This window comes from Lynx rufus, unplaced genomic scaffold (assembly GCF_022079265.1).
Source record: "Lynx rufus isolate CCGP_SWC_20201006 ecotype Redwood Valley unplaced genomic scaffold, mLynRuf1.p SCAF_3, whole genome shotgun sequence".
In the NCBI taxonomy this organism is placed as follows: Eukaryota; Metazoa; Chordata; class Mammalia; order Carnivora; family Felidae; genus Lynx; species Lynx rufus.
The window spans coordinates 73,003,892-73,148,070 of record NW_025814845.1 but is presented as its reverse complement, the minus strand read 5'-3'; positions in this window follow the sequence as shown (position 1 = coordinate 73,148,070).

The following is a 144,179-nucleotide window of genomic DNA, read 5'->3' as shown; positions in this document are numbered from 1 at the left end:
AGGAGGAAGTGTGTGTGTGGGGAGAGAGAGAGAGAGAGAGAGAGAGAAGAAACGAGAAGGAGAAGAAGGAGGGAGAGGAGAGCAGGGGAGAGGGGAAAAAGAGAAAAGAAAGAAACAAAGAAAGAAAGAAAGAAAGAAAGAAAGAAAGAAAGAGGAAGGAAGGAAAAGGAAAAGGAAAATGAAGGGAAAAGCAAAGAAAGGGAAAGGGAAAGAGAAAGGGAAAAGAAAGGAGAGGAGAGGAGAGGAGAGGAGAGGAGAGGAGAGGAGAGGAGAGGAGAGGAGAGGAGAGGAGAGGAGAGGGGTTCTGTTTGCAGATGGGTTCTGTTATGTGTTCTCTTTCAATGCTTGGCTAGAATTGCTCTGAGCCTGGAGATGAGCCAGAGGTGAAAGTTTAGGGTCTTCTCAGTTATTTGCATCAACAACAGAGTTAAAATGTTTGTAAGATTTATTCATATTATCATAGTGATGTGAGGTTTTTCCTACACAATGGGGGCATAGGGTGAATGGAATTAATATTATTTCTATGCCTAATATTAAAACCTATGAAGACAACAGCAGAATAATATGGGTACATCATCAAGGATTCAGAAACATCAAAAATGAAGGTTAGGTTATCCTATAAAATAACCCATCAGTTCAGCTAGAATTCTGAGAAAACAAATGCATGGAATATGTATAGAACAAAATTATGAATACAAACTATGGTCTTGTGCTTGTTGTAGCAACAAAGGCTATATGAGCTACTCATATATTTATTAGTTATATATTTATATAATTTAAATAATTTTCTTCTGTGTTTTCCTCTCTTCTTTTACAGTATTATTTTATATAGGATGGAGTAGTGGTTTTATTTCATAGGTTACTAGAAATCAAGGATGGATTGTTACTGGACTGAAAGGGATAATGCACATCACTCAGATACAGAAATGTGACAGATGAGAGTTTAAGTCTCTTCTTTGGGAAAAGGGTGATACCATACAATGAATTATTTGTGTTAGGTTAATTGGTAGCAGCTTGTTGCTCTAACTGTTATTCAAGAATTTAAGCTTAAGAAGAAAATGTGTGTTTAGATGTGGCCATTGAGTATTTTGATGGTGGCAAATACTGGAATTGGCTCACTCAACATCCATTTATGTAATCTCTCAGGAGCCGATAGCAGACAGGTATAAAGTACTTGTCCCGATTTCTTTGTATCTAGACTTTGGAATATATTTCAGTTTATGGCAATTGGATGCATTTATGCAAGACTGATCAGATAGAGACAGAGTATAGGGTATTCATTTTTCTATCATTGGCCATGGCAGTGGTGGAATGGTTCAGACGCCAGCAAATTTCTTGATTAATCAATTTCTGCAATGATGAGGTAACTTTCTTGATCTGGGCAGAGGCACAACAGATCTGGGTACTGAAAATATTTCCTGGAACCTCAACGTAGTCACCTCTCCATTTCATCAATTATACATGCACCAAATTTTCTGTATTAAGTTCTTTCCTAGCTTAGACAGATTATAATGCATTCTGTTTGCATATCACTGTTTGCATATCACTCTCCAATACAGTCTCTAAATGAAAAATTGCGTAATTTTTATCAGAACAAAAGGGTTCAAACTGTAACAAGAATAGTCAGTCAGTCACCTGACCAAAAAAAAAAAAAAAAGAACATTGGATGTGGAAAATCTTCCATGAACTAACTAACAATGTATTTCCAATCTATTAAGGATAGGCTTAGGTAGGTGAAGATAAAATATATTACAATGTTAAAAGAAAAAGAAAAAGAAAATATATTACATGTTTCTCTAACTCAGCAATGGTAAGTAGAAAATGGAGATAGCATTATTGTAGTTTTTCAATAAAAAAAAATATGGTATTTAAAAAACCTGAAACCATGCTCTGCAAGTGTAGGCAGTGGACACTTGCTAAGCAATTTGCAATCATATCTTTGGGTCTATTTTAGTTATCTATTAATCTTATAAGATTTATAACTGCCACTATGCTATATCTCACCATCAATTAGTAAAATGAACCAGAAAAACTTATGTGATTTATCTACATACATCCTAATTGTCTCAAAAGCACTATGACAAAAGAGATTATATAACATGAAGTGTACAGACAGCAGCAATTGCTAAAATGAAAAAAGCAACATTCAAATATCTGAGCTTTATAGTCAGAAAGACAAAGTGAGGGGCACTTGGGTGGCTCAGTCGGTTGAGCATCCGACTTTGGCTCAGGTCATGATCTCACGGTTCGTAGGTTCCAGCCCCGCATCGGGCTCTGTGCTGATAGCTCAGAGCCCGGATCCTGCTTCCGATTCTGTGTCTCCCTCTCTCTCTGCCCCTCCCCCACTCACACTCTGTGTCTCTCTCCAAAAATAAACAAACATTAAAAAAATTAAAAAAAAAATACAAAGTGAAAATGCAGATATGTTAGTGTAAAGAAGTGTTGAGTTAGCGCCAGCCCCTTCAGACCTCTAGCAATCATAAATATGAGTTTCCTACAGAAAGTATTTTAAAATTCACTTTATAGCTTAATTTACACTTAAGATAGTTAGAAATGTACACATTAAATAGATACAGGTCTCTTGTGATAAGCCATACTTAGAATTGAGAGTCTGTTCTATATCCAGAAAATTGAAGTAGAAGCTTAACATACACAATACATATAGGATTTGTAAAAAAAAATCACAAGAATATGAAAATCACCTTGCAAAGAATAGTCTCATTTATTCTATCAGTCAGTCCAACTAATTGATACTTTGCAAAATATATTCAAATTAGTTTAAACAGTAATGTTAATATGTTTGTTAATATTTTTTATAATACATTAAAATCTTTGACTTTACAAAAACATAATTTGCAATTATACAGAGATTAAAGCACTAGAGATCACTAGAAATTACAAACATGTTATATATCTATGATATACTTATCATACATCTATATATGCAAAATTTGATTCCAGTTTTTCATAGTAGTTATGTTCTATAAAGTTGTTGTGAACACCAAGGTAGGCAATATGAAAGCATTTGAAACACTGTTCCTGGGAAAATAGGGTTAGGTTCATGCTAACAGCTCTGGTTACATTTTCATCAATTAATGAGTGTGTTTCTGTTTAAATAAATCTTATTTAATATATATTGTTGATCCCTACCATTGAACTCACAGCCAGCTGCACTATAACTCATGTGTGAACAAAGTGTATATAACACATGCTTTTTTTTTTTTTTTTTTTCCTGCAAGACATATCACAGCCTTCATGCATTTAGCAACATTTCAGGCACTATACTCAGGGACTACTTAGACAGTGATGAAATCACTAACAAAAAAACAAAAAATAATGTGAGAAATGTGGAACTATATAGATTATGAAAAGGACATTCGTTCAAAGTATGAGAATTGAAACAAGAAGGGACAGCATCACTTTGTTCAACCTCAAGTGGTAATGTGTATTGGGCTACTCAAATTTTTCACTGCTCTGTATATATTCTTGAATGACTGAATAAGTGCCACAAGTATTGATTTAAAGGTTACAAATAAATTTTAGCAAGACACTCACACAAACCACTCTGTATATATGTGTGTGTGTATATATATATATATATGTGTGTGTGTGTGTGTACGTATATATATATATACACACATACGTATATACACGTATATACACATACACACACACGTGTATATATATACACGTACACACACGTGTGTGTATATATATAACTATGTATCCATATATGTATAAATATATGTATACATATTTGCAGCATAAAGTATACAAAATATAACATACAATATACAAAATAATTCTATTAATAATGTTAAATTAATGATACCTAAAAATAGATAAATTGCCAGAAGAAACAAGCTACCATCCATCATTTCAATGAGATTTCAGATCACTTTACTTTGTTGGACTGAAGCAGACAAAAAGGAAAATTAAAAATATGAAATTCTCAAAGAGCGCAATGAGAGTGTAGGTCCATTATTTTCACATTTAAGAAAATACTCAATTTCTTCAAAAATACATGGAACTTTATGAACACTAACCATATAATAAAGTTAGTTTTGATGGATTTTAATTTAAAGAGTCAGGTATAGGCTACATTATCTGTCATGCAATTAAATTAGAAATTGGTAGAAATAATAACAGACCAATAGATTTAGAACTCAAAAAGAAAAGTTCATTTTGGAAATTTAAAATTATTTAGAAATGACAAAAAATATGCCAAAACTTATATAAAACAGTGCAAGTGGTTCTTAGAATATTATTTAAATGCTATTAGAAAACAAAAAAAAACAAAAAATAATTTTTAAAAACCTAAAATGCTCCTTTAATGATTACATGAAAACAATAAAACAATCTCAAAAAAGAAGAAATAAAATAATAAATATAATATGTGTATAGATAAAATGTAAAATAAAGATAATAAAAAAGCAAAATCTTTGAAAAAACTAGTAATATTGGCAATTACTCATGACAAACTGAGGAAAAAAAGGAAATCAAAAATTAAAACTATTAGTGGGGCGCCTGGGTGGCGCAGTCGGTTGAGCGTCCGACTTCAGCCAGGTCACGATCTCGCGGTCCGGGAGTTCGAGCCCCGCGTCGGGCTCTGGGCTGATGGCTCGGAGCCTGGAGCCTGTTTCCGATTCTGTGTCTCCCTCTCTCTCTGCCCCTCCCCCGTTCATGCTCTGTCTCTCTCTGTCTTAAAAATAAATAAACGTTGGAAAAAAAAATTAAAAAAAAAAAATTAAAACTATTAGCAATATAGAAGAGGTAATACCAATACTGAAATATAAAAATTACAAAAATAAAAATGAAAAACTATACCTGAATAGTTGAATACCAAAAATGGACAATTTTCTAGAAAGATACTAATTAAAAAACATTACTCAAGAAGAAATAGGAAATAAGAAGCATCTTTAATCACTAGAGAAGTTTAGACAATAATTAAAAATCTATTCACCAAAGAAAACAGTCCTAGGTTTTTAGGAGATTGATACCAAATATTTAAGTGGAAAAAATTTCAATATTGTAAACATTCTTCCTGAGAAAAACCAAAAAGGGAAAACAGATCTTATGCATTTCATGATACCAACCTAATCAGGGTCACACAATCGGAAAGGCCCCTATTAAAAGAAAAAAAAAATACAATCTATCTCATGAACATGGGTGCAAAAATCCTAAATAAAATGTTACTAAACCAAATTAAGCATATGATCATTTTACTATTTACAGAATTAGTATCCAAAAAAATTCAAAAACATTTTTGATAAAAACTGTTAACAAGTTAGGATGGGAGGAAATTATCCTAACCTGATTAAGGATATCTTTATCTTTTATAGCCCTACAGAAGACATACTTAATAATGAAAAAAGAAGGGTATCTATTAATATTATGCTTGTCCAGCATGCTACTGAAAGTCCTAACTAGTGCTATGGAAAAAAAAAATATATATATATACATGAAAAAGAAAAAAAAACATAGCTTTTATTATTTGAATTGTATAATTATCTAAATAAATAGCTAGGGGCGCCTGAGTGGCTCAGTCGTTAAGCGTCCGCCTTCAGCTCAGGTCACGATCTCGTGGTCCGTGAGTTGAAGCCCCGCGTCGGGCTCTGTGCTGACTGCTCAGAGCCTGGAGCCTGTTTCAGATTCTGTGTCTCCCTCTCTCTCTGACCCTCCCCCGTTCATGCTCTGTCTCTCTCTGTCTCAAAAATAAATAAATGTTAAAAAAAAATTAAAAAATAAATAAATAAATAAATAAATAAATAAATAAATAAATAGCTAAACAGAATCTATAGCAGAATTATTGGAAATTTTAAAAAGTGTAATAATTTCCCTGATTGTAAATTTTAAAATTTCAATTGTGATGCTTTATACGAATAATAATCATTTAAAATGTAAAAAAACAATGTAATACAAAATACTGTTCAGCAGTAAAAATATATAATTAGAATAATTCCAATTAAAAGCATGCATTACTTTTTAGGCATAAATTTTAATGTTTTATTCAAATATATGACATACGATTTCAATAAATGGAAAGGGAAGTTTCCTGGATGGAAATATTTAACCCTACAGAAATGTCATTCTTACAAAATTAATTTATATTTTCAATGCACTTTTCTATTTAAAGTTTCAACAAGGTCCTTCAAAAAACTTGCTAATATAATCCCAAAATCTATAGGGAAGAGCAAAAGACTAAGTATAACTGAAATAATTCTAAACAAAAAAGGGGGGACTAATTATGAGAAAATTCTCCTATCAGATATCAATATCTGTAGAGACCTACTGCATTTAAGGTAGTAAGGTGTTGGCACAGGAAGAGATAAACCAACAATGGAAGACATTATTAGAACCCCTCCCTCAATATTAGTACATATCTAATAGCTTAGTTTATGATAAGGGATTGGGGTAACAGAGGAATTGCATATGAGTGGGGAAAATAATACAGTCTAAAATAAATAATACTAGGAAAGCTTATTATACTTACATTAAGAGATTGATTCTTACTTTAGACTACAAACACACATACAAAATCTCAGCTGCAAATGGAAAATATATCTAAACTTTAAGAATAATATTAAAGTTTCATATAACTTCAATGTAGAGATGTATGGTGACTCAGTATTTGCATCAAATGGTACAATTACTTTGATACCTTTAATTAAATGATGATATATAAGTTAGCTATTAATGTATAACAAACCACCATGAAATTAATGACTTAAAATAACAACCATTTATTTTTGTGCATGAAATACAGAAGGCCAGGAAATTAATCTGGGCAGGTTTGGTGGATTTTGTTTGGGCTTGTTCAGCATCTGTTATAAACTAGTGGCCCTACTGGTGTTTCACTGGTTTGGAATGGCCTTGGTGGAAATGATTGGGCTCTGCCGCATGTGGTTTCTCATCCTTCTATAGACTCACATAAACTTATATTCATGGAGGTAGGTTCCAAAGTCTTTTGAGGTCTATTATTATAACCAACACAGTGTTATTTCCTCCACACTGTATCAGTCAAAACAAGTCACAAAGACAGATATGATTCGAGGAGTAGGAAACTAGACTCTACCTCATGATGTGTGGAGCAGAAACGTAGAAATGTCCAAGAAGGTAGATTCAGAGAAGGGTACAGAATTTTCTTCCACTTTTGTAATGAATATAACTCCAGAGAGTACAATTTTCTCTTCTTTATTTAATTCTTTTTAATTAGAAGTAAGTATAATAGTAGAGATGTTTCTTAGAAGACATCTTTTATCTTTCCAATATTAGGTAGTAATGTAATTTTTTTCTATCATTGATATGGACTAATAATATATTAAAAGGAAGCAAAATAAACTTCTCACCTAAAAAACTTCACTGGATCATCACACTTTCTCACTTCAATTTCCATCTTGCTTTTGTGGAATTTAATGAGAACCATATTATGTGTCTGGTTGTAAACTATCAAATTTATTCTGGTTATACCACGTGAAATACAGATCAATCACAAACCTATGTTTTAAGGGGTGTTTGGTAATATATGCTTTTAAAAACATATACAAATGTATAATTTAGGCAAATACATTTAAGCTTCTGTTTAGATGTATTTCAGTAAACATTTACCTGTTGCCAACAAAAGACACTGAAAGAAGATTAATGTAACTCTTCGGGCAAATATTTCATGGTATTGCTGACCCAAAAAATTAAAAATACAAAAAGTAAATAAAACTTTTTAAAATCTAGTGAAAAATATCATGTTTGCAACAAACATTATGAGAGTATTAGGTGTTTCCTTGAATTGCATTATATTTTACTATAAATGAATTATGAGAAGTTTGAAACATGGTTTATCCTCTGATAAACTTCTCTTTTTTGTATTTTACTATGTCCTTAAGTAACTTAAGTAGAATTAGGAAACAATTTTCAATGAAACAGAAAAGAAATAAAGCAATTTTTGAAATATTATTCATAGCAAGAATTGTTCAAAGGATAAATGTTTCTAATTATTTACTTCAAAATAGGCCAGACATCCAATTCTTTTTTGGTTCTCATAAATTTTGCTACAAATTGATACTAAAAGTATGTAAAATTCCATTTCTCCTGATAATTCATGGTTATTATTACTAAAAATCCACATTAGAAAATTCCTAAAAGTATTTTTAGACAGCAGCATAATAATGAAGTTTCAAAATAGTTACCACTTTATAAAAAAATATTAATTTTGTCTACGAAGGAATTAAAGATTTATGGAATGTTTATAAATGTATGTGCTAAAGTTAGGACATAAATCTCTTGAAATTATACTCTAAAAGTAGCTATATGCTGGCGTGCCTGGGTTGTTCAGTTGGCTAAGTGTCCAACTTCAGCTCAGGTCATGATCTCGCAAGTTCATGAGGTTGAGCCCCACGTCAGACTCTGTGCTGACAGCTCAGAGCCTGGAGCCTGCTTTGGATTCTGTGTGTGTGTGTGTCTCTCTCTCACTCTCTTTCTGCCCCTCCCCCCACTCACGCTCTGTCTCTCGCTCAAAAATAAACATTACAAATTTTTTAAATAAATGAAAGTAGTTATATGCTGAAGAACTGAAATAAACATTTCATGATATAAACAATTATAGATGGAGAGAAGTCTGAAATTATGTGCCAAATGAGTAATGCAAATATTTTAACAGGCTGAAATCCTTAACCAATTTGATTGCCTTGATAAAACATGGCAAAAGGTAAAATGCTAAACAACTTTTAATTAATTATAACTTACAATGAACTTTTATTAACATAATTGCATTTTTTAAAAATCCATGAAATCAGCTTTGAAAAAGAGTAAACCAAAATGTAGAGTTTTTTGTAATTTTTTATTCATTTATTATATCTTTTTAGTAGAGATGAGGTTTATAGCTGGAAAAATGTACAACCTAAGTGTATAATTTGATTAATTTAAATGAATGAATACACTTATGAAACTACTACATCAGTCAAAATATGGCATATTTCCATCACACCAAAAAGGCTCATTTTGTGCCCTCCAGTCAATTCCCATTTCTCTGATTTTTAATATCATTATTTTGACTTCTTGATCTTCATATGAATGGATTATACATTTTAAAGCATGAATTAAATTTATCTGCATATATTGACATTTAAAGATTTTCTCTTTCAAATTGTTTTTTTTTAATTTATTGAGATACAATTGACATATAATATTATGTTAGTTTCAGGTATACAACATAGTGATTTGTCATTTCTATACATTGCAAAATGGTCACCACAGTAAGTCTAGTTACCATCTATCACATTAGAAAGTTAATAAAATATTATTGAATATTCATATGGTATATATTATATCTCCATGACTTATTTATTTGATAGCTGGCAGTTTGAACTTCCTAATCCCCTTCACCCATTCCCTCTGACTCCCCAACTCTGGCAACCACCAATCTGTTCTCTGTATTTATGAGTTTAGGTTTTATTTTATTTATTTATTTACTCATTCATTCATTCATTCATTACACATATAGGTGAAACAATGCAGTATTTGTCTTTCTCTGACTTATTTCACTTAGGACCCTCAAGGTTCATCCATGTTGTCACAAATGGCAAGATTTCATTCTTAATGGCTGAATAATGTTCCAGTGTGTGTGTGTGTGGGGGGGTATCTCACATCTTCTTTATCCATTTATCCATCAGTGAAATGCCAGGTTGTTTTCATATCTGGGCTATTGTAAATAATGTTGCAATGAACACAGGGGTGTATATATCTTTTTGAATTAGTGTTTTTGTTTTCTTTGGATAGATATACGGTAGTGGAATTGCTGGATAATATGGTAGCTCTTAATTTTAATTTTAAGTTTTTTGAGGAACATCCATAGTGTTTTCCATAGTGATTGCACGAATTTACATTACCAAAATTGCACAAGTGTTCCCTTTTCTCCACATCCCTGTCAATACTTGTTTCTTATGTTTTTGATTTTGGCCATTCTGACAAGTGTAAAGTGGTAATCACATCGCGGTTTTAATTAGTGTATCCCCAATGATTAGTGATTTTGAGCATTTTTTCATGTGACTTTTGCCCAACTGCGTATCTTCTTGGGAAAAAAAAATGTCTATTCAGATACTCTGTCCTTTTTCTTAATTAGATTGTTTTTTGTTATTACATTTTATGAGTTCTTTATATATTTTCTGTATTGATCCCTTATCAGATTTACCACTTGTAAATATCTTATTCTATTCAGTAGATTGTCTTTTCATTTTGCTGATGATTTCCTTTACTGTACTGAAGCTTTCTACTTTGACATAGTCCTATTTATTCATTTTTGCTTTTGTTTCCCTTGCCTTTGGAGTCAGATTCAGGAAAACAAAACAAAACAAAACAAAACAAAACACAACATTGCTAAGACTCATGTCAAGTATTTGACCAACCTTGTTCTCTTTGAGGAGGTTTATGGTTTCAGGTCTTACATTCCAGTTTTTAATCCATTTTGAGTTAATTTTTGTACATTCTGTAAGATAGAGGTCTGGTTACTTTCTTTTGCATGCAGCTGTCCAGTTTTCCCAGAATCATTTATTGAAGAGAATATCCTTTCCCCATTATATATTCTTGCCTCTTTTTCCATGGATTATTTGACCTTGTATGTGTGGGTATATGTCTGAGATGTCTATTCTGTTCTATTGCTTCCTGTCCGTTTGCATGTTAATACCATACTGTTTGGATTACTATAACTGTGGAAGATCTTTTCTACCAGTCTTTGGGTCATTTTGAGAGTGAGTTACATCACAGGTAGTTGTTGCCTCAGTGTGTCAGTGGGAGCAGAAGAGCTAAGGATCCTCCTACTCTTCCATCTCCTGAAATATCTTCAAAGATTGTGTTTCATTGTCCAGTAGTTCATAAATATTTTTTGAGTTACATGTTTGAGTAGTGGATAAAACAGATGGGTCACTTTTCTCATGGAACTCAATTTAACAGGGAAAACAAACTTTAAACAGCAAAATCACAGAGTAGTGAGTTCCAAGGACAGATACAGGGAATCATTATCATAATCTATAGTCTGTCTTCTCCTATCTCAGAACTACCCCATATCTGTTCACTCCATGTGGAGTTATTCCTCCTTTGTACCTCCTTAATATAGCTAGTCAATTTTCTGATGTCAGTTTAATTACCATATTTTAAAGGAAATTTTCTCTGGTTTATCTTTTTTTAAAAACAAAAATCTCTCGGGGCGCCTGGGTGGCTCAGTCGGTTGAGCGTCGGACTTTGGCTCAGGTCATGATCTCACGGTCCGTGGGTTCGAGCCCCGCGTCAGGCTCTGTGCTGATGGCTCAGAGCCTGGAGCCTGTTTCGGATTCTGTGTCTCCCTCTTTCTCTGACCCTCCCCTGTTCATGCTCGCTCTCTGTCTCAAAAATAAATAAATGTTAAAAAAATACATAAATAAAAAGAAAAATAAAAACAAAAATCTCTCAAGTCTAGATTAGAAAATTTTGCTGGGCTTTATAGTACTTAAACCCCATATCAGAGCAATTCGCATAGTCTATTATTATTGTCTGTTTGCATATTTGTAATTCCTACTAGGCCATATTCTATTATTTTCACCTTAACTGTAATCAGTTTCTCACAAAAGCTATATGTGATTGGTATATTCACTCCCATTATATACATGAGCAAATTGAGATTCAGAGGGATTATATATTTGTCAAGATAATGAAATTTAGTGAGTAGTAGAGTCAGGATTAAACCCAAGTAAATGAAGGTTGGCTATTGTGAGTAATCACAAATAAGTCACCCTCAACAAAATCATGACTGACTAATTTTTTTTTAATGTTTATTTGTTTTTGAGAGAGACAGAGTGTGAGTGGGGAGGGGCAGAGAGAGAGGGCGACACAGATTCCTAGGCAGTGGCCAGACTCTGAACTGTCAGCACAGTGCCCAACGTGGGGCTCGAATTCACAAACCGTGAGATTGTGACTTGAGCCAAAGTCGGATACTTAACTGACTGAGCCACCCAGGCACCCTGATGACTGACTACTTTGAAGGGAAAGGCTTTCAGAAATAAATAATCAAGGAATAATAACTTAGAAACCATTATTTGTAATTGTGCTTTTCTTTAAAGATATCCAGATTCTTAAAAAAAAAAAAAAGAAATTATTTATTTCTGAGAGAGAGAGAGAGAGAGAGCATGTGTGGACAGGGGAGGGGCAGAGAGAGGGAAACAGAGACTCTGAAGCTGGCTCTGTGCTGACAGCAGAGAGCCCCATGTGGGGCTTGACTCACAAACTGTGAGATCATGAGCTGAGCTGAAGTCAGACACTCAACCAAATGAGCTCCCAAGTGCCCTATCCAAAATTCTCCCCTAATAAACTCCACAATTTCTTCTTGTGTATTCCTACATGCTAAATTTAAGATATTTTCTTTTATATTAGTTTAGAGCCAGAGTATACAAGAAAATGCTTTGTTAAAGCATTTTCAAGAGTCTTGTAATATCCCCATGAAATATTATCCCCATGTAATATCCCCTATGAAATCTATACATTTCATAGAACTTATATATTTCCCTTATGGTTTATTTTAATCAAAAGTTATAGTTTCAGTACTCCATGAAGAATCACACACAGATAATATTGCAATTTCAAGAGAGAGAGAAGTTACCCTTATGTCCATTATTTAATCATTAATTATACTCTGATCTTGATGGTTGAAAAGGATTTGGCAATGGAGGGTGAATGATGCAAAATACAATATATTGGTTTTATATTTGTAACAAGAGGTATTTTCTAAGAATATCTCTGCACAAAAAATCCAGTTATGCTATGAAGTGACTTATTCTTCATTACTCTTCTCTCTATTTGATATCTGTCAAGAGCATGATGTCTTTTCTCCAACTGCTAGCAAAACCAGATCTTAAAGGTAAAACAACTGATTGTATCCATCCTTCCATGTATAGGAGATGTAGGCTATAATATTAAATGTAACCTGTGTCCCATGGGCAGCCTCTGTTTTCTTCCAAGCCAACTTTGAAGTAGTACTCAGCACTTCATAGCATCTTTTTAAAATAACTCACCATACAAAGGCGGTAATGACTAACAGAGATTTCAAAGGGGAAGAGTGTGTGGGCTTGCAATACTTCTTCCATGGAATAAAATTTTCTTAATCCTCTCTTAACAGGACTCCACTTCAAGTGTCTCTCTAACTGCCCACAAACATGGCATTCTTCACCTGCCTTTGTACATTCAAGAGTCAGTGTTACTTCTACCCTTCTCTGCTCTTTATTTTCTCTGAGCATTTTCCTGTGCCTCTCTTTCTTCTTCTTAAAATACATTAATTTTACTGTTATATTTCTCCCAAATTCACATATTCAGACATTTTGCTCTTCTATCAAGTAAAGAACCCTCTAGATTTCTGGGGTCCACCCACCTTAGAAAGGAGTAGAGAATTATAAATATCACTTTCTTCTCAATCAGCATCATGCCATTCAAAGAGACTGTCCTTTTGTCAATCAAGTCACATGGCCTTCTGGTACTCGGAATAACATTATATTGACTTCAACTTTACCGGTTTTCAAAGATAGTACTGGCTCTGATATTTTGGGGAAAAATAAACATACTGCCATTCTTAATTTTTTTAATGTTTATTCATTTTTTTAATATGAAATTTATTGTCAAATTGGTTTCCATACAACACCTAGTGCTCATCCCAACAGATGCCCTCCTCAATGCCCATCACCCACTTTCCCCTCCCTCCCACCCCCCATCAACCCTCAGTTTATTCTCAGTGTTTAAGAGTCTCTTATGGTTTGGCTCCCTCCCTCTCTAATTTATTCATTTTTCGATAGAGAAAGACAGAGCGTGAGTGGGGGAGGGTCAGAGAGAGAGGGAGACACAATCCAAAGCAAGCTCCAGGCTCTGAACTGACAGCACAGAGCCTGACACAGAGCTCGAACTCATGGACCCTGAGATCATGACCTGAGCTGAAGTCAGACACTTAACCGACTGAGCCACCCAGGTGCCCCACGTACTGCCATTCTTAAATAATAAATATGCCTACAGAAAACTCAGCTCAGTTGCGCCGAGTCATCAAAATGGACAATTCTGTAAAGGCAAGAGTATAAAAATAAACTCTAAACATTCTAGTGGATCGAGTGGTGTCCACCCAAAGTATGTGTCCACTGAGAATTTGTGAATGTGACCTTACTTGAGAAAAATGTCTTTTATTTTTTGAAAGAGAGAGCGGCAGACAGAAGATCCAAAGTAGGCTCTGATCTGACAGCAGAGTCTGGTGTAGGGCTCAAAATAACAAACTGTGAAATCATAACCTGAGCAGAAGGTGGACGCTTAACCAACTGAGCCACCTGAGTGCTCCAATAGCAAGCTGTTCTTAAACCAGAATTTAACCAATCAAGCAACCCAGGCACCCCTAGAGAAAAATGTCTTTTAGATGTAATTGCATTAATGATCTCAGGATGAGATCATCCTGGCTTAATCAGGGGAATCCTAAATCCTTCTATGAGTTAGAAGAGAAGACAACAGAATGACATATAAAGAGGGAAGTGATGTGAAGACTGAGGCAGAGATTGGACTGATGTGTTTACAAACTAAGTATGTCAATGCTGGCAGCCACTAGAAGCCAGGATAAAGGCATGGAATGTATTCTTCCTCAGAGTTTCTGGAAAAAATCAACCCTGGCTTTCTGACCTGTGGAAATATGAGAAAATTAATTTCTGTTATTTTAAAACATCCAATATCCATTCCTTTTTTGTGGCAGTCCTAGGAAGCTCTCATATATACTGTTTTAAACTAACAATACTGCGTAATAATATATATTATTGTTCATAATCCCTTACTTTGGTTGGAGTGTGGGGTAGGAAATCAGGGACTGACTTTGAAACCATATCAACAAATTTAAACTTGAGCCCCAACTTTGCCTTTTATAAGCTTTGTCAATAATTTATATCCTTAATATTTCATCAAAAGCATGGGATAATAATATTTATTATAATATATATGGTGAAGGGTACATGTTCTTATTTTCCTAAAACTTAGTTTTTAATTATTTTATTTATAAAATTATATAATTACACATTTAAATAAAATGAACCAACACTATAAGATTTATTACAGAGTGAAGCAATTTTCTGCTCTATCCCCTCTCTTTCCCTGTATCCTTAGTCTTATTTCCTATTATTCCTTCTTCCCTTGCTTTTTAAAGCTGTTCGTGTGTTAACTCTATAATGGTAGATAATATGACTACATTGTTAACTTTTTATGTATCAATTTCAGATACATACTTACTTTCTGTTATACTAGTTCATGATTTGGCATATTTATTCTCTTCACCTTCCACTTTCTATTCCCCATTAATTGTAATTTTATCACACTTTGGTTGAATCAGTAGCCTGAGTATTTGTATTAGCCAGGTTCTTCAGAGAAACAGAAAAAGAAAAAAAAAGATTTATAGATAGATAGATGATAGATAGAAGATAGATACATAGATAGATGATAGATTATAAGAATTGGTTCAAGAGATTATGGAAGCTGAGAAATTGCAAGATCTGTCTGCCAACTGGCAAGCTAGGAAAGCCGGTGGTGTAATTCAGTCTGAATCTCAAGGCTCAAGAACCAGGGAAGTTTATGGTGTAAGTCCCAGTCAAGTCTGAAGGCCTAAGAATCAGTAGTGCTGGTATCTGAGGACAGGAGAAGACAGATGTGCTAGCTCAGAGAGCAAATTCACCCTTTCCTACACCTTTTTGTTCTATTCAGGTTCTCAACAGATTGGATGATTCCCACTTAAATGAGTGAGAGCTATCTTTACTCAGGCTACTGATTCAAATGATAATCCCTTCTGGAACATACTTAAAGACACACTCAGAAATAATGTTTTACCAGCTATTTGGGAATTGCTGACAAATAGACATATAAAATTAGATATCGTAGTATTTGCACTTTTTTGACTATGTAAATTGTTGAATCAAATAATTTACTTCAATTATATCTTATTTATTTTACAATTTTCCCATATTTTTGTGTCCTTAACTTTCAATATGTATATCACAGACTTTCCCCGAATCTTCACTGTAATATTCTGACAGTAAAATTTTATTTTCTTCTTTATTTTTGAACTTTATTCTCTAGGAAGTTTATTAAAGGGTGCACTGGAAGTGTAGTTTGAAACTTGAGTATCAGAAAATGTTCTTATTCTTCCCTTACACTTAATTTAAGTTTAATATGGTTATAGAATTCTAGTTTAAAATTCTTTTCTTTTTCACAATTTTGAAGGCATTACAGTCTTCTAATCTAGTTCACTATGAGTTCCTTTTTTTATTTTTCCTATTTATTTTGGGGTCCTGTTTCCCTTGAAATTTCTTCAATGTCTGGTTATTATTGACTTCACATCTATTGATAGATGGCTACATTGACAGAGAAATAAGAAAGTTGCCTTTTTGGGGGAAGACACCCAAATGCCAGTCCATCAAGTTTCTTTCTTTGGAACTGAGCAGTTTCTATAAAAAAAAAAAAAATAGTCCTACAATCTCTGGCTTTGTGTGTACCTCTGAGAGAAGTGTTTCTGCCATCCCAATTCTAAGTCTTGAAATTCATCCCACCTTCTACAGTTCTCAATATTCTTTTTAATGTTTATTTATTTTTGAGACAGAGAAAAAGCATGAATGGGGGAGGGTCAGAGAGAGGGAGCCACAGAATCTGAAGCAGGCTCCAGTCTCTGAGCTGTCAGCACAGAGCCCGTCGTGGGGCTCGAGCTCACGGACTGTCAGATCATGACCTGAGCCGAAGTCGGATGCTTAACCAACTGAGCCACCCAGGCCCCCCCATATGGTGGTCAGTAGTCTATGTATAGGGATGCTCTGGTTAAATTTCTCCAAAAATTAAATCTCAGTTCTTCAGTAGTGATGGTGAAGGGAGAAAGTGGGACCTTTAAATCCATCCTCTTTGGTACTGATTACCTCCACCTCCTTTGCCTTTCAATTACAAGTTCCAGTACTCTGTGGGGTTGAATAAGCTCTTTATTTTTAATCATTACCTACTTCTATTGGCATGCAGAATTCATTTTATTTGGTCCTTAGTTATAATTATTTGGATTATTTTAGTCTTTCAAAAAATTGTTAACATTTCTCATGCACCGCTATTCCCTCTCCCAACAACATTGTCCCTCTAATGGATATATTTCTTCCTAAAAAAATACTATAGGGGCACGTGAGTGGCTCAGTCAGTTAAGTGGATGACTTCTGCTCAGGTCAGGATCTCACAGCTTGTGGGTTTGAGCCCCACATTCAGCTTCAGCTCAGGTCACGATCTCTCAGTTTACAAGGTTGAGCCCCATATCAGGCTCTGTGCTGACAGCTCAGAGCCTGGAGCCTGCTTCAGATTCTGTGGCTCCCTCTCTCTCTGCCCCTTCCTCTCTCATTCTTTTTCTTTGTCTCTTTCTCTCAAAAATAAACATGAAAAAATGTTTAAATACTATAAACTTAATATCTTAAAAGAATATCAATTTATTATCTCACAGTTTATGTGGGGCAGGAATCTAGACATGGCTTATTTGAGTCATCTACTCAGGGTCTCATAAGGCTAAAATCAAAATGTTGGGTGGGGTTACAATCTAATCTGAGGTTTGGGATCCTCTTTCAAAATTACCAGTTGTTGACAAATTTAGTGTCTTCCGTATGTAGGACTGATGACCCAGGGTTCTTCCTATCAACAACATAACGCTCTCAGCTCCTAGAAGCCATAAGAAAATCCTTGCCTCATGAACCCACTACAGGCAGCTCACAACACGGTTATTTTCTTCTTCAATGTCAGCAGGAGAACTTCTCTTACTTCAAATCTTTCTGATCTTTTTGAGGGTTCTCTGCTTAGGTCGGACCCACCCAGGACAATCTCCCTTTGAATGAACTCAAAGTTAACCAATCACGCATTTTTTTTAATGTTTATTTATTTTTGAGAGAGAGAGAGACAGAGTATGAGTGGGAGAGGGGCAGAGAGAGGGAGAGGGAGACACAGAACTCGAAACAGGCTCCAGACTCCGAGCTGTCAGCACAGAGCCCGACACAGGGCTCGAACTCACGAACCGCGAGATCATGACCTGAGCCGAAGTCAGACGCTTAACTGACTGAGCCACCCAGGCTCCCCTAGCAATCATGCATCTTAATTTCATCTGCAAAATATCTCTTCCATGTAATTTAACAGTTACAAGAGTGATATACCATCATATCTACATATCTATTATCTACATATCTACATATCTATACCATACATATCTACATATCTACATATCTATTTAAAGTGTGGGGATTTTATGGAGTGTGTACAGTGGCAGGTAGGAATCTGTAGCACCACCTTAGACTCTTGCCTTCCATTATCTATATTATTTATTGGGAAAAAAGGATTAAAATATTATTTATTGAAAAAGGAATGTATATATGGTGTGTTATATTACACACACTCACATACACATCATTTGCTGACAAGTTCCTAAAATTTTAGTGGTCATTTTAGATGGGCCAGAGATAAAAGTGTGGAGGATATGCTCAGTACTGAAAATCTATCAGGACTTCAAATTTTTTATAAGAGACTTTACATAAAATTAACTAGAATCTAGAATCCTGTGTTTGGATAATCTTTCTCTTCTATAGAGAAGTGACTCTGCTTTATCCATACTATCACATCATCAAGGTGAAACTGTAAGAAATCTTAATGATTGTCTTGCAAGACTATTTTGTATGTAATTATTGTGCCCCTGAAACAACATACAAAAGACTTCATGATAAATTATAGATCATTTTGTAGAATTACCACAGACCTACAGATTAACAATTTATTTACAATAGAGCACGGTCATTTTTGAACTTACCATGGCAAGCAATTCTTAAATACATTGTTAGCTCAAAGGTAAAAGCTGTCACAAAATTATGCTATGCTGTGATTCCAAATGGTGTATCAATAAACAGGAATTAGAAATTCATATGAAGAGAGCCAATGTGTCCTCTTGGCAGACCAGTATTTTGATATTAATCTGCCTTTGATTTTCAGAATAGGTTCACAAGGTATAATGGGGCCAGTACTGATGCCAAGAACATCACCTGGGAAGTTGTTAAAAATGCAAAATCTAGGGCCTCATTTCAGACTTATTTAATGAAAATGTGAATTTTAACAAGATTCCCTAGGTGATTCAAAGGAACATTAAATTGCAAGAAGCACTACTCTAGTTTACAACATTCACCGTACAGTGAGGGAACTACGTGTCTCAAATGGTGCAATTTGTCTGAGACCCACAGCTGGTTAGAGGCAGAGCTGAAAGTAGTACCCAGTTCTCCGGACTCCTAGCCCATCATTCTTCCAACACCTTTATTTCTTATGTCAAAATAAGCCCTTAAATTTGGGAGAACGATGACATCAAACATGAACTGAGAATGTAGGTGTTCGACTCTTTATGCAATATGAATTTATTTCAGAATCCTACTTCTACATGGTAAACTAAAGGAAATGACTACAATACAAGAGAAGCAAAAGTTCTCTCACACTGCTGATTTCTGAAAACAAAGAGTGATGAATTTCAGAAAGGCAGGCAAAAGAATAGGCTAATTTACTATGAAAATAGCATAGCCAAACCCAATGCATATAAAAATGAGGCTGAATCTCTTAACCATTGTATATCTACTCAATGGCAAAGATTCACTTTTCTAAAAAACTATTTCTCTCAGTTCCTAATATCTACAGAGGTCACATAGTGTGGAATTAAAAAACCTTGTGATGATGATAACACAATCTCTTCAGTGAGTTTCTAAATCCAGGGAAAAATAAATCTGTAATTAAGGTGAAACGGTTTAGTTTACATTTGAATTTCTTGTTATTATGCACAATAATAACTTTCCACTTGTGTATGTGTGTACCATTTTCACTTCTTAAAATGGGTGTAGAAGGTCAACGCTGCACCTTTTGCAAGGCTTAAAGGAGAGTGACCATAAGATAGTTTATCACTTAATGCTAGAAAACTAAATAAAAGGGGGTTAATTTTGTTTAATCTTTAGCTAAGCAATTAACAGGAGAAAAGAAGGCTCTCTGTTCTTCCATCAGTTAAAGAATATTTTACTCCAGTAACATTATAATAACTCCATTATTATATATGTAAATGGTTTAATTTTATCCTCTTTTCAAAGAAGATATGAGAAAAAATTTACATTAAATTTTCTATATGTTATTTTAAATTGTTTTGTATTTGCTTACAGGAGAGAACTTATATTTTTATGTTAATTCTACTGGATCAAAAGTTAGACACAATCTATTTAATAAAGGTTATGAGGAAGATGAAATATATACTATCAAAGTGTTATATGACTAAAGTACTATCATGCACAAGGCATATGAATGGATTAGCACAGGGTTTCTTAAATTTGGCACTATTGAGATTTGCCCACATAATTCTTTCTTGCAGAATGCTGTCTTGTGCATTGTAGCATATTGAGGAGCACCTGTGCCCCTACTCACGCGATGCCAGAAGCACATTCTTTTCCTGACCCACTCATGACAATCAACAATGTCTACAGTTATTGATACTGTCTCCAAAGGGGCAAAATTACCCTTGGATGAGAAGTACTGATTCAGGAAAAGGGAACTGTTTAAAACTAAGAATATCTGGAAATCACAGTGAAAGGATTTAATAGGATAATTACAACAAAACGTTCATCTCAAGATGATTAAATTTCCACTTGTAATTGGTCAAAATAGAATCTTAATTGATATCATTTTGAGGCAATTTAAATCCTTGGTAGGGTAAGTGATTCAAGAATAATAGGTATTTTTTCCTGACTAGTAGACTAAGATATAATTTCAAGGTATACTGAGGGTCATAATGCTGAAATTAGGGAAGCAAAGTAGGCAAGACTGATTGTGGACAGATTCACCTCTGGAACGATGTGTGAAAAGTATCATGGACTTGCCTATGAGGGAAGCAACTATATATAACTGGTGAAAGTTACTGTAAGAACCAAACATGTATTTATGCTCCCAGAAATTGTCCTAGAATTATACAGATGAAGTAGCATTTATTCAAAAATTCTACTAAATATCAGTAAGATCATCAATAGTCTTTGGTAATTAACCACAACCCACTTCCTCCCTCTATACATCTAACTTCATCCTGACGGATGCTCGACTCTGGGCAGGTGTGGCCAAAAAAATGGGGCTTCTCATCCCCTAGCTCTCAGTCAAAGGCATTTATCGGAAAGGGGCAAGATTCATATTGTGGATGAAATAGATTTTACTAAAAGTGTCCAACTAAGTCACTAAACAGATAAATGGGAAAGCAACAGCCCAATGTGGGGTATGGGGATTTAGCATCCAGAATGGCTTCAATATATTATCTGAAATTTCCAGTTTTGATATGAAATTACTAGACATGAAAAGAAATAGAAAAGTGTGACCCATAGTAGGGAAAGAAGCATATAACAGAAACTGGCTGTGAGAGGGCTCAGATATCAGCTTTAACAAAAAGTCTTCAAAGCAGCCATATATATGTCCAAAGAATTAAAAGACCTTATGCTTAAAGAAGTAAATAAATATATGATGGTAATCAACCATCAAATATAAACTATTAATACAGAGATATACATGTTTAATTGTATTTAAATGTAAGTTATTTAACATACCATGTAAAATTGGTTTCAGGAGTAGAACCCAGTGATTCATCACTTACATATAACACCCAGTGCTCATCCCAAGTGCTCTCCCTAATGCCCATCACCCGTTTAGCCCATCCTCCCTCCTACAACTCCTCCAGTGACCCTCAGTTTATTCTGTATTTAAGAGTCTCTTATGGTGTACCTCCCTCTGCTTTTATCTTATTTTTCCTTCCCTACCCGTATGTTCATTTGTTTTATTTCTTAAATTCCACGTATGGATGCAATCATACGATATTTGTCTTTCTATGACTGACTTATTTTGTTTAGCATAATACACTCTAGTTCCATCCATGTCATTGCAAATGGCAAGATTTTATTTTTTTGATTTCTGAGTAATATTCCATTGTATATACATCCCACATCTTCTTTTTCCATTTGTCAGCCAATGGATATTTAGGCTCTTTCCATAATTTGGCTATTGTTGATAGCACTACTATAAACATTGGGGTCGATGTGCCTTTTCAAATCAGCATTTCTGTATCCTTTGGATAAATACCTACTAGTGCAATTACTGGGTAATAGGGTAGTTCTATGTTTAATTTTTTTGGAACCTCCATACTGTTTTCCAGAGTGGCTGCACCAATTAGCATTTCCACCAACAGAGCTAAAGTGTTCCCCTTTCTCCACATCCTCACCAACATTGGTTGTTTCCTGCGTTGTTAATTTTAGCCATTCTGAGAAGTGTGAGGTGGTATCTCGGTGTTGATTTGTATTTCCCCGATGATGAGTGATGTTGAGCATCTTTTTATGTGTCTCTTAGCCATCTGGACATCTTCATTGGAAAATTGTCTATTTGTGTCTTTTACCCATATCTTCATGTGATTGTTTTTTTTTGGGGGGGGTGTTGAGTTTGATACATTCTTTATAGATTTTGGATACTAACCTTTTATCTGATATGTCATGTGCAAATATCTTCTCCCATTCCATTGGTTGCCTTTTAGTTCTGTTTATTGTTCCCTTCCCTATGCAGAAGGTTTTCATCTTAATGAGGTCCCAATAGTTCATTTTTTGCTTTTATTTCCCTTGTCTTCAGAGTCGTGTCAAGTAAGAAGTTGTGGCTGAGATCAAAGAGATTGTTGCCTGTTTTCTCCTCTAGGATTTTGATGGCTTCCTGTCTTACATTTAGGTCTTTCATCCATTTTGAGTTTATTTTTGTGTATGGTGTAAGGAAGTTGTCCAGGTTCATTTTTCTGCATGTGGCTGTCCAGTTTTCTCAACACCATTTGCTGAAGAGACTGTCTTTTTTCCATTGGATATTCTGCTTAGTCAAAGATTACTTGGCCATACATTTGTGGGTCCATTTCTGGGTTCTCTGTTCCATTGATCTGAGGGTCTATTTTTGTGCCAGTACCATACTGTCTTGATGATTACAACTTTGTAATAAAGCTTGAAGTCTGAAATTGTGATGCCTCCAGCTTTGGTTTTCTTTTTTAACATTACCTTGGCTATTCGGGATCCTTTCTCATTCCATACAAATTTTAGAATTGTTTGTTCTAGCTCTTTGAAGAATGCTAGTGTTATTTTGATAGGGATTGCATTGAATGTGTAGATTGTTTGGGGTGGTATTGACATTTTAACAATTTTTGTTCTTCCAGTCCATGAGCATGGAATGTTTTTCCATTTCTTTTTTTCTTCTTCAATTTCTTTCCTAAGCTTTCTATAGTTTTCAGCATATAGATCTTTTACCTCTTTGGTTAAGTTTATTCCTAGTTATTGTGTGGTTTGTGGTGCAATTGTAAATGGGGTTGATTCCTTGATTTCTCTTTCTGCTGCTTCATTATTGGTGTATACAAAGGTCATTCTTTTTTGGTGTAGTTTTTTGGGTTTTCCACATAGAGTATTATGTCATCTGTGTAGATTGAATGTTTCACTTCTTCCTGGCCAGTTTGCATGCCTTTTATTTCTTTTTGTTGTCTTATTGCTGGGGCTAAAACATCCAGTACTATGCTGAACGACAGTGGTGGGAGTGGACACCCCTGTTGCAATTCTGACTCTAAGGGGAAAGCTCTCAGTTTTTCCCCATTGAGGGTGATATTGGCTGTGGGCCTTTTTTATATGGCCTTTATAATATTGAGGTATGCTCCTTCTATCCTTACTTTCTTAAAAGGTTTTGTCACGAAAGGCTGTTGTATTTTGTCAAGTGTTTTTTTTTTTTTTCTGTATCTATTGAGAGGATCATATGGTTCTTATCCTTTTATTAATGTAATGTATCACGTCGGTTGATTTTTAAATACTGAACTATCCCTGCAGTCCAGGAATGAATCCCACTTGATTGTGGTGAATATTTCTTATACTGTATTGTTAGATTTGGTTGGCTAATATCTTTTTTAAAAAAAATTTTTTAACCTTTTTTATTTATTTTTGAGACAGAGAGAGACAGAGAACGAATGGGGGAGGGTCAGGGAGAGAGAGAAGGAGACACGGAATCTGAAACAGGCTCCAGGCTCTGAGCTGTTAGCACAGAGCCCAAAGCGGGGCTTGAACTCACGAACCACGAGATCATGACCTGAGCCGAAATCGGACGCTTAGCCGACTGAGCCACCCAGGCGCCCCCCTTTTTTTTTTTTTTTTTTTTCAAAAAAGGACTTAGTTTTAATTTTGCCTTTGTATCACTAGCATATTTTTAAGGCAATTTTTTCTTTTGGACTTTAAAATTAGTTTCCGGAGCCTAGACATTTGTGGTGACATGTTGATGGCCAGTCAGAATGCCTGGGAGACATTTTAGGTCAACAATCAACATGCTCTTCCAATCTGGTTGTTTTCCAGGGCTCTTGAGTTTGGAATGCAGGTTAAAAAAGTCTGCATCCTGGTCTCATTTTTTTCATGAAAGTTTCAGAGGGATAAACAAAGACTTTGACATAAGAAAGCCTCAGGCTGGAACTTCGCTCACGTTCTATCTGTATGAAAAGTTACTTGCAGGGTGCCTGAGTGGCTCAGTGGGTTGAGTGTCTGACTCTTCAGTTGTAGTCATGAACCCAAGTTCATGGGATCGAGCCTGGTGTTGGGTTGCACTGAGCATGCAGCCTCCTTGGGATTCTCTCTCTCTTTCCCTCTTCCCTCTCCCCTCCTCTCACTCTCTTTTTCCCTCAAAAACAAAAGTTACTTGCTTTCTCTGAATCTCAATTTCCTCATGTGCAAAATGCAGATAAAACCTACTTGATATCCTTTTGAATATTGTAATCTTGTCTATAAAATCCCCAGCTCAATGTCTGATAATATTGCATAGGAGATGTTTGCTTGACCCTGTTCCCTCAATCCCTCCGTGTCTGTCTATTGGCCCTTCTCCTTTTTTTTTTTCCTGGTTTGTTTTTTTTTTTTTCCAATATATGAAGTTTATTGTCAAATTGGTTTTCATACAACACCCAGTGCTCATCCCAAAAGGTGCCCTCCTCAATACCCATCACCCACCCTCCCCTCCCTCCCACCCCCCCACCAACCCTCAGTTTGTTCTCAGTTTTTTTTTTTAATTTTTTTTAACGTTTATTTATTTTGAGACAGAGAGAGACAGAGCATGAACGGGGGAGGGGCAGAGAGAGAGGGAGACACAGAACTGAAGCAGGCTCCAGGCTCTGAGCCATCAGCCCAGAGCCCGACGCAGGGCTCGAACTCACGGAACGTGATATCGTGACCTGAGCTGAAATCAGACGCTTAACCGACTGAGCCAACAGGCGCCCCTGTTCTCAGTTTTTAAGAGTCTCTTATGCTTAGCTCTCTTCCACTCTAACCTCTTTTTTTTTTTTTTTCCTTCCGCTCCCTCATGGGTTTCTGTTAAGTTTCTCAGGATCCACATAAGAGTGAAAACATATGGTATCTGTCTTTCTCTGTATGGCTTATTTCACTTAGCATAACACTCTCCAGTTCCATCCACGTTGCTACAAAGGGCCATATTTCGTTCTTTCTCATTGCCCTGTAGTACTCCATTGTGTATATAAACCACAATTTCTTTATCCATTCATCAGTTGATGGACATTTAGGCTCTTTCCATAATTTGGCTATTGTTGAGAGTGCTGCTATAAACATTGGGGTACAAGTGCCCCTGTGCATCAGTACTCCTGTATCCCTTGGGTAAATTCCTATCAGTGCTATTGCTGGGTCATAGGTAGGTCGTAGGTCTATTTTTAATTTTCTGAGGAACCTCCACAATGTTTTCCAGAGTGGCTGCACCAATTTGCATTCCCACCAACAGTGCAAGAGGGTTCCCATTTCTCCACATCCTCTCCAGCATCTATAGTCTCCTGATTTGTTCATTTTGGCCACTCTGACTGGCGTGAGGTGATACCTGAGTGTGGTTTTAATTTGTATTTCCCTGATAAGGAGCGACGTTGAGCATCTTTTCATGTGCATGTTGGCCATCCAGATGTCTTCTTTAGAGTAGTGTCTATTCATGTTTTCTGCCCACTTCTTCACTGGGTTATTTGTTTTTTTGGGTGTGGAGTTTGGTGAGCTCTTTATAGATTTTGGATACTAGCCCTTTGTCTGATATGTCATTTGCAAATATCTTTTCCCATTCCGTCGGTTGCCTTTTAGTTTTGTTGGTTGTTTCCTTTGCTGTGCAGAAGATTTTATCTTCATAAGGTCCCAGTAATTCATTTTTGCTTTTAATTTCCTTGCCTTTGGGGATGTGTCGAGTAAGAGATTGCTACGGCTGAGGTCAGAGAGGTCTTTTCCTGCTTTCTCCTCTAGGGTTTTGATGGTTTCCTGTCTCACATTCAGGTCCTTTATCCATTTTGAGTTTATTTTTGTGAATTGTGTGAGAAAGTGGTCTAGTTTCAACCTTCTGCATGCTGCTGTCCAGTTCTCCCAGCACCATTTGTTAAAGAGACTGCCTTTTTTCCATTGGATATTCTTTCCTGCTTTGTCAAAGATGAGTTGGCCATACGTTTGTGGGTCTAGTTCCGGGGTTTCTATTCTATTTCATTGGTCTATGTGTCTGTTTTTGTGCCAATACCATGCTGTCTTGATGATGACAGCTTTGTAGTAGAGGCTAAAGTCTGGGATTGTGATGCCTCCTGCTTTGGTCTTCTTCTTCAAAATTCCTTTGGCTATTCGGGGCCTTTTGTGGTTCCATATGAATTTTAGGATTGCTTGTTCTAGCTTCGAGAAGAGTGCTGGTGCAATTTTGATTGGGATTGCATTGAATGTGTAGATAGCTTTGGGTAGTATTGACATTTTGACAATATTTATTCTTCTAATCCATGAGCACAGAATGTTTTTCCATTTCTTTATATCTTCTTCAATTTCCTTCATAAGCTTTCTATAGTTTTCAGCATAACAGATCTTTTACATCTTTGGTTAGATTTATTCCTAGGTATTTTATGCTTCTTGGTGCAATTGTGAATGGGATCAGTTTCTTTATTTGTCTTTCTGTTGCTTCATTTTTAGTGTATAAGAATGCAACTGATTTCTGTACATTGATTTTGTATCCTGCAACTTTGCTGAATTCTTGTATCAGTTCTAGCAGACTTTTGGTGGAGTCTATCGGATTTTCCATGTATAATATCATGTCATCTGCAAAAAGTGAAAGCTTAACTTCATCTTTGCCAATTGTGATGCCTTTGATTTCCTTTTGTTGTCTGATTGCTGATGCCAGAACTTCCAGCACTATGTTAAATAACAGCGGTGAGAGTGGGCACCCCTGTCGTGTTCCTGATCTCAGGGAAAAAGCTCTCAGTTTTTCTCCATTGAGGATGATGTTAGCTGTGGGCTTTTCATAAATGGCTTTTATGATCTTTAAGTATGTTCCTTCTATCCCGACTTTCTCAAGGGTTTTTATTAAGAAAGGGTGCTGGATTTTGTCAAAGGCCTTTTCTGCATCGATTGACAGGATCATATGGTTCTTCTCTTTTTTTTTGTTAATGTGATGTATCACGTTGATTGATTTGCGAATGTTGAACCAGCCCTGCATCCCAGGAATGAATCCCACTTGGTCATGGTGAATAATTCTTTTTATGTGCTGTTGAATTCGATTTGCTAGTATCTTATTGAGAATTTTTGCATCCATATTCATCAGGGATATTGGCCTGTAGTTCTCTTTTTTTACTGGGTCTCTGTCTGGTTTAGGAATCAAAGTAATACTGGCTTCATAGAATGAGTCTGGAAGTTTTCCTTCCCTTTCTATTTCTTGGAATAGCTTGAGAAGGATAGGTATTATCTCTGCTTTAAACGTCTGGTAGAACTCCCCTGGGAAGCCATCTGGTCCTGGACTCTTATTTGTTGGGAGATTTTTGATAACCGATTCAATTTTTTCGCTGGTTATGGGTCTGTTCAAGCTTTCTATTTCCTTCTGATTGAGTTTTGGAAGCGTGTGGGTGTTTAGGAATTTGTCCATTTCTTCCAGGTTGTCCAGTTTGTTGGCATATAATTTTTCATAGTATTCCCTGATAATTGCTTGTATCTCTGAGGGATTGGATGTAATAATCCCATTTTCATTCATGATTTTATCTATTTGGGTCATCTCCCTTTTCTTTTTGAGAAGCCTTGCTAGAGGTTTATCAATTTTGTTTATTTTTTCAAAAAACCAACTCTTGGTTTCGTTGATCTGCTCTACAGTTTTTTTAGATTCTATATTGTTTATTTCTGCTCTGATCTTTATTATTTCTCTTCTTCTGCTGGATTTAGGTTGTCTTTGCTGTTCTGCTTCTATTTCCTTTAGGTGTGCTGTTAGATTTTGTATTTGGGATTTTTCTTGTTTCTTGAGATAGGCCTGGATTGCAATGTATTTTCCTCTCAGGACTGCCTTCGCTGCATCCCAAAGCATTTGGATTGTTGTATTTTCATATCCGTTTGTTTCCATATATTTTTAAATTTCTTCTCTAATCGCCTGGTTGACCCATTCATTGTTTAGTAGGGTGTTCTTTAACCTCCATGCTTTTGGAGGTTTTCCAGACTTTTTCCTGTGGTTGATTTCAAGCTTCATAGCATTGTGGTCTGAAAGTATGCATGGTATGATTTTAATTCTTGTATACTTATGAAGGGCTGTTTTGTGACCCAGTATGTGACCTATCTTAGAGAATGTTCCATGTGCACTCGAGAAGAAAGTATATTCTGTTGCTTTGGGATGCAGAGTTCTAAATATATCTGTCAAGTCCATCTGATCCAATGTATCATTCAGGGCCCTTGATTCTTTATTGACCGTGTGTCTAGATGATCTATCCATTTCTGTAAGTGGGGTGTTAAAGTCCCCTGCAATTACCACATTCTTCTCAATAAGGTTGCTTATGTTTGTGAGTAATTGTGTTATATATTTGGGGGCTCCTTATTCGGCACATAGACATTTATAATTGTTAGCTCTTCCTGATGGATAGAACCTATGATTATTATATAATGCCCTTCTTCATCTCTTGTTACAGCCTTTAATTTAAACTCTAGTTTGTCTGATAGAAGTATGGCTACTCTAGCTTTCTCTTGACTTCCAGTGGCATGATAAATAGTTCTCCATCCCCTCACTCTCAATCTGAAGGTGTCCTCAGGTCTAAAATGAGTCTCTTGTAGACAGCAAATAGATGGGTCTTTTTTTTTATCCATTTTGATACCCTATGTCTTTTGGTGGGTGCATTTAGTCCATTTACATTCAGTGTTATTATAGAAAGATATGGGTTTAGAGTCATTGTGATGTCCGTAGGTTTCATGCTTGTAGCGATGTCTCTGGTACTTTGTCTCACAGGATCCCCCTTAGGATCTCTTGTAGGGCTGGTTTAGTGGTGACAAATTCCTTCAGTTTTTGTTTGGGAAGACCTTTATCTCTCCTTCTATTCTAAATGACAGACTTGCTGGATAAAGGATTCTCGGCTGCATATTTTTTCTGTTCATCCCATTAAAGATCTCCTGCCATTCCTTTATGGCCTGCCAAGTTTCAGTAGAGAAATTGGTCACGAGTCTTAAAGGTCTCCCTTTATATGTTAGAGCACGTTTATCTCTAGCTGCTTTCAGAATTTTCTCTTTATCCTTGTATTTTGCCAGTTTCACTATGATATGTTGTGCAGAAGATCGATTCAAGTTACGTCTGAAGGGAGTTCTCTGTGCCTCTTGGATTTCAATGTCTTTTTCCTTTCCTAGATCCAGGAAGTTCTCAGCTATTATTTCTTCAAGTACTCGTTGGCTCGTATCTAGTTGAGAATTTTTGCATCCATGTTCATCAGGGAAATTGGTCTGTTGAATAATTCTTTTAATGTAATTTTGGATTCGATTTGCAACTATGTTTTTGAGAATTTTTGCATCTAGTTTCATCAAGGATATTGTCCTGTAGTTCTTCTTTTTAGCGGGTCTTTGTCTCGTTTTGGAATCAAGGTAATCCTGGCTTTATAGAATAAGTTTGGAACCTTTCCTTGCATTTTTATTTTTTTGGAACAGCTTGAGAAGAATAAGTATTTACACCTTTAAATATCTGGTAGAATTTCCCTGGGAAGCCATATGGGCCAGGACTCTTATTTGTTGGTAGATTTTTAATAGCTGATGCAATTTCTTTGCTGGTTATGGTCCAGTTCAAATTTTCTATTTTTACCTGTTTCAGTTTTCTTAGTGTGTGAGTTTCTAGGAATTTGTCTATTTCTTCCAGATTGCCCAGTTTGTTGGCATATAATTTTTCATAATATTCTCTTGTAATTGTTTATATTTCAGTGGTGTTGGTTTGATCTCTCCTCTTTCACTTGCAATTTGATCTACTTGAGTTCTTTCTCTTTTCTTTTTGATAAGCCTGGCTAGAGACTTTATCAATTTTGTTTATTCTTTCAAAGAACCAGCTCTTAGTTTCATTGATCTGTTCTACTCTTTTTTGTTTGCTTATTTGTTTCTCTATCATTTATTTCTGCTCTAATCTTCATTGTTTCCCTTCTTCTGCTGGCTTTAGGCTTTATTTTTAGGTGTAAGGTTAGATTGTTTATTAGTAACTTTCTTGCTTCTTAAGGTAGGTCTGCAATATGCTTTCCTCTTAGCACTGTCTTTGCTGACCCCAAAGGGTTTACACTGTAATGTTTTCATTTTATTGGCTTCCATGTATTTTTTTTATTTCTTCTTTAATTTCCTTGTTAGCCCATTCAAAATTTAGTAGGATGTCTTTAACCTCCATGTAGCTGAGGGCTTTCCAAATTTTTAATGTGGTTGATTTCAAGTTTCATAGTGTTGTGATCTGAAACTATGCATGGTATGATCTCAGTGTTTTTGTACCTGTTGAGGGCTGATTTTTGATCTCAATGTTTTTGTGTGTGTTGAGGGCTGAGTATGTGATCTATTCTGGAGAATATTCCATGTACACTCAAGAAGAATGTGTATTCTGCTGTTTTAGGATGAAATGTTCTGAATACATCTGTTAAGTCCAACCAGTCCAGTGGTGCCTGGGTTTCTCAGTCTGTTAAGCATCCAACTTCAGCTTAGGTCATCATCTCACAGTTCATGAGATCAAACCCCACATTGGGCTCTTGGCTGTCAGCACAGAGCACACTTCAGATCCTCTGTCTCCCTTTCTGTCTGCCCATCCCCTGTCGTGTGCTCTCTTTCTTTCTCTCTCTGTCTCTCAAAAATGAATAAATATTTTTTTAAAAAGCCCAACCAGTCCAGTGCGTCATCCAAAGCCTTGTTGATCTTCTGCTTAGATGACCTGCCCATTACTGTTAGTGGATTATTAAATACCTCTAGTATTATAGTATTATTGTTAATGAGTTTTGTATGTTTGTTACTAAATGATTTATATATTTGGTTTCCTTAAGGTTGGGGGCATAAATATTTACAATTATTATATCTTCCTGATGCATAGACCCCTTAATTATGATATAATGCCCATCTTCACCTCTTGTTACAGTCTTTGATCTAGTTTGTCTAAGTATGGCTACTCTGACTTTTCAGTTTCACTATGATATGTTGTGTTCACCTATGTTTATTGATTTTGAGAGCAGTTCTCTGTGCCCTTTGGACTTGAGTGCATGTTTCTGTCTCAAGATTAGGCAAGTTCTCAGCTGTAATTTGTTCAAATAAACCTTCTGCCCCCTTTTCCCACTTTACTTCTTCTGGGATTCCTTTGATATGGATGTTCTTTCATTTTATGGAATCACTAAGTTCTCTAAGTCTCCCCTCATGATTTAATAGTTTTCTTTTACTCTTCTTTTTAGCTTCATTATCTTCCACAATTTTATCTACTATTACCTTTTTAATCCTCATTGTGACCGTATCCAGTCAGTTTTGCATCTCAGTTAAGGCATTTTTTAATTTCAGCCTAATTTTTAGGTCTTTGGTCTCTGCAGATAGAGTTTCTCTAGTGTCTTCTATGCTTTTTTTTCAAGCCCAGTTACTAGTCTTATGAGAATTTTTCTAAATATTTGTTCAACTATATTGTTTATATCTGGTTTGAGCAAGTCCCTGGCTGTAATTTCTCCTTGACCTGTCTTTTGGGGAGAATTCCTCCAACTTGTCATTTTGGCTAAGTTTCTGTCTTTAATGTATTTTAAAAGCTTGTTATGTTTCCTGGACCTGAACCTACTACTCTATTAAAAAGGAGTCATGCAACGTCCAGAGCTTGGTACTTCAGAAAGTGTTTCTGGTGTATGCTGTGTGCACTCTGATGTTGTCTTTTGGATGCTCTTTCCCACTGGTCAGTCTTCTGCAGATCTCCTCCTTGCTTGCAGTGGAGAGTGCTAGCAAGTGCCTGGAACTTTAATTAGGTGTACTTCAATTTTGTTGTTGTTGTTGTTGTTGTTGTTGTTGTTAAAACAAGCATGGGAAAAAGGAAGAACAAAAACCTGATTCCAAATAAAGATAAAAGGAAAGGGAACAAAGAAACCTAAACAGTCAATCAAAAAACTGTAAGGCTGATTACAAAGAAAAAGGAAAAAAAAAGAAGAAAAGAAAAACGAAAGAAAAAACAAAAAAATAAAGAAGCCTGATCCTAGAGAGAGAGAGAGAAAAGGAAATGAAAACAAACAAAACTATGAGTCTGATTCCAAAAGACAGAAAACAACAACAACAACAACAACAAAAACCAAAAACGTAAGCCTGGTCCAGTTCCACCAGAGCTGTAGGTGTCATTTTGAGGCATTCAATTTTTAGTGCACTTGGTGCATGAGGAGGCTGGCTGTCCTGGTCTTCTGGAGGAGAAGCCTGCCGCTTTGGGTCAGAGTCAGTCTTGCCCCGGTAAATAAGCAGTTGCCAGGCACATGGTGAGCAGGGTTTGGTGTGAACAGGTCCTGCCTTCACTGGGAAACAACTGTGTTGCTCTCTAAAATCTCACTGTCTTGGTGTTGGGGGAAAATGGCGCAACCCCAATCTCTTGTCCCAGGACAGAGGATCTCAGACCCTCTGCTGTTCACAGAATAGCGAGGACAATTGGCTTGCCCTGTGGCACAACTCTCTTGAATTTTTTTAATTTGGCACCAGGCTGGGACTCAACACTTGAAGTCCTAAATGACCCAGCACCTTGCACACTCATCCCCCTTCTCTGGAGTAGAGCCTCTCCACACTGTGTCTGAAGTCCTTTGTTCCTGAAAAACAGTTCCATGCCTGCTCAGTGCGGGGAATCAATGGTGTAGCACTGTTAAAAGCAGAAAAGTCTATATTCCCTCTGGGTGTGCCCTGTCCCCTGCTGATGAAAGTCCTTTTGCTGGTGTCTGCATGGTGTTTTGTCCTTGGGGAGGCAAGGAAAATACCCTCTTCTAAAACTACTTCAGGAAGGAGAATGATTTCTCCCAATGTGCCCTGGGGTCTCTACACCATGCTATGCACTCCGGGCCAGCTCCTTCCTCCCCAGGAGCACATGCCATAGCTCTGCTCCAGAGAAAGTCACACCCCCCCCAAAACCTCAGAGTGTGAGCCCTGAATGCTGTTTGAAACAAACAAACAAACAAACAAACAAACAAACAAAAACAGGTGCACCTGGGTGGCTCAGTCAGTTGAGCATCTGACTTTGGCTCAGGTCATGATCTTGCATTTGTGGGCTAAAGCCCCACATCAGACCCTGTGGTGACAGGTCAGAGCCTGAAGCTTGTTTGGGATTCTGTGTTTCCCTCTCTCTCTGCCCCACTCCTGCTCATGCTCTGTCTGTCTCTCAAAAAAATATTATGTTTAAAAAATTTAAAAAGAAAAGAAAAAGAAAAACAAAAAACTTGCAACACTCCCAGTCTGTGGTCCAGACAGGTTTTCCTTTTGTGCAAACTGATGCTACACTCTGTCAATCCCTCTGTCTTTCCTTCCTTTTGTCTCTCTACAGAAAGGGTACTCACCCCTTCACAGGACTGCCATTTTTTTTCTGTCCCCCAATTCAGTCTCATGCACCTTATATCTGCCACTATCTCCCTCCAACCGTGGAGATCTTTCTGCCAGTCTGCAAGTTGATTTCCAAGTGATCTGACCTCAATACAACTGTGTTTGAAGTACTAGGAAAGCCCAGGTTTCTCTACTTCACCACCACCTTAACTCCTCTTTAAAGAGATCCACATTTTTTTTAAATAACCAGGTGAAAACTTGGGGCACTTGGGTGGCTCAGTCAGTTAAGGTCCAACTTCGATTCAGGTCATGATCTCATTGTTCATGGGTACAACCCCCACCTGGGGCTCTGTGCTGACTGCTCAGAGCCTGGAGCCTGCCTCGGATTCTCTGTCTCCCTCTCTCTCTCTGCCCCTACCCCACTTGTGCTCTCTCTCTCTCTCAAAAATAAATACATAAATATTTTTTTAAGTTAAAATAACCAAGTGAAAACTCAAGTTAAAAGTACAATAACTCAATGAAAGTTCATGAGGGGATCTCAATAGTAGATATGAAGTAGCAGAAGAAAAAATCAGCAAATGTGAAGACTGATCAATAGAAATTATGCAATCCAAAGAACGAGTGTAAGAATAAAGAAAAATGAACAGATTTGCAGAGAAGTATGCAAAATATTAACCAATTTAAAATACATGTAATATGAGGGGACCCTGGGTGTCTTAGCTGTTTGAGTGTCCGACTTTGGCTCAGGTAATGATCTCATATTCCGTGAGTTTGAGCCCCGCATCAGGCTCTGTGTGGACAGCTCAGAGCCTGGAACCTGCTTTGGATCCTGTGTCTCCCTCTCTCTCTGCCTCTCCCCCACTCTCACTCTTTCTCTCTCTCTCAAGAATAAAATTTAAAAAAAACATTAAAAAATAAAATAAAACACATAACATGAATAACAGAAGAGGTAAAGAAGGAGAAAAAATTCTTGAAAAAACAGTACCTGAATACTTCACAAATTTGATGATAAATATTGATCCATATTTCCCAAAGTTCAACAAAGTCCAAATAGTATAAACAAAAATATATTCACACACAGATACATCATAGTAAAACTATTGAAAGACAAATTCTTAGAAAGATACCAGCTACCAAAAACAACTCTGGGATAAATATAAAATGTCAATAGGCCAATAGTAAGTAAAGCAATTAAATTAGTTATTTAAATAATTTTTTTTCCACAAACTAATGCTCAGAAAGCTTTACTGGTGTAGCCTACTAAGTAGTTAGAAAAAATAAACCATACCAATTTTTCACAGGGTCTTCTAAAAGGATAAGAGAGAACATTTTCTAACTAATGCCATGATACCTTGATATCAAAACCAGACAAAGATGTCACAAGAAAATAAAACTACTATCTAATTTGTTTTTATGAATATAGATACAAAATTTATGAACAAGATACTAGCAAATCATACCCATCAACAACAACAACAATAAAAAATAAGCACTATACCATGACCAAGTGAAATATATCCCAGAAAATGAAAGTTAGATTAACATTCAAAGTAAATTCATGTAATACACTACATCTATAGAATAAAAGACAAAATCATATGATCATTTCAAAAGATACAGAAAAAGTATTTGACAAAATCTGACACTCTTTTAGAATAAAAACAAAACAAAACAATGAATAGTAGGTAACTTTCTTAACCTGATAAAGGGCATAAATAAAAAACCTACAGTTAACGTCATATTTAAGTTAGAAACAATGAATGCTTTTACTCTAAGATCAGGAACAAGTTAAGGACATCCACTCTTGCCATTTATACTCATCATTGTACAGCAAGTTCTATCCAGGGCAATTAGGCAAGAAAACTAAACAAACACATTAAGATTGGAAAAATAAAAATAAAATTGTTTCACAGATTACATAATGTATATCCTTAAGAATACAAAAAATATTCCTACAATAAATTTACCAAAAAAATCACTAAGACAGATGACTATTAGCTAAAATAATACAATGCAGTCTTATTCTTACTTTTAATTACTTTTGTTAAAAGACTATTGGGGCGCCTGGGTGGCGCAGTCGGTTAAGCGTCCGACTTCAGCCAGGTCACGATCTCGCTGTCCGTGAGTTCGAGCCCTGCGTCGGGCTCTGGGCTGATGGCTCAGAGCCTGGAGCCTGTTTCTGATTCTGTGTCTCCCTCTCTCTGCCCCTCCCCCGTTCATGCTCTGTCTCTCTCTGTCCCAAAAATAAATAAACGTTGAAAAAAAAATTTAAAAAAAAAGACTATCACCTAAGTAAACATTGAAAAGTTATTCATAAATGAAAAAGCAAGTGGGAATTCAATATTTTTGCAGTTCTTTATTACTAAAAAACATGTATCTTTACCATAAATATGTTACTAGTTAATAAGGAAAACTTTAATAAATCGGTTGATCAAAGGAGCTAAGTAATTTGCTGAAGGAGAAACACAGATGGCCAAGTAACACTTAAGTCTTAATCTTAAATGAACACTTCACCAGTCATATCTGTCACAAAAATGTTCAATCATCTCAGCATTAGTAAATGTCTTAGGAAGGCTACTTTAAGACCACAACTTGAGATTCTGGGATTTCTATCCTAGTGATTTCTTGGGAGAGGGCATAGGAAATTAGAAGTGAAGGAATGAGGATGAGACTTAAGAAAAAGCTAAGGGAGGACGCGGTTAATGCAGAAAATGAGACTAGTGTCAGCGCGGCTCTATGAGCAGCTGAGAGCACGAATTGCAACAGTCTGTCCTCTACTATGAGTCCTTTGGACAGTTATTGGTTGTAGGCTCCTAGATTAGAATGTATAACCAGTAAAGAGAATCTGGGCAGAGCGCTAATACATCCGCTACAGCAAATGTTTAGAAAATAGTTGTTTTCAGTCTATTAATTAGAGTATATGTCAATGTTTATTGCAGGATGTGGTAGGTAGAATAATAGAACCTCCACATCCTAATCCCCAGAACCTGTGGGTTATTAGTTTGCATGGCAAAGGAAATTAAAGTAGCAGATGGAATTAAGATTGTTAATCAACTGATCTTAAAATAGAAGCAGCATGCTGGATTATCCAGGTGGTTTCAATGTAATCACGAAGTCCTTTAAAAATGGGAGAGAGGGCGCAAAAGAAAGTGCTGCAGTATGAGAAGCGTTCCATTGTTGGCTTTGAAGATTAAATGTGTGACTGAGCCAAGTAATGTTGGCAGTCTCTAAAAGCTGGAAAAAAAACAAGAATGCTGAGTCTCCCTTAGAGTCTCCAAAAACGTATGTGGTCCTGCCAACACCTTGTTTTAACCCAGGGGGATCCATTTCATAGTTCTAACCTCCAAACTGTAAGGTAAGAAATACGTGCAGTTTTGTGGCAACTTGTTACAATAGTAATAGGAAGTGAATACACAGGATTGTTGAAATTATCTAGAATAAGGAATAATCATGACACTGATAATGAGAGTGAAAAAGGAGAAGAGGATAAATCAAAGATAGATCTAATAGTTGAACCTAAATATTTGGGAGATGTTGATGCTACCATTATTTTTTTAAGTGAAAAATATTGGGAAAGAATAGTTGCAGGTGTTTGTTTGGGAAAGCACTTTGTGAGCTATAATAAACTTGAAGTCTAACTATGATATTTAGATGGGTAAACTACAGAGTTGTCATAATGAAGCTTCTCTTTTAGTACTGGTATAAAAACCACATTTGCAAGGGTTGAACAGTGAATAAATGAAAGGAAATAAATGCTGTGTATAATTAGTTCTAGGTTTGCTGTGAAAAGGTGGGGAATTTGGTGGTTTTTCAAAGAGGTAGAATAGAGGTTAAGTGAAGAAACCAGTACAAAGAAAGAATTTGAAATTTAAAGGAAGTATAGGTAATTAATCAAGTTCTCATAGGAAATGTGCAACTATAATATATAGGGTCTAGAGATTATTACTACAGATTTAATTTCAGTTGCTTTTATTAAAGGCATTTGTAAGTAAATGAAAATTCGGTGGAAATTAGTGGGACAATATTGGTAACTGCCTTACCATCTGTGTTGGAATGTATTTGAGGAGTTTCTAATTTAAGTAATTCCAATTTATGTAATAAAATGCTTTTATTCATTTTCCTCTTGAATACCCATGATGAATTAGATCAAACAAAAAGTCTCTTTTGGTTGGTGAAATGGTTTTTGTCTCTACTTTCTCAGTATCTTCCAATGCTAAACTGTCAGATTAAAGCACCTTGTAAATTTCTTTTTAGGATCAAATACGTTGTGATTAAGATTACTAATAGGAATAATCTAAATGTTTTAAGATCCAGATCAAGCTTCTAGAGTTTTTTTAAGACAATACAGGATTAAACTTACTAGTAGAAAACAATAAATATAAACATATGTAAAATATTATATGTATATATACGTGGGTGTATGCATATGTATTTGTATGCATATGTATTTATATATAATTATATGTAGGTGTATGCATATGTATTTATATATAATTATAAGAAGTATTTTCAGAGGACTTATAGAATACTTCATTAATTTTTATAGGTTAGTAGTTGTGGTTGGGAGTAGTTCAGGAATATGGTCCATTTTTGGATCATGGAATCGTCTGAGAGACATTGCAACTAAATATATGGATGTCAAGTAATTTAATGAACTTACAAAACACACTATAAGGGATAACAAGATACTTGGTGACTTAAAATGTTTGTGAGAATATTATCTACAAAATAATTTTGATATAATGCAGATGCAAAGTGGAGCTATCTTTATACAGTATAGCTTAAGTGACTAAAATTTTCTATCCTTCCAAGGCAATGGAAACATGACCAACATTGTCTCCAACGTATATAGATAACAACTCCTTATTTCCATTGATCATAGAAGACTGGATTGTAGAATGTAGTAAGAATTGACAGGATGGACTAAGAAAAATAATCATATAAGGTCAGTGCTAAGCATGAGTCTAGATTGGTGAGCACATAGCAGCTGGAAGTAAATCATTTTATACACAGTTTCCATAAGATTAAAGAGAAAAGTTTTGTCAACACCTAGCCATGAGCTTTCAGCAGAGTCCCCATAGAAAGAAAACAAGTTTAAAATATACCTGTATAAATTTTATGTATGTATAAATATATAGTTTATATATATATAAATCTCCTTGCTGAAGTCAAGAAGATGCAGTGCCTCAGCAACTTAATAGAATATTAGTCAAAACAATAGCAAAGATAGATGAGCAGCCAAAAAGAGTACTGCTCAATTTATACCCTCAAAATAAACCAAGGATAGGCAATCAAGAGGTTACTAGAACTTGCTTCAGTGAAGTCACTGTTCCTTACAACTTCTAGACCTGAGTCAGATTAGACTAGAGCTCATTGACTATTGGATAGGCTTGATTCTGAGGAGAAAGGACTCTGCAACACCATGGTTACCATACATGGTGGTGACTGTCTCAGTCCTTCCCCCAAAAAACTATGGTCATTTGCTTTCACAACTGTACATTTATGATTGGTATTGTGAGGATTGTTGGAAACACAGTTAAACTTGACATGGACTCCCAGAAACTCAAAGCATTCTCATGGCTTCCTTTGTGATTGGGGCCATATGGAGGCTAGATAATTAAATGGGTGTGGGTTGGTGGATCTACCTAGTGGTTATCTCCCTGGTCTCTGAATATATAATTGGAATAGACGTACATGGTATTTAGTAAAACTCTACGTTAGGTTCTCAGTGTGTGAACTAAGAATAATCATAATGGGAAAAAACAAGTGTGAGTCTCTGAAACTGCCCCCTCACACCTTCATAAGTGTGACCCTGTACAAAAGTGGATAGTAGAGAATAGCAGTAGATGACCTCAAACTCAATTAACTCACAGCTTTAATTGGGACTGCAATACCGGCAGGTTAACATAGTCTCCGGTACACTGATGCTGCCACTGACTTGAGAAATGCATTGTTTTCTACTTCCTAAAGAATACAGGATTAGAACCAGTACAAATTGACATGGAAGTCACTACAGATACTTGACCCCTCTCTAAGGACTAACTTTGTTCCCCTGCCCAATAACATAATATAGCATGAATAAACCTGATTTTCTTCACATCTTTCAGCATCTATGAGAACATTATCCTAATTAGTCCAGATGAGCAAAAGCACATTGCTCACACATAGATGACCAACACATTGGAAGTCTTGTTAACATGTATGTACTCCTAACACTGGGAGGTAAAGTCTATGAAGTTTCTAGTTTGATACATCTGTCAAATATTTAGGAGTCCAGGTGGTTGGCCTGTCAGGATATTCCATATGAAGTAAAAGACAAATGTTTAGTCTTGTACTTCCCACCGTGAGGAAGGAAGCACAATACCAGAAAGACCTCTTTGGGTTTTGAAGCAGTATATTCCAAACTGGGGAAATTGCTCCAAATCATGCTTCATGATACAAAAGGCTTCCAGCAGTGAGTGGAGCTCAGGGTTAAAGAGCACTGTGGCAGATACAAGCTAGCAATGGTGAGAAAGTGATGCTCTCTGAAAATTTGACAAGCTTCAGTGGGAAAATGTGCTGCCGAATCTGGGGTTTTAAAAGGTCATTCTACCTTTGTGTGCTTCTAGGATAAGTGACCATGCTTCCACAACTACCTTTCATGAAATGGGCTCTCTCAAATATACATAGTCATAAGGTTGGAGGGGTCCAGAAATGGTTAATTGTAAAATGGAAGTTCTATATCCAGTATTTGGCATGAGTAAACCCAAATAGCAAAAACAATATGCATGGGTAGGTAGCCCCAACTACTAAGTCATCACAACTGTTGCACCGATGCTTATCTCTTAGCATTATATCTTACCACTCTTGCTATGACTTGTAAGGTGACTTTGTTATGTGAGTTCAAGATGAATATATGATGACAGCTGAAGTCTAGCTCAACTCGGGGATGGTCGGGAAAGATAATAAAAAAGGATAGCCCTAATGAACAGAACTTCATGCAATGTATTTGGTTATTGTCACGTGTTAAAAAAGGAAATCTGACGTAACCTATATATAGTACACACACACAAACATACATAGACACACATAAATATATATATATATATGCACACACACGCATAACACATAATACATACACACATGTAATAGATACACACATATAATACATATATACACATACACCCCCACACACATATACACCCCATATACATACCCCCACACATATACAGAAACCCAAACCTACATCCTCCAGTCACCTAATCCCCCACGCACCGCCCAAACAGCACGCACGCACCCCCCCCACCTCCATGCACACCCCCCCCCGCACCGGCATGCACACAACCCCCCCCACGCACCTACACACACACACACACACACACACACATACACACACTGCACCTCCACGTGCACCCACCCCCGCCCGCACCTCCACGCGCACCCCCCCAGCTCCGACACACCCCCCCCCGCTCCAACACCCCCCCGCATCGACACACACCCCCCCCCCGCACCGACACACACACACCCCTCAGACACCCCCTCCCTCACCGACACACTTTGCTGATGGTCAGAGTCCTGGGAGGAAATAGTCATCAAGGTCTAGAATAGAAAGATATTGCTAAATATTTGGGAGTAGGTACAAAGTATGAAGACCTTCATATTACATTATAAAGACCTTTAAAGGAGACTTCAACAACCAAGCACACAATCACTCCATCAGTCTTTGTAATCAGACACCTAAATGTTGACAAGATGGGCACATGAAAGAATTGGCCATGGTGGCAGGGATGGAAGCTCTACATGGACAACAAATGATGTGTCTACTGCCAGTACTGAATGACCATCCTATCAGTAACAGAGGCCATTGCTGAGTCTCTAATACCGCATGATTTCTCAAGGAAAGAATGCAACTTTTGGTGGCAAATAAAGAATATTGATCTTTCTCTTCCTTGGAAGGACCACAATTTATTCTAAGAAAGTAGATAGATATTTTGGGTATAAGCTTTCTTTTCTGCCTTCAGGGTTTTAGCCAGCCAGCACCAGTATCTGAGAACTTATTATTTGATCCACTGACACAGAATTCATTTAGCTTCAGGTCAGACCAGCTTTCAGCAGAAAAGAGATAAGAGAGTAGGTACCATGATTATGGTTTAGTATAGGAATGCCCTGCTGAAGGCACATCTGAAATGTCATCTCAGAAATGATATTTGACCAAGATGAAGTGAATCCTCCATGAAGAGTTATTTGTGTGGCACTATGCTCCAAGTAAGGAGAATACATACATCTAGGAAGCAAGGGGCGGAAGTACAAGGGGTCCCTTTGTTCTCACTCCTAGTGATTTACTTGGGGAATTTGTACTTTCTATTCCAACAGTTTAGAACTCTGTAGGGCTAGAGACCTGTTTCCCGGAGTGGGAGTAATTCTGCTAGAGGTTACAGAAAGAGTGTGATTACATTTTAAGGTATGTGTGATCTTAGCTTACCTTGGGATCCTTGTGTCAAAAGGCAAGCAGGCAGGAAGAGAAATTGCTATATCAGATATAACTGATCCTAAACATGGGGAGAAGGTAGGGCTGCTATTACACAATAGCACTAGTGTAGAATGTGTTTGTCAATCAAGTCTTAGGTTTGGGTGCCTCATGGTACTCCCTCCGGCAACCAATTTTGGTAGTGAATGAAACAAGCATGGTATATCCAACAGAGAAGTATAAGCATAAAAATAATACATGTTCTAAATAACTACTATGAACCAAGGACAGTAGTAGGAACTTTCTGTGGATTATTAGAGGAACTGAAGAAGTTAAGCAATTTGCTGAAGGTCACAGTGTGAGTAGAACCATTTTTCCCCCACTCAGGTGGATTTATTCCATAGAGACAGGATGGTTTGCTGAACTACCTATCTGGCAAGCGGCATTCATATTCTAATGCCAGAACAGGCGTATCTGCCAAATTTTTGCTTGGAATTTCATGAATGTTCCCCATTACTGATGTTGACCACATATTCTATCACATCATCTGCATCTTCTAATTTAGAGTTCTTATAGCCCAGACAACCCTTTCCATTTAGTATCAATTACTTAACACCCACGTCAGAATTTCCTGCTTGGGATGTTGCTAACAGTGCAAATGAAGAATAGTGCAAAACATCAGAAAATAGATTTTGACCATATGTAGACATCTATCTAAGTTGATCCTCTCATTTCCACACAGTATGGGGTGTTAAATTTTGAATTTACTGAGGCTGTGACTTTGTTGGTGAAAAATCTGTTTAATTACCTAAAATGTTGCTCGGGTGTGTATCCATAAATAAGCAAAACAATGCACTCTTTCTAAATGATTTCTAAAACATCAAGAATTTGAAAAGGATGTTTTATCTGTATTTCTTATCTCATAGTGAAATACAAGGCCCAGAGTACTGCTAGATTGTTTATCACTGCTGATGAAACACTTTAAACCCAGTTTTGAAATCTAATAGCAGAATTGCCTTTTTGGCCTCTTTTTCTTATTATTACAATATGAATTTGACACATATCATGGAACATTTCACAATTTTAGAATGAAAGACAATGCCCCATAAATTTTCTTGCGATTACAGTGATTTTAAAATGGCACACAGTAACACATTAGGAGAGAAAATATTTACTGTTACAGTATCATGTATAATGAAAACAAATTCTATATGAGGAGAATTATGCATATAAATGATAAGTGAGAAGAAGCAAATAAAAGAGATGGAAGGAAAAACATGGAGCAATGCTTGAAATAACCTTACTAAATTATCACAATTTTCACAAGTTCTTTAAGATTCTTTTACAAAACCAGAGGAAAGTGGAAACCTTATGCTTTCATGTGATCATTTCAGGATTTTTTTTTCTTTTCTTTGACTATTCATTGCAAAGAGAAATGCTCTTTAAAGACTATTTTCTCTTATCTTCCACACATTGTGGCAATCCTGGCAGTCATTTTTCTCTTTTAAACTTTGTTCCATATAATTGGATTAGTATCATTCTGTAATGCATTTAAATATCAGATTAATTCACTCCATGCTACTGGGGTTGATTTCTTGGTTTTCTTCTTAATAAACTGTCAGATGTTGCTATATTAGCAGGGAAAAGAGTGGTGTCACAAACATTTGTTACATACATTTTTAAATATGACTATGGTATCCTAATTCTGCCTGATAACGGACTGTTCTTCTCTTGAATTTAAACCTCTGAAAATGTTGATTCGAAGAACGTATTCACAAGACTGACAGCAAATACAATGTGTCATGATAGTTGTTTAGGTTCAGTTCCACAGCTCTGAACAATGGAGGCATTAGTTTCAAAGAGCCACGTGCTTTCTTCCCTGGAAATCATTTACAAACGGCCCTATAAAATTATTAGGGATAGGATGACCATTGTTTAATGAGTTCTAGGATGTCTCCTTGATCCATTGCTGTTATGAAATGATCTACAGAAATAGTCTTAGATTTGGAGAATGTTAGGATACCTAATCATCATGTCATCATTAGGATGACAGAAAAACCTCCCAGCTTAGGTTGTAAATGAATATTAATTTTAGTCCATTTCGTGACTATGAACAGAAAAAAATTCTCCTGAAACAACAATTATAATACAAGGTTCTCACTAAATGTGTAGTTGAATTAAATAGGTAGTGTTTTTTCTGTATTAAACAAGCACATGGATTGTCCTCTAATATGTAAATCTAATAGAATATTTTTGAAAATATTCTTTAAAATCTGATTCTATAAAATCCCCGCACACCCAAAAGGTGATTATTTCCTTTATTAGAGTCTGTCTGAATTGTCGGGTAAGCTTATGCCAGTTGGAAAATAATAGTAAATGGAAAAATAACATATATCTTATGGAGACTTTAGAGCTATTTATCCTTCAGCTAACTGCTTCAGCTCATAACTATACAGTTTACAATTAGTCTATTTTTTACTAGATTAAACTAGTATTAATTGAAAAGATGCTGAAGTGTTCTTTTATTTATAAACATGTTGAGTGGTAGAAATCAGATATCTGCTCACCAAACTCTATAGTTCTTGCTGCTTAATACATAGCTAGTCTAAATTCCCTAGCCTTACAGTCAAATGTAGGCATGTGACTGAGTGCTGGTCTTTGGAATGTGGGCAGAAGTGCTAGGCACTACGTGACTGTCTGGCCTATGCAAAACTTTCCCAGGGTGTCGGTGTTCCCCACATGGTCCTTCTCCTAGGTACATTACAAATTCTAATGCCCTTGTGGTAGGTAAAATAATGCCTCCACCCACCCAAAGCTGTCTACATCCTAATCCCAGAAATCTCTGTAATCTTATATAGCAAAAGGGATTTTTGCAGATATGGATAAACTGAAGGTGTTAAAATAGCTTCTTCTATTATACAAATGGGCCTAATGTCATCATAAGGGTCACTGTAAGGGGTAAGCAGGAGTACCCTAATCAGAAAGAGACGTGACCATGGAAGAAAAGATCAGAGAGCTGCAGGGCCACAAGTCAAGAAACATGGGCCGATTCTAGAAGTTGGAAAAAGGCAAGAAAATGAGTATTCCCTAGATCTTACAGAAATTATAGATCCCTGCCAATCCATTTCAGATCTTTGGCCTTCAGGACTCTAATATAGTAGAATTGTGTTGCTTTAAATCACTAAGTTTGTGGTAATTTGTTACAGCACCAATACAAACATAACCTCTGAATATTTAAATATATAAGAAAACATAAGCAGTTTATACACAAGCCATATTCATGGACAATGAATCCAAGTGTTGCTTATTAAATGTATATATTAGAAAATATTTATTGGGTACTTTTCAAATAGTTTTTATATGGATTATGCCATAAATTTTTAATGTGTATTTCAGGAGATGCAGTTATTATCCCCATTCTAAAGCTAGTAAATTTTCACAGAGCATACATATGTTTTCATTGTGTTCAATTATTAATACTTTTATTTTCTCACTTTATATACTGTGTTTGGATATCTTTGACACAACTCAAATATTTATTTCTAATTGAGACTTCTTTCTGGCCCTTAAACCTACCCTCCCAAATGCCTTTTGGATGAACTGTAGCCAGTTCAGACCAAATATATCTAATGTTAATTCCATCTCATATCATTGTTTTTTTTCTATGGTGAATTCTCCATTCTATCAGTGGCCTCACCATGCACCCAGCCATTCAAATTAGGGACCTACAATTATTTTTTTTAATCTATTCCTCACATACAGTCAAAATTTTATAGAATACAAACCCCATATTCTCACTGGTAAATTTGTTTCTTATAGGGATACACATTAGAAATTATGAAACTGCATGCCTAGGTTTGAACACCTATATTATAGATGATGAGGGTCCATTTTCTCGCTTTCGGAGAAATAGTTACAAAGAGAATTCTGGAATGAGCTATATGGTACCAAACTGGAGTCTGAGGTGTCAATATGAGTATATATACTATACAAATATAAACCATATACATGCACATACCTACCAATAGCCAGATAGATACAAATATAATTGTTTTACATCTTGGCATATAAATGTACATTCCTTACCTCTGTCCAGAGGGATTGCTTTGAAGGGACATCAAAGTAGCAACAAGTATACCCTACACTCAGATCCAGGGTTCTCAATACCATTTTGAAATAAAAGATCTCCTTGGCTGATCTTAAAATAGGAGCAGGGAGGGGCACCGGAGTGGCTCAGCCAGTTAAGCATCTGACTTTGGCTCAGGTCATGATCTCACAGTTCCTGGGTTTGAGGCCCATGTTGGGTTGTGAGCTGACAGCTCAGAGCCTGGAGCCTGTTTCGGATTCTGTCTCCCTTTCTGTCCGCCCCTCCCCCACTTGTGCTCTGTCTCTCAAAAAATTAATAAACGTTAAAATTAAAAAAAATAGCAGGAAAAAATAATTCTTGGACACCTTTTGTGCCAAAAGTAATACAATGCTTCAAAAAAAAAATCGGGGGGCTTGCCAAAAGGACACAGGAGCCATTTTGAAAGAACTCCAGTAGTCAAAACTAGAATTTGTGAAATACGTAAGATAGTATATGATTATAACCTCAATAATAAAATATAAGTATGTGTGAGTCATTTCTGGTATAAATAAATAATTGAATAATATATAAATGGAGAGGGATAGCTTTCTTAAAATAGCAATTACTTTAGAAATAAGGGAAACAGACCATCACTATTAGAACCTAAGCATGATAATGACTACAGGCAAGAATAGTAATTCTAATAATAGAATTAGTAGGCAAAACTTGCAGAGCCTCAAATTAGTACCCTTTGGCTACACTCTCGTGGTTTTAATATATGTCCACAAATGTTAAGAAGTGAAGCTTAATTTCTTTCATTTTGAATAAAGGCTGTACCTAAGACTCCTTTCTAATGAATACAATGTCAAGAAAAAAACTTTCCAATTGAGAAATTTTGCAAACACCACCTTAACCAAGTGATCAAGATCAGCATCAGTAATAAGACCTATTGGCATTGTGTATCCCTTGAAATGATACTATAAAAGACCCTTTACATCTTCAATATTCTTCCTCTAAATCCACAGCATCAGTCTGAGACGATATCAGACAAACTCCTATTGAGTAACTTTCTTCAAAATATATGATCAGTGGTCTTCAAAAGTATCCATGTCACCAAGACCAAGACTAATGTACTGTCACAGACTGGAAGTGACTAAGACATAAGAAAATTAAATAGAAGGTAATAACAGGTAGTCTGGTTTAGATCCTGGAAAAGAAATGATGTTAGTGGAAAAATGGAAGAAATTAGAATAAAGCCAGTAGTTCAGTTAATAATGTTATGCCAAAGTTAATTTCTTAATTTCATGTAATCAGTTATGTAAAATGTTACATATAATGTTGTCACTGGGAGTAAGTTGGTTGAAAGGTGTTCAGGGGGCACCTGGGTGGCTCAGTCAGTTAAGCGCCTGACTTAGGCTCAGGTCATGATCTCACGGTCTGTGGATTTGAGCCCCGCGTCAGGCTCTGTGCTGACAGGTCAGAGCCTGGAGCCTACTTTGGATTCTGTGTCTCCCTCTCTCTCTGCCCCTCCCCCGCTCAAGCTCTGTCTCTGTCTTTCTCAAAAATAAACATTAAAAATTTTTTTTAAATAAAAAAGAGGTGTTCAGGAACTGTACTAACCTTGCAATTGCCCTTGAAGTCTAAAATTACTTGAAAATAAGAAGTTACAAATACCCTATCAAAACAATCTACTTACCACACCTTAGAGATCTCCTGTTCTCTTATTTCTACTTCCACTGCATGTATTGAAGTCCTTATCAATTCTTATATAAATTATTAAAATTGACTCAAATGGTTTCCATGTCTGTTACCTTGTGCTTTACTACTTTCTATTACATCCTCCCAACACAAATGAGCTTTATCCCATGCAAAGATAATCACAGAATATTTGCATAGGGTTTTACAGTGTCCCATAGGTTTCATTACCTACCACATTTTTTAGCTTCATTTTCCTTTGCTCTCACATGTATGGCATATTTAATTGGTAATCTTTCCAGTTCCTTGCATCTGCCAATCTCTTTCACACTTGCATTCTCTCACACCTGAGATTCCTTCTGCCAAAAATGTTTTCTTCATTTCTTTAAGTAGATAATTTCTCCTCCCCCAGATATTTTTTTTTCCTCAAAAATAACAGTTCCTAGAAGACTTTCTTGACATCCCTGGTGTAAATTGTGTTTTTCTCTGGAACCATACACATATATCTATTAATGGCAAGGACACATTGTTATCCACAACTCCTTCCCTGGAGCCTGGCAATAAATATGTGCTTAACCAAGTTTTACTTAGAATGGTGAAGTAAATATTAAGAATAAATTCAAATGGAAAGGCAAAAGCAAATCTACATAGTAAAAATATGAAGGAAAAAAAAATAAAGTCTTAAGCCATATGAGCCTAGAAAGAAAATGCCCATTTAAAAATTTCTAGTTTTGTCAGGGGTCTGGACTAAGATACCACTCAAGAATATCATCTGCTTGAATACACATTGCAGGAAAACATGTGAAAAAACTGACCCCAGATGTCATTGTACTGTAGAACTATAGGCATTGCCGTGACCATAGAATCAGATGTATGTGTCTGTGCATATTAGAGCTCTGCAGTCCGTGAATCAAGTGCCAGTGTTACAGCATTACCTTCCCTCTCACAGAAACAAACACACAGACTCCACAATTCAATGTGCACCTTTGTTTTCAAGGATCAGAGTCTCAGAGGACCTATTCTGAAGGCTTTTAAGGCTGCTATCGACTCTATTGGGACAACCTGGAGAAGTCATTCATCTGCAGTGACTCAGGGTCAGCAGAGAAATTCCAGGGGAATAGCATGAAAGACACTTTATCTCAGGAGCTGATGGGACTGACCCAGCTGCATAAATCCCTTTCAGACTGGCAATTTGTAGACTGGTTTATTTCAGTCATTGTCAACAGGCGAGAGTTCATAATTTTTTAAGTTGACTTTTAAAAAGAAAACTTTATTTTTGCCCCATTGACTAAACACTGTCCTACATTCAAGTTTATAAAAGTCTTTCTATAGAGAGTTAGCACTTTGACTCGTATAGGTTTTTGATTGCTTTGAACATTGTGTTGAAGAAGGTAATGCTGAAAGTGTCAATGACCAAGGCCAAGGCAAGCTTGAATTTTTTAGTGCATTTTGTTCTTAGCTTGCATGCAGAAAGGTTGCCATAGAAACTAGTAAAGGAGCTAAATTACTTGTTGATTCTGTACATGCTTTATCTTCTGTTGTTTTATTCTGATACTTAAGTGAGAAACTGAAGGAGGATTTTATATGTTCATCTCCCTTTAAATGGAGAGTGTTTCCTCTTAGAGTCTAAAGTTAGAAGTACAGGTTTTGTTTTGTTTTGTTTTTACTATTTAAAGATGTATGTTGGGGCACCTGGCTGGCTCAGTTGGTTAAGCATCCAACTTCCTCTCAGGTCATGATCTTGTGGTTCATGAGTTTGAGCCCCGCGTCAGGCTCTGTGCTGACAGCTCAGAGCCTGACGTCTGCTTCAGATTCTGTGTCTTCCTGTCTCTTTGCTCCTCCCCCACTTGTGCTTGGTCTCTGTCTCTTAAAAATAAGCATTTTTTAAAAAATAAAAATGTATGTTACACTAGAACACATTCTTTTCAGTGGGCTGTGTCCATAATATCATTTTTTGTCACACAGTTGTCAGATTTGGAGGAGCACAGAGTAGAGCTGAGTGCCTCATTTTCCTCAAAATGTGCCAGCGGCTGTGATAATAAAATTGTAGTGTACCTGCATTCAAATCTAGATGCTCAGAGTGGGCAGATATGGGATAGCAGCCACGGATGATTCCCACTACCTGATCTAAGGACAATAAGCTAAAGAAAGTATAATTGATTTTTTTTTTCTCAGATTGGATGGCAGTCATTAACAAAGGCACAATAAAGTATTATGAATTGTTTGCAGTGGCAAGCAGTTTAAATACAGCAAAGGAGTATCAGGAAGGGTTACAGATGAAAACCAAAAGGATAACCAGTCTCTTAAAGAAAAAAAAAATATGATGTGATAAAATGGAGCTGATTCAGTAGCATAAATTATTCTGTCAGTTTCATTGAAAGTACTGAAGATGAATAATACTAGGGTCAGATTTTGAGAGTCTATGTTGAAGATTCATTGCCCAGTTACAAAAAATTTATTTTTTTTATAATTTTTTAAAATGTTTTTATTTATTTTTGAGACAGAGAGAGACAGAGCATGAGCAGGGGAAGGGAAGAGAGAGAGGGAGACACAGAACCCAAAGCAGGCTCCAGGCTCTGAGCTGTCAGCACAGAGCCTGACACGGGGCTCGAACTCACGGACTGTGAGATCATGACCTGAGCCGAAATTGGACCCTTAACGGACTGAGCCACCCAGGCGCCCTAAAAATTTTAAAAGTAGATTCAAACATGGCTTCTGAGAACAGAGATCTTTGGTGGGATAGGTATATTATGGACTGTTTGTGCCTTCTCTGTTTCTCATGTATACATCCCCCAAAGGATATCTTTGAGATATGATTTTTCAGTTTGGACAGTTTTATCTCTAGAGTGAGAAAACTAACTATACTAAGAATGTATACCTGGGGACGAAGTACTATAAGCAGATAAAAACCACAGAGAATTAGCAAAGGCTGCAGCGTAGGAACACAAGAAATCCAATACTGGAAGGATAGATAAGTTAAAATATTATACATGTAATACATAAATATGCATATATATAATACATATATATGTATTAAATATACATGTGTATTAATACACACGTATATATAATATGTGTGTATTAATACACACGTATATAATATGTATGTATTAATATGTATATAATATATATGTATTAAATACACATATACATAATATACATATATAATATATGTATATATAATCTATATCATTATTTTTAGAAGTAATGATCTAGATGTACATATACTCACATGAATTGAGCTCAAAAACATGTTGAATATAAAAGTAAGAAAAGATTTACAGCACAAAAACAGCAACATATATTTTTCAGGAATACGTACATTTAAATAAAATCATGGACACTGTGGGAAGATAAGAATGGAATTAGAAAATGGAGTATAAAGTGGGAAAAATCATAAATTATTTAAGTACAGGGAAATGATACATTTCAGTATATGGTAGGACACTGTCCTTAAAATATAAATGCATAAATTTAAGTGAAAATTAAAAGAAAAAAATAAAGATTTAACAAAAATGGAACGTTCTGTGCCATTCCACTGTGGAGAATTAAAGGAACCACAGAGGATAAAAATCCTCACATAAATTGAAATGAAGGGATGGGGTTGCTGTATTTAATCTTCACAAAATAACAAGATGAGTCTACCTCAAGGAAACCCTCTACCTTTAAGGAGTCTCCAGAGAGTTGAGGATCTTAGAAGAAAGATCTTGGAATATTTAACATACCTTTCTTCTTCCTTGTTTGTTTTTCTAATATGTTCAAATTACCTTCTACATTTCTTCAAAGAGTAAATCAGTCCTGCCATACTTATTTGAGGGAGAGGGCATGGACAGCTTTGCCTTAAGCAGATCTCCAGCATAGATGTAAGTAAGTTCATTACACTGGTACATGTGGCTGAGGAGGCTGGTATGAAAAGAAATGCAGGTGAGCTCTGCTCTCCAAGTTCTTTGCCTGAGGTGGGGCTGCTTTAATCCTGAGGTGGAGCCCTTTTCTACTTTGTGCAGAGGTGATGAGAGCTAGCCAAGCTGCATACCTACCGAGCTTTACCCATCTGAAAGGAACAACTTATTTTTTCTAGTTGGCATAGAAGTGTGTTATAAGTATCAACCTGATCAGAAAAAGAAAAAAACAGTATGCTGATGGTTCTGTGTAAATGTAACTCAGCAAGATATTACTTCATATTATTATTAGCAATTAAAGAGGAGAATGGATTCCCTGAAATGGAAGTTCAAGGAGAACTGGCCTACATGACGGCTGGCTTTTGGTCTTGCCTATATCTGATTTATGTCATTAGGTCTGTCATGTTGGAGCCAAAGGAAAAATGGTTGTTTTTTGGTAATTTGAGTGGATATTCTTTCAAAATTATTTCCACATGTTTCCAGAGACTTTCTAGTATTGAGCAAAAAGAATTGGGGATAAAGTAAATTAGAAGATCACTTTTGAAGTTGAAATCAATTTCTGTTTTCCATCATTATAGAAATACATTTCAAACGAATTGAGAAAAAGTTAAGATCTTATACGCAGTTAGTAATTAAAAAAAATGTAATGTTAACTTATTTTTGAGAGAGACCAATTATGAGCAGGAAAGGGGCAGAGAGAGGGAGACACAGAATGCGAAGCAGCTTCAGGATCTGAGCTGTTAGCACAGACCCTGAAGTGGGGCTCAAAACCACAAGCCATGAGATCATGACCTGAGCCTAAATTGGACGCTTAACCAACTGAGCCACCCAGGTGCCCCTCTATTAGTAATTTCAAAAATAATCTTGGAATCTAGAAAGCCTTCCAGAACAACATAGGAATCACCAGAACTCATAAGGGAAAGAGTGATATAACAAACGTAAAAATCTGTCTCTCACAAACGAAAAGTATATACAATCAATTTCTTAGGCCAGTACGCACTGCAAAAATACTTAGTACATGTACAATAGGAAGGAAATAATGACCATAATGCCTGATGGTATTGTGCAAGTTGGTAAAGAAAGGCCCTACCCAAGAGAAAAATGGTGCCTTAACGCAGACTCCAATTGAAACGGAGCCTGAGGTCGATCTTAGATGCAGTGTGCAATATTTTATTGTAAGATGCAATCTCAGGGCAGAAAGATTGAGGGAAATAAGTGAGCCAGGGAGAAGAGAAGAAAACCAAAGGCAGACAATCCAAAAACCATGTCCATCTGACCAAGGAATGGATAGGGAATTTATTTGTCTACACCATCCTGCTTCTTTCCCATCTGTCAAAGTTCCTCCATAAAGAGTTAGCCCCTTGCCAATCTAGGTTGCACGTCGTGGCCTGATTGGGAAGCCAATCCCAATATTTGTGCTGTGTTACCCCATCCAATTCCAAAAAATGATGGGATGAACCAGAAACTCTGGATGCATGGCAGGTGTGCCTTAAAGCAGCAAAGTCAGGGAGAGCTGCACAGATTTGTTAGCTATTGAGATGGCTAACACTTGAGCATATTTTGGAGGCAAGTGAGGCTGAGAGAACCTCATGAGGGATACATGACAAAAAATGATCAAAGAAAATAAACAAAAGAATCATCAAGGTATTATAAAGATTACAATAATCATGTGGAAATATATCTTCACTAAAATAAGCAAAATGCTATTTAAGCACAAAAAGTATATACACATCAAATCGACAAAAATTAAGAGTGACCTCTACTATAGAGGGGTGCCTGGGTAGCTCAGCTGGATGAGCGTCTGACTCTTGATTTCAGCTCAGATCATGATCCCAGGGGCCTGGGATCAAGCCCCTCTTGGGTTCCACCGTCAGCATGGAGCCTGCTTAGGATTCTTTTTCTCCCTCTTTGCCCCTCTCCCTTGCTTGCTCTCTCTCTCTCTCTCAAATTAAAAAAAAAAATAATAATTTTAAAAATTTACAAAAAGGTTATAGAATAGAGTTTTCTTTACATAGTTTTAGAGGTAGTATAAATTGGTGCAGCTTCCTTGGAATGCAAAAATGTATTATATATCAAATGTTAGATATAAAACCATGGTGAATGGAAGATGTTAAAGAAGCAACCCCCTTGTAAATCCAAAATCATTTCAAAATAAAAATTTTAATTTTGGATTCTGGGAAGATGGCGGCGTAGGAGGACGCTGGGCTCACCGCGCGTCCTGCTGATCACTTAGATTCCACCTACACCTGCCTAAATAACCCAGAAAACCGCCAGAGGATTAGCAGAACGGAGTCACCGGACCCAAGTGCAGACGAGAGGCCCACGGAAGAGGGTAGGAAGGGCGGCGAGGCGGTGCGCACTCCACGGACTGGCGGGAGGGAGCCGGGGCGGAGGGGCGGCTCGCCAGCCAAGCAGAGCCCCCGAGTCCGGCTTGCAAAAGCGGAGGGGCCTGACGGACTGTGTTCCGACAGCAAGCGCGACTTAGCGTCTAGGAGGTCATAAGTTAACAGCTCTGCTCTGAAAGCGGGAAGGCTGGAGGACAAAGGGAGGGTGAGCTGCGGAGCCCCCGGACGACAGAGCTCAGTTTGGCGGGGAACAAAGGCGCTCGCCAGCGCCATCTCCCCCGCCCATCCCCCAGCCAAAATCCCAAAGGGAACCGGCTCCGGCCAGGGAAATTGCTCGCTCCACGCGAACACCCAACTCTGTGCTTCTGCGGAGCCAAACCTCCGGCAGCGGATCTGACTCCCTCCGGCTGCCACAGGGCCCCTCCTGAAGTGGATCACCTAAGGAGAAGCGAGCTAAGCCTGCCCCCCCTGCCGCCATGCACCTTGCCTTCCCACCCCAGCTAATACGCCAGATCCCCAGCATCACAAGCCTGGCAGTGTGCAAGTAGCCCAGACGGGCCACGCCACCCCACAGTGAATCCCGCCCCTAGGAGAGGGGAAGAGAAGGCACACACCAGTCTGACTGTGGCCCCAGCGGTGGGCTGGGGGCAGACATCAGGTCGGACTGTGGCCCCGCCCACCAACTCCAGTTATACACCACAGCACAGGGGAAGTGCCCTGCAGGCCCTCACCACACCAGGGACTATCCAAAATGACCAAGCGGAAGAATTCCCCTCAGAAGAATCTCCAGGAAATAACAACAGCTAATGAGCTGATCAAAAAGGATTTAAATAATATAACAGAAAGTGAATTTAGAATAATAGTCATAAAATTAATCGCTGGGCTGGAAAACAGCATACAGGACAGCAGAGAATCTCTTGCTACAGAGATCAAGGGACTAAGGAACAGTCACGAGGAGCTGAAAAACGCTTTAAAGGAAATGCAAAACAAAATGCAAACCACCACGGCTCGGATGGAAGAGGCAGAGGAGAGAATAGGTGAACTAGAAGATAAAGTTATGGAAAAAGAGGAAGCTGAGAAAAAGAGAGATAAAAAAATCCAGGAGTATGAGGGGAAAATTAGAGAACTAAGTGATACACTAAAAAGAAATAATATACGCATAATTGGTATCCCAGAGGAGGAAGAGAGAGGGAAAGGTGCTGAAGGGGTACTTGAAGAAATTATAGCTGAGAACTTCCCTGAACTGGGGAAGGAAAAAGGCATTGAAATCCAAGAGGCACAGAGAACTCCCTTCAGACGTAACTTGAATCGATCTTCTGCACGACATATCATAGTGAAACTGGCAAAATACAAGGATAAAGAGAGAATTCTGAAAGCAGCAAGGAGTAAACGTGCCCTCACATATAAAGGGAGACCTATAAGACTCGTGACTGATCTCTCTTTTGAAACTTGGCAGGCCAGAAAGAATTGGCACGAGATTTTCAGGGTGCTAGACAGCAAAAATATGCAGCCGAGAATCCTTTATCCAGCAAGTCTGTCATTTAGAATAGAAGGAGAGATAAAGGTCTTCCCAAACAAACAAAAACTGAAGGAATTTGTCACCACTAAACCAGCCCTACAAGAGATCCTAAGGGGGACCCTGTGAGACAAAGTACCAGAGACATCACTACAAGCATAAAACATACAGACATAGGGGCGCCTGGGTGGCGCAGTCGGTTAAGCGTCCGACTTCAGCCAGGTCACGATCTCGCGGTCCGTGAGTTCGAGCCCCGCGTCGGGCTCTGGGCTGACGGCTCAGAGCCTGGAGCCTGTTTCCGATTCTGTGTCTCCCTCTCTCTCTGCCCCTCCCCCGTTCATGCTCTGTCTCTCTCTGTCCCAAAAATAAATAAACGTTGAAACAAAAAATTTAAAAAAAAAAAAAAAAAAAACATACAGACATCACAATGACTCTAAACCCGTATCTTTCTATAATAACACTGAATGTAAATGGATTAAATGCGCCAACCAAAAGACATAGGGTCTCAGAATGGATAAAAAAACAAGACCCATCTATTTGCTGTCTACAAGAGACTCATTTTAGACCTGAGGACACCTTTAGATTCAGAGTGAGGGGATGGAGAACTATTTATCATGCTACTGGAAGCCAGAAGAAAGCTGGAGTAGCCATACTTATATCAGACAAACTAGACTTTAAATTAAAGGCTGTAACAAGAGATGAAGAAGGACATTATATAATAGTTACAGGGTCTATCCATCAGGAAGAGCTAACAATTATAAATGTCTATGCGCCGAATACCGGAGCCCCCAAATATATAAAACAATTACTCATAAACAGAAGCAACCTTATTGATAAGAATGTGGTAATTGCTGGGGACTTTAACACCCCACTTACAGAAATGGATAGATCATCTAGACACACGGTCAATAAAGAAACAAGGGCCCTGAATGAGACACTGGATCAGATGGACTTGACAGATATATTTAGAACTCTGCATCCCAAAGCAACAGAATATACTTTCTTCTCGAGTGCACATGGAACATTCTCCAAGATAGATCATATACTGGGTCACAAAACAGCCCTTCATAAGTTTACAAGAATTGAAATTATACCATGCATACTTTCAGACCACAATGCTATGAAGCTTGAAATCAACCACAGGAAAAAGTCTGGAAAACCTCCAAAAGCATGGAGGTTAAAGAACACCCTACTAACGAATGAGTGGGTCAACCAGGCAATTAGAGAAGAAATCAAAAAATATATGGAAACAAACGAAAATGAAAATACAACAATCCAAACGCTTTGGGACGCAGCGAAGGCAGTCCTGAGAGGAAAATACATTGCAATCCAGGCCTATCTCAAGAAACAAGAAAAACCCCAAATACAAAATCTAACAGCACACCTAAAGGAAATAGAAGCAGAACAGCAAAGGCAGCCTAAATCCAGCAGAAGAAGAGAAATAATAAAGATCAGAGCAGAAATAAACAATATAGAATCTAAAAAAACTGTAGAGCAGATCAACGAAACCAAGAGTTGGTTTTTTGAAAAAATAAACAAAATTGACAAACCTCTAGCCAGGCTTCTCAAAAAGAAAAGGGAGATGACCCAAATAGATAAAATCATGAATGAAAATGGAATGATTACAACCAATCCCTCAGAGATACAAACAATTAACAGGGAATACTATGAAAAATTATATGCCAACAAATTGGACAACCTGGAAGAAATGGACAAATTCCTGAACACCCACACTCTTCCAAAACTCAATCAGGAGGAAATAGAAAGCTTGAACAGACCCATAACCAGCGAAGAAATTGAATCAGTTATCAAAAATCTCCCAACAAATAAGAGTCCAGGACCAGATGGCTTCCCAGGGGAGTTCTACCAGACGTTTAAAGCAGAGATAATACCTATCCTTCTCAAGCTATTCCAAGAAATAGAAAGGGAAGGAAAACTTCCAGACTCATTCTATGAAGCCAAGTATTACTTTGATTCCTAAACCAGACAGAGACCCAGTAAAAAAAGAGAACTACAGGCCAATATCCCTGATGAATATGGATGCAAAAATTCTCAATAAGATACTAGCAAATCGAATTCAACAACATATAAAAAGAATTATTCACCATGATCAAGTGGGATTCATTCCTGGGATGCAGGGCTGGTTCAACATTCGCAAATCAATCAACGTGATACATCACATTAACAACAAAAAAGAGAAGAACCATATGATCCTGTCAATCGATGCAGAAAAGGCCTTTGACAAAATCCAGCACCCTTTCTTAATAAAAACCCTTGAGAAAGTCGGGATAGAAGGAACATACTTAAAGATCATAAAAGCCATTTATGAAAAGCCCACAGCTAACATCATCCTCAACGGGGAAAAACTGAGAGCTTTCTCCCTGAGATCAGGAACACGACAGGGATGCCCACTCTCACCGTTGTTGTTTAACATAGTGCTGGAAGTTCTAGCATCAGCAATCAGACAACAAAAGGAAATCAAAGGCATCAAAATTGGCAAAGATGAAGTCAAGCTTTCGCTTTTTGCAGATGACATGATATTATACATGGAAAATCCGATAGACTCCACCAAAAGTCTGCTAGAACTGACACAAGAATTCAGCAAAGTTGCAGGATACAAAATCAATGTACAGAAATCAGTTGCATTCTTATACACTAACAATGAAGCAACAGAAAGACAAATAAAGAAACTGATCCCATTCACAATTGCACCAAGAAGCATAAAATACCTAGGAATAAATCTAACCAAAGATGTAAAAGATCTGTTATGCTGAAAACTATAGAAAGCTTATGAAGGTAATTGAAGAAGATTTAAAGAAATGGAAAGACATTCCCTGCTCATGGATTGGAAAAATAAATATTGTCAAAATGTCAATACTACCCAAAGCTATCTACACATTCAATGCAATCCCAATCAAAATTGCACCAGCATTCTTCTCGAAACTAGAACAAGCAATCCTAAAATTCATATGGAACCACAAAAGGCCCCGAATAGCCAAAGGAATTTTGAAGAAGAAGACCAAAGCAGGAGGCATCACAATCCCAGACTTTAGCCTCCACTACAAAGCTGTCATCATCAAGACAGCATGGTATTGGCACAAAAACAGACACACAGACCAATGGAATAGAATAGAAACCCCGGAACTAGACCCACAAACGTATGGCCAACTCATCTTTGACAAAGCAGGAAAGAACATCCAATGGAAAAAAGACAGCCTCTTTAACAAATGGTGCTGGGAGAACTGGACAGCAACATGCAGAAGGTTGAAACTAGACCACTTTCTCACACCATTTACAAAAATAAACTCAAAATGGATAAAGGACCTAAATGTGAGACAGGAAACCATCAAAACCTTAGAGGAGAAAGCAGGAAAAGACCTCTCTGACCTCAGCCGTAGCAATCTCTTACTGGACACATCCCCAAAGGCAAGGGAATTAAAAGCAAAAGTGAATTACTGGGACCTTATGAAGATAAAAAGCTTCTGCACAGCCAAGGAAACAACCAACAAAACTAAAAGGCAACCAACGGAATGGGAAAAGATATTTGCAAATGACATATCGGACAAAGGGCTAGTATCTAAAATCTATAAAGAGCTCACCAAACTCCACACCCGAAAAACAAATAACCCAGTGAAGAAATGGGCAGAAAACATGAATAGACACTTCTCTAAAGAAGACATCCAGATGGCCAACAGGCACATGAAAAGATGTTCAGCGTCGCTCCTTATCAGGGAAATACAAATCAAAACCACACTCAGGTATCACCTCACGCCAGTCAGAGTGGCCAAAATGAACAAATCAGGAGACTATAGATGCTGGAGAGGATGTGGAGAAACGGGAACCCTCTTGCACTGTTGGTGGGAATGCAAATTGGTGCAGCCGCTCTGGAAAGCAGTGTGGAGGTTCCTCAGAAAATTAAAAATAGACCTACCCTATGACCCAGCAATAGCACTGCTAGGAATTTACCCAAGGGATACAGGAGTACTGATGCATAGGGGCACTTGTACCCCAATGTTCATAGCAGCACTCTCAACAATAGCCAAATTATGGAAAGAGCCTAAATGTCCATCAACTGATGAATGGATAAAGAAATTGTGGTTTATATACACAATGGAATACTACGTGGCAATGAGAAAAAATGAAATATGGCCTTTTGTAGCAACGTGGATGGAACTGGAGAGTGTGATGCTAAGTGAAATAAGCCATACAGAGAAAGACAGATACCATATGGTTTCACTCTTATGTGGATCCTGAGAAACTTAACAGGAACCCATGGGGGAGGGGAAGGAAAAAATAAAAAAAAAAAAAAAAAAAAAAAGGACGTTAGAGTGGGAGAGAGCCAAAGCATAAGAGACTGTTAAAAACTGAGAACAAACTGAGGGTTGATGGGGGGTGGGAAGGAGGGGCGGGTGGGTGATGGGTATTGAGGAGGGCACCTTTTGGGATGAGCACTGGGTGTTGTATGGAAACCAATTTGTCAATAAACTTCATATATAAAAAAAAAAAAAAAAAAATTTAAATTTAACAATATGGAGTACCCCCAATATCAATGCTTCATTCTACCTATAAAGTAATTGGGCAAATACCACAAATTCAAAGGTTTATGGAGATTCAGTGAAGTCGTATTTGTAATAGCAAAAAAAATTAGAAACCGCTAATACTCACCAATAGTGAGATGTTTAAAGTAGATTAATCATTCTCTGGTATAGTATATCATACTTTTAAAAATAAAGTGGTCTGTGTATACTGACATGGAATTGTTTTGAGTATAGATTTTTTTTTAATTCTTTTTTCAACGTTTATTTATTTTTGGGACAGAGAGAGACAGAGCACGAACGGGGGAGGGGCAGAGAGAGAGGGAGACACAGAATTGGAAGCAGGCTCCAGGCTCTGAGCCATCAGCCCAGAGCCTGACGCGGGGCTCGAACTCCCGGACCGCGAGATCGTGACCTGGCTGAAGTCGGACGCTTAACCGACTGCGCCACCCAGGTGCCCCTTGAGTATAGATTTTTTAACTGCCAAAAAAAGTTGGCGAAAACTTTATACTATTTGTATACAAATTTATGTGTAAGATTCATCCAAGGATATGGATGTACCTTAAATATATATTGCAAAAGTAAAATAAGCCATTCTGAAAAGACTGAATACTGTATGCTTATGTGACCTATAAAAAAGCAAAATTATGTAAAGATCAATGGCTACCAGTTTTTTGGGGGGGTTAATAAATGAAAATGGAAAACTTTAGAGCAATAAATCTATTATGAATGATACTATAATAGCGGATAAATGACACTAGGCATTTGCCAAGACCCATAGAACTTCACAGCACTGAGTGAATTTTAATGTATATTAGTTTTAGGGGCGCCTGGGTGGCGCAGTCGGTTAAGCGTCCGACTTCAGCCAGGTCACGATCTCGCGGTCCGTGAGTTCGAGCCCCGCGTCGGGCTCTGGGCTGATGGCTCGGAGCCTGGAGCCTGTTTCCGATTCTGTGTCTCCCTCTCTCTCTGCCCCTCCCCCGTTCATGCTCTGTCTCTCTCTGTCCCAAAAATAAATAAAAATGTTGAAAAAAAAATTTTTAAAAAATGTATATTAGTTTTAGAAAGTCATTTCGAAGGTTGTGGAATCCAAGAATGGAATGCAGACTGTAAAAATAATTGATTAAGTAAATGATGACAGTTTCTCACTGTTGGAGTGAGTAGTTATAGGTAAACAAGGGCAGAAGGGTAGAATGATCCATGTGGTAATGGGTTAGAGGTGAAAACATCAGCATAAACCTAAGTTTACCTTAATATATATACAGATGGATACATATGGATATACTTATGGATACATGTACATACACTGGTTGCCATAGATCTGTATGTTTCCTTGCTGTATTAGCTGAGATTGCCTAGAAGCAATGATACCCCAGGAGCAAAGAGCAAGCCTAGAACCAAGATCTTTGTTTCTAATATGGACCTCTAGTTAAAAAAAAAAAAACAAAAAAACTGGGCTATTTGGAGAGATAATGGATTTTAGAACTGGGGCAAGAAGTGTACAAAATAAGTGTAGAGCATCCTGTAGTACCAGAAAGTAAGGATGTGCTAAAAAAAAAAAAAAAGTCCATCAACATTGATAGGGGTATGTCAAAGGGATACAGTAGTCAACTGAGAGAACACTAATATCTAAAGCTGAAACAATTTAAGCAAAACAGTAAAGTAGTATTGGATTATAACTTAATGTATAAAATAAATTTTCATACTGACATAAATTATTTAATAAATAGAGGTAGAAGTGCCAAACCTCTTGTGAAAAATAAACCTAATTGACAGAGATATTTTGCCTGGAAGGAAGTGGAGATTAACTGTACACTCTAAGCTAGGCTGTACATTCTAACCTCCTTTGAAAGAGTACAGTATGTATTTTACAGTGGAAAAACCAAATATTACCTACAGGTTAATAGCAATAGTGAAATGTCATATTGATAGTAAATACCCTTGATATGTTGTGATGAGAATGGTACTTACCTCAGGTCTTCTTCACAAAAACTAATTGAGAGGTATTCTAAAATATATATGTGTGTGTGTGTATGTATATGTGTATATATATGTGTGTGTACTTTGAAGAATAATGGCCTGATTATATATATATATATACACACACACACACACACACACATATATATATATAAAATCAGGCCATTATTATTCAAAGTTGTCAAAATTATCAAAACAAAATAAAACAAACAAAAGCAAAGGAAGAAGCTGAAAACCTGCCATGACCTAATGAGACATAATGACCAAATATAATGTGGTATCCTCAAATGGAAAAGACCATTAGGGAAAAACTAAGGAAATCTACTTTAAGTATGGACTTTACTTCATAACAGTGCATCAGTACCACTCCATTAATGTGACCACCGTACCTTACTAATGTTAGCAGATAATAAAGAGTTTGCTAGGTATATAGGAACTCTCTGTGGTACCTTTCCATTGTTTTAATATAAAATGTTAAAAAATGGTGTATTTAAAATTTTCTATTTATAGGCAGTCCTAGAAATTTATGTTACCATATGAGACCTACTCCTATCTTTCTCTTTTAAAAAACTCCACTATAGGGGCACCTGGGTGGCTCAGTCAGTTGAGCGACTGACTTTGGCTCAGGTCATGATCTTGCAGTCTGTGAGTTTGAGCCCTGCTTTGGCTCTGTGCTGACGGTTGAGCCCTGCTTTGGCTCTGTGCTGATGGCTCAGAGCCTGGAGCCTGCCTCGGATTCTGTGTCTCTCTCTCTCTGCCCCTTTGCCGTTCATGCTCTGTCTCTCTCTGTCTCTCAAAAATGAATAAACGTTAAAAAAAAATTTAAAAAATTTCCACTATGTTTTTCTTTGCCTTTATATGTTTAGGACTTTGAATATGTTCAGTTAATTGTTACTGAGGAGTATCTCTTGTATATGAGTGACTTAATTTATGAACACACATGAGTACTTAAATATCAGCACATTTGTTTTACCACATATATTTTTATTCATATAAGATATTTCTACCATGATAAATATTTTATCATTTCAACTTCAAACAAGAAGTTGAAATCTAGTTTTTATTCTGTTTGTTTCACTCATTCATCCAATGATTTTTAAACTGAACAACATATGCCCAGCAAATTTAGCAACATATGCCTTGAATATACTCAACCTCATTTTTGATCAAGTCCTCTTTATTTCCATTATTTTATTTTATTTTATTTTATGAGTTTCACCATTTTGATGGAAGATTGACATCCAGAAAATAAAACTTTAAGAGGAGAACAGCAAAATACATGCCTTCTCTAAGATCAAGGACAATGTAATGATATAAAATGCTTGATAGTTTTCTTAGTTGTAGTTCATTGACTAACCGTTAATTAAACATAGAGAATCATCAAAATACAAAATAAACTCTTAAACATTTTATGTTAACATAAACACCTGTATGTATTCATTTATCAATGTTCATATAGGCGCATGCTTTTTTGATAAACATATCCACTGAATAGAGTTTTTTGGGGGGAGGGGGACTTCTTCTTCTTCTTCAGTTTTTTTCTTTCATTTTTGTAACTATTCCCATAAAATATCAATTATGATTTCCAATTTATTTTCTTAAAAGTGGTAGAGAAATATCCAGAAACTTCCAAAGTAAATTGAGTGTAGAATCCTCTTGCAATTTTGTGAAGTTCCATCTAATCTCTTACATTATCTTGTCCATGCTTAACTTGTCTGCGTTCTTTTATTAACTAGCTTTTTTGAAGTCCTTCTAAAGAATTCATCTTAGATTTCAAGAAAACAAATTCTTTATTTGCATTTTTTTAATTGTTGACATAACATTTAATTAAACATAGTGATTACAGTGTAAGTGGCAAAAACTGATCTTTGAACAGTTCCAATGAGTTTTGATAAAATGCAGTTAACTGAGAAAAGCATGAAGTGACCCAGCAGACAGCAGTCGGTAAGTACAAGTGTTTAGGACAGGGATGGTAGGAGACAGAACTCTTATATTGCGTGGGAATGGTAAAATGCTTAAACCTCTTTGCGAAACAGCATGGCACTGCCTTAAAGCTAAACATCCAGTTAATTTATAACCCAATCATTGCTCTAGATTCTGCTAGAGAAATGACAGCATATGTTCATATAAAAACTTGTACATAAATGCTCATAATGGCCAAAAAGTGAAATGAATTCAAATGTCTATAAACTGACAAATAAATGTAGGATAGCCATACAGTGGAAAATTATTCACCCACAAAAAAAGATGTTATAAAAATGTAATTCACCATATTAGCAGAATAGAGGAGGAAAACCATGTGCATAGGGCCATGGTTATGTCAAATACCATTTGACAAAAATCGATACTTATTTATAATAAAATTCTCAGCACACTAAAGATAGAAGGGAACTTCCTCATTCTGCTTAAGAGCAATCTTCAAAACCACTTTCAATGGACACAATGGGCGATGATGAAAATTTGAATGCTTTCCCATTTTAATCGGGGACAAAAAAGGAATGTCTACACTTACTACTTGTATTCATTACTGAAAATTTGTGAATGTGCAGTGAAGTGAGAAAGAAGAAATACAAGCACAAATACTTGGGAAAAAAAGTAAAATTTTATTTTTTCTATCAGAGTAATTATCTCTATAGAGAATATTAAGGAATCCACAGAAAAAGATACCATAACTACTGATGAATTAAGGTTGTGTTATATAGTGTTAATATGTAAATTCAAATACATTTCTGTAAATAGGCTTGAATGGCTAGAAATGGAAATTTAAAAGCCCTACTAACAATAGTGTCAAACCATACAAATTACTAAGCCAAATATTTAAGCATATGTGTGTAAGTTTGGCTCACCAAAAACTATAAAACTAAAGGGGACCTAAACAAATGGAGAACTATATCATTTTCATCTATCAGAAGATTCAATATATTAACATATCAGTTGTCTCCTAACTAATTATTATGGAAATCTAGGCAATAATCAGAAGTAATCAATAACAAATGCAAATTATAATATAATCTTAAATTTACGGTATTAACAAAATTTTAAATTATGTCTTTAATGCAATATAATTTATATAAATTTAAAACAAATGTATATTCACACAAAAATATTTTTTTCAAACACATGTATGACCAAAAAGATTATTTGATATTGTGGGCTGGATCAGCAGACATCAAACTATCAAACTATATCCATGAAACAAATGACTAAAAAGTTGTTTGTTTTTTTTTAAGTTTTATTGGAACACAGCTATGCTCATCCATTTCTGTATTATCTATGTCTGTCTCCCTTTACCCTGAAAGGATAGGTTTAGGGCAGATGGTGTAGTCACAACAAAAACTGTAAGGCCTGCAAAGCTGAGCATGTTTACTGTCTGGCCTTTCACACAAAGAGTTTGTCAATCCCTTGGCTAGACTACTGTGATATTTTGAAAAGACTCCAAAATATTGTGGCTCAAAACAAGACCACTTTTTTTTTTTTGGTTAGTTTATGTGTTTTCATTTTACTATATAGGTGGATAGGCAGCGCAGGGCCAAAATCATTGCTGTTGCAGCCACCGAAATTTCTATTCCTTAGGTTTGGTTATCTTGTGTAGACTAAGTTGCCTTTATTATCACGATGGAAGCTGGCTGACCACTACATAGTAAAACTCACGGGGAAGACAGAAAGAGAGGAAACAAAGGGTCAGCATGCTTCTTTTAAGTAAATGATGTGAAAGTAGCATGCATTTCTTCCACTCCTATTTCATTGGCAAGAACTTAGTCATACAGCCATATCTACCTACAAAAAAGGCTGGTAAGTACAGACCATCTTAAACCTTGAGGAGCAGCACTGCCTTGTTAATTAGTTAATAAGAAAAAAGAAGCGAGCAAACAGATAAGGGTGAAAGTTACCTGTCACTACTACAAACATATTCAATACTTTTGTTTATTTGTCCAAAGAAAGGGAAGAGAAGTAGAAATGAATGTTGAAAAGGAGAAATAATAAAATGAGACCTGGAAAACTGGGAAATTCTCAGCCCAGCTATGTAATTGAGACTCAAGAATGTGTTGACACGAGTTGTACCTGATTATCAGGATGCCAGATACCTAGCCTCCCATCTCCAACATGGTTTAGTGAAGGTCAGGGAACTAGTATGATATGAAAACCTCCTTCAGTGTGGCAAATGGAGACTTTCTTTTGGGATATTTCCTCACTCGTGAGCGGTTGTATGCCTCTACAGAGGAACTTTGAAAAAACTGGTAAGCTTTTAACTCTCTGTGTGAGCATGCTGTGTTGTCTCCTATTCAAGTAATTATCTTTGTAACTTTCCTTTTCTTTTACCATTAAAGGAACATTACTTCCTTAACTACATCGGTTTTAGTGCCTAGCATAGTACCATTCTGTTGTGACAACCAAACAAATACTAAATTAAAGAAAAAGCTTTCTTAGAAACAATTAACATAGTTTATCAATCCTGAGGAAGTTTAAGGAAAAAAGAAGCAGCAAAAAGATACCTTTCTAGGATTGCCCAAGGTGTTGTAACTGCATATGTGGAAGAAATAAAAGGACTTCTAAAAAACATTATAGTAGGAAAAAAAGTAGTTTCTGGGACACTACTTAAAAATTAAATGGACGGGGGAGCCTGGGTGGCTCAATCTGTTAAGCATCTGACTCTTGATTTAAGTCCAGATCATGATCTCAGGGTTTGTGAGATCGAGCCCCACAATGGGCTCTGTGCTCACATCGCAGACCCTGCTTGGGATTTTCTCTCTCTGTCCTTACCCCACATTCTCTGTGTCTCTCTCTCTCTCTGTCTCATGCGTGTACACTCTCTCTCAAAATAAATAAACTTTTTAAAAAAGGAGAAAAAAATAAGTGAACAAAGGGAAAGAATGGGTAATTCACTTAAGAGCAAAATCAAAATACTATTATTATATGGTGCTTGGCCTGATTACTATTCAGAGAAATGCAAACCACAGCAACAATTCATATATCTTTCAGATTAGAAAATCCTAAAACAATAAAAAATAAAAAAAACCAAAATTAGTACAATCCAATGCTAGTAAAGGTATGGTAAACATTAATTACTAGTGAGGGTGCAACAATATCCATTATACTGTAAAATATACATATGTTTTGACTATGAATTCAACTTTTGAAAAACTACCCAACTGAAGCAAAAATACAGGTATATCAGGATATTTGAAAATACTGTTACAGTACCATCTATAGAGACAAAAACCGGAAATAACTATTTGTTCAGAACAAATGGATTAAACTTTGATTTGCACATATTAATGTAAATGCAGCTACTAAAGATATTCCACTTCTGTTGCTTCTCTGTTTTGGCTACTGTAAATAATGTTGCTGTGAATATAGGAATGTATATATCTTTTCAAATTAGTGCTTTTTTTTTTTCCTTTGGGTAAATCCCTAGTAGTGGGATTACTGGATCATATGGTGTTTTTATTTTTAATTTTTTTGAGGAAACTCCATACTGTTTTCCACAGTGGTGGTACCGATTTACATTCCCACAAACAGTGAATGAAGGTTCCCTTTTCTCCACATCCTTATCAATACTTTTTATTTATTATCTTCTTTGATTCTAGCCATTGTAATAGGTGCAAGGTCCTCATTGTTGATTTGATTTGCGTTTTCTTGATTAGTGATGTTGCCTCTTTTTATGTACCTGTTGGCCTTGTGAATGTTTTCTTTGGGAAAATGTCCTTTCAGATCTTCTGTCCACTTCTTAATCAAAGTTTTTAAAAAAAAAATTTTTTTGGTGTCGAGTTATATAACTTCTTTATATATTTTGGATAGTAACCTCTTACTGGATATATGATGTGCAAATGTCTTCTCCCAACAGTAGGTTGTCTTTTTGTTTTGTTGAGGGTTTTTTTGGGGGACAGGGGTGTTGATTGCTTTGTTTTTGCTATGTAGATCTTTTTATTTTAATGAGTCCCAACATTTTATTTTTGCTTTTATTTCCTTTGCCTCAGGAGACCTATCTAGAAAAATGTGGCTAGGGGCACCTGGGAGGCTCATTCGGTTGAGTGTCCGACTTCAGGTCAGGTCATGATCTCATGGTTCATGGGTTTGAGCCCCGCGTTGGTCTCTGTGCTGACAGCATGGGGCATGGAGCTTGCCTCGAATTCTGTGTCTCCTTATCTCTCTGCTCTTCCCTGCTCATGCTCTCTCTCTCTCTCCTTCAAAAAATAAATTAAAAAAAAACATTAAAAAAATTTAAAAATGTGGCTATAGCTGATGTCAGCAAAATTATGGACTATGTTCTCTTCTAGGATTTTTATGGTCTCACATCTCACATTTATGTCTTTAATCCATCTTGAGTTTATTTTCATGTATGGTGTTAGATAGTGGTCCAGTTTCATTCCTTTACATGTGGCTGTCCAGTTTTCCAAGCACCATTTATTGAAGAGACTATCATTTCCCCCACTGTATATTCTTGCCTCCTTTGTCACATTAATTGACCATATAAATGTGGGTTTATTTAATTCCTCTTCATTCTCTTCCATTGATCTATGTGTATACTTTTCTGCCAGTACCATATTGTTTTGATTATGAGTTTTATAGTATATCTTGAAATCTGGGATTGTGATATCTCTAGCTTTGTTCCTCTTTGTCAGGATTTCTTTGGCTATTTGGAGTTCTCCATGGTTCCATACAATTTTTAATATCATTTGTTTTAGTTTTGTGAAAACAATGTTGCTGATATTTTGATAGAGATTGCTTTGAGTAATATTAATTCTTTTAACCCATGAGGATAGAATATGTTTTTGTTTGTGTCATCATCAGTATCTTTTACCAGTGTTCTATACCTTCCAGAGTATGGCTTTTATCTCCTTGGTTAAGTTTATTATTAGGCATTTTATTCTTTTTGGTGCAAATTTGAATGCTTTTGTAAAATTCTTCTTTCTGCTACTTTCTTCTTAGTGTGTAGGAATGTTACCAATTTCTGGGTATTAATTTTTTTCCTACAACTTAATTCATTTATTGCTTATAATAGTTTTTTGGTGGATTTACAATTTTCTATGTATAGTATCATTTTATCTGCAAATAGTTACAGTGTAACTTCTTCTTTACCAATATGGATGCCTCTTATTTCTTTTTCTTGTCTTCTTGCCATGCCTAGAAGTTCCAGTACTATGGAGAATAAAAGTGGTGTGAATGGACTTCCTTGTTTTGTTCCCAATCTGGGAAAAGCTCTCAGTTTTTCCCCATTAATGATGATGTTAGGTGTGGGTTTTCATACACAGACTTTATTATATTGAGGTATGTTCCCTCTAAACCTACTTTGTTCAGAGTTTTTATCATGAATGAACTTTGAATCTGTCAAATGCTTTCTCTGCTTCTAAGGAGATGATCATATAAATTTATCCTTTGTTTCATTAATGTGTTTTATGATATCAATTTATTTGTAAATATTATACCACCCTTTCATTTTTGGAATAAATCCTACATAATCCTGATGAATGATCTCTTTTGTTTTGGGTGAATGATCTTTTAAATGTTTTTTGTATGTGGTTTGCCAACATTTTGTTGAGGATTTTTATATCTGTTTTCATCAGGGATATTGTCCTGTGGTTGTCTTGTTTTGTGGTGTCTTTGTCTGGTTTGGTGTCAGGATAATGTTGGCCTCTTAGAAACTATTTGGAAATTTTCCTTCACCTTCTACTTTTATTGCAATAGTTTGAAGATAGTACGTATTACCTCTTCCTTAAATGTTTTGTAGAATTCACTTGTGAATCCTTCTAGTCCTGGACTTTAATTTTTTGGTAGTTTTTGATAATCATTTTAATTTTGTTACTTATAATTGATTTTGTCAGATTTTCTATTTTTTCCTGGTTCAGTTTTGGAAGACTGTATGTTTCTAGGAATTTATCCATTTCTTCTAGGCTATCCAACTTGTTGGCTTATAATTTTTCATAATATTCTCTTATTCATTGTAGTCTCAGATATTCTCTTGTTTCTGACTTTATTTTTTAAGATCTTTTTTCCTCATAAGTCTGGCTAAAGATGTGTCAATTTTGTTTATCTTTTCAAAAACCACCTCTTGGTTTCATTATTTTTTTTTTTTTTTAGTCTCTAGTGATTTATTTCTGCTCACACTTTTATTATTTCCTTTCTTCTACTCACTTTGGGCTTTGACTTTTTCCAGTTCCTTTAGGTATAAGGTTAAATTGTTTGAGATTTTTTTGTTCCTTGAGGTAGGCATGCACTGCTATATACACCCTTCTTATAACTGCTTTCACTGTGTCCCAAAGATTTTGGACCATTTTGTTTTCTTCATTTCCATTTGTATTTATGTATTTTTTATTTCTTTGATTGTTTAATTGACCCATTGGTTGTTTAGTATCATGTTATTTAGTCTCCATGTGCTTGCACATTTTCCCGTTTTTTCTTGTGATTTATTTCTAGTTTCATTATGATTGGAAAAGATGCATGGTATGATTTCAACCTTCTTAAATATACTGAGGCTTGTTTAGCAGTTTATAATGTGATCTATCCTGGACAATATTCCATGTGCACTTAAAAAGAATATGTATTCTGCTGTTTTAGGATGGAATGTTCTGTATATATCTGTTATGTCCATTGGTCTAATGTGTCATTCAATGACATTGTTTCCTTATTGATTTTCTGCCTGGATGATCTATCCATTGATGTAAAGTGTTAAAGTCCCCTACTGTTATTGTGTTGCCATCAATTTCTCTCCTTTTGTCTGTTAATATTTTCTTTATGTACTTAGGTGCTCCAGTGTTGGGTGCACAGATGTTTATAATTGTTATATCCCTTTATAGGAGCAATCCCTTTATTGTTACATAATCCCCTTCTTTGTCTCTTGTTAAAGTCTTTGTTTTAAAGTATATTTTGTCTGATACAAATATTGCTACTTTGGCTTTGTTTTTGCTTCCATTTGGATGGTGAATGTTTTTCATGTCACTTTCAGTCTATATGTGTCTTTAGATCTGAGGTGAGCCTCTTTAGATAGCATATGGATCAGTCTTGTTTTTTTTTTTTTTCCATTCATTTTGCCACCCTATGTCATTTGATTGGACCATTTAGGCTATTTACATTAAAAATAATTATTGACAGGTATGTACTTATTGCCATTTTTAATTTGTTTTCTTTCTTTTTTTTGTACTTCTTTATTCCTTCTCTATTCTTTGTGATTGATGAGTTACTATAGTGTTATGTTTGGCTTTCTTTCTCTTTTATATTTTATGTATGTATCATAGGTTTTGGATTTGTGGTTACCATGAGGTCCATATATGACATCTTAAGTAAATATCAGTTGATATGAGTTTGGTTATGCAAGTTCAAATACATTCTGGAAATGAAAAGAAAAAAACACCTTATTTCTCTTTTTTCTTCCCATCTCTTTTTCCTTTCTTACTTTCTGTTTTACATTTTATGTACATGTTGTCATATATTACATCTTTCTACTTATTATTTTCTTATGTCTAATTATGGCCATTTCTTTTCCACTTAAAGACATCTTGTTAACATTTCTTGTAAGACTGGCTTAGTGGTGGTAAACACCTTATCTTTTTTTGAGAAATTCTTTAAAAAAATTTTTTTTTGATATTTATTTATTTTTGAAGGAGAGAGAGACAGAGCATGAGGGGGGAGGGGCAGAGAGAGAGGGAGACACAGAATCGGAAGCAGGCTCCAGGCTCTGAGCTGTCAGCAAAAAGCCCGGTACGGGGCTCGAACTGGTAAACCATGAGATCATGACCTGAGACGAAGTTGGAGGCTTAACCAACTAAGCCACCCAGGCACCCCTGGGAACTTCTTTATCTCTCCTTCAAATCTGAATGATAATATTGTTGGGTGGAGTATTTCTTGTTTCTGTTTTTTTTTTTTTTTTTTTTTTTTTTTTTTTTTCCTTTTCAGCACTTTGAATATATCATGCTACTTCCTTCTGGCCTTCAAGGTTTCTGCTGAAAAATCAGCTGATAGTCTTATAGGTTTTCCCTTGTAGGTAACTTTTTGTTTCTTGCTGCCTTTTTTTTTAATTAAGGTTTATTTTGGGAAAAAAAATTAATGTATATTTACTTTTGAGAAAGACTGAGAGACAGAGAGTGAGTGGAGGAAGGGCAGAAAGAGATGGAGACAGAATTCAAAGCAGGATCCAGGCTTCAAGCTGTCAGCACAGAGCCTGACTGGGGGGCTCAAACCCACAAACTGAGATCATGACCTGAGCTGAAGTCGGATGCTCAACCTACTGAGCCAATTAGCATCCCGAATATTTATTCATTTTTCAGAGAGAGAGAGAGAGAGAGAGAGAGAGACAGAAAGAGAGAGAGCATGCACACTAGTGGAGAAGGGGAAGAAAGAGAGGGAGACACAGAAATCGAAGCAGACTCCATTTTTAGTTCATTTTTTATATGGCATGAGGTTTTTCTTTTTATACACCTTATATTATCTATTGAGATCTTCATTTTCTTCTTCAGTAATATCATGGAGAGTCTTTGTTTCTGATCCAGTGGTAGAAACTGTTACTGACTTACTGTTTGTGCCTGTCTCCCTCCCCCAATTCAAATGTTGAAGTTTTAACCTTCAGTGTTGTTTTATTTGGAAATTGAGCTTCTAAAAAGTAATTAAGAATAAATGAAGTCATAAGGGTGGGCCACTGTTCCAAAAGGATTAGTATTCTTAAAAGAGAAACATTAGCAAATTCATTCTTTCTACAAGTGCATTGGCTAAAGGCCATAGGAGGACATAATGAGAGTGTAGCTTTCTGTAAGCCAGGGAGACTACCTTTTCCAAAAAACAAAATCAACCTGAACATTTACCTTAAACTTGTAGCCTTCAAAATGCCAGAAAATAAATTTCTGTTACTAAGCCATCCAGACTCTGGTATTTTGTTACAACAGGCTAAGGAGACTAATACAGAAACATTGGACTGTGGGGGGGCCTGGGTGGCTCAGTTGGTTAAGCATCTGACTTCAGCTCAGGTCATGATCTCACAATTCAGGAGTTTCAGCCTCGCATAGGGCTGTCTGCTGACAGCTCAGAGCCTGCACCCTGTTTCAGATTCTGTCTCTCTCTCTCTCTGCCCCTTTCCTGTTCGTGCTCTGTCTCTCTCTCTCTCTCTCTCTCAAAAATAAATAAACATTAAAAAAAAATAAAAAAGAAACATTGCACTGTGTTACTGGCAACATACCTGGTCCTGTTCCTTTAGCTGATTCTTAGTCAAGTTACAAGTCTTCTCCTTGTGAACTCAAGCCTTGAAAATGAAAAATAATGATTTCCTCAGAAAATAACTGACCCTGCTTTTTTGAAATTACTGCATTAGACTTCCTGCACCAAACCACAAATCTGGAACTGCTGATGTTTCATAAGCTTTTGAAGTTAGAAAAGTCTCTGAAATTTCTCTCAATAAATTTTATAACTTCACCCATAAGAGTTAATCCTTGGGACAAGCCACCTAAGTAGTGAAAGTTACACATGACTTGGTAGCACAAACACATATCTAGGCTAGAATTCCAGGCTTTTCTATAATATACTATTTTGATTTTCCATAATGAGGGTCCTCCATTACTATAAGCTGAGTAGGACACAGTCTATATCATTTGCTCTTGGCAGTATTTATTGTGAAGTTTCCTCATCCCCACCTTTATATTTTTTTCATGGCTATCATCTTAATTTCTGTTCTTGTTGTTCCACATTAGGATAACTGACCTCCTCACTGATCTCTCTGTCTGTTCTATATTCCCTACAATATGCAATTATACACACCTATATTCTTAAAGCTTAACATCCATTAGGTTAGTTAATTACTTAGAAACATTCAGAGTTTTCCAGTGTTTATAAGATTTGAAAATTCCTTAACCTGAGTTTATAGGCCCTCCATAACTTTATTTTAACCTTGCCACATCAACATTGGTTTCCTTATCCTTTATTCCATTATGTAACTCTATCTCCATTACTCAGGGAATCTCAACCAAGGGTGATTATCTTCACATACAGGGACATTTAGCAACATCTGGAGACAGTTTTTGTTGTCGCTACAGGGAATGAAGTGTGTTACTGACACCTACAGGGATGCAACTAAACATTCTATAATGTACAAGATAGCTGCCCATAATAAGAAAATACCCAGTCCCAAATATTAATAGTGCCACGGTTGAGAAACTTACAGCCTAAGTCTTAGTATGCTTTCTTCTTTCAGGGCTGCTTTCTTATTTTCTTTATATCTTACCTATTCTTCAAGGTTATCACAAATTCTTTAAGAGATTGTCTTTGAAAACATCAGTTTTTTGAGATCATACTATCTTGTATATCCTCTAAACACACCTTTTATTTTTTTGTTGTTGGATCATTTGGCACTGATCACATGTAAAACTCACACTTTTATATATGATTTATATCTTCAAAATATATGCTACTTTCAGCAGTCATAGATTTTAAAAAGTCTTTATTTTGGGTATTCTGTAGTTTCATCCTACCAAGAAATGAAAGTATGAATTTCTGACATATGTCTGAAAATCAGATTTATTTTCATACTATTTAATGATTAAATGAAGCAATTTAAACTAATTGAAGTTAAAAAAATAAAAGTAATGCCTCCCAGTTAATATATATGACAATTGGCTTTTATTTCATATTTTGTTATAATGTAGATTATTTCTATTTATGGTTTATTAGGAAAGTATATTCTGATTCTTTCATGAGTTTTACTTTTATTTGAATGTATTAACTTTATGGGTTGAGAATAACTCAACTATTTTATACATAATTCTTAGTTTGTAGGCAGGAAGAATATTTTTCACCATTTTTTTAATGAATACAAAGAGTCTATTTTCAAACTATACCTGCTTCTATTCCTGCTGTAAAACTTATTCTTGCAACATTTAAAATTAGCTGCAGTTCTGGCTGGCAATTTTATCCTAAAGAATGTTCTTCTGTCTTTTCTCCTTCTTTAAGTGTTTGATTCTGACAAAGAAAGGCTTAGAAAAAGGAAAGTGTATAATGATGGCATTTTTCATTTGTATTGTAAAGGGAGGGTGCCTCTTCGTGCAAATCTATTCAGTAAAAATTTACATGATGGAAAATGAGGAATAAACTACTGCTTTTCTGCATCATGAAATCCATGTACTGTTTTATGCAGCTGTAAAATAGATGACTGCTTCACATAATGCACATGGATGCCAAGCAAATCTAAATAGTACCTACTTGCTCCCAAGTGCTAGGCAGCCCGATCGAGTAGGCATTTGGAAGAGGAAACTGAACTTATCTATTGGGTTTTGTTTTATACTACATCTGGCCTGTATGCTCTAGAGGAATTTTATCCGAGGCATGGCAAGGTACCTGCATTGTATCCTTGATAATTAAGAGGCACACTGATTTTTATTAAAACTATTTCTTCTCTCAATTCAAAGAAAAACTGAGTATTTCAAAGCCTAAGCAAAGTCTTTATACTTCCTTAATTAGCTTCAGGAGAAATGTCTATATCTCTGAAATAGGAAATTACTGTCAAATTATACTATTTGGAAATAGATATAATGCAAATTTTTCTCCCCCAAATCATAATCAGATGTATGTAAGTACATTTGGCTTGTTTGTTAAAGCACAAGGATTTTCTCACCTGTGCATAGATCATTTTGTATCTCATTGGCATTTGAAAGATTTCAGGTGCTCTTTTCTATACTTCATATTAAGAGTGCCTGAGTACATGGAGGAGAACATCATTGCATGACCCAGAAAACCTAGACATCTTAGCCTTTTAGCTTATATTATCAAGATAAAACCTAAATTACAAATATTCTCACTGACATACTTGATACTCTAGAGTACAGACTGTGAAAACCTGTAGTATGTCATGTCTTGACTTTCCCAGTGCCCTTCTCAAGTTCCATCACAGTTGGTGGAGTCAGGCCCACACAGACCTCATTAATCAAAGGAAAAATGCAATCCTGAAGTTTAAAGCTTTTCACCACTTAGTACTTCCGGACTAATCTTAATTCCTGTAATCCTTCTACTTATTTCTCTGAGAGTTAATATACATGATTATTTTACCTATTACAATTTTTTTTAGTATTCATCACCATGCATATTTACCATATTTCTTGTAGTGAAAATAAACTTTTAGCAACTTTCAAATAGACAAGATCATTAGCTACAGTCACCACGCTGCACATTAGTTACATCCCCAGGAATTATGTATCTCACAATTGGAAGTTTGTACTTTTTGACCACCTTCAGCCATTTTGCCCACCTCCTGATCCCACTTCTGGAAACTACTAATCTCTTCTTTGTATCTATGAGCTTTTTTTTTTCTTGATAAGATTCCACATATAAGTGATCATGTGTATTTTTCTCTGACTTATTTCAGTTAGCACAATGATCTGAAGTTCTATCTATGTTGATACAAATGACCAGATTTTTTTAATTTTAATGGCTAAATAGTACTTCAGTGTGTGTGTGTGTGTGTGTGTGTGTGTGTGTGTGTGTGTGATGTTTCCTGTACACATTCACCCATCTATGGTCATGTACCCTGTTTGCAGATGTTGACCATTGTAATTATTGCTGGAGTGAACGTAGGTGTGGGTATATCTTTTAGGATTATGTTTTTTGTTTCCTGCAGATGAACATCCAGAAGTGAATTTCTGGATTGTGTTCTAGTTCCATTTTTAATTTTTTGAGGAATCTCCATGCTGTTTTCCAAAGGGTCTGTACCATGTTACATTCCCACCGATGGTGTACAGGTTCCGTTTTCTTCACGTTCCTGGCAATGCTTGTTATTCTTTGTCTTTTCAGTAAGAACCATTGTGATAGGTACAAGGTGATAGCTCTTTGTGATGTTGATTGTCATTTCCCTGCTGATTACATATTTCAACACCTTCCAGGGCTTCATTGTTTGGCTATTGAGTTCTATGTGGATATATACAGGCCACTTTTCAGATCACAATTTTTAATATTTTCTCCCTTTCAATAGGTTGTCTTTTCATTTTTATTGATGGTTTCTTTTGATGTGCAGGACATTTTAGTTTGATGTAGTCCAGCTTGTTTACTTTTACATTTATTTCCTTTACTTTTGTTGTCATGCCCCGCCCAAAAAAAAATCGTGGCAAAGAACGATGTCAGGATGTATTCCACCTACATTTTCTTTTAGCAGTTTTATCGTTTCAGGTTTTATGTTTCCATCCTTCACACATTTTGAAGTGACTTTTGGGTATGGTTGAAGATAGGGGTCCAGGTTCTTTTTTTTTTTTTTTTTTTTTTTTTTTTTTGCGCGTGGCTGTTGGTTCTCCCAGCATCATTTATTGAAGAGACCATCCTTTCCCCATTGTGTGTCCTTGGCTCCTTTGTTGTAAAATCATTAATTATATGCATGTGGGCTCATTTCTGTTCTCTCCATTCTGTTCCGTTGATCCTTGCATTTTTTTTTCTTTCCAAGTTTTAAAGTTTTTACTTTATAAATCTCTAGCAATCACAGAATGTGAACAGAAATTTCCACTTTGAGTCTTTCGAATAGATCAATCATATACATGATGATTTTCATTATCAAGAAGTATTAAGAAATCTCATGGGATGTTTCAAGGCCAGTCTTCTCTACCGGAGACAAATTATTCCATTGCTTAGGGTAATAATTCTTTTTTTTTTATTTTTTATTTTTTAAAATTTATATCCAAATTAGTTACCATATAGTGTAACAATGATTTTAGGAGTAGATTCCTTAATGCCCCTTACCCATTTAGCCCATCCCCCCTCCCACAACCCCTCCAGCAACCCTCAGTTTGTTCTCCATATTTATGAGTCTCTTCTGCTTTGTCCCCTTCCCTGTTATTATATTATTTTTATTTCCCTTCCCTTATGTTCATCTGTTTTGTCTCTTAAAGTCCTCATATGAGTGAAGTCATATGGTTTTTGTCTTTCTCTGACTAATTTCACTTAGCATAATACCCTCCAGTTCCATCCACGTAGTTGCAAATGGCAAGATTTCATTCTTTTTGATTGCCGAATAATACTCCATTGTATATCTATACCATATCTTCTTTATCCATTCATCCATCAATGGACATTTGGTCTCTTTCCATACTTTGGCTATTGTTGATAGTGCTGCCATAAACATGGGGGTGCATGTGTCCCTTTGAAACAGCACACCTGTATCTTGTGGGTAAATGCCTAGTAGTGCAATTGCTGGATAGTAGAGTGGTTATGTTTTTAGTTTTTTGGGGAACCTCCATACTGTTTTCCAGAGTGGCTACATCAGTTTGCATTCCCACCTATTCCAAAATTTTATTTAAAAAGCGTATGAATAAGTATTTACAACTTTTATTTTATTTAAATATCATTGTAATATTGTTCTCCACTCAGGTATCGGTGTGTATAAGTGCCCATTTTTTGGATTTGTTTCAAAATTTTATTTGTTTCTGCTGACACAGCCTGACCTAAGCACCTTACAAACATTTTCTCACTTAAACCTCATACTGTCTCCATTTTACAGAGAGTGTACTGAAACAGGAAAAGGCTGTTTCTGCCTAAGCTAATAGGTGATAGAATCAGAATTAGAACCACACAATTTGATTTGACTTTGTGAAGAAGAAAACAATCCTTTCTAAACGTATTGCATGTTAAAATATTGCATTGCTTTTAAATAAGGCCACAACTCATACACTTCAAAGAATGTTTCCTTTGGAAAAGATCTGAGTTATTTGAAGATATTAGAAGGTGTTTTTTTTATTTGCTTAAAGTGTTACATGCAAATCACCAGTTGTTCAAATAAATGAAAATAATAAAAATAATTTAATATGTTGACATATTTTGATGACTGGTACTAGAGGAAAAAGATATAAATATCATACTACTAATTATTAAAGTATTTCATTGTGAATAAGTAAGGCTGTTTAAGTACTATGGAGGTACTGGGAAAATCATTGGTTTCCTAATAAGAGAAGCTACTACAGTTCAAACATTTAACCTATAAACTATATAGAAGTAACTTTTTTTTTTGCATTTAGTAATTAAGTTAATGAAGTATCTCACTACTGAGGAATATATTTTTAAAATATTTTTTTAAAAAACAGCATCTGTTCATTCTATCTCAAACATATAAGCCATTTGTTCAACCTGAAACAACTTACATTCTCCTCAATATCAAAATTCTATCTCTTTGGGGCTCCTAGATGCCTCAGTGGGTTAAAAGTGTCAGACTTCAAATCAGGTAATGATCTCACTGGTAATGAGTTTGAGCCCCTCCTCAGGCTCTCTGCTGTCAGCACAGAGCCCACTTGGGGATACTCTGTCCCTGTCTCTCTGTCTGACCCTTCTCATCTTGCACTCTCTCAAAAATAAACATTTTTAAAAAATTCTATCTCTTTAATCTTTGAATTTCTGATTCATATTCTTTCTTCTAATATGTATCCCTGGATTAATACTACCAAGCTATAATCAAAATAAACACAAACCTTAGCACTCATATAATGTGAAGAGATTCTGCTGAAGTTGTCAAATGTTATATAACATATTCTATGATCTATCTTTTTCAACAAACTCTAAGTTCTTTTAAAACATGAATCCAGAGTCCTATTTCCTTGAAAAATTAACTCAAGACCTGATATATCACTTTATATAGAGCAATTAGGCATTGAAGGAAAAAAAGGTAGCATCCAGATGATGAGCTAGAAAATGGGGAAACCCTCTTCATGTCCTTAATGTTCCCTGTTTTCATTCTCTCATCCATTAAAGCCACTAAAATTCCTAAGTGAAATGTGATATTCTTTCCTACCTAGGTATTAATCTTGCATCCTTTAAAATAGAGCTGGAAACTTACATTATCAAAAATGTTCCCATTAAACTAAACTCAAGCTCAAAATATCTCATGCATACTATCTTTTAACAGTGTGATCATTAAAATTCATTTACTGTAAGTTGATGTTAATTTTAAGACTCTCCCAATTTTAGAGAAATTAGAATGTCAAAGTGGTATGTCTTAAAAATGAAGAAAACAATTATCTGTGTTTCTGAGCATTACTACCCCATATCTTGCATGTGTATACATATATATACGTGTATACATTCTCTATATACGTGTATACATATATCTCAGATACGTATGTACCTAGCTGTGTGTTATCCATCAGGTCATGTGTACTATCAATTAATATTACAAATAAATTTCAAGATGTCTGTGTTTTTTAATTAATTTCAATTTAAAAGTAAATCCATTTAACAGTAAATGAATTTTCCAACATATGAAAAAACAGTAGAAATACAAATTATGTTTTACGTGCAATCTAAAAATAAGGATTTCTCCTCTCAGGAACCTACCTGTAAAAATTGTAACAACTATTATTATTCTTGAGAAACGAAGTTTAATCAATAAATATCCTTACATGTCATAATGAATTAGTATCGTACTTTTCCAATTAATTGTTCCTGGCTATAAAAGAAATACTTCAATAAATTACAGGTAAATACATTTTAGTTTCTGAAATCCATGTGTTATTTCAACATAAGGCATGATACTTTATCTACTTCATGCAGTTGGATAATATGGCTCAGCATTATGGAAATACATTGGTTGAGAAAACATATTTTCTTTATGTGAAAAATGTTGTCCTTAGTATGTAGGAAATGTATACAGTACTACCAGAGAATCTTCCTTAAATTGACTGAAGTTTTTGCTTGAATGCCAACTTTTTAAAACTCAGTCTTGTTTTAAGTGATTGTAAGTCTATTTCATAACTGAGCAAAAAGTGAAGAGAATTCCCTTTTTACCCTTCATCCTTCTCCCAATTTCCCCAATTATTAATATCTTGCTTTGGTGTGGTACATTTGTTATAAGTGATGAGTCCATATTTATATATTATTATTAACGAAAGTCCTGGTTTATGTTGGGGCTCACTCCTTGTGCTGTGCATTCTGTGGAATTTTGGCAAATACATAATGAGATGGATCTACCACTACAGTACCGTACAGAATAGTTTCATTGCCCTAAAAATCCCGTGCTGCACCTATTGATTCCTCTCTCCCCCCAGACCACTAAACTTTTTACTGTTGCCATAGTTTGGCCTTTTCCAGAATGTCATATCATTGGAATCAGTGTGTAGTCTTTTCAGATTGGCTGCTTTCATTTAGCAAAATATATGTAAGTTTGCTTTATGTTTGTGTGAATGTGTGTGTGTGTGCGTGTGTGTGTGTGTGTGTGTGTGTGACTTAATAACTCACTTCTTTTATCACTGAATAATGTTCCATTGTATGAATATACCATGCTTTCATTATCCATTCACTTATTGAAAGACATTTTGTTTGCTTTCAAGTTTTGGCTATTGTGAATGAAGCTGCTATAAACATTCATGTGCAGGTTTTCTTTTCAACTTACTTGTATAAATGCCAAGGAACCTAATGGACGGGTCATTTGGTAAGAGTATGTTTAGTTTTGTAAGAAACTGACAAACTGTCTTCCAAAGTGGCTCTGCCATTTTGCGTTCTTACCAACCAGGAATAAGAGTTCCTGTTGCTCTATATCCACAGCAGCATATGATATTGTCAGTGTTTTGGATTTTTGCCATTCTCACAGGGAAATAGTGATATCTCATTTCAGTTTGCAATTCTCTAATGACCTGTGATGTTGAGTGTCTTTTCACATGCTTACTTGCCATCTGTATATGTGTTGGTAAGGTCTCTGTGTCTTTTGCCCATTTTTTTTTAACTGGGTAATTTGCTTTGTTTTGTTTGAGTTATAAGAATTCTTTGTATTTTAGAATCAGTCCTTTAGTATGTGTTTCCAGATTTCCTCCGTGTCTCTGGCTTGTCATTTCATTTTCTTAAGCAACTATTACTTGTAATAGTAATATTTTAATATTTCTTATAACACTTGCAGAATTATTTTTAACACTCTTAATTTATTTTACAACTAAGTTTAGAACCATTCATTTTATTCACTTGAGAACATTATATTAGGTCTTCCCCAAATTAACAGTGACTTAAGAGATCCTGGGCTTTAGGTAAATGAATTTTAACATTAAAGTCCTGGCAATTATAATAGTTGGACACCTGGTGACCTGTAAAAATGAAAGTGAATAATAATCTAACCAGGTTGCCATTGCAGACAGTTTATGGTCTTTATTTTTTATACTGGTTACAGAATACACTAATTAGCTCCTATGGCAGAAAGGAACTTTAACTCTGAAGCATGACAGCATTAATTGGGGTTTTGTTATTGCTGTTCGGTATTTTTTTTGTTGTTGCTTGTTGCGTGTTTTGTTTTAAAGAAGAAAGACTGTGGCAACTTTAATCATTAACTCTGCTTCAGTCTTTACAACATGCACTTCAGAGGCTTTCAGGTTGTAACTTAAGTACCATAAGTAGCAAATGAGCCTTATAACACATCTTATGAGAACAAGAGTTGATTCAACCAATATAAAGAAGGCATGACAAACTTGGGAGTAAAGTCCAATACCTTGCCTGCCAAGATTATGACCCCTGTTTAGAAGGACTCTGAACTCCATGCTTAGAAGTAACTAACTGTGGGCTCAGGCTATGTATTCCCCAAGGGTATTTTCTTTCTTGCACAGTGTTTTAAATGTTACTGAATGTATTAAAACATTTTTTTAAAATCATTAGTTTTATGTTAAAATCAACCCTTCCAGAATCGCTTATGGTCATCATTCATGGCAAAGGTCTGTAGCAAGAATAATAATAGCCATTCTCCTTTGACAGGCTTGCTTGCAATTTGCCACTGAAACTCCATTCCCAGCCCATTCTTTCACTCATTGTGTTACCTCCAGGCAACTGTAGATACTGGATTTTGCCAACCCTGTTCTTTATACCACATTTTATAAATGACCTTTTGAATTTTATAAATAATAGAAATATTTTTAAAATTTGAAATTTGGCCTTGAGGTATTTTTCTAGAAAGTATTTTTTTATTATTTTTTTTGAAATTTATTGTCATATTCGTTTCCATACAACACCCAGTGCTCATCCCAAAAGGTGCCCTCCTCAATACCCATCACCCACCCTCCCCTCCCTCCCACCCCCCATCAACCCTCAGTTTGTTCTCAGTTTTTAAGAGTCTCTTTTGCTTTGGCTCGCTCCCACTCTGACCTCTTCTTTTTTTTTTTTTTTTTCCTTCCCCTCCCCCATGGATTTCTGTTAAGTTTCTCAGGATCCACATAAGAGTGAAACCATATAGTATCTGTCTTTCTCTGTATGGCTTATTTCACTTAGCATAACACTCTCCAGTTCCATCCACGTTGCTACAAAGGGCCATATTTCGTTCTTTTTCATTGCCACGTAGTACTCCATTGTGTATATAAACCACAATTTCTTTATCCATCAGTTGATGGACATATAGGCTCTTTCCATAATTTGCCTATTGTTGAGAGTGCTGCTATAAACATTGGGGTACAAGTGCCCCTATGCATCAGCACTCCTGTATCCCTTGGGTAAATTCCTAGCAGTGCTATTTCTGGGTCATAGGGTAGGTCTGTTTTTAAGTTTTTGAGGAACCTCCACACTGTTTTCCAAAGTGGCTGCACCAGTTTGCATTCCCACCAACAGTGCAAGAGGGTTCCCGTTTCTCCACATCCTCTCCAGCATCTATAGTCTCCTGATTTGTTCATTTTGGCCACTCTGACTGGGGTGAGGTGATATCTGAGTGTGGTTTTGATTTGTATTTCCCTGATGAGGAGTGACATTGAGCATCTTCTCATGTGCCTGTTGGCCATCTGGATGTCTTCTTTAGAGAAGTGTCTATTCATGTTTTCTGCCCGTTTCTTCACTGGGTTATTTGTTTTTTGGGTGTGGAGTTTGGTGAGCTCTTTATAGATTTTGGATACTAGCCCTTTGTCTGATATGTCATTTACAAATATCTTTTCCCATTCCGTCGGTTGCCTTTTAGTTTCGTTGGCTGTTTCCTTTGCTGTGCAGAAGCTTTTTATCTTCATAAGGTCCCAGTAATTCACTTTTGCTTTTAATTCCCTTGCCTTTGGGGATGTGTCGAGTAAGAGATTGCTACGGCTGAGGTCAGAGAGGTCTTTTCCTGCTTTCTCCTCTAGGGTTTTGATGGTTTCCTGTCTCACATTCAAGTCCTTTATCCATTTTGAGTTTATTTTTGTAAATGGTGTGAGAAAGTGGTCTAGTTTCAACCTTCTGCATGTTGCTGTCCAGTTCTCCCAGCACCATTTGTTAAAGAGGCTGTCTTTTTTCCATTGGATGTTCTTTCCTGCTTTGTCAAAGATGAGTTGGCCATACGTTTGTGGGTCTAGTTCTGGGGTTTCTATTCTATTCCATTGGTCTGTGTGTCTGTTTTTGTGCCAATACCATGCTGTCTTGATGATGACAGCTTTGTAGTGGAGGCTAAAGTCTGGGATTGTGATGCCTCCTGCTTTGGTCTTCTTCTTCAAAATTCCTTTGGCTATTCGGGGCCTTTTGTGGTTCCATATGAATTTTAGGATTGCTTGTTCTAGTTTCGAGAAGAATGCTGGTGCAATTTTGATTGGGATTGCATTGAATGTGTAGATAGCTTTGGGTAGTATTGACATTTTGACAATATTTATTTTTCCAATCCATGAGCAGGGAATGTCTTTCCATTTCTTTATATCTTCTTCAATTTCCTTCGTAAGCTTTCCTTTCATAAAGCTGTAGTTTTCAACATACAGATCTTTTACATCTTTGGTTAGATTTATCCCTAGGTATTTTATGCTTCTTGGTGCAATTGTGAATGGGATCAGTTTCTTTATTTGTCTTTCTGTTGCTCTAGAAAGTAATTAATATGTATCAAAGACAGCCTGACTTTTTGATGACTGAATAACAGTACCTACATATGGAAATCCTACACTCTCAGATGCATATAATCTTATCAGCTATGCATATATTTTAGTGGGAGAGGGAAGATTTTTGAAAAGAAAGTAACTTCATAAAAAATTATGTTCAGGGGCGCCTGGGTGGCACAGTCGGTTAAGCGTCCGACTTCAGCCAGGTCACGATCTCGCGGTCCGGGAGTTCGAGCCCCGCGTCGGGCTCTGGGCTGATGGCTCAGAGCCTGGAGCCTGTTTCTGATTCTGTATCTCCCTCTCTCTCTGCCCCTCGCCCGTTCATGCTCTGTCTCTCTCTGTCCCAAAAATAAATAAACGTTAAAAAAAATTAAAAAAAAAATTATGTTCATTTAGTAGTTTATATATAGTTTAGAATTAACAGAATGAAAATCTACCTAATTATTCAATATCTGTTTATTGAAAACTTATTATAATGCAAGCACTGTTCATGGGGCTGGAATAAAGAAATGTAAAAAATGCTAAAAATTATCTTTTTTGTAAAACTGTGGTGACCTTTGTAATTTTCTTGGGAACTTCTATCTCTGATTCTTTAAATGTAAAATATTAGTTGAGATTGCCATCCTAAACCTTAGGGGAATTCTCTTTATTGGGGCATTTTTTCCCTCAAACTGCATTTTTCCGTATGCGTTTATTACCTAGCAACCAAACCATAAAAAAACTAATGTTAGATCTTAGATTGATAGGGTTTTTTGCTAGCTGTAGTATAAAATATTTTTTACGATGAAATCCATAGAAATTTCCTCCACAACAACAAAGGATTTAAGAATTATTGTACCAGCTTGCTCACTTCAGGAAAGCACATTTCAGCTTTCAGGGATTTCTGATTGATATTCTTTGAAGTGCTGAAAATACCATGCTAGTAAATGATACCCTACAGACTAAAATCATCTTTTCAGTTGTAGAACTATAGGCCAACGTAGTATAAACCTTCCTGTGACAGACTGACTACATCCCACTTGGCATCAAATGACAGCATCATTTCAGATCATGGTGGAAGCCTCAACAAATGCAGACAGTGAGAGACACTTTCCTTGGGCAATGCTCTCCATTTGGCTTTCCTTACATATGTGTATAATCTGTGGAACCCTTTTATTTCAAAGAATGAATACCACTCTAAAATCTGTTTTATAAACTCAAAGTTAACATCAAAATTGAGAGGCAATGTGTTCAGTAGTCAAGACCTTGGGCTCTGAAGCCAGACTGGCCAAATTTGAATCATGACTTTACATCCTAGCTGTGTGACCTTTGATGGGTTGCTATGTAAACATTCTGTACCTCAGTATCTGCATTGGTAAAATGGGGATAATAGTAATATCTATTTCATACGGTTGCTTTGAGATTAAAATGAAAGTACTCAGGTAAAGCACAGTAGAGCAGAGTCAATAATCAACAGATAGTAGAATTACTGTGAAGTTTATTTAACGTTCTGAAGAGTCAAAAACCTGAATGGCACCTTGGGCATGCTTGGTAACATGTGCGTTTAATGTATAACGACTTCCTGTACCATGTCTAAGAGTGGTCCTTTGAAAACCTTTTTGATGTTTTCAAATCTCCAGCTCTACCTGTGATGCTCCTGAGTTAACCATCTGGTCTACTATATTGAAATGATCGAGGCTCTCTAAAGGGAAATCTTTCAGTGCCCTCTTTTCCATTTATAAATGCCTCTGGGACTTGTGTTCCTACTCTCACTGTGCTTTGTGTTTAGGAAGAACACACCCCTTTCTTATCAAAACTAACCACTCTGCTGTGTTCTTAATTTTATTTTCTCTTCCCTCTGAGTTCAAGTTTTCTGTTAGCAATTAGATAGTCTATAATTGTCCCCCGACTCCCTTCTCTTATCCAGAGTGACTGAATTTCCAGTATTCCAGGGACAGTCCTACTTGTGTAGCTATTGTAAATCAAGTAGCATGGCTATTGTTTAGTATGTCCTTTTAATAGTGTCCCAATTCAGACAGTAAGTTTGAATCTCCTTACTCTAGGCTAGAAACACAACTATGCCTTGCTTTGGTCTCCAAATAATTAAATGTGAAGATTTTTTTCATTTTTAACACTAAACCCTCATCTCCCTGTTGTAATCCCTCCTTCTATTCTTCTCAGTCTTTTAACTAACTTCTATTTCTCCTTTAATCCCTAAATGTAGACATTATCAAACTTGAAACATAACTTTCTTTCATTTCCTTTTCCTCTCTTTTTCATTTTATTCTTCTCAACATATCAACTGTACTTTCTCTGCCTGGAAATCTCCATTATATTATTATATTTCCAAACACTCTTCTGAGTCATAGTCCTACATTCTTACTTCTTTGCAAATCTTCTGCTGTATATCATGCCTACTTTTCAAGTCCAAATAAGGCTTTGTGCTTTTTTTTTTTTTTTAAATGAAGAATAATCAGATAGGCTGCTACCTGGTCTCTGATGTCTTCTTTTTTTGAATTCACTTTTATGTTATTGCCAGAATCATTTCTCTGAAACTCAGATTGCATAGAAAGCAAACATTTCCAAAAACTTATCCTGAAATTCAAGGCCCTTAATAATATGGCCTAAACCAATTTTCAAACTTCATTGTGGATTCACATCTAGTAGGACTCAGTTTTATTCTGTAGTGTTTGAATATAGGAGTTCTGTTGTTGAAACATAAATGTGTTTTGGGAAGGGGCGAACCAACTAGGAGAAGTGTTTTATAGATGCTTAAAATAAAACACTTTGGAATTTTGAGAATTTTGGATCTAAGGGATGGATGAAATCAGGGAGTCTGAACAATTAAAACCCAACAGGATTGGGACACTGGGAATTTACAAGTTGTAAATGGAGTGTAGATGTTGTACAATTTACAAGTTGTAGATGGAGTCTTTTTGTAATGTTGAACATTGTGAACATGCGGAAGTGTGCACGGGTGTTTCTGACTGACCTGTTAGGAACAGTCTAGCCAGAGAAGTTAATCATATCTCTTGATATTTCTGTATGATTTGACATAATGAATGCTTTCTCATTTCCTCAGTTGACTTTCAAGATACCATACAATTCTCACTTTTCTCTTAAAACTTTCATTGTTTCTCTTAAAACTTTCAGTGTTTCCTCTAATAGAATTCAGTCCAGATTTTCTGTCCTTTTCCCAAATTGCCACTCCAGATAATCCCATCAAGTCTCATGGTTTAAGTGGAAGCCACATGACAAGGACTCCAAGTTTAACAATGATAGCCCTGATTTCTGTCCTGAGATCCAGAGTAATAGTCAACTGATAGTCAATTACCTTCTCAACATTTCCACTTGGATATCTAATAAGGTTTTCAAAATTTACAGATGTAAAAAAGTCTTACTTATGCTTCACTTGCCAAATTAGTAAACAAAAAATGTGGTGTTTCCATTTAGTAAATCTTGCCACCTTTACTGGTTTTTATAGATTAAAATCTGTGATTTGTTCTTGTTTTCCCTTTCCCATAACTCCACATCCTATCCAGACTAAAGATTCCTGAAAGAGCTACTTCAAAATACAAATCAAATACCAAATACTGCTATTAGTATAAGTATAAGCCATTATTCCCTTGTGAGGAGTACTGTTCCTCAATCACACTCTTATCCCCTACAGTCTATTCCTTACATACCAGCTGCAGTATTTTTTTTTAAATAAAAGTAAGATTATATCCTTTCCTGTTCAAAGACTTGAAAGACTTCTCTACTCAATTAGATTAAAATCCAGTCTCCTTACTGTGCTTTTCATTAATCTTGCCCCATGACCTTTTTAATTTCTCTCCCATAACTTCCCCCTAAATCATTTTGCTTCTCCCACACTGTGTTATTGTCGCTCTTATTTGTTTATTTACTTGTTATTTTTCTTTCAATAAAATGTATTTTCTATGTGGAATTTTATTGATTTTAGTCCAAAAACTATCAACAGTACTGACAACCAATGCCTGGCACAGAATAGAAACCTAATAAACACCATTTGAACAAATATTAAATGACATTGGGCAGTAGAGGTTTTTTTACATGTATCTTGGCATTATCACAAAATCTGTGTTCTACAAAGGGCTGTGTCTTACTTGGAATCTCAAAAAATGCTTGTTAGAAATTTGAGTTGAGTCACCGTTTATAATTATTGTTGAACCTAGGATTTAGAAGAAGACATAAATGATTAACAACACATACATTGCTAGAATTATTTTTTTACAACATCTTCTAAGCCCATGTATGAATATTTTCATTCTTGGGACCCAGTTTTCCAAAGAAGTCTTCACTACTAGGAAGTTATTTTGTATTTTTAGTTACTTATCAGTTTTACATTCATACATACATAACTATCTAGGCTCTGTATCCCAATGATTTCAACATAGTGGTCTTAATTTATTTTACAAATGCTTCTCTAGTTACAGGCAATCCATTATATTTCTGTATTTTGGTTAAGAGAGCTTCTTCTTTAAAAAAAAAATTCCATATTTCCTGCAAGGCACAAAATGGTTAGTTAAAGCTGTTTTAGTACAGGGTACTTGACATTTTTACTCAGGTACACTTGACGTGGCCCCCAAAATAACCCACACCATCAGAATCCAGGCATTTTTTTTTTTTTGGTTTATTACATGTCTCTCTTTTTAAGTACTAATGTGCAGAACAAACATCCTACGTCATCCCTGAGCGCATACTATCCTCATCCTTACTCTTAAATTATACTGCCTTTGTCATCCCATCTCTAGGGCTCATTGTACTTCCAACCTACCCTGGGGATAGAAGTTAGAATGAGAGTGTGTCTTGCACATGCTATTTGGTTGTAAAAGTTAATAGCTTTTGAATTTTGACATGTGAAAAAAATCCTCTGTGTCAAAACAGCTATAATTGGCCCTTCCAAGCCATCCTTCTCTATTCCTGGCAATGAACAAAATATGCAGCTATATTAACATAACATGAAAGGCCCTTCAGCATCTCATCCAAACCTTCTTTCTATTTTTTTCTTCTAAAAACTGTCACTCCATGCCCTAGCTACATATACTTCTCCCTTTGATTTCCTAAACCTTTGCATGCACTTTTGATACCTATTTACCTCCTGCTTTTGGTTTACATGGCAAGTTTCAGCTCAAGGAGGAATCCTTCTGGAGAGGCTTTCTAAACTCCCAAGAAAGTTGATTTTTCTTTACCCTGCTCAATGATTATGTTTTGTATATACATTGACTATGGCACACTTCTAACTGTGTTGTGATCCTTGATATTTATGTCTGTCATTCTTCTAGTATGTACGGTATGCTAAGACCTATGTCCATGGTGAGCTAGAGATTTTACAACACTGAAAATATGCAGCTGTGAATTACATTGTAATGCACTTATTAGAAATTAACATCCAAGATGGGTCTCCAGTTCTGGGCTGACAGCAAATAACAAAGGATAGGTAGATCTACACCCACAGTCATTTAGAAGTCACAGCTCTTCTGGGCCAACTTTGGTATAAATCACTACAATATTTATTTAATTAAGATTTATTTAATATTTAATTAATATTTATTTAATTAAGATATTTAATTAAGATTTTCTCCCACTTTATTATTTTCCTAATTATTTTATTCTCTCCTTAAAATAAGTGGAAGAGTAGATAACTAAATATAGAGTCCTACTAGATTCAGTGTGAAATAGTAGGAAGGCAAGTTTTTCACTTGAGTCAAAAGATGGTTTTTTCATTCTTTCTTTTACACACTTATTCTCTAAGCACTTTCATGTATTGGGTTGTGTCAGAAGACAAAACCACTGACGTCCTGGAAATCTTATTTAAATAAAATCACAGCTATTGAGATTTATGACTCATAATCACCAACCCACTGCTATAAGTAGTTTTAGAAATGCTCCAGAATCCTAGAATCTTCATTATTTGACAGAAATTGGTTACCTCATTAATTAACCTGTTTTGTTTTGTTTTTTCTTTTCTTCTTGAGCATATATCTAAACTCTATTTCCCAGACTCTCTTACAAGTAGACATGAATATAGACTAAATTCTAGATGATGAAATATGAGATGTTAATTTATACAAGTTACAAAACTGATTCATGAAAATCTCTTGCATTGGGCACTCCATAGTCTCCTTTTCTGCCAGGTTGATTCAGGGAAGCACAGTGACACTGGGACGTTGCAAGCCAAAATGTTGTAGATGATAAAGCCATTATGTGAAAAGAGCCTAGGTCTCAGTATCAGCCATTGGAAGAAAGGCATCCACTCTTAGGGGCTTTTTTCTTTGACCTGAGCAAGAAATAAACCACTAAGATATTGAAGTTTACCTGTGAATGTAGTATCTTACCAATAAACTATGCTTACTCCTGCTTCTTCCATATGGAATACCATCAAAATCTCAAAACTTAAGAGCAATGAATATTTAACATCAGGACAAGAGAAAAGTGATATTGGAGAAATAACTCATTCCTTTTCTGCAGCTAGATTGAATGGAATGGAATAGAAGGATCATGATAGCTAATATGAGGAAGTAAAACAGGGTAAGTCCCTGTGGTCTGTTATATGAAACAAAAAGAAAAGATGAAGATACAGATTTGGAGCCTGAGAAAGAGCATTTCTTAAAAAAGGAAAGTACCATATAAATTTTCTTGCATTTCTAGAATTAAAGCTCTTTGGGAGAAGGGAGTTTGAGGTAGGCTTCCATTTATTATGTATATCCCAGGGCTTCAAATCTGCCTGCCACAAAGTAGACAGACACTCCATAAAAATCTGTTATGTGAATGAGTGAATTTCTAATACTTAAAGTCGCTCAGCCTAATCATGATAATGTCCTGATTGAACATAAACACATTCTAATATGACAATTGATTACAGAACTGTCATCATAATTGCCTAACAGGTTCTCTCATTTTCCATGAATATCTGTAAGCATTTACAATTCTGTTAATGTAACTAATCATCAAGAATTCCCAAGGGTGATACCAAGTCCAGTATCTGTTCCTCGTCTCAACTGTTGAAGCAATCATTTTAGACTTTTTTTTATAAGACTAGAGGATGGAGGAACACATTTTCCAGTTAACTGACAGTGACAGACAAGGGGGAGAGTGAGCCTAGGAAATCATCCCGAAAAAGAGGACAGCAAGGAATACCCTTTATATGTGTAACACGATCCATGCAAAGAACACAATTATACTGTTACATCTCCAGTGCTTGTCACTCAGGCAGGGGTCCATGGAACCCCAGAGTTCTTTAAGATGTCAGTAAAAGTTCAAGAGCTAGTGATGAGAAAAAACAAATACATGTTTTGTCTGTTTGTTTGTTAGCATCATATATTGTGTGATTCTAGCATTTTCAGTGATTACAGTGACTGATTCCCAGTAACAATTTCTTCAGAGTACTTTTTTAGTCCTCTGGGCAGTGGGCAGTAGAACCATGATCATTGACTCAGTTTATTCTAGGATTTTGATGTAATATAGATTTAATGATAGGTATAATAGAGAGTTGAGCACTGTATAGTTGACTCTTGAACATTTCCAGGGTTAGGAGTCCCAATCTCTCTGAGCAGGTGAGAATCCATATATAAATTTTGACCTACCTCAAAACTTAATAGCCTACTGTTGACCAGAAGCCTTACCAATAACAGTTGATTAATATATATTTTGTATATTATATGTATTACATACTGTAATCATACAGTTCCCTAGAGAAAAGAAAATGTTATTAAGAAATAATCAGAAAGTGAGGATGCATTGATGCTAATATACTGTATTTATCAAGAAGAATTCACATATAAGTGGACCTGCATACTTCAAACCTGTGTTGGTCAGGAGCCCACACTGTATCATACAAAGGAGACCGTGTAGGTTGGTAGTATCATGTTCTCTCTTGTAAATTATTTCCCCAATCTCCTTTTATACAAACAAGTTCCCTCAGTATAGAAAAGAATTAAGAGGAAAAGTTCATTCTAAAACTTGAAGTTTTATGTGCTTCTAGTCATTTTCCCTGTTCTACTTTATTGTAAAGTTTACAGTAAGTGAATTGCATTGCTCAGAATTGAATCATTTTGTCAAGGTTTTATATTTTTGTGATCTCATTTTTGGTTATTCTTATTATATCTATATTATTCTGTTTTGCTTTATATTTCATTAGTATTTGTATTTTAAAAAATGTGTTTAGGAGCACCTGGGGGTCGCAATCAGTTGAGCATCAGACTTCAGCTCAGGTCACGATTTCGTGGTGCACAAGTTCAGACCCTGCATCAGGCATTGTGCTGACATCTCAGAGCCTGGAGACTGCTTCAGGTTCTGTGTGTCTCTCTCTCTGCCCCTCTCTCCTCTCAAAAATAAATAACCATTTGGGGAACCTGTGTGGCTCAGTCAGTTAAGAATCTGACTTGATATTAGCTCAGATCATCTCATGGTTCATGAGTTCAAGTCCCGCATCAGACTCTGAGCTGATAGCACGGAGCCTGCTTCGGGTTCTCTGTCTCCCCCTCTCTCTGCCTCTCTGTCTCTCTCTCTTTCTCAAAAATAAATAAATAAACATCAGATAATAAACAAACATTAAAAATGTGTTTGTTCCAATGAGACAATTTTTGGAAATATGTTGTAACATAGGAAAAATAGAATTCCAAATTTGTCCCAGGGGTAGATACAATAAGTTTAATTGTGAAAGATTGCACAACCATATGAATATACTAACATCCACTGAATTGAATACTTTTAAGGGTGAAACTTATGGCATGTGACTTATATCTCAATAAAGTTCTTATCTAAAATAAATAATGATGAATTATAATCTTCTGATTTATTTCACTACACTACTGCTACAAGGGACACGCACACACAAAAATGTCATGTTTATAATAAGAGCTGCTTATGGATGGTTACTGCATGGGCTGGGGTGTGCTAATTCAGATTGTCCTATTTCACAGTATGCTGTATGTGGGAAACAACTTACAAATACAGAAATGACTCCAGGAAAATTGAAACAACACTTAACTGCAGGACACTGGAATTTGACCCTTAAAAGTGCTTATTTCTTAATGATCTGTTATAGTATCAAACACAGTAAAGCTCCTATTTTAAAAAATTCAGTGAAAAGCACCAAACACAAGTTATTTACCAGTAAATCTTATTTCCCAGAAAAGTAAAAGCTAAGAGTTGATGAGACTAATAATGTCATCATACAAAATTATAGTGAGTAAACTGTTTAGGATGAGTATGAAAAATTCTCAAACAGTGTGATAGGTCAACATTTTATGACACATTACATGATGCCTGCACATAATCAAAGATAATTTGGGTAATAGCTGAAAAACAACAGCTTCTCTATCCAGGTTGATGAGTCAACATTTTTCATCAATAAATGCCATATCATGTGTTACCCAGTGTATTGTTACTATTTGTAACAAAGTCCTCTTTTAAATCTTTTATTATGATATACATAGGTATAGTTCTAAAAATATTTTTCTACTTAGTGTTCTTTGAAATTCCTGAATCTGAAGTATATTGTCTGTCATTAGTTTCAGAAAATTCTCATCCGTAACATTTCAAATTATTTCTTCTCCATTCTCTCCTTTCCTTTTTCTTTTAGTATCCCAATTATACATGTATATATTTCATCTTTTGAAAATTTCCCATAGATCTTGGTGGTGTTTTTTTTTTCTCCCATTCTGTTCTTCCTGTTTGCATTTCAGGTGGGAAGTTTCTGTTGACTTATTGTCAAGCTCTCTGATTGTCTACTTGACTATTCAAGTCTACTGATGAGCACATCAAAGGCATTCTTTATTTCTGTAACAATGTTTTTATTTTTTCCTGGTTTTATTGAGACCTAATTAACATCCTTCACCATGTAAGGTGTAAAGCATAATGGTTTGACTTAAATAAATTGTGAAAACTCTTATAACAATAAGTTTAGTTAACATCCTTCATTTTCTACAGATACAATATAAGAAGAAAAAAAATTTTTGTAAAGAAAAGTTTTAGGATTCTCTCTCTTAACTCTCATATAATACAGCAGTTTTAACTATAGTCACCTCTGTACATTACAGCCTCTGTGCTTACTTACCTCAAAACTGTAAGTTTGTATCTTATACCACCTTTCTCAGGTTCCCCCTTTCCCTAGCCCTCACTTTTGGTAAACACAATCTGATTTCCTTCTATAAATTCGTTGTTTCTTTCTCTTTCTTTCTTTCTTTCTTTCTTTCTTTCTTTCTTTCTTTCTTTCTTTGTCTTTCTTTTTCTTTCTCTAGATTTAACTTAGAAGTGAGATCCTACAGTATTTTTCTCTGACTTATTTCTATTTGTCTGATTTATTTCACTTAGCATAATGCCTTCAAAGTCTGTGTTGTCACAAGTGGCAGGATTTTTTCACTTTTTGTGAATAATATTCAATTGTGTGTGTGTATGTATGCATGTGCACATACATATACACACATACTGCAGCTTTATTATCCATTCATTCATTGATGGATACTTAGGTTATTCTCATTTCTTGGTTACTGTATATTGCTGCTAAGGACATGGGAGCACAGATATCTTTTTGAGTTGGTATTTTCATTTCATTAGATATATTTCCAGAAGTATAACTGCTGGATCACATGATAGGTTTATTTTTAAGTATTTCAGAGTCTTTCATGCTGTTTTGCGTACTGGCTATACCAGTTTACTATCCTATCAACAATGCATTAGTGTTCCCTTTCCTCCATATATTTGGTAGCAATGTTACTATTTTTCTTTTTGCTGGTGGCATTCTAATCCACGTGAGGTGATAGTTTATTGTGTTTTGATTTGCATTTCTCTAATGATTTAGTAATCTTGAGTGTCTTTTCATGTACTGTTGGCTTTCATATATCTTCTTTGGCAAAATGTCTATTCAGATTTTTTTGCCCATTTTTTATTTGGAATTTTTTTTTAATGTTTCTTTATTTTGAGAGAGCGCAAGCTGGGGAGGGACAGAGAGAGAGAAGGCAGAGGATCCAAAGCAGGATCTCGCTGATAGACTGGCAGCAGCAAGCCCCATGTCAGGCTTGAACTCACGAGCTGTAAGATCATGATGTGAGCCAAAGGTGGACACTCAACCGACTGAGCCACCCAGGTGTCCCTGGAATATTTTTTTTTTCTATTGAGTTGTATGGGCTCTATATATTTTGGATATTAACCCTTTATCAGATATATGGATTGTAAATATTTTTTTCTCATTCCATGAGTTATCTTTTAGCTTTGCTGATTGTTTATTCTGCTGTGCAGACTTTATAGTTTGAAATAGTCTCACTTGTTCTGTTTTTGATTTTGTTACTTGTGCCTTGGGTGTCATATTCAAAAAATCATTGTCAATACCCATGTCAGGGAATTTTTCCTATGTTTTTTTCCCCACAAGTATCATTATTTCGGGTCTTACATATAAGGCTTTAGTCCACTTTGAGTTAATTGTTATGAGTAGTATAAGATACAGGTCCAGTATGATTCCTTACATGTTGAATATTTAATTTTCTCAGCACCATTTATCAAAGAGACTGTCTTCTCTCCATTGAGTATTCTTGGCTTTATTGTCAAATATTAGTTGACTATATGTACTTGGGTTAAATTCAGGGCTCTTGATTCTGTTCCACTGATATGTTTCCTGCTTTTATGCCAGTTTTGATGACCATGGTTTTATTGTAAAGTTTGAAATCAGAAAGTGTGATGCCTCCCACTTTGTTCTTCTTTCTTAGGATTTCTTTGGCCATTCAGGGTCTTTTGTGGTTCCATACAATTTCTAGGAGTGTTTTTTTCTCCTTCTTGAAAAGAATGCCATTGGAATCTTGAAAGGAATTGGGCTGAAATCCATAGGTTTTTGGTAGTATGGATATATTAACAACATATATTTTTCCAATCCATGAACACAAAATGTAATCCCATTTATTTGTATCTTCTTCTATTTCTTTCATTAATGTCTTGTAGTTTTCAGAGTAGCAAACTTTCACTTGCTTGGTTAAGTTCATTCTAAAGTATTTTATTGTTTTTGATGCTATTATAAATGGGATATTTATTTATTTTTCAGATAATCTGTTAATGTATAGAAACACTATCAATATTTGTATGTCAATTTTACCTGCAACTTTACTGAATTTATTCATTAGATCGAAGAAATTTTTGGTGGAGTCTTCAGGGATTTTTATGTATAAAACAATTTCATCTACAAGTAGATAAAATATCAATACTTCCTCTCCAATCATAATGTCTTCTACCCGCTGCCCTCCCCTCTGCCCGCACTGGCTTGCTCTGGCAAAGATGTCCAGTACGGTTTTGAATAAGAGTGGTGAAAATGGACATCCTTGTTTTATTCCTGATCTTAAAAGACAAACTCAAACTCCCAGCATAGACTATGATATTACCTGTGGGCTTATCATATACCACTTTATTATGTCAAGGTCATCCTTGTATATGTAATTTTTTGAGTGTTTTTATCCTGAAAAGATGCTGAATTTTATCAAATGCTTTTTTTGTGACTATTGCAATGGTTATGGGATTTTTTGAATTGTATTAGTATGATATATCACATTGATTTGTATATGTCGAATCATCCCTTCTATCCCAGGGATATATCCAACTTGATCAGCGTGAATGATTTTATTTTTTAATGTGCTGCTAAATTTGGTTTGCTTGTATTTCATTCAGATTGTTTGCATCTATACTTATCAGGAATATTGGTTTTATTTCCTGGTAGTGACATTTTCTAGTTTGGGGATCAGGGTGATGTTGGTCTCCCAAAATGAATTTTAAAATGTCCTCCGTTTTCAATTTTTTGGAAGAGTTTAAGAAGGATTGGTATTAGTTATTCTTTAATGTTTGGTGAAATTCACCATGAAGTTATCTGGCCCTGTGTTCCTCTTAATTGGGAGATATTTTAACTATTCCATTTCCTTATGGTAATTGGTTGTTGTATTTTTTCCTAATTTAGTCTTTGTAGTTTGTGTATTTCAAAAATTTTTAAATTTTGTCTAGCTTGTCCACTTTGTTGGCATATTATTGTTCATAGTACCTCTTATGATCCTTTATATTTCTGTGCTGTCAGTTGTAATATCTTTTCTTTTTCAATTATAATTTTGTTGATATGGGTTATCTCTTTTTCCCTTTGTTTAGTCTAGCAGGAGTCATTTCGATTTGGTTTATCTTTTCAAAAATGCAACTTTTAGTTTGATTAATTTTTTCTATTTTTTTCCTGTTCTCTATCTCATTTATTTCTACTCTAATCATTACTATTTTCTACTTTTTCTAACTTTGGGCTCAGTTATTCTTCTCAGTTCCTTCAGGTGTAGAGTTAGGTTGTTCATTTGGCATCTTATTTTTTTTTTTAAGCTTATTTACTTACTTTGAGAGAGAAAGAGAGAGGATGAATGGGGGAGGGGCAGAAAGAGGGAGAGAGAGAGAATCCATGAGATCACAGCCTGAACTAAAGTCAAGAGTGGGATGGTCAACCAACTGACCCACTCAGGCACCCCAGCATCTTTTTTCTTAATATAGGTGTTTATTGTTATGAACTTCCTTCTTAGAACTGCTTTTGCAGGATCTCATAAGTTTTGATATGCAGTGTCTCCATTTTTATTTGTCTAAAGAAATTTGTTATTCCCCTCTAATTTATTCTTTAATCCATTGATTTGATTTCCGTGTATTCATGAATTTCCCAGTTTTTTTCTTGTTTTTGATGACTAGTTTCATACCATTGTTGTTAGAGAAAATACTTGGTCTGATTTTAATCTTCAATTTGCTAAGATTATTTTGTGGCCTAATATATGGTCTGACCTAGAAAATATTCTATATACACTTAAAAAGAATGTGAATTCTGTATTTGTCAAATACAATGTTCTGCATATGTCTGTTGGATCCATTTGGGCTGTAGTGTTGTTCAAATCTGGTTCCCCTATTGATTCTGTCTGGATGACTTCCATTGTTGAGAGTGGGGCATTGAAGTCACCAACTATTATTATATTGATGTTTATTTCTCCTTTTAATTGTTGGTTTTGCTTTATATATTTAGAAGCTTTGACATTGGGTTCATGTGTATTTACAGTTGTTATATCTTTATGTATTGACCACTTAATCACTATATAATCACATTCTTTGTCTCTTTTTATCATTTTTAGTTTAAAATCTATTTTGTCTGATACAAATATAGTTACACCTGTTGGGTTTTCTTATTTGTTTTTTGTTCCCCTTTGTTTGAAATCTTTCCATCCATTCATTCTCCATGTGTGCCTTTAAGGCTAAAATGAGTTTCTGGTAGACAGCATATTATGGGATCTTTAAAAAAAAAAAGAAAATCCATTCAACCATTCTCTCTTTTTAACGGAGAAGTTAATCTATTTATGTTGAAAGTGATTATTGACAATGAGGATGTTTTATTGTCATTTGTTTTTCTGGTTGTTTTGTAGTTTCACTGTTCCTTGGTACTTATCTTGTCATCTTTTTTTGTGTGTTTTGATGTTTGTTGGTATCAGTGTGTTTGACTTTTTTTGATCATGTTGTTTTGTGTAATTACAAGGCTTTCCCTCCTGGTTACCATGTGGATTACATAAAATATCTTAAGCTATACTACCCTATTTTAAACTGATAACAACTTAAATTTTATATAATTTCTAAGCCTTACAGTTTTACCTCTCCCCCTCATATTTTAGGTTACTGATACAATCATTTAAATAATTTTGTATTGCATAACAAATAAGATTATTGTAGTCATGGTTATTTTTACTAATTTTGTTTTTTTTTTAACTTTTAAGCTAGAGGTGTACATGAATTATGCATAAACATTATCTTTTCTTAAATTTTTATTTAATTCATTTTTTTTAAAATTTACATCCAAGTTAGTTAGCATATAGTGCAACAATAATTTCAGGAGTAGATTCCTTAATGCCCCTTACCCATTGTGCCCATCCCCTGCTACCACAACCCCTCCAGTAACCCTCTGTTTGTTCTCCATATTTATGAGTCTCTTATGCTTTATCCCCCTCCCTGTTTTTATATTAGTTTTGCTTCCCTTCCCTTATGTTCATCTGTTTTGTATCTTGAAGTCCTCATATGAATGAAATCATATGATATTTGTCTTTCTCTGGCTAATTTCGCTTAGCATAATACCCTCTAGTTCCATCCACGTAGTTGCAAATGGCAAGATTTCATTCTTTTTGATTCCATTTATATATATACCACATCTTCTTTATCCATTCATCCATCGATGGACATTTGGGCTCTTTCCATACTTTGGCTGTTGTTGATAGTGCTGCTATAAACATGGGGGTGTATGTGTCCCTTTGAAACAGCATACCTGTATCCCTTGGATAATTACCTCCTAGTACCATTGCTAGGTCATAGGATAGTTCTATTTTTAATTTTTTGAGGAAACTCCATACTGTTTTCCAGAGTGGCTGCACCAGTGTGCATTCCCACCAGCAAATGTACCAACATTATCTTATTACAGAATATATTTTAACTATGCATTTACCATTACTAGTGAATTTTAAACTGCCTTATGGTTTTATGATTTAATTAGTCTTCTTTTATATTTAGTCAAAAAACTTTGGCATTTATTGTAAGGTAGGTCTACTGGTAATGAATTCTCTCAGCTTTTGTTTGTTCAGAGAAATCTTTACTCCTTCTTTCTTTCTGAAGGACATCTTCTGTAGGTATAATATTCTTGGTTGGCCATTTCCCCCCTCCAATATTTTGAATATGTCATCCTATTCTCTTCTGTTCCAAAAAGTTTCTGTTGAGAAATACCCCGGTGGCCTTATGCAGGTTCCTTTTTCTGTAACTACTCAATATTATTTTGCTCACTTTAAAATTCTTTCTATTTGACATTCGACACTTGAATTTTAATGTGTCTTGCTGTAGCCCTATTTGGGTTTCATCTATTTTGGGTCTTTTTGACCATCTGTATTTGGATAATTCTTTTACTTCTCTCCTCGTGTTTCAAAAGCTTTCAACCATTGTGGGTTTAAATATACTTTCTGTCCCTTTCTATTCTCCTTCTGAAATTCTGATAATGTGAATATTTGCTTTAATTGTGTCAAAAATTCCCATAGACTTTCTTTATTCTTTCTTTTATTCTTTTTTCTTTTTATTTCCCTGAATGGATAATTTCAATTGTCCTATCTTCTGGGTAGCATGAGCAAGTCTGCTTTTCGGGTTCCCTAATGAATTTTTCAATACAGTTATTATATTTTTTGGTTCTAGGATTTCTTTCTTTTTTTTCTTAAGGTTTCTATTTGTCAATTTTCTCATTTGTGATGCATTGTCTTCCTAATTTCATTTAGTTGCTGGTATTTCTTCTTGTAATTCACAACTTGTTAAAAGCGGATTATTCTGAATCCATTTTTTAAATCTTTTTTTTTACTAAATACATTTGACATTTAACATTGTATAAGTTTAAGATGTATGGAATTTTACTTTGAGAAATCTATATGTTGTAGCATTGCTGTTGTGATATTTTATCACATTTCATAATTATAGTATAATATTGTTGTCTTTATTCATTGCACTGTGCATTAGACCTCTATGGCTTATTTAATACTTATTACAAGTTTATACCCTTAAACACCATCAATCTTACCCCCTTCATCTGCTGGTAGCCAACATACTCTCTTTTTTGTGTGTGTTTTTTTTTAAGGCTTGACTTTTTTAAGACCCACATATCAATGTTATAATACAGTACTAGTCTTTTTCTTTCTAACTTATTTTGCTTGGCATAGTGTGCTCAAGGTCCATTTATGTTGCCACAAATAGCAGAATATCCTCCATTCTCATGGCTGAATAATATTTCATTGTGTATATGTACCAAATCTTTTTAATCTATCCATCCACTGATGGGATTTGGGTTGTTTCCATATCTTGGCTAATGTGAACAATGTGGCCATAAACATAGAAATACATATATATCATTCGAATCCTGATTTTACTTCCTTTGGGTATATACCCAGAAGTGGAATTGCTGGATTGTATGATAGATCTACTTGTAATTTTTTGAGGAAATTCTATATTGTTTTCAATAGTGATTGGACTAATTCATATTCCTGCCAAAGTGTACAGAAGTTCCCCTTTCACTACCTCCTTGCCAGCACCTGTTGTTTCTTGTCTTCTTGATGATAGCCATGATGTTGAGCATCTTCATGTTCTCACTGACCATTTTGACTTCCTCTTTCGAAAAATGTGTATTTAGTTATTCTGCCATTTTAAATCAGAGTTTTACTTTTTGTTATTGTATGATTTCTTTATTTTGGATATCAATCCTTTATTTGACAGGTTATTAGCAAAAAACTTTCCCCTATGCTGTAGGTTGTCTTTTCATTTTGTTCATTGTTTCTCTGCTTACAGAAGCTTTATGTTTGATATGGTCCCATTTGTTGATTTTTTGCTTTCATTTTTTGTGCTTTTGATGTCATGCCTGAAAAATTATTGTCAACATCAATATCAATGAGCAAATAGGAACATTTTTGCTTTTTTCTTTCTGATAAGGAGCACTTTTATTTCTTTATCTTGCCTAATTCTTCTAGCGAGGACTTCCAGTACTGTATTGAATAGGAGTGTTGCAAGTAGGCACCCTTGTCTTTTTCCTTTTCTTAGAGAAAACACTTTTAATTTCTCTCCATTGACTATAATGTTAGCTGTTTGTCCTGTCATATATGGCCTTTGTTATTTTGAGGTATATTTCTTTTATACCCAACATTTTAAGGTTTTTATCATGAAATAATGCTGTATTTTGTCAGATCCTTTTTTCTGTGTCTATTAGATGATCATGTGATTTATATTTTTAATTTTATTGATATGCTATATTATATTATTGATTTGAGTATGCAGAACCATCCTTGCATCCTGGGGATAAATCCCACTTGGTTATGGTATATAATCTTTTTAATGTGTTCTTGAATTTTAATTTTTTTAATGTTTGTTTATTTTTGAAGGAGAGAGAGAGCATGAGCGGGGGTGGGGGGATAGAGAGAGGAAAACACAGAATCCAAAGTGGGCTCCAGGCTCTGAGCTGTTAGCACAGAGCCTGACTTGGGGCTTGAACCCACAAGCCATGAGTCATGACCTGAGCTGAAGTCAGATGCCTCACTGATGAGCCACCCAGGCATCCCTGTTCTTGAATTTTAATGTGTTCTTGAATATTGAAAAATTTTACATCTATATTTATTAATGATACTGGTCTATAGTTTTCTTTCTTGTGATGTGCTTATTTGGTTGATATCAAGGTAATGCTGAGTTTGTAGAATGAGTTTAGAAGTATTCCATGCTTCTTGATATTTTGGAAGAGTGTGAGGAGAATTGGTGTTAATTCCTTTTTAAATGTTAAGTAGAATTCTCCAGTGAAGCATTCTAGTCCTGGAGTGTTCTGTGTTGGGATTATTTTTTATATTATTATGGATTCAATTTCTTGTTATTCATCTGTTATTCACCATTGTTTTCTATTTCTCCTTGATTCAGTTTTGATAGGTTGTGTATTTCTAGCAATGTATCTATTTCTTCAAGAGTTATGTAATTTGTTTCTATATAATCATTCATAGTAGTCTCATGTTATTATCATATGTAACATCTCCACTTTCATTTCTAATTGTATTTGATTCTTCTTCCTCCCCACCCCTGCTTTTTTATAGTCTAGTTAAAGGTTTTCAAATTTTTAAAATCTTTTCAGAGAACCAATTTTTAGTTTTATTCTTTTTATTGTTTTTTTATAGTCTCTATTTCATTTATTTTCACTCTGATCTTTAATATTTTCCTACTTTTACTAACCTGGGACTTCCTTGCTCTTTTTTTTTTTTTTTAGTTCCTTCAGGTGTACTCAGGTTGTTTAGAATCTAATTTCTAATATGCATTTACTGCTATAAAATTTCCTCTCAAAACTGCCTTTTATGCATCCCATAATATTTGATACATTATATTTTCATTTGTTTCAAGATAACCTTTTATTTTCTTGTTGATTTTTTCTTTGACCTTTTGGTTGTTTTAGAAGTGTCTTGGCTAGTTTAGTTTCAACATAGCTGTTGTTCTCTCTTTCCTCTTGTTGATTTCATATGGTTTCATACCATTGTCAGAAAAGATTGTATGATTTCAGTTTTCTTAAATTTGCAAAAATTTATTTGTGTCCTATTATATGATCTATCCTTAAGAATGTTCTGTTTACTTGAGAAGAATGTGTATTCTCTTTCTGTAAGATGGAATGTTCTGGATATGTTTATTAAGTGCATTTGTTCTGAAGTGTGGTTCAATTCCAATGTTTTCATGTTAACTTTCTGTCTGGATAATCTATCCATTTCTAATAGGGTGGTATTGAAGTCCACTGAGATTATTTGATTGTTGTCTAATTCTTCCTTAAGATCTGCTTGCTTAATATATATTGCTTGCTTAATATATTTTAATTCTTGTGTGTTGATAGAGTATATATTTATGATTTTTATATCTTCTTGAATTATTGGCCACTGTATTCATTATACAATGACTTTCTCTTGTTATACTTTTTGGCTTGAAGTGTAGCTTGTCTGATATAAGTATGGCTATACTTGCTATATTTTGGCTTCCATCTACTTGAAATATTCCATTCTCCCATATTAAGCCTGTGTGTGTCTTTAGAGCTAACATGAGCTTTAGAGCTCTTTAATCCATCCAGCCACTCTGTACCTTTTGACTAGTGAGTTTAGTTCATTTACATTTGGGGTGATTACTGATAAGGAGGATTTACTCCTGCCATCTTATTCTTGGTTTCTGGTTATTTTGTCTTTTCATTGTTTCTTTTTCTTCCTACCCTCCTTCCCATCTACCTTTATAAGCTGGTAGAATTCATGGTGATTTCCTCAGTCTCTTTTTTATGTTTTCTGTCTTTCTTCTATATATTTTCTTTGTGATTATTATGGGATGTACATAAAACACCTCCTATATTAGATAGTACTTTTTCAAAAATATACATAAATAAACAAAAATAAAATTTAAAAAATAGCATTTTTTCAGCTGATAGTAATTTACCTTTGTCTATAAAGGATCCATTTTTTACTATATTTCTTTTATTTTTTGATGTCATAAATGACATCTTTTTATGCTTTGATTTTGTTATCAATTTGTAGTAGCTATAGTTATTTTTAATGCTCTTTTTCTTTAATCTTTATGCTATAGTTAAGAGTTTAAGAAGCACCTGGGAGGCTCAATTAGTTAAATGTCCAGCTTTGGCTCATGTCATGATCTCACAGTTCATGGATTTGAGCCCTACATTGGGCTCCACATTGACTGTGTGGAGTCTGCTTGGGATTCTCTCTCCCATCCTCTCTCTCTGCCCCTCCCCCACTTTCTCTCTCTCTCTCTCTCTCAAAATAAATAAACTTTAAAACAAAAAGTATAATATTCTGTTCAAAAAAAAAGAATTATGGAATTCTACTTGATTATCAACTTAATCAGAGTCTTCTATATTTTTGTCTTTTTATTTTAGCCTGAAGAGCTCCTTTCAATGTTCTGGTAAAGCAACTCAAGTAGAGGTGAACTTCCTTAGCCTTCGTTTGTCTGAGAAAACATTTATTTCTCCTTTAGATCTGAAGGATAACTGATGGATAGAGTATTCTTGGCTTGTAATATTTAATCTTTCAATACTCTGAATATGTCATTCCTCTGTCTCCTGGCCTGTAGAGTTTCTGCTGAGAAATCTGCCAATGGCCTGTTGTAGACGACTGTCTTTTTCTCCCATATTGCCCTTAAAATTATTTTTGTATTATTGACTTTTGATAATTTTAATATAATGTTTTAACACAGAAAGTCTTTTTGGTCGTGAGATATTAAGGTGTTCTATTAGCTTCATCGACTTGTATATTCAATTTCTTCCCCAGGTTTGAGAAGTTCTCAACTATTATTTCTTTAAATATGCTCTCTGCTCCCTTCTTCCTCTCTTCTTTTCTACCCATGAATCTTGTGTTGGCTCTTCTAAAAGAATCAGATAATTATAATAGCATTTCTTTGCTTTAAAAATCTTAATTTTCTCTCCCTTTCCTCCTGAAATGTTTCTGTATTCCTGTCCTCAAGTTTACTTATTCTCTCTTCCATCTGATCTGCTCTATTCCCAATGCTTTGTAATGCAATCTTCGTCTTTTTTTTTTTTTTTTTTTTTTTTAGTTCTCCAGCTCTAGCAATTCTGTTTGGTTCTTTTTTTAGAATTTCAATATCTTTGCTGAAGTACTCCTTCTGCTTGTCAGTTTGATTTCTGAGATCATGTATTGCCTTTCTGATTTTTCTTGTAGCTCATTGTATTTCTTTGCACCAGATATTTTGAATTCTTTATTACAGTGCAATATTTTGTGTCTCTGGATTTAGTTATTAGAAAACTGTCAATTTCTTGTGATACCATAATATCATGACTTTGCATAGGGTTTGATTAAAAGTGCCTCTGCTAATGCATTAGAAACAGTGAACATATTTCTTATTTAGGTAAGGCTTTGTTTACTTTGATTCTAACAGTTCTACATGTTGCTAATTAGGAGCCTTCCTTTGTTACTCCATAAGATGGTGATATAGCATAAGTTTTTGGTTTCTCTTCCAAGAACTGGCTAGCCACTAAGGTTGTGAATGTGCATAAAAAAACAAGCAGAGAAAAGGATGGTGGCAGAGTAGGGGGAGGTGTGTGCTAAGCCCTTGAGGATTTGGGTGTGTCCACAGCCATGTAGGGGATACTCAAGTTAGGAGTCCCAGATGTCTGTGGGTGGTCTGATTGCCAGAATCCTGGGTCAGAAAGCAGGAAACCTATTCCTTCAGTTCTCTTTATCTTCTTCCCTTTTCTTTTACTCCCCCATGCTATACTGCTCCCCAATAACTACAGTGTCTCCTTAGAGCAATGGTCCTTCCAGCAGCATCCCATGCAACTGAGTAAAGCCCCAACGCACCACTTTCTCCCTCAACTTCTTCTGCCAGAAAGGCTGTGCTGGCCCACTGCTGCCACTGCCACTGCCTCTGTCACCACTCCCCTGGTGCTGCTTCCTCTGAAGTCCAATATACCCACTTTTAGGTGCACAGATGAGTGGATCTCTCAGGTAGCCTGCTGTGCTGTGCAGAAGTGCTTTATTTTTATTTATTTATTTATTTATTTATTTATTTATTATTTTTTGCTATGGATGTCTGGTTTATTGTAAATTGAAGGGGAAAGAAAAAATGACTCACAAAAACACGTTGATGTCTATTCTGACTTTTGTTTTTTGTCTGTCAGATCTCCATTTCCTGAAGATCAGTTATTAAAACTTCATTAGTTTCCTTTGGTGGTATCATATTTATCTGATTTTTCATGATCCTTAATTCATTACATTGATATATGGGCATTTGAGTAAGTTGTCTCCTCTTTCAGACTTTGCAGGTTCCCTTTGGCAGAAACAGTTCACCTATCAGCTCAGTTTGTATTTCTGGATACACCTGCTGGTAATAAATGCCCTTGGGTATGTAGTTCCTGCTATTAGGGTCTATTTTGGGGTGAGTCAAGTGTTAAATCTCTGAGGTCAGGATTGGGGGTAAGCCACCGGTTGAGAATAGCTGGATGGGACTATTGGCTTGGTTCCCTGCCCAAGTAAAACTGTAGGATTGGGCTTCATAGTTGCTTGGATTCTCTAGTTAAGCTTACTAGACAGTCTGAATGGGGTTTCTGTAACCCTGCTTAAATTATCTATCTATTCTTGAATTATCTCCTTTTCTTATTAGCTCCCTCAAGATATTAATCATAGTTTAAATTGACGATTCAAAAATCAGTGTTATAACTGAGTCTCTTATGCTTTTTTATTTCTTCACATTGTTTTTCTTGCCTTTTAGCATGACTTCTAATTTTTGGTTGAGAGCTAAATTTTAAGGACTGAATGTTTGTGCTCTACCCCATTCATATGATGAGAGTCTAACTCCCAGTGTGATGGTCTTAGGAAGGGGGGAGTCTGTGGGAGGGGATTAGGTCACGAGAGTAGAGCTCCCATGAATGGGATTTGTGCCCTTATAAAGGGCTATCTTGCTCTCTCCTCCGTGTGAGAATAGCAGAAGTCAGCCATCTGCAAACAGGAAGATGCTTCTCACCAGAACTCAATCATGCTGGCACCATGATCTCACACTTCCAGCTTCCGGAGCTGTGAGAAATAAGTTTCTGCTTTTGATTAAGCCCTTGTATTATGGTGTTTTGTTATAGCAGCTCAAACTGACTAAAACATCAAGCATAATTTATTGGGTAATTAGAATTGAGACAGTGTTCGGTTTTATGTTAATATAGCTAATATTTCCTGTATCTAGTTTTTCTATAGCTGTAAGTACCACGGCCTTAAAATTCCTTTAGTGTCCTTGTTTTTGTCTCATGTTTGACTTTGGCTTCTGTAACTGCTTCTCTCCTGAGAGTCTACATCTTGCAGCTGTAATATACTGTTCTATTGGAACCCTATTGGTACAGTAGCAAATTGTGGGAGAGGAGGAGCCTTCTATAATCTTATGATGCAATCTTAGTCCTTTGTGCCAGGGTTGTGAACTTTATATGAATTTCTTAGCTTCTTCCCATCCCTTAAGTAAGACAGAAAAGCTGCAGAAAAAGCTTCCACTGAAGTGGAAGAGATTTATACCTTCCCACAGATGGTATAAATTTCTAGTAGTCTTTTCCCTGGAGAGTGGGCTTTTGTTAGGGAAAATGCTCTGGTCATATTTCTCAGTGATTCTTCTTCTCCCCACCCAGAAATCCAGGTAGATAATTCTTGGATCTTCACCCCAAAAACTTGGTAGATTTTCTGAAGGTGAAATCCATGACAGTGTGAGGTCTGCCCAAAGGCTATCATCCTATTAGTTTCTTACATAATGTTGATCTACACTCAAACTCCAGCAATTAATTAAAATTACCATTTAAATGTCCTATCAGTTTATCTCTCCAGTGATGTCTTCCCTGGGTAAACTGATTTTTGGCTATGACTCTAGATTCACTATTTAAATATGTCAGGGTTGCTGTTTGCCTTGCAGCCTAGTTTTCTTGTCCTGGGTCCATAAAAACCATTATCAATTCATTTAGCTTTCCTTGTGGTATAGATTGGAATAGGTAATTTCCAAGATTCTTAAAAGTTGGAGCTGAAACAGTTAGTCTGCCAAGTCTATTTTAAGAAAGTTTTCTTTAATTCTTAGTTATTTTTTTAATCATAAATATGAGCTAATCATTACCAAGGGCTTTTTATCAATTGAAATAATTATGTATTTTTTCTTATAATGCTCCTTATGATGAATTACCTTAATTTTTCTGATTTTGAAAATGTTTGCATTTTTGTTATGAGCCCTACATGATTATGATAAATTTTGTTTAATGATGGTTCAGTTGTCTAATATTTAGAATTATTTCTTCTATGTTCATTAGAAAATGGATCTATGATATTCATTTTTCTTTTTGTTCATAAGCAAAATGGGTTTATATTATCTTTGTTGGAAACGGGTTTATTATAGTTTTATAAACTGTACTTGTAGCTTTGGATTTTTACAAATTTATGTAATAATTATATAATTTGGGCATTAACTTCTCCTTGCAAATGTGGTAAAAATTTGCATTTTTTAGTACTAAGTTGTAAGGTAATTGTAAGTGAATTGGTCCTGTGACTATAGCCCTAACCCCTCTCTCCTTTCACTCCTGTGAACCACATCTGAAGCAAATGTATTAGGAAATCACTTAATTACTTCCAGGAGTTAGCTTGAGAATACAATGAAAAGCTTACACATTTATTTCTAGTGGTTATATTCCAAAGATAGAAAGAAATCCAGTGCCTGGTAAGCAGCTTTGCACGATTTGCCAAAGCCATATGATTTTCTAACTGCCTAAGAATCCATGTAGGTTTTGTAGGACAATTACAGTAGACAAAATGAATTAGAAGGATTTTAAATGATATATGTGAGTTATCATGGTAGGTTTTTTTCACAAATATTCTCATTTATTTTTATTTCACATATATTCTTTATATTATTTGTAGTAATTTTTTAAATATTTATTTTTGAGAGAGAGATACAGAGGGAAAGGGGCAGAGAGAGAGAGAGAGAGACACACACAGAATCCAAAGCAGGCTCCAGACTCTGAGCCGTCAGCATGGAGCCCCGCACAGGGCTCAGGCTCATGAGCCATGAGATCATGACCTGAGCCAAAGTCAGACGCTCAATCGACTGAGCCCCCCAGGTGTCCCTAGTCTTTAAAAAACATTCTGGGGACACTTGGGTGGCTCAGTCAGTTAAGAATCTAACTTTGGCTCAGGTCATGATCGTGTGGTCCAGTCCATGGGTTCGAGCCCCGCGTCAGTCTCTGTGCAACAGCTCAGAGCCTGGAGCCTGCTTCAAATTCTGTATCCCTCTCTCTCTGTCCCTCCCCCATTCACGCTCTGTTTCTCTCTCTCAAAAATAAACACTAAAAAAATTAATTTTTTTTGTAGTAGGAATCGGCAGCCATATTGTCACATGTGAAAAATTATGATATACAGAATTCAATAATTTTGCCAACTCTATATAACCAGTAAGTTATGTAGCCAAGATTTGGAGTTATTTCTCAGTCATTCCAAAGTCTTTACTCAATGCCATTTTTTCCATGCTGCACATGTAAACTAGTACTGGAATAGCTTATAATGATCCTATTTCCCTATCTCAAACCCCTTTTTCAAATATAAAATGACTGCTTCAATTATTTAGAAACCCTTCTTAATAACTCTGGAAGAAATCATTTTTCTCTTTTCTCTGTGTATATAGAACAGCACTGTCAGAGCATCTATCTGAGCCTCTTATTGGCCGTGTGACTTGGGACAAATTCCTAATACTTAGTGGTCTCAAAAGTAAAAGAGGAATAATAATATAAATATCTACAATAAGCTTATGGTGATGATTAAATTTTAAAAACCCATGTAACATATTTAGTATAGGGCTTGCATTTATAGAACATCACTCAGTAATTGTTAGGCATTACTGAAATTAATAATCATTTCAGGCCACCAGACAGGGCTCCTAGCCACGCTTTTTATGTGACTAAATGAACATTTATCTAAATTCCTTGAGTATAGGAAAATTATCATTTTGTCTTTACATCTTAACTGCAGAGCACACAATTTGGCAGATGGTAGGGGACCGACATAGAGGTGGCTTGCATATGCATGAACAAAGCTGCTTATGCACGTAATGTAATAAAGTTAACAGAATGGTTTTATTCAGGAATATTAAAATTGTCCTGAATTAAAAAAAAAAAAGGTGTTTAAGTGTAAATAATTCTTCTGAATGAACACAACCCTATTTATTTTAAATCTTACATTTAAACTATCCAAAGCATATAAGAAGTCTTTTGACATCAGAACTTTCAATGGAAAATTGAGACTCTATTATTACTAATATAAGCTTTAAGGCTTTCATGCACACATTGAGAGAAAGCTTAATAGGAGGTAATTTATAAGACTGCTGTATCATTAAGCAATTATTGGAGACAAATAATTGGAACATCTTGACTCTTTATAATAAAAACAAAATAGCACAGACTTCAGCCATTTGTGTCTATTCCTATTTTATACATGTTATACTTCTCAAATGTTAAACATGTACATTTTTCTGCCATCTCTGTTACCAAAACTGGCAAGGGGCAGTGGTTTCTTTTCATCATAATATATTACTATTGAAAGTCAATACATTTTTTAAATTTCAGCAAGAATTCCAATGAAATTTTTTTTTAATTTTTTAAATGTTTTTATTTATTTTTGAGACAGAGAGAGACAGAGAATGAGCAGCGGAGGGGCAGAGAGAGAGAGAGAGGGAGACACAGAATCCAAAGCAGGCTCCAGGCTCTGAGCTGTCAGCACAGAGCCCGATGCCGGGCTCAAACTCACAGACTGTGAGATCATGACCTGAGCTGAAGTCGGACGCTTAACCAACTGAACCACCCAGGCACCCCTGAATTTTGTTTTTAATAATGAAGTAGCACAGCACAGGAAGCATGTGTGTGGGAGGGGGTGTTAAATATAGTAAAAAAAAATAGTTCTGTGAAAGCTTGAAAGATTTTTTTTTGATGTAGCAAACTCACCATGCTAGTACACAATCTCATCTTCAGCAAGATAAACATTGAGTAAAATTTGATATAGTAGCCTAAGAACCAGACACTAAAGATAAAATGTCCTGTCTTGAAAGATATTTTTACAAATCCATGAATTTCAGAGTGTTTGTATAATTTCATCTTTTATCATAACAATGTTTGGATCATGGGATCATAAAAAAAATTCAGTGAAGAATCTGAAAATTCCAGAGATTATAGAATTTCTGGTGATATTTTGCTAAAGTTTTCTCTCAAAGAGAAAAGTTGTGGGTTCTTTTTTGTCTTTTTGTTTGTTTGTTTGTTTAATTCTCATCCTCGCCACCATCACCACCATCATCATCAATGCTCTTGGGTTCATAGGTTTTGACAGAGGCAGGCAGTACAAGGAATTCTCACCTAGGAGAAGCAACCCTTCAATGTATTGTAAGAAATCTTTAAATTTGTAGTTTTTACCAACATGGACATTTTGGCGGATTAGCCATATTTTCTTCAAAAAAATATTCTAATGTAGGAATTTAAAAAACAGTGATTATGGTTTGTAAGAAGGTTACAGTTTTATCGCTTTTACTCATGTTAAGTGTTATTTGGGCTTAAAAGCTATCAGGATACCTTTTGAATTTTCTGTTCTGTTGGTGGAAGGATAAAACTCTTAGCCTCTGACCTAGTATATCCATTAGAGACTCCTTAAAATCAGCCATTTATTTGAAACATGACACCAGTGCAAATTTTCGGGATGTGGTTACATTTCACTGCTCACCAGAAATCGAGACTGGATTTATATGTATACTCTTTTTTCTATCCATCACTCCTGATAGAAAATATAAAATGTAGGGTGCAAACTGTGGTATAAAAGCCAAGGATACTTTATTTTTTTATTTTTTTTAATATTGTATTGTTTTAAGTCTTTACTTATTTTGAAGGAGAGAGAGAGAGCATGAACAGGGGAGGGGCAGAGAGAGAGGGAGAGACAGAATCCTAAGCAGGCTTATCACAGAGCCCAATGTGGGGCTCAATCTCACAAACTGGGAGATCATGACCTGAGCTGAAATCAAGAGTTGGACGTTTAACTGACTGAGCCATCCAGGCACCTCTAAGAATATTTTAAATGTGGTTTCTATTTAAAAGCTAACCTTTATTTAAATATTTCCTTTGTCATGTAGAAGAACTCATGAAGCAAAAAATAAAACTCAAACCCTAGCACCCTGGCAGTAAAGCACAGCATGTAAACGTATCTTCTAATATCATTTTGTTTTTGGTTTTGTTTTGGTCATATGACTATGAGTGTGCTATAAATAATGCTTGTAAATAAATCAATACTCTCCTATTGTGAAATTCTGGATGGGTACTTACAAATAAAACTAAAGCACCATTATTTTAGCTAAATTATTAACTGAAGTTAACTTTCTTTATAAAGGCTGGTTCTAATTGTCACACTCATCTTCTGAAATGTAGTTTGATTTTTAAATCTTAAGCCATGATATTCACTTGTGTCACTTCCATACATTTTATGCTGTGATACCTGTTCTACTGATAATATCTCTATGAATGGTAAAGCATTAGTTTTATTAGAAAGATAATAACCATGAAATGGAGGAGATGTATAAGAGCCATTTAAAATAAGATTAAAAATGAGAATATTTGAAAGAATGTATAAGGAATAAGCACTCTACACATAAAAATCCCATTTAAAAAATGTTTAAATGATTATTTTTCAATTGCCGTTTTAAAGAGAAATAGCTGTATAATTCATCCACAAGAAAGTGCTGATTGATCATAACCATAACGAAAAGGTTTGTAATGATTACCAACAGAATGTAGAAGTAGAGTTTATAAGGTCTCATAAAGTCTTCAAAATAACTTCTAAAATTTAATGCCTTCAGTAATTTAATAAAAAGTAATAATCAATATAGTGCGTCTTGACATTTTTTTATAGAAAATAAAGTGCAGAATCAAAGAAAAACCCTTCCTGTGGTCAGGAAAATGGATTGAGTCTTAAACCATAAGGTCATATTACACATAGATGATAAAATATATCTAGTTGTTTCATTTCAGCTTTTTGAAATCACATTATATAAAAGCATAAAACAGAGGAGCACCAGTTACTCTGAAGTGGTGAGGCTGCAGAGAATACCTGATAAGTTTAAATATATAACCTTAGGGTAAGCTTTCAAGGCATCGCCACAGAATCTTTAATGCATGTTCTTTCCTATTGGCTGGTATGGATGCCAAATGGATCCATACTCATGCACTGTTTCAAATGATCTGAATCATCCATCTTCCAGCCATTTTAGAAATGTGTGTGTGTGTGTGTGTGTGTGTGTGTGTGTGTGAGAGAGAGAGAGAGAGAGAGAGAGACAGAATTTAGAAGATTTTGAATTTTTTGTCTTGTTAAAAAACACATAGAATTGATAAACAAAACAAAGTTTTGTAAATTTTAAAGTCAAAACATAGTAAGATATATTTTGAGTTGTGACCAGTTGTAAAAAATGGAGAGGAGTATAAGCAGAATGAAAAGATTCCACATAGACATGGAAATGAAATGATAGCATCACAATGGTCCCTGGAATAGTGCATATTATTACTGTGTATGAGAAACTAAGAAAAGCTCAGTGGCAAAGAAAGTGTAAATTGAAATCATGTCAATTGGCTGATGAAATAAGTGGCCGATTTGCCTCTTCCCAGTCAACACAGCTTTCAAGAATCTAGAAATCACATTGCTTTATGCATAGTGTGAACACATGTGTAAACCAATCTATCACCAAGACAGATTCAGAACAAATTAATGTTATGATGAAAGTAGTCAGGTACCACACAACATACTTGTTGTTTTAAATTTTATTTTGCACAGGAATTATGCATATTTTTCTAATCACCATGCTTAAGTGCATCAATTTTTTCTCTGAATAGTAGTCAAATGGTGAAATTTCCATTAATCACATTCTCTTATTGGGAAATCAAGAGCCACAAAAGAAATTATACTATGGCATTCAATATTACTAAAAATTATAATTTCCAGAGTAATTTGCTATTTATTATTTTACTAAATTTTTTGAGAATAGAAAATATGGTTATGTTGTTAAACTCAGGCCCATGTACATTAGAATACATTTTTTCCCTCTAAATATAGGGTCTAGTTAATATTCAAATTCTTTTGGATTCTTGAAAATAAGATTTTGGAAGAGATGATTAATGATAGATTATATTTTATTCAGAAATTTAGGTATATATGATTAATTATAAAATGTATTTTTATTTAAAAATTCAGGATGAATAAATTTGCATTTCCCATTTTATTTCAACTCCTTCCAAATATTTAAGAAACTTTTAATCAGCTGTAATTTTTGTCCCTATGTGGAAATATCCAGACTAATTTGTAAAGATCTCGTTATTTAGATGTTTATAAAGAACACGAAAGTATTGAATTCAATGATATCTGTATCAATGTCCTCAGAAAATTATGGAAAGAAATAAGATAACCTGAAAACTACATTTTTCATCTACCGTATGTTTTGCTTATGTTAGATACTTCATTGGCCCTCTATTTTCAAAAATATACAACATAAAATTATGTCAGTATTTTTTCCAATTGCCTTCAAGAAAAGAAATTTAGGGTGTCAGATTTTCTAGGAGGTAAACTTTAAATACAGTAAGTGCTTTCCTCTCAGGATTCTATATTTATTGATTTAAACATCAATAACTTATAAAAATGCTTCCAAATGAGTAGCTTTTTTTTTTTTTTTTGCTAAACTAGATCATTGCTCAGATTTTCTTCCCTAGCAATATGAATAGAATTTTAAGACTAAAGGAGATTGAGGGCTTATTTGCTTGAATCACTCTGCTTCCTGGGGAAGGAGTCTGCTCTAGAGGTAAGCATAGTATAAATGGAAAGATCAAGGGTTATGGAATCCAGTAAAACATGCCTGTTGTATGTACTGGGGAAATTCCCTACCTTTTTTGATTTCATCTATGACATGGGTAAAACAATAGCAACCTCACTAGGTTGTTGTAAACTGAAAATTAATGCTATGGAATGGGTTTTTTTTTGTACCCCCAAAAGCCATATTTTGAAACCTTAACCGCAATGTGATGGTATTGGAAGGAAAATAATTAGGTTTAGATGATGGTGGAGCCATGCGATGGGATTAGTGACCTTAAAAGAGGAGGACATAGCAAGAACGACACAGTTGTCTGCAAGGCAGTAACTGAAACTGCTAGCAGTTTGATGTTAGACTTGCCAGCTTCCAGAACTATGGGAAATGTCTGTTGTTTTAGCCACCCAGTCTATAGTCTTTTGTTATATAACCTGAGCTTACAAAACAATGAGGTAATGTTTGGAAAGGATGGTAAGATGTAGAAGCTCCTTTTCTTGAATTTTATGTTCAGGAAGAAAAAGTATGTTTGGTAGATTACACTGGTAAAGTTAAAGGGACTGAACTGAAACTTCCCTAGAAAGAACCATGATATTCCACATTCTAGATCATTTATTCAGGTCAGAAAACCCACTCTGTATTAGGAATTTTTAGTTGTGTCACAATTTTGTGGGAAATGCTCCAGGTCTTAAAATAGGGTATCCTGCCTTCTTTTCCATATGTAACCAACTGGAAGGTGTATCTTTGAGTTTTGTTTTCAGCCTATTCTACGCGGAACTGCAGCTGGGTTCTGAGCAAGATCAAATTTATTGTAAATAGATTATCGATATGTTTGTGGTTCTGACTGTTGGTGGAAGAACTTGGCACAGATTAAGATTTGAAAAATAAAAAATTTGGTGATGATGTATGTTAGAGGAGCAGGCTTCTTTGGTTGGTTGATAGTTGGCTGTTTGCTCTTCTGCCATATTGTAATTTAGCTTTGTATAAGACCCCAAACAGCTTATATTTTCTATGATCCCTGCCATGTGTGGAGATATAGCCTAGAGTTGGCATGACAAAGTTAGCTCATGGAAAATGAACAAGATATGATAAAAGTTTAAATTCCAGGAGGTATAAATTTCCAAAGAATACCTAATGAACGATTACCTGTTTCTTATACTAAACACACAAGAAAACAAACAAAAATATAAAAGACCTGTTGATAACGCCTAGAGTCAACTCCCAGAATGCAATTAAACTCTTGGTATAAATGAATTGGTACTGCATTTAAACAGATGTATCACCCAGGGAAAAGCCTCCACCTTGGGGGATGTGATTTAGTCACATGGATGGCAATTACAGACAGCACTTTTAGATATTCCTGTTTCTTTTTCTACTTTGAACCACATGAAGTTGTAAGGGCTGCTTTGAAGTGCTTCCTAGTTCTCTAGATATGATACAATTCTGAAAGTGAAAATGTGGGACAAAATTGAGATTATAAGATTATAATTAAAAGATTATACTCGGTATGCCAAGTTACTCACTGTAATGGGTTAATATTTTTTGATAATGGGTAAGGTGATGATGAATGTGGAGAAATACTACTTGCCATTCAATAAATTGCTGTTACTGTTCCATCACCAGGTAAGTTAGTAAGAAAGTTCTTGGGAGGACCAGTGGAATGCAGTTATTTATCTTGGGGATGTAGTCCTTCAATACATGATAATTTAAAACTATCAACCTCGGGTGGGGGGGGGAAGGTAGTGTCTCTATTAAACACACATAAGAAATTTTCAAGGTGAAATTTCCCTTGAATTCAATGAATTCTTTCGAATTCAGTAACACTCAGGAAGTAATGACAACAGGCTAGGATTAAACCTTGGAAAATACAGATTAAAAACCCAGCATAATCATGAAAATTTGTAAACGTTTTAAATTAGGTAGTATGGACATGTCTACAAATGTTTAATGTTGACTAGGGGCTTGCTATTTTATTTATAAGTCAATCCTTAAGTGACAAAAACAAGTTGAATAATGTGTGGCTCTAGGTTCTTACCCTGAGCATATTGATACTGGTGGATTCATACCTTTAGCATTGCAGCTACAGTTTTATGGTGTCATTTGCACAAAGACTACGGTGCTCCAAAGAAGCAAAAATAGTTGGAGAGATAATCCACAAAATCCACAATTTTGCTATGACTCTGTTAGCATATAAAATTATTCAAAAAAAATCACTGAGTTCATAGAAAGAGTTGCATGTTTCAACAATTACAAAAATGGGAACAGTTTATTTCAGGTGGAAACAGCTTTTCCTCAAGGAAGATCTCTTCTTAACTGTCCTTTGAAACACATTCTAAATTCAGAAGAGACAATTTGCAGCAGAAGTTTTACAGGATTGCTTAGGCTTAGCTACACACACACATGCACAGAAGAAAGAGGAAGGGAAAGAAAAGACAACTGCTTCCATCAGAAAAACAAGCACTTTTTCCCCCTGGTGTCATGTCTTTGGATATGTACCGCCTTGGAGAAATGTATAAATCATTTTTATACATGGAACTGCCTTAGAAAACTAGAGATTTTAGTACAAAGAAATCAGTTTGCTGAAAGAATGCCCACACGCCATTGTTACGAGTTACTATATATACACAAGAGGAACTTACAAAGGACCCCTGTTTTACAGTTACTGATGTACATTAGCATAGTGGGCTTATACCTTCTCCAGGCCTGAGTTACACTTAGTATTACAAATAATATTATAACAATGCTGAAAATACTGATACAAAACAGCTTTAAGATGATATTTCCAAAAAATACCCCTCCTTTTAAAATTGAACTGTTGAATCCAGGTTTTCTTTTTGAATGTTTCAGCTTTAAAAAAGATTTTTCAAGAAAATACTAGTGTTTAAAACATCTCTTAAAATGTCTATTAAATGACAGATTTTCTTAAATAGACTATTTTTTACAAAGCATAATTCAAAAGTCTATCTTTCAAGAAAACAAAACTATAAACTCCAAAAGTCCAAATCAAAAACATTATTTGTGATACATAGTTCTTCCATATCCTGGGAAAAAATCCTTGATTATTTTATCGTGCTAATTTATTTACAGACTTCAAATACTCTAGCAACACACGAACATTCAGGAGAAATGAAGCTGAGTTCCACAATTAATAATCATGATTTTTATCATTTCTTAAATATCGCCCAGCCCTGAATGTATATCTGCTTGAATATTAAGCATCTGAAGTATGGGGGGAGTTTTAGATAGCAGTCTCATTAAGCCGAGCAAATTTCTGTGTGTATTGTTTTCTTGGCAGAATTACAAACACACAAAGAAACAAAACGTTTGGCAAACATTTGACTTGATGCACATGTACCTTCCTTTGGAAAATCATAATTAAAAGTATAACATTTCCACTAGACTCTTTACTCTTACCAATTCAAATCAAAGTGTAAAAAATTATCAAAGTTTAATCATTAAAGCTGGGGGAAATGTAGTGGCTTTTCCCCAAAGTATTGAGCTCAAACCCATTTTTGTATTAAGAGATGCATTTCATACACAGCTTCAATTTAAGCAGATTAGTCAGATGCCATGCTAAAACTGCTATCTTAATTTCCCTTTATTCATTTCATTTGTACATGCTGATGGATTCTATCTTCCAAAGAATGCAAGGGAAACAGATCATGCAGTACGTATGACAACGTCAATTTGCATGGACTATGCCTAATGTGGATAAACTTACTAGCTTTTATCTTTGTACAAGAAAATTGCAGCCCTGATTCTTACTGTTTTAAATCTATTTATTTAATTAATTTATTTACTTATTTATTTCTATAGCTGCATACAGCTCTGTGATTAATGAAACATAAAGGAATTGTTTAGATTTATTGATCTATCTCATGTGCACTTAAGTATAAAACATATCAGGCCTCGTTTGTTAAAGAAAAGTGTTTCCCGTCAAATGAGTTTTAAATATTTCTGTTAGAGATTTATTTCTAAGATCAAATTGCCAAAGTTGACATATATTTTACTTTTTCTTCTAAATCTAGATGACTGAATTGTCAGAATAGTGTATACTGGGCTACCAAGAAACTGACTTTCTGTTCCTCAACTCATCATGTAGAGTCATTGATATACAATGGGCAAAACTGGACATACATAAAAATAAGTGAAAAATGTTAAAAAAATACAAAGAAAGTGAAATAAAATGGTTTTCTTAGAATGTTCCATCCTTCATATTTTAAAAAATACACTGATACTGCCATGACAGTGACTCAAAGAGTACAGCATGTCACGCTTTATGCATCATTTGACAAAATTCAGTCAACTTTACCACCTCACTGTGTTATATCATACTATTTCAACATCTATAGCAAAATGGGAAGCAAAAATTTTTCAAAGATCAGAGCTGTCATTCTCTATTTGGATAGCAATTACTCAGTCTGAAATCCTTTGTGAACCAGTATGAACTAAACATTTAGAGGATAAAAGAAATAGCCATTTCCCCCTTAATAGTATGGCAAGATAAGCTTGAATGTATGTAATAGAGAGACAAATGTGTCTCTAGGTTACATGCAAGCAAGCTTCATTCTTGAAATAAATACACATCAAATATAAGACTTTAAAATCCCTCTTTTCTTCTCCTTCTATTAACTATGTAATTTAAAATTCTTTACAGTTCCTTTACCTATTTATTCCTCACGTCTATTTTCACAGTAACACCATTAAGTGAACAGAGTGCTATTTGATATTACCTTCTGAAACATCAATGCAGATAAGTGACTGATAAAGATAAATTATGGACTATATAAACCAACAAGATGGTCCCATTTATTATATATATATATATGTATATATATATATGTGTATATATATGCTTATATATATACATATATATATATATAAACACATATATATATATATGTCTTCAATGCTATTAAACCTAATTCAATTAACATGCCTGAACCTTCATTCTAAAAAAAAAAAAAGTACACAATTCTTTGTTTATAACTAAAAATAAAAAAGTAGTAAGAATGAGACAATTTAAATGTGAGCTATGCACGAGAAACACTAACCATCCTTACCCTACCCAGAGACGGGAACAGGGTGATTTAATTACCCATCCTGCTGGCCTAGAGTTTGCAGCTCCGTGGTGTGTAAATTGTGATGGAGGAAAACATTCTTCCTGCTGTACATGTGTAAAGAGATTGGCCCTCTGGGTGGTTGTCCAAACCTTCCTGTGAATGTTGAATGCTGTCGGGCCACAACAGCTGGGTCCTTTGGTTTCTCTGAGAAGGCAGAGGGCCCTTCGGTCTTAGCTGTTGGCTTCAGAGAGTTTTGCCCTCCAGTGGCCCGTAAATTCTGGGTGACCTCTGATGTGAGGGTTTCATAAGTTCCTCTTGAGTGTTTGATAACTTCCACTAGTTCCTTGTCCTTCAAAAAATTACTTAAACACAGACTTGATAGTTGACAGGTCTTACTTTTGTAGGGGCTTGTCTGGTCAGCTGCTGTGTATCTAAAACGGTCCTCGGTGGGAGTATGCATTGCTTTTCTGTCCCTTGTGCTGAGACTTTGGCTCACAATTCGATTTCGATATGTAGCCTAAAGACACAGAAAGGAAAAGATGTCTTTAAAAAATACATTCATAGCATACATCAAATACAGAGTGGTATTTTCACATTTGTGTACGAAACTCTAAATTTTCAACAAGACTTAATACATATATATATATATATATATATATATATATATACACACACACATATATGTGTATATATATATTTCATGAGATTAAACTTCCCAGTGCAGTACTGCTACAAATTGTGGTTAAATGGATAATTTACTATAAAAGACATTTTTTAAAATAGTTTTTTTTTTTTGGAGCAGTTTAGTTTTACAACAAAATTGAGAGGAAAGTACAGAGATTTCTCTTATACCCCCTGCTCCACACAATCATAATCTCCCCCATTATCAACATCAGTCACCAGAATGGTACATTTTTTTTTCACCAATGATAAAACTACAGTGACACACAATTAATACAAGTCCATAGTTTACCTTAGGGTTCACTCTATGAGCTGCACATTCTATAGGTTTGAACAAATTTGTAATGACACTTACCTATTAAAATGTCATACAGACTACTTTCACCGCCTAGAAATCCTATGTGCTCTGCCTAATAATCTCTTACTTCTCCCCTGAACCCTGGGAACCACTGATCTTTTTATTGTCTCCATAGCTTTGCCTTTTCCACTATGCTGTATAGTTGCAATTATACAGTATGTATGTAGTCTTTTCAGGTTGGCTTATTTCACTTAGCAACATGTATCTAAATTTCCCTCATGTCTTTTCATGGCTTGATAGCTTATTTCTTTTTAGTGTTGAACTAAAAGGCCTTTTGAAATTTGTTTAATTTCCTAAATTTGAATTCTATAGTTTTATCTGAGGATTCAGATTACTTTACTAAGTAATACACACTCCTAAATGAGGCTAATCATTTTTGTTGAATGTAAAATATTTAAGTATATCCTAAGAGAGTTTTAGAACTACCAGTATCATGATTTGTATCAGCAAGGTGGTAACCTAGAAAATTAAGGAACCAAAAACGAAGTCACTACAATGACCTAAGGAGAACAACAGAACACTTAGAAAAAATTTCAGCAGGGGTTTAACTTTTGGTTGTACTTTGTTAATCAGAAAAAATCTGGCCAATGAGTATATACTATCTTCTTCCTCACAAGAACTTTGTATTATAATGATAGAAACAAGGCATGGGGGCTCCTGGGTGGCTCAGTCAGTAAGCTTTTGACTCTTGGTCTCAGCTCAGGTCACGATCTTGCTGTTTGTGGATTCAAGACCCGCATGGGGCTCTGCCTTGGCAACGCAGAGCCTGCTCTCCCTCTGTCTCTGCCCCTTCCCCACGTGTGATGCCTCTATCTCTCTCAAAATAAACAAACTTAAAAAAATAAAGAAACAAGGCATAGCTCATTGAATCATGGTACAGAGGAAGCAAAGATTATAAGCTGGCACCAGAAATCCTTTTGAAGAGAGCCCTGGCTTGGTTTAGAAACATAAGCCGAGATAGAAATTGACGAGCTGGTTTACAGCTTCAGAGGCAAAAAGTGATAGATGTATTGTATTATTATAGAAGGAGGAAAGAGAAGAGTGTAGAGTAACGCAGCAGGATGGTACACAAGGTGCTGAGGAAGCCAATGAAAATTTCTTCATATTTGCCATCTAGATGGTGTTATTTTAAATACTTATCATTTCATTGATCCCTAGAAAACCATTTCTCCAAAAGTGATCTCTGTATTGAGTCCCAATTTGCTTATCCAGCTGTCATCACTTTGATTAATTAAATATAGTTGACATAAAACCAAATCAAACTTGATTCTGAAACCTATTCTTCCCCAAATGCCCTCATTCTCAATAAATGGTGCCACTATCAAGCCAACACCTGAAAATTACCTTTGCTTCCTCTTTTCCTCATGTCCCTTTAAATCAAGTTCTTGCTGATGTGCTGCAAAAATGCAACCTCAAGTCATCCACTTTTCTTACATACACCCTATCTTCCTAACTCAATTCTCTGGCACATATTAAGCATTTCAGAAATGCTGAATAAAGTTTATCTGCTTGAGATAATACTTAGTGAGTATATATTATATTCCAAGCATTATTCCAGTACTCTTACATATTTAATTGTCACAAGAGTCTTTTGAGGTAGCTTTTATTATCCCTATTACAGGCATACCTTGGAGATGCTGCAGGTTTAATTCCAGACCACTGCAATAAAGCTAATATCACAATAAACAAGTCAAATTATTTTTTTAGTTCCCAGTGCATACAAAATAATGGTACACAATAGTCTATTAAGTATGTAATAGCATTCTGTCTAAAAAAACAATGTATATATATTCACTGAAAATATTTTATTGCTAAAAAATTCTAACCGTCTTCTAAGCTTTCAGGGAGTGGATTTTTTTTTTTTTTTTTTTTTTTTTTTGCTGGTGGAAGGTCTTGCTCTGACATTGCTGGCTGCTGACTTAGGGTGGTTGTTGCTCAAGGTTGGAGTGACCAGCCACTTCTTAAAATAAGACAATGAAGTTTGTTGCACTGATAGACTCTTCGTTTCACAAATTATTTCTCCATACCATGTCATGTTGTTTCAGAGCATTTTACTCACAGAACTTGTTTCAAAATTGGAGTCAATTCTCTAAAATCCTGCTGCTGCTTTGTCAACTAAGTTTATGTAATATTCTATATCCTATGCTGTCATTATAACAGTTTCATAGCATCTTCACCAGAAGTAGGTTCTATCTCAAGAAACTGCTTTCTTTGCTCATCCATAAGAAGCAACTCTTCATACATTAAAGTTTTATCATGCGATTTCAGCAATTCAGTCACATTCAGTCTCCAATTCTGATTCTAGCTCTCTTGCTATTTCCACCACATCTGCACTTACTTCCTTCACTCAAGTCTTGAAGCCCTCATACATCCATGAGGGTTGGAATCAACTTCTTGAAAATTCCTGTTAATGTTGACTTTTTACCTCTTCCTATGAACCATGAATATTCTTAAAGACTTTTGGAATGGTGAATCCTTTCCATAAGGTTTTCAATGGATATGCCAAGATCCATCAGAGGAATCACTATTTATAGCAGCAGCTATAGCTTTACAAGATGTATTTCTTAAGTAATGAGACTTGAAAGTTGAAATGACTCCTTGATCCATGGGCTGCAAAATGGATGTTGTGTTAGCAGGTATAAAAACATCAATCCCGTTGTTGCATATCTCCAACAGAGCTCTTGAATGACCAGTTGCATTGTCAATGGTTATTTCAAAAGGAATCTTTTTTTTTCTGACTCTAGGTCTCAACAGTGGGCTTAAAATATTCACTAAGCCATGCTGTAGACAGATGTACTGTCATCCAAGCTTTGTTGTTCCACTTATAGAGCACAGGCAGACTATATTTCATATGAGTTTTAAAGTTCCTAGGATTTTCAGAATGGTAACAGAGCACTGGCTTCAACTTGAAGTCACCAGCTGCATTAGCCCCTAACAAGAGAGTCAGCCTGTCCTTTGAAGGTTTGAAGCCAGGGATCGACTTCTCCTCGCTAGCACTGAAAATTCTAGATGGCATCTTCTTTCAATAGAAGACTGTTTGACTACATTGAAAGTCTGTTGTTTGGTATAGCTACCTTCACTCATTATCTGAGCTAGATCTTCTAGATAACTTGCTAGAACTTCTAAGTCAGCACTTGCTGCCTCACCTTGCACTTTGATATTATAGAAATGGTTTCTTTCCTTAAACCTCAATAACCAGACTCTTGTAATTTCATACTTTTCTTCTTCAGCCTCCTTACCTCTCAGCCTTCACAGAATTGAAGAAAGTCGGGGCCTTGCTGGGGATTAGGCTGTGGCTTAAGGGAATGTTGTAGCTGGCTTGATCTTCATCTCAGACCACTAAAGCTTTCTCCATATAAGCAATAAGTTTATTTCACTTTTTTTAAATCATTCATGTGGTTACTGGTGTAGCACTTTTATTTATTATTATTATTTTTCATTTTAGAGCATGCAGAGTGGGGGAAGAGGGGCAGAGGGAGAGAGAGAATTTTAAGCAACTCCACATTCAGGACCAGCTGGACACAGACCTCAGGATCATGACCTGAGCAGAAATCAAGAGTTGGGCACTAAACCGACTGAGCCACCCAGGCGCATTTAATTTCCCTCAAGAAGTTTTCCTTTACGGTCACAATTCGGCTGTTTGGCAAGAGACTGTGCAGTCAGGCTCTCTTGGCTTTCCATGTGTCCTCTTCACTAAGCTTAGTCATTTCTAGATTTTGATATAAGTTGAGAGATGTGCAACTCTTTCTTTACCTTGGCCACTTGGAGGCCACTGTAGTGTTACTAATTGTCATAATTTCAATACTGTTGTGTCCCAGGGAATAGGGAGGCTCAAGGACGGGGGAGAGAGTTGAGGGAGTGGCTGGTTGGCAAAACAGTCAGAACACACACAACATTTATCATTTCCCATCTTATATAAGTGCAGTTTGTGGCATCCTAAAAATACAACACTAATCATAGAGGACTAGGACAAATATAAAAACAATGACTATTTTAAAATATTGCAAGATTACAAAAATGTGACACAGAGACAGAAAGTGAGCAAATGATGTTGGAAGAATGGTGCTCATGGAATGGCTCGTGCAGCACAAAGCTTCAATTTGTAAAAAATGTGAAGTGCAATGAAACAAGGTATGGATGTATATTGACTGGAAAATGGAAGTACAGTGAGTTTGTATCCCTGCAGATAGTGTGGGATAGACAGTCTGCTTGATTTGACACCAGTTACTGGCCTCCCAGTATTCCCACATATTTCTAAAACGTATCACAACTTACTAAAATTTGCTAAAATACATACAGAACAATACTGTAACTTAAACTCATGCTTGAAGATTATCATTAATGAGATGAGTCTCCCCAGTTTTCCATAAAACTAGAGCATGTTAGGGGATATCTTCAGGCTGTCCTTATACTCTGTGATTTCAAACTGAGATATTTTGCTAAACATTCCTTTTCTCTTTCTTTCTTTTTAAATACTGTCTTCAGGGGCACCTGGGTTGCTCAGTTGGTTAAGCGTCTGACTTCAGCTCAGGTCACGATCTCACAGGTGGTGAGTTTGTGCCCCGTGTCAGGCTCTGTGCTGACAATTCAGAGCCTGGAGCCTGCTTCAGATTCTGTGTCTCCCTCTCTCTCTGCCCCTCCCCCACTCATGCTCGTTCGCTCTCTCTCTCTCTCTCTCAAAAATAAACATTTAAAAAATACCTCTTCAGGTTTGTAGTAAACCTGGAGGTTTGTGATTTTAATTTTCTTACCTTTATTTTTTCTTTAATTTCAGTATAGTTAATATACAAGGTTATATTAGTTGCAGATGTACAATACAATGATTCAGCGGTGCCTCAGTGGTGCAGTTAAGTGTCCACCTCTTAATCTTAGCTCAGGTCATGATCTTGTGGCTCCTGAGTTTGAGTCCTGCGATCAAGGGCCTGCTTGGGATTCTGTCTCTCCTTCACCCTACCTTCCCCCCAACTTGTGCGTGTATGCACTCTCTCTCTCTCGTTCTGTGTCTCAAAAATAAACATTAAAAAAATACAATAATTCAACGTTCCATATATTACTCAGTGCTAACCAAGATATGTATACTCTTAATACGCTTCACCTATTTCAGCCATCTCCCCACATATCTCCCCTTAGGTAACCCACTGTTAGTACCCTATAGCTAAAAGTCTGCATTTTTTTTCTTTTTCTTTCTTTTTTCCTTTGCTTTCTTTCTTAAAATCCACATATAAATGAAATCATATGGAATTTTTCTTCCTCTGATTAGCTTATTGTGCTTAGCATTAAACTCTCTAGATCCATCTATGCTGTTGTAAATGGCAGGATTTCATTCCCTTTAATGACTGGATAATACTCTAGATCTATACCACATCTTCTTTGTCTATTTATCTATGGATTGATACTTGGGTTGCTTCCATAATTAGGCTATTATAAATAATGCAATAAACATAGGAGTGCATTTATCTCTTTAAATTAGTGTTTTCAGTAAATTAGTATTTCAGTAAATACCCAGTAGTGCAATTACTGGATCATAGGGTAGTTCTTTTTTTTTTTTTTTTTTTTAATTTTTGAGGACCCTCCATACTGTCTTCCAAAGTGGCTGTACCAGTCTGCATTCCCAAAAACAGTGCAAGATGGTTCCTTTTTCTTCACATCCTTGCCAACACCTGTTGTTTCTTGTGTTTTTAATTTTAGTTATGCTGACAAGTATAAGGTGATATCTTAATAGTTTTGATTTGCATTTCCCTGATGAGAAATGTTGAGCATCTTTTCATGTGTTTGTTGGCCATTTGTATGTCTTCTTTAGAGAAATGTCTGTCATGTCTTCTGGATTATTTTCTTTATTTTTTGGATTTTTTATTTTTTTATTTGGATTATTTTGGGGGGATTATTTAATTTTAGGGGTGTTGTAGAAGACTTGTAGAAGTTCTTTATATATTTTGGATACTAATCCTTTGTTGGATCTATCCTATTCACTGGGTTGCCTTTTAGTTTTGTTTGTTGTTTCCTTCTGCTGTGCAGAATCTTTTTAATTTTATGTAGTCCCTATAGTTTATTTTTGCTTTCGTTTCCTTTGCCTCAGAAGACCTATCCAGAAAGAAGCTGTTACAATAGATATCCAGAGGAATTATTGCGTCTAATCCCTTTTAGGATTTTTATGGTTTCAGGTCTCACATTTAGGTCTTCAATCCATTTTGAGCTTATTTTTGTGTATGGCATTAGATAGTGGTCCAGTTTCATTCCTTTGCATGTAGCTGTCTGGTTTTCACACCACCATTTGTTGAAGAGTGCCTTTTACACACTGCACATGCTTACTTCCCATGTTGAAGATTAATTGACCATACAATGATCTGTGAATTTCAGGGCTTTCAATTCTGTTCCATTGATCTATATGTGTTGTGGCAGTACCATACTGTTTTGATTACTACAGCTTTGTAGTATAACTTGACATCTAGAATTGTGATACCTCCAGTTTTGTTTTTCTTTTTCAAAATTGCTTTGGATATTTGGTTCTTTTGTGGTTCATTCAAATTTTAGAGTGGTTTGTTCTACTTCTGTGAAAAATACTATTGGTGTTTTCATAGGGATTGCATTAAATCTATGAACTGCTTCCATAGATTTCTTTCTTTCTTCCAGTCTGTAAGCACAGAATATCTTTCCATTTGTGCCATCCTCAATTTCTTTCATTGATGTTTTATACTTCTCAGAGTATAGGCATTTCACCTCCTTGGTTAAGTTTATTTCTATGTATTTTATTATTTTTTTTTTGCTGCATTTGTAAATGGGATTGTTTTCTTAATTTCTCTTTCTGCTGCTTCATTATTACTGTATAGAAATGCAACAGATTTCTGTACAATGATTTTGTGCCATGTGAACTCAGTGAATTCACTTATCAGTTCTAGTTGTTTTTGGTGTAATCTTCTCAGGTTTTGTATATAGAATATCATATGATCAGCAAATAGTGAAAGTTTTACCTCTCTCTTACCAATTTGGACACCTTTTATTTCTTTTTGTTGTCTGATTGCTAAATCTAGGACTTCTAGTACTATGTTGCATAAAAGTAGTGAGAGTGAACATTCTTGTCTTGTTCATGATCGCAGAAGAAAAGTTCTCAGTTTGTCCCCATTGAGTTTAATGTTAGCTGTGGGTTTTTCATACATGGCCTTTATTATGTTGAGATATGTTCCTGTAAACCTACTTTGGTGAGGGTTTTTACCATGAATGGATGTTCTACTTTGTCAAATGCTTTTTCTCCATCTACTGAAATGATCATATTTTTTTCATTTTTTTCATTGATGTGATGTATAAATTGATGGATTTGCAAATATGGAACCACTCTATATCCCAATAAAAAATTCCACTTGATCATGGTGAATGATTTTTTTAAATATATTGTTGGGTTCAGTTTGAAAATATTTTGTTGAGTATTTTTGCATTTATTTCCATGAGAGATATTTGCCTGTAGTTCTCTGTTTTTTGTGTGGTCTTTATCTGGTTTTGGTATCAGTGTAATGCTGGCCTCATGTAATGATTCAGATATTTTGCTCTCTCTTCTGCTTTTTGGGAAAAAAAAATGAGAAGACTAGGTGTCAACTCTTCTTTAAATATTTGGAAGAATTGGCCTGTGAAGATACCTGCTCCTGGATTTTTGTTTGTTGGAAGTTTTTTGATTACTGATTCAATTTCATTGCTGGTAATCAGTCTGCTCAAAGTTTCTATTTCTTACTGCTTCAGTTTTGGTATGTTGAATGTTTCTAAGAATTTATCCATTTCTTCTAGGTTGTCCAATTTGTTAGTATATAATTTAATAATATTCTCTTATAATCCTTTGTATCTCTGTGCTATTGGTTGTTATTTCTGCTCTTGCATTTCTGATTTTGTTTGAGTGTTCTCTATTTTTAATGAGTCTGGCTAGAAGTTTATCAGTTTTATTCTTTTCAAAGAAACATCTCCTGGCTTAATCAGTTTGTTCTATTGGGTTGTTTTCTTTCTTTCTTTCTTTCTTTCTTTCTTTCTTTCTCTCTCTCTCTCTCTCTCTTTCTTTCTTGTTTTCTCTCTCTTTCTTTCTTTCGTTTTTTTGTTTAGTTTCTATATCATTTATTTCTCCTCTAATCTTTGTTTCCTCCCTTCTGCTGGTTTAGGGGTTTCTTGTTGTTTTGTAGCTTATTTAGGTGTAAGGTTAGTTCATTTATTTGAGGTATTTCATGCTTCTTGAGGTAGCCTTGTATCGCTATAAACTCTTTTTAGAACAAATTTTGTTGTATCCCAAACATTTTGGAGCATTGTGTCTTCATTTTCATTTGTCTCCATGTATTGTCTTTTAATTTCCCCTTTGATTTCTTGGTTGACAAACTCATTGTTTAGTAGCATGTTAGTTGATATCTATGTGTTTGTGCTCTTTCCAAATTAGTTTCTTGTGGTTGATATCAAGTTTCATATAGCCTTGTGGTAAAAAAACAAACAAATAAAAAACATGGTGTGACTTTAATCTTTTGAATCTTGAATCTGTTGAGACTTGTTTCATGGCCTACTATGTGATCTATTCTGGAGAATGTCCCATGAGTGCTTGACAAGTATGTTTATTGTGCTATTTTTTTATGGAATGTTCTGAATATATCTGTTAAATCCATCTGACCCACTGTGTCATTCAAAGCCACTGCCTTATTGGTTTTCTGTTTGGATGATCTGATTGATGTAAGTAGGGTGTTAAATTCTCCTACTATTATTATATTAGTATCAATTAGTTTCTTCATGTTTGTTATTACTATTTTATTCATTTGGATGTTTTCATGTTAGGGGCATAAATATTTACAATTGTTATACCTTTTTACTGTGTTTTCCCATTTATGGATATATAGTGTCCTTCTTTATCTCTTGTGACAATGTTTGTTTTAAAGTCTATTTGTGTGAAATAAATATTGCTACCCTTGCTTTCTTTTGACATGCATTTGCATGTTAAACATTTCTTCATTCCCTCACTTTCAATCTGCATGTGTCTTTAGGTCTGTCTCTTCTGGGCAGCATATAAGTGGTTTTTTGTTTGTTTGTTTTTTTAATCCATTCTGTCACCCTGTGTCTTTTCATTGGAGCATTAATTATTGATAGGTATACTTGTCTTGCCATATTGCTACTTGTTTTGTGGTTTGTTTTTTTTTGTAGTTTTCATTTGTTTCTTCTCTTGCTCTCTTCTCTCACCATCAGTTGGCCTTCTTTAGTGATATACTTGGATTCCTTTCTCTTTGTTTTTTGCATATCTATTATTAGTTTTTGATTTGCGGTTACCATTAGGTTTGTATATAACATCTTCTGCATATAGCTGTTTATAATGAGTTTATGATCACTTAAGTTTGAGCCCATTCTTTACTCCTCTCCCCACCACGTTTTAGGTATATGTTGTTATACTTTACATCATTTTATTTTTGGTTCCTTTTTTAGCTCCAATGTTACTTTGTGCATTTGAGACTTCTCTTGCTTCTTGAGGTAAGCCTGTCTTGCTATATACCTCCCTCTTACGACTGCCTTTGCTGAATCCCAAAGGTTCTAGAGTGTCATGTTTTCATTTTCATTTGCTTTCATGTATTTTTTTAAAATTTCTCTTTATTTCCAAGAAAAACCAATTAATTCTTTAGTAGGGTGTTAACCTCCATATATTTGTGGTTTTCCCAAATTTTTTCTTGTGGTTGGCTTCAAATTTCATAGTGTTGTGGTATGAAAATATGCATGGTATGATCTCAAATTTTTGTACTTGTGGATGCCTGATTTGTGACCCAGTATGTGATGAATTCCGGAGAATGTTCCATGTGCACATGAGAAGAATGTGCATTCTGCTGCTTTAGGATGAAATATTCTGAATATATCTGTTAAATCCATCTGGTCTAGGTATCACTCAAAGCAATTGTTTACTTGTTGATTTTTCTGCTTAAACAATCTATCCATTGCTATAAGTAGGGTTTTAAAATCCCCTACTATTATAGTATTATTATTGATGATTTTCTTTATATTCATAGTTGTCCTCAATTAGGCAAGTGGTTTGGAGCTTTATACTCTTGCATCAACTAGTTATTGGACATTGGCAGCCTCTGGGAAAGGGGTGTAACCTTTTCTATTCTCTTTTCTTTTCTTTTCTTTTCTTTTCTTTTCTTTTCTTTTCTTTTCTTTTCTTTTCTTTTCTTTTCTTTCCTCTCTTCTTATTTGAGGGAAAAGTCCCCACGAGGAACTTATTTTTAAGTGCTATTAGCTGCCAACATTAGATCTTAAAGAAACAAACATTCATTCAATTCTCTTCCAATTCTACATTTAGAATATAAAATTTTACATGTTTTGGAACATGTTTAGACAAACATAGGAAAGATACTCTTGAATCAAAATACAAAAATATACTTTGGCACATATATATTTGTATATTGTTTTCCTGGCACAGATGGAAATAATTTCCTAAACATGCTGCTAATTGATGTTAATTCCTTCTGAAGCTCTTTGGGATCACATCCGCCAAAGAGAATTTTCAGTACATATGCCTAGCCACAACTTTCTCAAAACTAGAATTAAATTAAATTATACTCACATAATTGTTAGTTTTTAGATGATTAATTATCAAATAACTATTTTATTATCTATTCTTAAACTTCCTAGAAGATTAATGGATGGCAAATTTAATGATTAATCAGTCAAATGTGAACATTACAATACAGTGAGTTTTATTTCCCTATAATTTTTTTTCTCTATTTTCTTCACTGGAGCCATATACTCTGCATTTGATTGAATTTAAGGTGATGGGTTTTAAAACACATTATTTTATATACTATTAAGAAAAGTAAAACAAAAAAATTAAAAAAAAACACATGATGCTAATTAAAAACTAATGAAAACCATGTTAACTTCCTTATTACAACTGGTGTGACCTATCAACCCATCACACCAGCCTCTTATTGTATTTTCTTTTGTCTTCAGTTCCTTTTCTTAGGTTTGATAGCCCTTTTGCATTTATCTCAATGATACAGCTTTGTTAAATATGATGATATTCTCTTTTTACATTTCATAAAGCATTTTGTTTCTAAAGGGAGTATGGAATTGAAGGCATGGTATACCTTTCCATTTGTTTGTGTTGTCTTCACTTTCTTTCATTAATGTCTTCTAGTTTTCAGAGTATAGTTCCTCCCCCTCATTGGTTAAGTTTATTCCTAAGTATTTGTTATTTTCGGTGTAATTGGAAATGAGTTGTTTTCTTAATTTATTTCTGCTCCTTTGTTATTAGTCTATAAAATTTCAACAGATATCTGTATATTAATTTTGTATCCTGCAACTTTACTGAATTCACTTATCAGTTTTTTAGTTTTTTGGTGGAGTCTTTAGGGTTTTCTATATATAGTATCATGTTTTCTGCCAATAGAAATGGTTTTACTGCTTCCTTATCAATTTGGATGCCTTTAATTTCTTTTTCTTGTCTTATTGCTGCAGTGAGGAATTCCAGTACTATGTTGAATAAAAACAGTGAAAGTGGACATCCTTGTATTGTTCTTGAACTTAGGGGAAAAGCTTTTAGTTTTTCAACATTGAGTTTGATGCTAGTTGTGGGTTTTTCATACATGGCTGTTATTATGTTAAGGTTTGGCCCCTCTAAACTTATTGTTGAGAGTTTTCATGAATAGATGTTGTACTTTATAAAATGCTTTTTCTTCATCTAATGCAATGATCATAGGGTTTTATCATTCTTCGTATTATTATGATGTATCTCATTGACTTGAGAATATTGAACCACCACTGCATACCTAGAATAAATCCCACTTGATCATAAGTGATTTTTTAATACATTGTTACATTTGGTTTGCTAATACTTTGCTGAGGATTTTTTTGTCTGTGTTCATTAGAAATACTGGCCTGTAATTTACTTTTTTATAGTTCCTCTGTGTCTTTGGTTCTGGCTTCAGGGTAATTCTGGCCTCATACAATGAAACTGTAAGTTTTTCATCCTCATTTTGGAAAATATTTTTTGGAATAGTTTGAGAAGAATACGCATTAACTCTTCCTTAAATGTTTGGTAGAATTCACCTGTGAATGCATCTGGTCTTGGACTTTTGTTTGTCAGTAATTTTTTGCTTAGTGGTTTAATTTCATAAATTAGTAATTGGTCTGTTCAAGTGATCTATTTCTTCCTAATTTAGTTTCAGAAGATTGTGCATTTCTATGAATTTATTCCTTCTAGGTTGTCCAATTTGTTGGCATATAATTTTTCATAATATTCTGTTATAATGCTTTATATTTTGAATCCTCTCCCTTTTTTCCTTGAGAAATCTGGCTAAAGGTTATCAATTTTATCTTTCCTGAGAACCAGCTCCTGGCTTCATTAATCTTTTCTATTGTATTTGTAGTCTCAGTTTCATTTATTTCTGCACTAACATTTATTATTTCTTTCTTTCTACTAGCCTTGGGCTTTGTTTGTTTTTCTTTTCTAGCTCCTTTGGGTGTAAATTTAGGTTGTTTGAGATTTTTCTTGTTTCTTGAGGTAGGCATATATCACTATAAAATTACCTCTTAGAACTGCTTTTGCTGTATTCCAAAGATTTTGAACCACTTTGTTTTCATTTTCATTTGTTTCCATGTATTTTTTTTATTTCCTCTTTGATTTTTTGGTTGATTTTTTTCATTGCTAAATACCATATGGTTTCCCTTTTGTTTTTGTGTTCTTTTTCAGAATTTTTCTTGTAATTGATTTCCAGTTTCATACTAAAGTCAGAAAAAAAATCTTGATATGATTTGATATGATTTTGCTCTTATTAATTAATACTTGTTTTGTGGCCTAACATGGGAAACATTTCTGAAGAATATTGTATGTGACCTTGGAAATAATGTGTTCTGCTGTTTTGGATTCTGTATATATCTGTTAGGTCCATCTTGTCTGATATGTTGCTCAAAGCCACTGTTTTCTTATTGGTTTTCTGTCTGAATGATCTATCCATTGATGTAAGTGGATGATGGTATTACTGTCCATTTCTCCCTTTATGACTAGAGTATTTGCTTTAGGTATTTAAGTGCTTCTATGTGTGGTGCATACATATTTACTATTATTATATCCTCTTTGTGGATTGATCCCTTTATCATTATCAGTGCCCTTGTTTCCTGATACTGACTTGGGGTTTTGTTTGTTTTAGAGAGAGAGTGTACCTGTGAGCAGGGGAGAGGGGCAGAAGGGGATATATTTCTATCTCTATCTCCATCTCTATCTCTATCATCTCTATCTACCTATCTATCATCCGTCTGTCTGTCTATCTATCTGAGAGAGAGAGAGAGAGAGAGAGAGAGAATCTGAAGCAGACTCCATGCTTAGTGCAGAACCTGATGAGGGGCTCAATCCCATAACCCTGGGATCATGACCTGAGCTGAAATCAAGAGGTGGACACTCAACTGATTTAGCCACCAGGTGCCACTCTACAGACTTTGTTTTAAAGTCTATTTTATCTAAGTATTGCTACCTGATTTTTTCCCCTTCATTCCCATTTGCAAGATATGTTTTTCTTCCTTTGATCTTTTGATTTTCAGTGTGTATGTGTCCTCAGGTCTGAAGTGAGTCTCTTGTAGGCAGCATATATATAGGTCTTGGTTTTTATCCATTCAGTCACCCTATGTCCTTTACTAGGAACATTTAGTCCATTTACATTTAAAGGAGTTACTGATTGTATGCATGGTTTCTTTTTTTCCTTGACTTTCTGTTTACAAAATAATTTGTTATAATACCAAATCATAGTAAAAGTTTTTTGAAAATATTCTTAAATGGTAATGCAACATATGTAGCATCAACATTGCATATAACTCAGCTGAGGAGAGGATATGAAAGTATGATAAAATCCACAGATGTAAAACAATGTAAACTATGTTAACACTGCAATCTGATTGAAAGCATTGATTGTAAGATTCATCTTGATTGTGTCCTTACTGATGCCAAAGAGATATACAGAAATCCTGCCAATGTGCATAGCTCAATTTTTGCTAAGATGATCTGATGATAGAATTAATAGGGGAGCAATATTTCAATTACTGATTAATGACAGATATAATTTCTTTCTGAAATTTTTCTCTTTTTTGTAAACTATATTGTAATTGCTGAAAATGGTATCAGGCAACAATTTTTTATGCTTCTATAATAGTTTCTTTTATGGGATATAATTATTTTGTTTGATTTTAAAATACATTTTTTGAAAATGTTATCCACTTCACAAAAAACAGTATTGCTTTACAACACAATTGTTACTAAAAAAATAGAAATAGTTAAAACAATTCTCAAAAGCTGGCTAAAAAAATTGGCATTACATTAGAATAATTGCTAATGTTACATAGTGTTTTAACACTATTTTTAATATTATTGCTGAAAACAGCATTATTTGAATTCAAAAAAGAAGAAATAAGTATGAAATTATGTTAAAATAAGCTAGTATTATTGGTCAGAGTTCTTATAGAGGGAGAGGCTAAATATTAACTCCTGGATAATTCATACTGTGAAATATGTCTCCTGAATAAGTTCATGGTTTCCTACTAATGAGCACTTGAGATCAAGTAAGTAAGGTATGCAATGCAGAATCCAGTACGTTTTATTTAAGAATAGACACTTTGACCCTTACACATTACCACACCGAAGCCAACTAAAATAGAAGTGTCATAAGTGCAGGGATTTTGCCTGTCTTATTCAATGCTGAATTCACTGCTCCTAACAATGTCTGATATTTACTAGTAACTGCTTAATATTTATACAGTTTAAAGAAGAATATACTACCATGGGTCCTTTCCTACTGACATAGCTTATCTAATATGTAATGTTCTTTCCCTTAATATTTACCTTTCATTGGTAAGTTGATTGCTTTTGTCTATGTAGATTGATTTATTACCTGGATTTTTAACCACCATATATTGGACATGTATATCTTGCTATCTTTCTTGAAAGCAGTGGGAAATGACTCTTCCCAAGGAAAATGCCAACTTTTCAGGGATGTTTTTTGTAGCCTCAAGTGCCCCTATCTTGTACCTTCCCAATAAATAAACAAAACATACTATGTAACTACAACATAAAACTGGAAGAAACAAAACTTTCATAACCACCAAAGCAATATGACATTGTATTTCTAGCATTAGATATCAAAGCAACTGAAAAAAATATCTGTAAGTGCATTTTGTCAATATTGTAGAAAATTAACTGGAAGGGAGTTATTGTAGAGCAGCAGTTCTAAATCTTTTTTTCCCTATTTGTTAACATGACAAATAGAGACACATTTCTTTGGCCAAAACCAGAGCTATGAAAATTCTCACATTAAAATATTAACTCATCTCCCTTATCTTTTATTTATGCAAAAATTTATATTTAGAAATGCAAAGAAAGCACAGAATCTTTTCTAATTTATAAAAGAAATAAATTTTGGTGCTTTAGTAGTAACAACAACATATTACTTAAAATATAGATTCAACAGATGCCTGCGACTGATTTGACATTGGCCTGGTAACCTAAAGATTGAGTAGGTCATTTCAGTAGTGCAGAAAATAAGTGATAAAGGCACAAGCTGAGTCTGTGTAATATTATATATAAATATATAATAAACATAATATAAATACAATAAATGAACAGAATGAACTTTATGATACATATATTTAATTGAAAATACATCAGCATATAAATCTAAAGGGCGAATAATAGAAACATTCAAAACTGCGATATCAAGAAGCCATCTCTATGAATTGGTAAATATGATTATATATATGGAAAGTGAAAGAAGGCATGTGCAAATACTACTCATTGAATAAAATATTAAAATTATAAATGTCTTAAATGTATTTCCATTTTCTTTATGTTTAAGTGTATATTAATAATTACCTAAATTATTTTATTATAATTTAATCCCAATATAATCTAGATTGCAACTGTTTTTTTTTTTTAATTTTGCATATAGTTTTTTTTTCCAAAGGTGAGCAAATTTCCTCCTAAAGTACAAACTAGAACACTTTTCAACACCTTCAAGAAATGGTGTATACTCATTCTGTTGTGTTTTCAACTTCACTGATCTTTACTATTTTCTTTCTAACCAGGTAGCCCTGGAGACTATCATTAGGGTCTCTTTCATACTCCTTCTGTAATGATCTTTTTAAACTCTCATATAGGTTAAATTAGCATTGTGACTTATTTTAGAAAATTAAATGAAAGTGTTTGGTGTGTAGCACTCTTCCCATTGAAACACACACCTTTTAAAGGAAGCTCTCTTGTCTAACTTTTAAAGGATGGGTTGGTTCTATAGTGTTTCAAACAAATCCTGTACTATCTATAGAATCTACTATTAGAGGCAACATAAAGATATTTTCTTATAAACCTCCACCAAACTGGCTTCTAATTTAGTTTTAATGAAGCCCACAGTTGCTTAATAATAAGTCTATGAGCCACGTTAAGAGTTGTATAAAACAATTAAAAAATAAAACCAAAGAAAAGACAATACTAGTACTAATATTCTTAAAAAAAGCTTTATCTGCCTTTATAAAATTCCAAACAAGCCTTGAATCTTGGACAAAACAAAATTAATGTGCAGCAACATCAAAAATGCAATAAGGTGTTAATGAGTGTTTCTAAGACTTATGTGTCTGATATCTAAAGATGAAAAGATATAGGTGGGAAGGGATTCTCGAATACACTAAACTCCAGAAAGCATGCATTCTATAAAATATTCAAATTTATAAAAATGACTAGAAAGCAGAAAATTCTATCTCAGACATTATTTATTATAGTAGTTCTCCCTTATCTTCAGGGAATATGTTCTAAAACTCCCAGTGGATGCCTAAACCATAGATCATACCAAATCCTATATATAAATTAGGCACAGTAAATTTTAACAGCAGTAACTAATAATAAACAATCATAATTTTATACTCTAATAAAAGTTATGTTAATATGGTCTCTCTCAAAGTATCTTAGTGTACTATCCTCTGTCCTTCTTATGATGATATGAGATAATGAAATGCCTATGTAATGAGATGAAGTGAATTGAATGACATAGGATTGTGATGTACAGTCAGGCTACTATTGATCTTCTGATGATCTGTCAGGAGGATTATCTGCTTTCAGACTGTGGTTTACCACAGGTAACTAAAACCAGGGTAAGGGAAATGGTGGATAAGGGGGGACTACTGTATTTTTAAACCCGGTTAGAAGATTTAATACACTCCTTTCAGTAATGAGGAAATGGAAGCCCTTACACTTAAGTTCTTATGAGGATTCTGGGTTAGTGGATAGCAGAATATGAATTAGAGTTCAATCATTAAGATTTCAGAATGCAAGCTCTAAGCCAGAGTTTTCCCCACTTCAGCATTATTATATTTGGGATTATATAATCTCTTATTGTTGGGGGCTGCCCTGTACATCACACGACACTTAGCAGCATCACTTGCCTCAACCCACAGATGTTAGTAACACCTGCATTCAGCTATAACAACCAAACATGTTTTCAGGTATTTTCCAATGTCCCCTGGAGGGCAAAGCTACCCCCAGTTGAGAATCACTGGCCTATGCATACTCCGTCCTTAAATCAGACAGATAAAAGTGACCAATGTTTTCTCAAAAAAGAAAAGCCGTATGTTTAAACAAATGTCCTATTTAAGAAATCATCTATAGCCATTAGGATAAAATTAAACTTTTATAATTTTTATTATATTTCACAAACACACATAATGCATAATTAAAGCGAGAGACTCTACTGGGCCCTTAGAATTACTATTTTTTTCTAAATTATCAGCTCATTTACTAAACCAATGTTTATTGTAGATAACATTGGAAGCATTTATAACATAAATCTTGCTCAACAACAGAAATAGAAAACACAGTATGGCACAATATTTCTTCATTCAGGCTAACCAAGGAAGAATTAGGGTTCAAATATATTTACTTAGAAAACACTTCACTCAATGATCTAATAAACGTTTAATAAAATAACTTTTCCTCCATATATAGGGAATGAAGGAATGTTAATGAAATGTCATGAACTACTTAAAGAGCAAATTCCCCTTTTGATTTTTCACCACATATTATATTGGTGTGACGTAAGTCAGTAGACCTAAAATGTGCCTCTTTATCAATGACAACCATTGAAGTGTCAGTATAAACCCAAACCATATTTATTAAAAACAGTCTTTTTCCTGTTATCATTGAGGAATAGAATTTCTAGAGTATTTATAAATACCAGGACATTTCTCTACATAGGGTTTGGCACTTTGCTGCATCTGACTATATCCTTAGATGTGGAATCTGTTTTCAGTGATAAAGAAGTGTTTTGTTAAAGGTTTCAGAAACATTCTACTACAGAGAGATTGTATATGCAAGTAGCTACTGCTTTGCAAGCAGGAAGCCTTGTAATGAGTTCAAGTAATAACCAAAAGAAACATTGAAAGGTTCTCGCAGACAAGACCAATATTTTGAGATTGCACAAATTACCCAGAGGAAATTGTCTAGAGTTAAATTACCTTCCCTGGCTCAACCTCACTCCCAAATTCTTTAGGGGATAGTAAATCCTCATGGTGGGCATTTAGGATTCAACCAGGGTTAGAGGACAGGCGGAAGATAAGCAAGGTGAATGTTAATAAGGTCAGCAAAAGTCAGAGTACCCCAAAGAGAAAAGTTACCGCATCTCCTTTTCCTCATGAGGAAAGGTGAAAGCATGAAACAGTTTTCCCAAAGCCACTAGGCATCTGCTTGACTCTTCTGTTTATAACTAGAGTAAATGAACTCTGGACAAAATTAAATCCTGAGGAACAATAATGAGCTGTCTTTGAAACAAATCGGTATGTGTGTATGTGTACATGCACACACGTGTTCCTACTGTAACCGACTCAACGTGAGCAATTCTCCTTAGTAAAAGGTGATTTAAATGAGATTTTCAGATAATTACTGCTTATAATTGCAATAGGGTATATGTTTAGGAACTCAATTCAGAAGAAACCTAAGAAAGTATAATTCTGTACAATTGATATTCCAGAAAGTACTATTTCTAAATGAAAACGATGTGAGGGTTTAAGCTAAATTTATATGCCTAAGGCAAATGAGTAGAAAACTTTTATGTGCTTGTGCAAGGATGCACAATAATGGACAATTGTTGGCGTTTACTACAGCAACAACATGAAGTTTCTTGTCTATGTACCCAGATACCCAATATCTAGCATATATTAGATGGTGCAATATTCCTTGAATAAAAGTACTCAAAAATAATAAAATTATTTGTGTTAATAATTGAAAGCCTTTGTAGCCAAGTTCTGTAGTTTTATTAGTAGATAGAAAATTTCTCTATTATTTCTATATATATTTCTCTATATTTATATAATTATATAGTGTATATAGTATATATTAGAAATATAACATATAATTACATAATATATATTATCTATAAATAATTACTTATATATATGTAATTGACTAAGAATATAGCCTATAGTTTATTCCTCATGTTTTCTTATATTAACATGATTAAATAATGTAAGCTTTAAATTTCCTGCTTAAGTGTTCTATCTTATGAGTAATTTTACCATATAAGCTCTGCTATGGTAATTTTACCATATAAGCTATCCTAAAAGTAAGATATTGTTTACCTAATCTATATGATAATATGAGAAAGGAAGTAAAATAAAAATACAGAAGTTTTACACTGTTCGTTTGTTTTATATCAATATAATGTAAAGCAAATCACTTTTAGAAATGTTTGTCTTGGGGTGCCTGAGTGGCTCAGTTGGTTAAGCGTCCCAGTTTGGCTCAGGTCATGATCTCACAGTTTGTGGGTTCAAGCCCCACTTGGGGCTCCATGTTGACAGCCCGGAGCCTGGAGCCTGCTTCAGATTCTGTGTCTCACTCCCTCTCTCTGCCCCTCCCCCACTAGCTCTCTGTGTCTCTCTGTCTCTTAAAAATAAACAAACATTAAAAATTTTTTTTTAATGTTTGACTCACTGAATAAAGACAATACATAATTAAATCCATGGTATAATTTGGTGAGATACTAAAAATAAATATATTTATAGCATCTTCTCTGTTGTATGCTTTAAATGTTATAAATTTTTTTCATCATATCCTTGTAAATGTGCATAAAAATTGGTTTGAAATGCGTCAACTTCCATTTACAGATAGAAAACTAAAGCTCTTGGGGCGCCTGGGTGGCTTGGTCGGTTAAGCCTCCGACTTCGGCTCAGGTCATGATCTCACGGTCCGTGAGTTCCAGCCCCCGAGTGGGGCTCTGTGCTGACCGCTCAGAGCCTGGAGCCTGTTTCAGATTCTGTGTCTCCCTCTCTCTCTGACCCTCCCCTGTTCATGCTCTCTCTCTGTCTCAAAAATAAATAAATGTTAAAAAAAATTAGAAAACTAAAGCTCTTAATAATAATGGCTTACTCAATACAACTCAGATAGTATATAAAATCTTTGAATCCCAAGTCTTACATATTATGCTCTTTATAAATCAAAAAATTAAATAAACACCCTTCCTCAATTGTTTTGTTGATAGTTTATCTCCCCCTTGTGTCAATTCCTTTAAGTTTATTAAATGCCCCTGGTTCTGAATTTAATTTTATTTTACAAAATAGACCTAGGCTCCATGTACAAATTTCTTTCACATGACTTGATGTGTAACATTATAAATTGTTAGTCATCTAAATCTTCGTATGAATCAGGTTATCAGATTATTCCTGAAGAAAAGGGTTTGAAGGAATCATGGGAAGTGCAGGCATCCAGAAGATATAGATAAATATGTAAGTATAAAGAAGAATAATGTTAAAGAAAAGGGAAGCAGGACATAGACAAAAAGGAGACCTCACTTCCTGCTCCTACCCCCAAAGAAAATAACCGTCAAAGTAATTAATGTGAAAGAACTATTGCCCTAGGGATACCAGATCATTTGAGTGTCTCTCTGGATTCACTTATCCATTTTTCACAATATTCTTTCACTATTTGATCTTAAATATTTTGGTTCATGTGTGCCCAGATTAAAAATATATGTATTTAGGATGTACTTCAAAAGTGATTTTTAGGTTGCTAGCCACTTGGATTAGCTGTGGCTGTATTTTCCTTCAGTAAAATGCACAATTTAAAATTCAGGGACATACTGGTCAGTAATAAGTAACAAACCACATTTTATGCTTAATGGTTTGGTGACATAATACTATCTAAAAGTCATTCATAGAATTTGCATCAAAAGAACATTACAAACATGTGTATGGAAGTACAAAGTATTCAGGATGATTTCAGAGCTGTAATAAAGTACTATTCATTTTTCCCTACCATGTGATTTTCTGAAATACTTTCATATAGTATAAATAAAAAATAAGACACAGCAGGGAATAAATTCTGGTATGGAAAGTTATGGTCAGGATATCATTACCTACAAGTTAGAGGCAATTTTTAGAAGAAGCATGAAATTTAAAAAATTACATTCTTTTATCATGTAAAAAGTTGAATCTTGGAGATAGGAGATTTATTTAATAACAGCAATTTTTTAAATAACCGACATTTTTTTTTGTATTTAGGATGTTTATGGATGTTAGAAACACTTACTACCAAAAAAGGGGACCATTCCAGAGTGTAAAAAGGAGTTCTAATGATATTTTTTTTCTTTTGAAAAGCTGTTTTATCAAAGCAAATCATTTTCTTTAGACACTCAGACTAGCCTCAAAAAGTTTGCTAACAAAGAGAAAACAGATGGACCACCAGCTTTAAAGTTAGTCATGCTTAAAAAGAAATAAAATTGACTTTTAAATAGAAAAAATCAACAAAGCATAAAGTGTATTGAAACAAAACCTACAAATTGCTAAGATCCAAAAATATTGTTAGTTATATTTATTCATGTAATTTTTATTATTTTATTTCAAATATAACTTCTTGCCTACTGAAAATATGAATATTTTCATTTTGATTTTTACTTGGTAATAAATAATTCAAGATTCAGTAGAGACTGTAAAGTTGATTTTATACAGAAAGCATGGCTAAGGTTTATATGGGACTTACTTGCTTGCCTGAGATTATAAAGATTGCTCATGGCAGTTAACAACAATTCCAGATTTCTCAGATTTCATTGTTTAATGTTTCCGTACAAAACCCATCAACTTTCATTTTAATGTATAGGTACAAGATATTCATTTGATGTAAAACAAAGTC